At 32.4% G+C, this 115486-nt stretch overlaps 12 protein-coding genes across 25 annotated transcripts; 8 read left to right on the top strand and 4 right to left on the bottom strand.

Moving 5' to 3' along the window:
- The first annotated feature begins 11521 nt into the window (after positions 1 to 11521).
- LOC100792121 (transcription factor PIF1) lies at positions 11522 to 17129 on the top strand. 5 transcript variants are annotated; one of them, XM_041006319.1, is made up of 11 exons: positions 11522 to 11834; positions 11951 to 12043; positions 12137 to 12842; positions 14234 to 14332; positions 14426 to 14491; positions 14613 to 14678; positions 15147 to 15548; positions 16147 to 16219; positions 16461 to 16613; positions 16760 to 16847; positions 16954 to 17129. In XM_041006319.1, the coding sequence occupies exons 2-9, from the start codon at positions 11991 to 11993 to the stop codon at positions 16469 to 16471; spliced, it is 1476 nt and encodes a 491-aa protein (XP_040862253.1). In that variant the 5' UTR covers positions 11522 to 11834; positions 11951 to 11990; the 3' UTR covers positions 16472 to 16613; positions 16760 to 16847; positions 16954 to 17129. The 5 variants fall into 5 exon arrangements, with proteins under 5 accessions (XP_040862253.1, XP_040862251.1, XP_006588716.1 ...); XM_041006317.1 differs by having other exon boundaries at positions 16461 to 16566; XM_006588653.4 differs by having other exon boundaries at positions 16760 to 17129.
- A 3072-nt stretch (positions 17130 to 20201) lies between these two features.
- Positions 20202 to 22683, bottom strand: LOC100527614 (zinc finger HIT domain-containing protein). Its single transcript, NM_001251805.2, has 8 exons — positions 22545 to 22683; positions 22321 to 22413; positions 22157 to 22188; positions 21780 to 21821; positions 21124 to 21210; positions 20922 to 21010; positions 20685 to 20735; positions 20202 to 20542 (listed from the first exon to the last, which is right to left on the bottom strand). The coding sequence occupies exons 2-8, from the start codon at positions 22392 to 22394 to the stop codon at positions 20519 to 20521; spliced, it is 399 nt and encodes a 132-aa protein (NP_001238734.1). The 5' UTR covers positions 22395 to 22413; positions 22545 to 22683; the 3' UTR covers positions 20202 to 20518.
- A 1977-nt stretch (positions 22684 to 24660) lies between these two features.
- On the top strand, positions 24661 to 25470 carry LOC100792656 (uncharacterized). The gene has a single exon (XM_006589757.2). It carries the CDS (start codon positions 24661 to 24663, stop codon positions 25468 to 25470), a length of 810 nt encoding a protein of 269 aa, XP_006589820.2.
- Positions 25471 to 26364: 894 nt separating this feature from the next.
- LOC100783293 (26S proteasome regulatory subunit 4 homolog A) lies at positions 26365 to 30623 on the bottom strand. The gene is made up of 6 exons (XM_003537112.5): positions 30022 to 30623; positions 29060 to 29305; positions 28752 to 28921; positions 28404 to 28620; positions 27711 to 27851; positions 26365 to 26608 (listed from the first exon to the last, which is right to left on the bottom strand). Exons 1-6 carry the CDS (start codon positions 30493 to 30495, stop codon positions 26525 to 26527), a joined length of 1332 nt encoding a protein of 443 aa, XP_003537160.1. The 5' UTR covers positions 30496 to 30623; the 3' UTR covers positions 26365 to 26524.
- A 5568-nt stretch (positions 30624 to 36191) lies between these two features.
- LOC100306696 (uncharacterized) lies at positions 36192 to 36935 on the bottom strand. The gene has a single exon (NM_001248145.2). The coding sequence runs from the start codon at positions 36851 to 36853 to the stop codon at positions 36566 to 36568; it is 288 nt and encodes a 95-aa protein (NP_001235074.1). The 5' UTR covers positions 36854 to 36935; the 3' UTR covers positions 36192 to 36565.
- A 5604-nt stretch (positions 36936 to 42539) lies between these two features.
- LOC102669523 (heat shock 70 kDa protein-like) lies at positions 42540 to 42851 on the top strand. Its single transcript, XM_006589758.1, has one exon. The coding sequence runs from the start codon at positions 42540 to 42542 to the stop codon at positions 42849 to 42851; it is 312 nt and encodes a 103-aa protein (XP_006589821.1).
- Positions 42852 to 57807: 14956 nt separating this feature from the next.
- On the top strand, positions 57808 to 60440 carry LOC100787547 (uncharacterized). Of its 2 annotated transcripts, none has more exons than XM_003537118.4 (2): positions 57808 to 58241; positions 58643 to 60440. In XM_003537118.4, exon 2 carries the CDS (start codon positions 58778 to 58780, stop codon positions 60317 to 60319), a length of 1542 nt encoding a protein of 513 aa, XP_003537166.1. In that variant the 5' UTR covers positions 57808 to 58241; positions 58643 to 58777; the 3' UTR covers positions 60320 to 60440. The 2 variants fall into 2 exon arrangements, with proteins under 2 accessions (XP_003537166.1, XP_003537167.1); XM_003537119.5 differs by having other exon boundaries at positions 57934 to 58241; positions 58748 to 60440.
- A 16409-nt stretch (positions 60441 to 76849) lies between these two features.
- On the top strand, positions 76850 to 79145 carry LOC100790021 (uncharacterized). The gene is made up of 2 exons (XM_003537121.5): positions 76850 to 77097; positions 77450 to 79145. The coding sequence occupies exon 2, from the start codon at positions 77491 to 77493 to the stop codon at positions 79018 to 79020; it is 1530 nt and encodes a 509-aa protein (XP_003537169.1). The 5' UTR covers positions 76850 to 77097; positions 77450 to 77490; the 3' UTR covers positions 79021 to 79145.
- A 2178-nt stretch (positions 79146 to 81323) lies between these two features.
- Positions 81324 to 89411, top strand: LOC100793717 (kinetochore-associated protein KNL-2 homolog). 7 transcript variants are annotated; one of them, XM_041006320.1, is made up of 9 exons: positions 83864 to 84021; positions 84132 to 84217; positions 84464 to 84608; positions 85003 to 85150; positions 85276 to 85854; positions 86050 to 86108; positions 86256 to 86332; positions 88500 to 88559; positions 89051 to 89411. In XM_041006320.1, the coding sequence occupies exons 1-8, from the start codon at positions 83956 to 83958 to the stop codon at positions 88525 to 88527; spliced, it is 1188 nt and encodes a 395-aa protein (XP_040862254.1). In that variant the 5' UTR covers positions 83864 to 83955; the 3' UTR covers positions 88528 to 88559; positions 89051 to 89411. The 7 variants fall into 7 exon arrangements, with proteins under 7 accessions (XP_006588721.1, XP_006588720.1, XP_006588723.1 ...); XM_006588658.4 differs by lacking the exons at positions 83864 to 84021; positions 84132 to 84217 and adding an exon at positions 81324 to 82317; XM_006588662.3 differs by lacking the exons at positions 83864 to 84021; positions 89051 to 89411 and adding an exon at positions 82272 to 82317 and having other exon boundaries at positions 88500 to 88819.
- A 3101-nt stretch (positions 89412 to 92512) lies between these two features.
- LOC112998117 (cation/H(+) antiporter 20-like) lies at positions 92513 to 93475 on the top strand. The gene is made up of 2 exons (XM_041006322.1): positions 92513 to 92981; positions 93091 to 93475. The coding sequence occupies exons 1-2, from the start codon at positions 92544 to 92546 to the stop codon at positions 93427 to 93429; spliced, it is 777 nt and encodes a 258-aa protein (XP_040862256.1). The 5' UTR covers positions 92513 to 92543; the 3' UTR covers positions 93430 to 93475.
- Positions 93476 to 93861: 386 nt separating this feature from the next.
- Positions 93862 to 98677, bottom strand: LOC100792658 (ADP-ribosylation factor GTPase-activating protein AGD7). 2 transcript variants are annotated; one of them, XM_014762958.3, is made up of 4 exons: positions 97743 to 98677; positions 97451 to 97528; positions 95048 to 95645; positions 93862 to 94163 (listed from the first exon to the last, which is right to left on the bottom strand). In XM_014762958.3, the coding sequence occupies exons 1-3, from the start codon at positions 98505 to 98507 to the stop codon at positions 95049 to 95051; spliced, it is 1440 nt and encodes a 479-aa protein (XP_014618444.1). In that variant the 5' UTR covers positions 98508 to 98677; the 3' UTR covers positions 93862 to 94163; position 95048. The 2 variants fall into 2 exon arrangements, with proteins under 2 accessions (XP_014618444.1, XP_003537172.1); XM_003537124.5 differs by lacking the exon at positions 93862 to 94163 and adding an exon at positions 94311 to 94738.
- A 4939-nt stretch (positions 98678 to 103616) lies between these two features.
- Positions 103617 to 109152, top strand: LOC100795299 (retinol dehydrogenase 12-like). Of its 2 annotated transcripts, NM_001414955.1 has the most exons (9): positions 103617 to 104047; positions 104359 to 104531; positions 106504 to 106735; positions 106916 to 106995; positions 107275 to 107428; positions 107777 to 107855; positions 108288 to 108372; positions 108488 to 108534; positions 108671 to 109152. In NM_001414955.1, the coding sequence occupies exons 2-9, from the start codon at positions 104411 to 104413 to the stop codon at positions 108842 to 108844; spliced, it is 972 nt and encodes a 323-aa protein (NP_001401884.1). In that variant the 5' UTR covers positions 103617 to 104047; positions 104359 to 104410; the 3' UTR covers positions 108845 to 109152. The 2 variants fall into 2 exon arrangements, with proteins under 2 accessions (NP_001401884.1, NP_001241121.1); NM_001254192.3 differs by lacking the exon at positions 103617 to 104047 and having other exon boundaries at positions 104054 to 104531.
- The last annotated feature ends 6334 nt before the right edge of the window (positions 109153 to 115486 follow it).

Below are 115486 nucleotides of genomic sequence, written 5' to 3' on the forward strand. Positions count from 1 at the left end.
TAAGTAAAAGCTAATAAAAAAATCGTGAATTTTAAAAATGTCCAAAGGAAAAATTAGTCTTAATTTGAAAAAAGAATACTTCAGACAGTAATCAATTAATAAAATCATGAAGATGCACGTACATGTAACATGAGAGTTCAAATTTTTCTATAAAAAATAAAAAGAAACAAACGGAGAGTTTCAACCTTCTTTTTTTAATCAAGAATTTATCTTCAATAATGAGGGTAACAAGAAGAAGTAGGAATAGCAATAAGCCAAAGGATTGGGTGGCTTAGGTGAGGCACTCACAGTATTAAAGAAAGCATTGCAATTTGCAATAAATTGAAATTGCAAGTGGATAGTGAGAGAGAATGGAACAAGATATATAGAATGGGGTCTTAGCATGGAACTCAAGCCCCAATTGTCGGTGTATTCGCAACATGGCACGCTCTTACGTTTGCCATGCTTGCATGCCTTACGATTAAATACTTTTAATATAGAAATATGTGCATATTTATGTAATATTTTGTAGATTCTCCATTCTGTTTTTAGGTACGTAGAAATTTATATAAAAAAAAGATTGATATCACTCAGCTCATCTTTGCTCAAAGTTAATAAATTATTGGATTAAAGTTGTCAATGTTTCACATCTAAAAGAGCTTAATCCTCTGTAAACTGAAGAAATGGAGATCCATATATTTTCTGACTATTTATCACTTGCAATGGGTTGTGATGAGTGATGACCCACAAGTTAAAAAGCATAATAAAAAACAAGAAAGATAAAAAGGAAATAGAATATTGTTACATTCTCTTAGAATTTCTAGCTCGTAAAATTTGTTTAAGACCATGTTAATCATTATTCATAGGATACTAATTAAAAAACTTAAAATATAAATATTTTTATTAAGAAATGAAAAATTATATTATTAATAATCTTTTTTGTGTTTTTTTATAATTTTCACACTAAATATTTTTTATTTTAATTTCTTAACTAGTTAGCAAAACCCTTTGTTTAATACTTTATAAAGAAAGTATGAAATAAACAAATAAGTACATCTAAAGTTTTTAAAACTAAAAAAAATAGTTTTTTTTTAATTTACCAAGTAGGAAGATTAGTAAAAATATTTTATAAAAAATGTTTACAATTATTCAAACAAATAAAATTAATGTCAGTCACTGAACTATAGCTGAGAGAACTGCGTACTACCTCTGAAATGATTCGAATTATTTGGATTTCACTCTCTGGACGACAATCTCCTCTGATTGATAATTGTGCTTAGCACTAATTAATAGCAAGACACTGTTTAGTAATTGGTTTGGTCTGCATAATAAATAGAGTTTTCATGGACAGAACCAAAAATTGCCCTTGGTTACATGATGCCTCGCGTTGAAAGAGTCAAATGCTTAGATTGTTTGACATGTCCACTTTCAGGTTAAGATGAAAGCTCCTTGTTTGTTGGATTTATCTTCTTTATTGTTACTTCCTATATTATTCCTTTAAAATCATACATTTTGGTAATTTTTAAAATTAAATATCACTATTAAATATTAATACAACTGTTATTATTTTGATGAAACAGTATAAGGACACAATACGGAAAGAAACAATAATATGGAAAAGGTACTCATCATTATATAATTATAATAATTTGCAACATAAATGTCCAATGAGTTGAAAGTGACTACATTCCTTTTCCAATCTTTTTTCAGTAAAAAAAATTATATTTATATATTTTTTTATTGGATGATTAGTATCTATCTCATTTATTTATTTATTTTTCTTCCCAACCTAGTGTTTTGCTTTATCTTGGTTATAGTTTATATTTACTTGTGAGAATCCGGCTTGTAACATGACAATGTAGACATTTTGATTTCTTCGAAAGTGAGAAGAAAATGTTCAATTTGATTAAATGTGCTGGTGAGTTTTGGAAAGTCCCTAATAAATAAAAGTTTCTTTAGAATTTTTTTATAATTTTATTTATTTATTATTGATATTTGAATATCACACTTATCATAAAAAGCTTTCAAATTGAAAAAATAAATTTGAAATTACTAAAAAAATTTAAAAAAAAACTTTCAAATTTAAAAGTTAGACAACATTTGAAAAATAATTGTTTAAGAAAAATGTTAACATGTGCCTGGCTACACATGGCTTAATTATACTTATTTCTCCTAAATTTTATATTCGTGTGATTTTGATTTTTATATTTTAATTGTAAAAAATAGATTCTTTTTAGGTATAGCAATTGTAGAATTTGTTTTTTTATCAATCTTTTGTTAACAAATTTATTAATGTGACACTGACTTGACAATGTGATCTTAATTAATATGTTGTCTAGCATATGTTGATGAATGGTTCCTCACACAAGACTGCAATACCTGCATGATAAAAATGCAATTATATAAGTCACAAAAACTTGTGTAACATAACAAATCAATTTTTGCGTCATTGACATGTTATAATCAAATGTTATGTTAGTAAAGACCGTTACAAATTTAATTAAACACATATGAAGAGATTAAGATCGCACAATTACAATATCCTAAAAGATCTAACTCAATTAAAATTTAAGAGAACACAATTATAAATTGTAATACCTAAAGGATAAAAGTGGAATTAAACATAAGTATTTTCTTACTTCTTTATTTAGTGTTCAAACGTTGGTAAAAAGTAGGTGCTAAAATTACTATATGGAATTTGATAAGAACATAGATGATATTTTTACGTATTAATATTATAAAAATATTTTGACTAGGATAAGGTTTAAATTATATGGTAAATATCCACTTATGCAAAAAAGATAATTGGAGATCGAACACATTCTAACTATCAGTATCGCATTATCAAAAATGTCACACGATTTTTTATTTTTTTTAGATTTATGGCGATTTTACACCACCAATTAATTTCGATTTTATGGCAATGTTAGAGGACATATAGAACTGATGGAGCTACTTGGAAACTATTGACAAATATTAAAACATAAAATGCTTGTTTTGATTGATTATTAATGTACACGTATTTGACCATTGTGTCCCTTGTGAGATACATCAGGGGATATTTGGTTTGATTGTTTTCTGGTTTTATTTTAACTGAAAATAGAAAATGGTACCGAAAATGTGTTCGGTTAGATTTTTGAAAATATTTTCAGTGAAAATAAAAATAAAAAATAATCAGAAAATGAAAATAATAAAATCTCGTTTTCAATTGAAAACAGAAACTTCATTTTGAGTAAAATGAAAATACAATGACAAAAAATATAATTTTAAGTAAATCTAAAAATACAAAAAAGACAAAAAATTAATACATCATAAATTTGCATATTTTTATTTCTCGAAAATAGAAAACAAAAAGTCAAACCAAATATGTTTTCAGAATTTTAATCTTTTGAAAATGAAAACAATTTTCAAAAAATAAAAATAAGAAATGAAAATATAAAATGAAAATGTAAATCAAACACACCCTTTATTATTTCTAGGTGTGTTACAATAATAAATGGTAATTTATTATGCTTGGTCATGCAAGTCTTATTGCTTTGTTAGCAAGGTGGTAGCTGTAATTTATGTTTGGAGAAGCATGTTCGTTGCTCGTACTCAAATCAACATGCCATTGATTCTTACTTAGATGGAGTATGATGATTTTTTGCTTGTTAAGAGTGACAATAATTTCTCATACTCTTATGGAGTGTAATTTGAAGAAACATCATTGGAGGACTAGCTACCACGGGAAATAGCATCATTGGATCACAGGTTTGGTTTTATAAAAAGGGCGTACGTAATTGCCATCATGACTCAACAGTAATATACATTAACTATGGACTTGGTCATGTTTAAGGTGTTATGGATTATCTTTTTTCTCTTTTTTTTAGGGATAATTACACTGATTTTCCCTTAGGTTAACGGTTATTATTCTCCAGATATATAATCATGCTTGAGTCAGAAATTTTACTTCTTATTTTGACACTTTTTATTTTCAAAAAATTACATTGTTACCCTTACTTTTATGTATGAACTATACACATAATTAATATCTTTAAAATAAACAAACAAGACATGGATGTATAAGATAAGTGTATTTTTTTAAAATAAATAGGAATTATGTGTAACTATCATCACCTTAAGATCGAGACATTTGTATAATTATCCCTTTTTGGAACTGTGGCCATGTTTCAAAATAAAATATTTTGATTAAAATTTTCAGTCAGTCTGATGCTCAGATAGAAAAACATAAGAATATTTCTTATCCTAAACTCTTACTAGTTGATATTGTTTAGGCCATTTATACAAAAACTACAAACTAGCTAGTTGGTAGCCTTAGTCAATCTATATGAGTACGTGAATGAATTAAGATGATCCACTTAACTATTTAGGTTCATTGTACCTTATTTCAATATGTCAAGTACTCACTCAAGTGGGCAGTGGCTTTTAGTGTTGACTTATTTCTTAACATCTCTCATTGCTGGGATAAATATGACTATATATAATTACAAGATAGGTCATTTTCCAGACATAACCTCATTAGGTACTTTTCTATCCAAGATCCAACCATGATGCAAATTCATTACTGCTAATCATACGCAGTCTTCAAACTATATCATTGCTCGCTCCATCACCTTTGCTATTCAGCTTTCGTACGTCACAATTCTCCAATGCAGTAGCACATACATAGTTGGACCACTTTCTTTTTTACTTCCTCTTGAGTATTGTCATCTTTCTCTCTTTCCTTTGTTTTTTTTTTTATTTTTAATCACAAGTATTTTCTATTGAAAGCAATGAAATTGAGTAACAATCATCAATTTGAACCAGATTTTCTAAGCAACATTGGAGAAGAATGAAAGAAATATCATGTTGAAACAATCATATCTGGTCTGAAAAGATATGCTCTTCAAACACTTGAACTCCTTGGATAACACATAGACAAATAGATGGGCAATATAGACACACATATTTCCAAAAAAAAATCATCAAATTGAATAGAATTATTATAAATAAAAAAAATTATCTATAAATATTTAATATAATTATATACTCATAACTCAAATTTGAGAAAACTAATTAAGTTAAAATAATCTTGGGTTAGTTAATTTATGCACATGGTGCTAAAAAATGATTTAGAAACAATGCAATTACTAAGACGTTTTGTGTACATCAATACAAATGAAGAGATGATAGGATAATCATATATAAAATATAGGCCGAATAAAATATTTATACCACAGTTACATCGAAAAAGTTGAAATAATACTATAATTTTCTCATAAATTGATGGAATAATCTTTAAAGTCCATGTCATTAACTAATTGTTATTTGAGTTTAATAGATGTACAGATAACTAATTAAAAAAATTATTATGATTTTTAAGATAATTCAACTATCTATTTTGATGTCAAGCATAAATCAAGAGTTTTCATATGTAGAAATTTAAAATTAATATTTGCGTACATATGTAAAAGGATAATTAGGTAGGGAAACTTTGTTTTCATCCCTGAGCAAAAGCTTATTGAATTTTTTGGTACATAACGCCTATATGAATTAAAAAAATTAATGTAAGCACATATAGATTAGGAAAATTAAAAAAAAAAAAGTAGTAATAGATAAATCACAATGGGAAGCAACTGAAAATTTTTGAAGTTTCTAGTGGCAGAGGGGTGCTGCGCTGGTGGAAGTGTGTCGACGGATTGTTTTACATTGGTGGATTAGATGGAGTGAAGGAGAAAGGTGGTTATGGCAAGAATAAGTTTAATACTTGACTGATGTGAAAAGAAAAGAAAAAATGCTTAATATTATATATACTTAGCTAATTAACACGGAGTATACCAATATAATAAATGATCGCTTTGTTGGTTAAGCCAATACTAATTTTAAAAAATAGTGTTGACCTAGTCAACACAAATATATAATTATAATAGATAAAAATTATCATAGTATCAATCACACCAAGTTAATTAACATCGATCAAATTGACGCTGATAGCATTGATCATGCCCAATGCTAACTTGTACGTGGACTGTAATACACCACATTCTTGTAATATGATTTCGTGTGAATCTGTGAAAGTGCTAATATTGGATTCTTCTATTGTTGAAGCTTACTGAAAGTAAGATATTTTTTCATAAAAAAAGTAAGATACTTTGACAGTAAAAAATTATTAGATTAATTTTTTTCCTACAAATATTATTCTATTCACATGTATAGCTAGGAATCAAATCTCTTTTATATGTTATTCTACTGTTGTAGCTTAGGCTATATAAAACATAAAATGGAGGAGGAACTATTTTCACTCCTAATAATTATTAAATTTTTTCAAGTCATTTCAATATTCTGTAAAAAAAAAAGTCATTTCAATATTAATGTGAGTAACTACTTTGGATAATACCGTACGCCATGATTAAGAAGTCCCCAGTCGTTACCTTATTTAAGAGTGCTGCAATAGCTTACTATTGCATCCAACAAGCTTCCATGCATTTAAACGAACGGAGAGATTATTTTTGGTTAATATATATGTTTTCAGATTGATAATGATGTTTTGTTGTGGGTTGCAATCACTTGAATAAACGAAGAGATTATTTCGGTGGATTCTGTGTTTTACATTGATAATGATGATGTACTTGCATTGCTTTTGAAATTAAACGATAAAACAAAAAGGAAATGTAAATATGTGATTATGATAATTTTTTAATAATCAATTCAAGATAATTCATTATGAAAAATTCATATTCAAAGTATTATAAGAGTTTTTTCAAATGAGATGCTTGTATGAGTGGTTTAACTTTAAAGTAACATGACTTAAGTTTTTTTCTTTAACTAGAACATATAAAATGAAATTATTTATACAAACAATTGTTGTTTAACATTATTATACCATAAAATAAATAACATATTTTTTAAGTATGGTAGGATTCATAAAATTAATTTAAGTACACACTTTAACGACCTTAACATTAGACTAAATTTTTATTTAAAATGTTTAAATTTCATATAAAATAAATTACTCATATAAACATCTATACATTGTAGATGCTATAAGTCATAATTCACTCGTTGAAACAAAATTTGACTCCGTTAAAATATTGGATGCACTTTTAATGGTAAAAAGTAGATTAATAGTTAACTTAAAATTAATAATTGATATTATGATAATTAAAAATGAATGTACTTACAATTATAAAAATTAGGGGAAAGAAAGATTGTGCCTCTTTACATGTTTTAAATAAAAATAAAAAAGAAAAAAAAGATTTAGAAGTTAACCAAAAGAAATAATTGTTTTTATTAATAGTTATTATTAATAATATATATGTTACAATTTTATATTAATTTTTTAATTAATTATTATGACTCTATGTTTTATTATTTAAAGTATATACTTCTCATTTTCACAAAGTCAAATCTAACACAAGACACTTTTGTCCATCCACCAAAAAAAGAAAAAAGAAAATCTAACAAGACAATTGTAATCTCAATTTTAATGTGAAAACGAAGCCCTAAATTAATAACTGAAAAATTAAATGAAGTTATTTTGTTTTCCCATTATGATTTTAGGTCTTGGTCCATTTGGTCCATAATGTTTGAAAGTTAATTAAACTTTAACTTTTTTTACAGGATTAATTAAACTTGAATTAATGTAACTATGCAAGTCAAGTTATCCATAAAAAAATGTATGTCAAGTTAAATGAACTTATTTAAAGAATAAAAGTATTCTTAAGTCTATTTCTTCTTTCCTTCATAAGATTTAAAATTGAAATATTATTTAAGAAGAACCAAGTTTCTTATCGCTTAAACCAACATAAAATAAAATAATAAAAGGACGTTATGAACACCTGAAGTAAAAAACTCAAATAATGAAAATGTAATTAAATTTAATTATTTTTTGTATATTTTATGTACATTTTATTTATTCAGTCTTGGGCCTTATGGCCCTGACAAGTATAGCTAAAGAAAATATTTTTTAAGGTATAAATTATTTATCGATACTTTATATGAAAAAAAATTATCGGAGATCCCTGCATAAATTTTTAAATCTGAATTAGGTTAACGCATCATAAGGGGAGTTTCCCATTAATGTTTGCCACTAATCTGAAACAGGTTGAAAATATTCCACTTTGCCCCTTTAATCCTCTGTGTATCTAAATAAAAAAAGTTAAACTAGTCTCTAGGTTCCCATATTATTACAAAATTTTTAATTAAATTCCTTGTGCTTTATTTTTTTAATTAGGTCCTTATATTAATTTTAAATTTATAATAGGGTCTCTATGTTAATTTCTCATGGTTTTAAGTTAACCCAAATAGTGTTGTCATTGCACATATAATTATTTAATTTCTTAATTATTTTATAATTTGTTGTTGCACACTTCTATTTTTCATTCACATCCGGTTAATTATCTTCTAGAGCATCCAAAATGCAGCCCAAAGCCTAAAATGTGGATTCTATATATCCCAGATTGTAACCTCAACCCTAATGCGTGATTAACCTTTACTTTTTTTGCAATGTTGTTTGCACCTCCATAATCTCCTCCGTAGTAGTCGTGGAGCACGAAACCATCAACCACAATGCTTTTTAAAAAAATTAATTTTTTTATAAACAATGAAAATTAAAAAATTCATGTAACCTTGTCACGTAAGTGTTCCAAATAGATCTCAAACAGAGAATGATAGAAGGGACTTAATTACAAATTTAAAATCAATATATGGATCCAATTTAAAAAAATAAAGCATAGGGACCTAATTAAAAAATTTGTAATAGTATGAAGACTTATAGACTAATTTAACCATAAAAAATGTGTATTACTTAAGTCCAAGGTTATCAAACTGAGAGTACACGTAGACCCGTAAGAGTTTTATAGACTTGACTCATGGATTCAACTTGTAGACTCGTAAGAGTCCACTTCATATAAAAATAATAATAAAATATCTATAGATAATGTATTGTCCAGGACCTATAAAATACATGTGACATCCTACACGATACTGAACGGATGCTTAACCCTTAATAGTCAGGCTCCCCAACTAACAGGTTATTTCTAATCTATTAATATTTGAAAATATTTATTTATTGACAGGTAGTTAATTATCTACAAAATCACACATTATCTACAAGGTATAATTATCTTCTAGCTTTTACCTATAAGGTACAATTTATCTTTAACGTTATCTACAAGCTCTCGACTATTATCTACAAGTCGATAATTATTTGTAAAGGTTGTAACAGCCCCTACAAAAAAGGACGCAGATACGCTTCACTCCTATAAATACCAAGTTTCATCGAACCCTCACTCACAACTGCTCACACTCAAGCTTACACGTACTTGCTCTCATATGCATATATTTGCTTATTTCTCCTAATTCATATTCTTATTTGAGCGTTTGAGTCTCTTGTTTTGCAAGTCCCACCTCCTATCCTTTTGACAAAGACACATCTCAAAGTCGGCGTGTGAAATCTAGGAGCCTTCTTCTACCACGACCACTCTGACGTGTGCTAGCTCTGGATTTTGGTAAGAACAGATAACATACCAATTAAAGATTTTAACAACATAATAAAACAAAATAATAAATCATAAATTTCACAATACTTAAATAACCAAATATAATAATATATCATTACTAGATAATAACTTAGGGATGTTATAGTAGTGGTAGAGCATACTTATCGAGAGTTTGATGTTGTTGAAGAACAAGGGTTTGATGTTATCACAAGTGAGGGTTCTTTGATTCAGGAAAAATACATCAAATGAAGGTATGTTGAACACTAAAAAGATATAAAACAATCCAAAAACAACCTGCATTTTGATCTAATTTTTTTAACTTGCTAACTCGATAAACTGAGAGTCTACTCAGAGTTTAATAAAAAGAGAGTTTGCACACGAATTGACTCGCAGAGAGTAAGTAAACTCATAAACTCGTAAGAGTTAGTGAGTTAACTTGAGAGTTTGATAATCATGTTTAAGTCAGTCACTAATCTCGATATTACCTCAATATCTGAAAAGGAAAAGTCAAGACTTAGAGCCTTAGACAACTTTTAAACATATACTCCCTTTGGTCTTGATTATAAGGAAAAAAAGACATTTCACACTTACTAAGAATATTAGTTAACTTCATTAAATTATGTCTTTTTCAATTTAAAAATAAGCATTTTTCTTAAACTATCCTTTATTAGAACTTGATATCAAACATAAAATAGTTCTTAGCCTTATTAAATGAAATGTATTTTGGAGAGAATTTCATTAAATATGATATAGGTAAGTTATATTTGTTTATATTTGACACCAAAACATAAGAGACTTTTATTACTTATAATCAAGACCGAATGAAGTATGTTATTATTTTTCTGACCATGGATTTAAACCTAAACTACTTAATTAAGAGAAATAAATTGTTATCATTTAATCAATGTTGATTATATATTATTTTTTTTCATCTAGATTATGACATTTAATATTTTGATACATGTATTAAAAAATATAATCAATTTGTTAAATTTTAAATAAAATATTAGATAATTTTTTAATATATCATTTATTTTTCTAATTGATGATTCATTTATTCTTTTTAAATACTATTTTCACTACTTGTCAAGAATAATTTTTAAAAAAATAACGCAACATTAATTTTATAAAATAATATTTATTTTAGAATAATTTTATTCTCTAAAAATTCATATAATTTGGAATGCTGAAAGTATGTTAGGAGTATTCAACAACAACAAAATGATTTTATGAGGAAACCAATTGCTGATTAAGAAACTAGTGGGGTGACCAACGAAAAACTAAGAACGTAATGTACGAATAAGTATGGGCCACATATAGCAAGTCGTGTCCCCACTGAACGCACTTCAGAATAAATTCTCATATCCAAGACATTGTATTAAATTAGTAAGTTCATCACAAAAGTATGTTTAAACAATGCTTATGATTATGAATGGTTTATATTTGATTATTAGTTTATTACTATGGATTATTTGTCAGATGTTATGGTTCATTTGTTAATTAGTCGAAGGTTTTAAGGGTCAGTAGGTCCCTTTATCTCAATCAAGAATATAATACATTAAGTAGTAATCTCATATTTAAACCAATCAATAAAAAACACTTTATTGATCTACTCGGATAGGAAAGAACCGTATGTTCGAAGACGATGACAAGATATATTAAAAACTTTATTCTAGATTTGCCTTAAAAAAAAAAACTTTTTCTAGATTTGATTAATTATTTGATTTCTATAACAGTATAGGTTATTTTAGTGTTTCTATTTTAACAATAAACTTATTAACTTTTATCATAATTATATTATAAATCTTGCTAACAAATACTTTAAGAGGTAGAACATTAATTAAGTAATTAAAATAAAAAATATTTATTATAAAAATAATAAAAAAATCATGAACATTATACATTTCAATAATTTTGTTCTCCTTTCACTTTCTTTATTCTACAAGGAATCAAACTCTTAAGAAGGTGAAGATGAATAAGTATGCTAAAACTAAAATGACTAATCATGCACTGTTTATTTATTTATTTCTTTGGAAGGATCTTGACTCTTTTTTAATGGAAAAAAAGGGAAACTAATGCAAACCGTCAAAAATGGCTATCGTCCTTTAGCTTCTTCCCATTATTCGGAGAGATGCGTTATCTTTCTTCATCCTTCAACCATAACACAAACACAAGAACCCCAGCTCCAGCTACCTCCAACCCAACACACCCATTTATTACTCTAAACATTACTAGTAAAATTAATAAAAAGAAGATATTCTTCTTCCTAATAACATACCAATTCATTTCAAAGATTGATTCTCCACACCAGCAACAAAAAAATTAAGTTCCAAAGAAAGACATCTTCACTTACTATGCTCCTCTGCTGCAATAGTAGTAAGTATCCCCTTTTGCTTCTTCTGTTCCTATTAACAAATCCCTCTTCATATTCCTCATGAATTATTGAATTTTCTTATAAATTTAACTACTCTTGTCATTGAAATCATGAACAGAGGCAAAACGAATCACTGTGTTCTAGATTTCGAAATCCAAATGGACGACGACGACGAAGAATACCCAATTCCCGTCTCAAAGAAACCCTCCACGTAACTCTCTTCTCTATTATTTTCAATTTCATTTTATTCCTCTTTTTTTGTGTGTGTGCATTAAGTAGCTGAAAGCGACCACAATTAAAACAGGCAAAACGATGAGATCATGGAACTGTTATGGCAAAACGGCCAGGTCGTGATGCAAAACCAAAACCAACGACCGTTCAGAAAACAACCGCCGACGACGGACGGCGACGGCCCCATTCCGGCGAGGGAGATTCGATCCTCCGAAGCGGAAAACTACAATAGCCAACACTTGTTCATGCAAGAAGACGAAATGGCGTCGTGGCTGCACTATCCAATCCATGAAGATCCTCCTCCCTTCGATCACCACGATTTCTGCGCCGACATCCTCTACCCGCCGCCAAACGCCACCGCGAGCCAGAATCAAAGCAGCGCCTCCGTGCAGTCCTCCGTTCGCACGACGGAGCTCCAGCATCCGGCTCCTCGGCCTCCGATTCCGCCGCCGAGGCGGCAGGAGCATACGCTGAGCAGGATACACAATTTCACGCACTTCGCAAAGCACGGCAATGCGTCGTCGAGTTCGAAGGCGGCCGCGCCGGCGCAGCCGACGGTAGCCACGGCGGAGCACGTGGAAACCGGCCGCGCGAGCGTCAGCGCCGCCGCCGGTAAAACCCCCGCGTCGGATGGCGGGAGGGAGACGGCGACGTGCGACGTGACCGTGACGTCATCGCCTGGCGGTTCGAGCGGGAGCGCTGAACCGGTTCAGAGAGAACCAGTGGTGAACCGGAAGAGGAAGGGAAGGGAACAAGAGGAATCGGAGTATCAGAGCGAGGTAAGTGAGTCCACTCAGTTCTTTTTTATTATTATTTATTTTTGGCATGATTTTAAATAGCATTCCATGATCGCACTTATGATCGTAATATGAAGATATTTTGATTCATTCGCACAATACAATGGCAATCACATTTTCCAGGAATATAAAGTTTTTTGGGTCGCCCAAATTTAAAACCATGATTTTAGGTTTCCCCCTATGTCTCACAGTCACACGTTTCATATGCGTTAGTGTTGGCTATCCTACGCCGGGGGAGTGATGTGTGAGCACACTCCTTCGCATTCAATTCACCATCTATCTAATTCTCAATCATCTAACTTTTTCGGTGTGTGGACATGTCTATGGTGTCGTTTCTCTATCGAAACCCTTAAACGCGACGCGGTTGCATACGGTGATGCCACGTGTATATTGGAAGATTCAAGACCTTCTAACCAAGGAGCATGGTGGATTGGACTTGATGGACTGGAGTGATTCATGTGCACATGTTTGCAATTTTACTGTATAGCCTATATAGGTTTGATATTTTGAGAACTGGCCCAAAAGAAATTACTACTAGTTTTGTTTAACTTAGGAAAGTTAATGTCAAAGTACTAAGGAATTAAGCCGTCATGATGCGGACTGAACGTGAGTTTGGTCAAAATTTCTATATACTATATTACTACTATAAAGATTGATCTAGTGAGGATGTGAGACATTTTCCACACTCTAAAATGAAAACCTATAACTCCCTCCATCAAACTGTTTAATAGGCTCATGCTTTATCTATTATCTATTGTTTGTTCGAGTTTGTGATAGGTTAATATAAATTTATCTCCAAATGTAATATAGACGCTGTTATTAACTATGCTTATGTATGTATCAGGTGATAATTAAACATGAACCTTTTATTGATGGTGGTAAGATGATTACTAGTTCCCCATTCATGACTTACATGTTACAGCCTTTTGGAAAACTACAATTTTTTTTTATTATTTCAATTGATCTTATTAAGCAAGAGTCAGTTCATCTCTCAAGAGGACGCTCATAATTATTATTTTGCTAAAGTAAAATTCCTTGGTAAAGTGCCTATATATAATGACTAAAAGAAAAACTTGGACTTAGTTGTGAAGTTTGATGGGGCAGGGAAATAGGTAGAAATCTTGGGTTTAAGTTGTGATACTTCTAAATTTACCAAAAACAAGGGGGAATGGGACTTTGTACACAAGATCATAAGTTGGTGGCTTCCCATGGAAACAGACTACTTGACCTTGGAACTTGGAACAGATGAGGCGGATCAATAGTTTATAAGATAACGGCATTTTTGTTGTCTCTTTTCTATATTTTGCAGTCTGTATACATTTATGTTTTATGCTACTTCTATATTCTTATTTCCATTGGTCTCACTGCAAAAGGATGTTGATTTTGAATCTCCGGAAGCTAAAAAGCAAGTTCGTGGTTCTACATCTACGAAAAGATCTCATGCTGCAGAAGTCCATAATCTCTCAGAGAGGGTGAGGGTTTGTACTTACATAACTTTGATGAGTCCATCAATTTTATGTTGTTTTTCTCATTTTCAGAAAGTTTCATATTGTATTTCCCTGCAGAGGCGTCGAGATAGAATTAATGAGAAGATGAAAGCTTTGCAAGAACTTATACCTCGGTGCAACAAGGTCAGGACAACAGAATTATTAAATTTTTTAGTACCTTTTTTGTTTTAATTTATTATGCTTGAGATTTTACTTCCTTCCTCATAGCTCTTTCTAATATTGATTCCTTTTCTGAATTTGATAGTCTGACAAAGCTTCAATGCTGGATGAAGCAATTGAGTACTTGAAGTCACTGCAATTACAAGTGCAGGTAAACCTTTTATATAAACAAATTGTTTTGCTAACAAAGCAATTGAGTACATTAATCGAGCAATCTACTTGAATATGGTTTGATTTATCAGCATCCATAATTTATAAAATGTCTTTGAGCCTTAAAAAGGTTTAAGGAGAAAAGCGAGAAAAATAAGGATGACAAAACAAAGCAATAAACTGTTAATTCTTATTGAAAAGTTTTCTTTAGAGGAAACTGCACATCCTTTTAGTGAAAGAAGCAGGGTGGCAGAGCCAAAGAGGTTGTATTTGGCATAATGTTATTTAGATGAAAGCTAATAATATTTATTAAAGAGTTGGCTTGTTCTACACAATTGTGAGTTTGTGACTCAATTTATGACCCATATTATGTCTATTGGTCATATGCTATCATGTTTATTTACTATTTACATTCCATGGTAATATACTATCATTTGTAACAAGAACAAAATACAATTTATGTATGCAGATGATGTCCATGGGATGTGGCATGGTACCTATGATATTTCCTGGAATCCAGCAGTATATGCCACCAATGGGAATGGGGATTGGGATGGGTATGGGTATGGGCATGGAAATGGGAATGGGAATGAACAGATCAGTAATGCCATTTCCCAATATGTTAGCTAGTTCGACTTTGCCAGCAGCAACTGCAACTGCTCATTTGGGACCAAGGTTTCCTATGCCTCCTTTCCATATGCCCCATGTTGCTACACCTGATTCATCCAGAATGCAAGGAGCAAATCACCCAGATAATAATATGCTTAACTCACTTGGTACACTAGATCCAGATCAATCATGTATCCCAAACTTCACTGATCCTTATCAACAGTACCTCAGTCTCCAACAGGCACAGTTACAATTAATGCAGGTAAATTTATTGTATTCCAGTCCACCATTACATATCATCTTCGGTGCATCATCATAATACCCTTCTTTAGATGATATGCACCGGCAAAACTCTGTTGGTTTCCAAGGCACATCACTAACAGGCTAACTCTGTTTTGAATCCCCAATTTTAGACAAAAAAAAAACTCGAGTTTTGGATTGATACCCCAGCCTTGTTTGTTTATTATTTTTAAAAACAGTATTATGTTCTCCAAGATTTGTTTGAGCGCTCATCATATTTGAAAGTGTTTGTCCCTTGAGCATATTTCTTTCTTCAAAAAAATTGTCTTCTGAGCAGTTGAACAAAGGAACTTGAAGAAAGCAAAACCAGAGGATGAGAAAACACCTTCATGCTGTGTCTGTTGTTTGTTTTTAAATACTAGTCTTGGAAACAATTTTCAAAACTTAACAGATTTGAGATAAGAAATTTATTGTTAGAACTGTTTTAGAAAACAGTTTTTTTAAATAAAGAAAGTGAGAAAGGGAATCAAACATACTGTTAGTGTATCTCTTTCTTTTTATTTGTCATTTTTTTTAAAGATGCAAACATTTATGAAGTCCATTTGCATATGTGGTATCAGACAATGAACCAACCAAATGTCAGCAAGCCTAGTACTAGTAGAGGTCAAGAGAATCCAGAAAAGCATCAGTCAGGTAAAGTGTCATTGTAGTCTACTAATTTTTAATTTGTTCTTTTTACTGTATCTATGAAATATACTTGCTATTTACAAATCCAACTGGGCTGCACTTGCCTTTAGATCAATGTGGGCGTGCAATTTGAAGTATATGAGAATTTTTTTCGTACTTAATATGTTTGGCTAATACTATTTAATCTTTGCTTATAAGCCAGTAATGTATGGCTAAGGTATATCCATTTTTTTTTCTTGATATTCAGACAAAACATGATTGGTTGATATTACAATCTAGCCCTGAAAATTCAAATGGTGCGGCTCACTATTGGATAGCTGGTAGACTACCAGTAACTCTCACATCAGGGGATTGTAAGTCTTTTGAGTGCTCAAAGGTTCAAATCCTGATTGATTATTAGGTACAAAATAGATCATGTTAAGAGTGGAATGGTGCAATAAAGATTAATCATCACTTTTGACAAGATAACTTAATAGATAACTTCATATTAGTATCATGGTAATAAAAAAAAATCATTGACAATGGATCACTTGTGCACATTTGCAGGTTAGCTTTTTCCGGCATCTAGACAAAAGCTGTTGTAATATGCGAGAACTAACTTTTTAGCAGTTCTCAGTAACAAACAAACTAACATGTAAATTATTTTCACCCTCGCAGTATTTCTGTCCCCTTTCTTTTGCCCAGCACTTTTTACCCCACTTAAAAGTTCATACTATTTTAGAGATTATTTGTGTTGGCAGGTGCAGTTCTTTATACAGTCTAAACGTAGAAGATCCTTTCTGTTTAGTCTTGGAATGGATTCAGATTCATGTTCTGCCCCCTATTTGCCGTTGTACTATCATTTTTTTACTGCTAGACATTACAGCGGTATATGGGTGGTGATTATTTATAAAGAAAACAAAAGGTGAAAGTGAAACAGTCCTTCATTTACATGACTCTTGGCACTAGCTATTCTTCCCGGCGAAGCACGTATATTAGCCAAACAAGAATACAACACAATAATGAATGCTTAGATAGTGAACACAACAAATTCTAAAATTTATATTATGCGCTGTGACTAATATATAACATAAAATAAAAATAAAAACTGTTATAAATTGAATTTGATTATAAATATAATAAAATAAAGATGTTTAATTGTTGTAATGTTATATTTGAGTGGGTACAAAAATTTTAAAAATAATTAAAATTTAAAAATATCTAAGAGGTATACCAAGCATTAATTATAATGAACGTTAACCTCAATTTGGAGAATATGGAGTAGAAGGAAGAGAAACATTAAAAAAAGAAAGACAAATGTGATAAGTGATATTGTGAGAGAGACAGAAAAGAAAATAAGTTATAGTGAACATTTTTCTTGAGGCATATACAATGGATAACCATTCAACAATCATTTAAAGTACCAGGGTTTTGTGAATATTTTTCTTACATCTTTACTTGAGTCAATTAGGTGTGTTTGTTAAGAAAGATAAATACGTGAGAAATAAGGTGGAAGAAAGAAAGAAATAAAGGGAATGTAAATGAGTATAAAATAAAGTAGATGCAGGAGCGTATAGTTTAAGAAAAATTAGTACCAGACTCATGCAATACACGATAAATTAGTATAAATATATTATTATTCTAATTGATAATATAATATTAATCTTTCATTTAAGGAAATATATTTTCATTAATATGTAAATTTTTAAATTTTTTATTTTAATACTTATTATAATAAAAAGACAATAAATTTTAATAATATATAGAAATTAAGTATAACGTTTGTTTTTTAAAAGAATGGTGATGTTTATTTTCATATTAATATTATATATATATATATATACTTCATATGATAACTTATATATTATATAAAATAAAATATTAATGATTTTTATAAATATGATTTGATATTATGCGAACTAAATTATTATTAAGGATGACAATAAGACAAGATAAGTTTGAGCAGTAATCTATCATCATCACCCTGCTAGATGAAAAAACATTTTGAGGTGTATTTAAAGTTAGTTTATTAATATCTATAGAATATTTTTTATAGTATTCATGCCTGTTTTGTGTTTGTACGAATATTTATTAAGTATCAATGAATATTATAAATTTTTGTAAGTAGATTCACGGGTATATGTGAATATTTGTTAAAAAAAAAACAATATTAATTTAAATTAAAAATAAAGATCAGACTCATACATCATATTTTCTACACACCGAGATCCCGTCAAAGTTCCAAGCCATATCTTATATCCATTAATTCAGCTCTTAAGGAGTCCCCAAATATATACTCGTATAGTCATTCTCTAATTTAAGTTTCACCTAAATCATGAGCAATTATCATATATATATATATATATATATATATATATATATATATATATATATATATATATATCAATTACATTAATTTTGATTGATAATTTTTAGAAATTTGAATTTGGTTCGGTATAGTTAAGAAATACCAAATGACATGTGTCATCCGAAACTTGAGAAGAAAGATTGCTTCACCATGTGGATTATAAACCTGTTTTTTATTCTTAAATTTATTATTATTATTGATAGGGAAGAAATAAGAAAAAAAAAATAGAAGAAGAAAAAATTGCAAGATAATCCATTTTTTTTCAATAATTGATTGTTCAAAATTTAGAATCAATAATTATCATGTTCCACGATTGATTGTTTTACTTTTTTGCCATTTTTGAACAAAGACAATTGATTCTAAACTAAGAATCTTTTGCTGATTCATATTATCTCTTTTAAATTTAAATTACTTCATCTTTTACCTTCTATATATATTCACCCTAAACCCTACGTATAGGCTTTCCCTCGTTTCAAAGGCTTTTGGTTCTGCCGCAGAATACGACATAGCGTGGGATCGTTTAATCCACTCCGATTTGTCCTCTATCGTTTCATCTAACTCTAAGAAGGCTCTCTTTAATTAATCATTAATCATTCGTTCTCACCGAAATTAAATTAAATTAATCAACTCATGCATGCAGATCTTTGAATTAGACAAAAGAAGTGGGAAGAAGTGTTAGATGTTTTTAGCTAGTCTCTGCGTTCAATGGAATTCGCTGTGTTGTTATCCATATGGGCTTTCTTCTTGGAATTTTTCACTGGGCTTTTAAATTAACATGATGATTTTTATAGCGCATTGCCCAAGATTTTTTAAATTAGGGATTCAAAGAGAGCGAGAAGGTGCATTGTTGATCCCAGGAACTTTAGGGCAGTGAAGCTCGCAAAGGACGCAATGTCACTGACCATGCAGAAGGACAACGTGAAGAGGATCATGCAGGGAGTGTTGTACTAACCACTGTAGAAGATGGTGGTGTCATGTGACAACAAGTGTGAGGTGGGTATATTGTGCAGACTTGATCTCAATGGCGATAGGTGAGAGAGGTTAATCTTATCTCTCTAGCTTTCCTTTCTTTTTTCTCTTTTTCTCAATCTTTGACTGTCTCACTTTCCCTTTTTACAATTTCTTCTTGATTCGTTTCGTTCTTGGCAGCATGAAACAAATGCAGGTATGTATGAAAAAGAATGCAGATACGTATGAAAAAATTGCAACCTGATTATTATTGTAAAGAGTGCATTTATGGTTCATTTCCATTTATTTTTGCAAAAAAAAGAAAAAAAAAATATATCCTCACCTTTTTATTTTTTTTCTCTCCTATTTCCACACAATCAAATACAGACCATTTCCCATCTCTCTATTTCCCCATCATTTCTCACTTACCAAATGAACCGTTAAAGTAAAACGAAATTAAGTGTACATTTACTATTTAGAATAGTGTTGCACACCATGTGAAAACTACAATGTGTAGTTTATGATTGAACGCACGATTTTCTTCCAGTAAATGTTTCCGAATTTAAATATATATTACTTCATGCAACAAATGGATTGCATAAATCAAATGTTAAGTTCATTATAATTTCATATACTTAGTCCAATCATTCCACTGTTGATTACCGAAATTAACTAGAGCCTTATAATTTAAAATTACCAAAATTAACTATTGCATTTAGGATAACTTTATCTTTTTCTGTGTCCAATAATTGGAATAATCAAGTTGGTTCACGAAAATGTAACGCGACAATTCAAGAGAGCCATGGCCCAAAGGCAACACTTGACAGATTTGAGTTTTACCAATACAATGCCTCAAGATACAAAATTTATCATACATCAAAAGCTGAATCACAGGGCAAAGCTGTACAAATGTAAAAGAAATATTAACCAAAACCTGCAAATTTTGGAGGCTTATCTGCTGTTCCTTTCATATTCAACAAATTCTTTCTTTCAGTAACCATTGCTTGCAGTCATGGGTTGATGGTTGATAAAATCTGGAAACCAATAGAACAAAGAAAAGGCAAGGAGGCTTAAGGTACTTGACAACAAGTCGAATTTATCCAATGTGATTCAACCCTATAAAGGTTTCACATGCAGTGGGGAAGAATGCACATCAGAAGCAATATATAGCATTACCTTGTCAGTGAGCAAGCGAAATGCCTCCTCTGCCATAGCTTTATCAAGCTCCTAACATTGAAACACAAATTTTTAATGAAATTTCTCTATAACATTTGCTCGGTGAGTATTAAAACTAGTAATAATAAATAAATAACAGTGCACGATTGCTAGGCAAGCAGCTAAAAAACCAACACATACAAGTGAGATGACAAAATTTAGAAAAGATAGTGACTGAGGGAGAAAAAAAAAAGTTACATTCTCTGCATTTGAGGAGCAATCAATACGGCAAATTAGTTCTTGAAGGGCTTTATCATTCAAAGCATCACGAATCTCACTGGAAGAGGCTGCATCAAAAATACAACCATTCTAAAAATTAGCCAATATCATGGTTCCACCACTGGAATTTCTGCACTGTGATCCTGTATGTAGGGCATTCTTATATACATACAAAAAATACCTATGGCCTCCAGTTGGAATTTTTCCAGCACCTCACTTGATTCATCAACAACTAATGGCTTTTCTGCAATTGATTCTGAAACAGCAGCTGATGAACAATAGAAAAACATTAAAATTAGATCCCCAAATTGCTTAAGAGCAATTAATTATTACATGGCCTCTAGTTGCCAAAAACCATAAGTTTATTTCATACTTGCACATTGTTGATTGCTTTAGTATGGCATAAAAGTACAAGATGTGTAAAACTGCATATATGTACATGGTGAGTACATGCCAGTTAAGTTTCAGACTAATTTAAAACTGAAATTTTGGAATAAAACTTCTGCAGATAAAAGGTAAGGTTATCAAGGAATCAGCCTCTTGCTAATACAAGTTAAGGCTGCCTAGCATGGACCCTTATGATGGTTTCAACCTTCCCCTAAACCCCGTGTTTCACATATAAGGATGCCCTTCAGTTCAGCATATACAATCGATGAGGCAGATAAGGAGATAAAGGAAAAGAGAACCCTCATCTTAAATGATGTAATGAAATGGCATGAGCCTATCAATATAAAACAACAAAATCCAATATCTGGCATGGGAAGGGGTGACGAGGAAAATCAAACAATATGTAGACTACCTCATCAAAGTAGTTATGGAGGTGAACAAAACTCTTACTTGTTTTGGCCTCTGAAGGTTGTGGCTTGACGCATGGCAATTCTGCAACATTGAAGTATGTTTGATCAATTCAAGAATCAGGAAGGAAATTCCAATAAAGGCAGATCATCATAGCATCATGGCTCCATGGTGAAAATATCAATTGCCCCATGAACAAGCTAAAATGAAATACCTCCAATTTTTATTGCTAAAAGTCAATAGTAAAGAAAGAACCATGCAAGCAAGCATTTAGTGCTCAAGTAGCACAAGAAGATAAAATAAAAATATTTTCCATTCCTTTCACTTGGAAACCTTTAACCGCATTACTTCGAACACAAGACAAGCAAACGAAAAACATGAGGAGCACATGAATTAAATGGCGCGGACAAGCATCATACCTTTGTGTTTCTTGAAACAGACCAGAGAACAACTGCAAGCAGAAGGAACAACACAACAATTTTCAAAAAATAAAAATAACAACAACAACAACAACAACAACAACAATAACAATAAATATAAAGGAAAAAGAGAGACAGTAAGGTTTGGGATATTTATTGCTTACTAAGGTAAGTAACATGAAGGACACTTGTATTTGGACTGAGCTTCGTTGCAGACTTGGCACTGTCGAGGACCCATCCTGAAGTCAAAAGGGTCTCTGAAACAGAAGCACTTATGCTTTAATCTTTTATATTATAAGACTGAAACGTACAGAACAGAATCGAGTATTTAAATGGAAAAAAGAAAACAAAGAACTTATGTTATCAATCATCAGTAAAAATTAATTACAGGAAATTCAGGGGGCAGCGCCGTCGGCCAAAGTCGTTGGTTTGGGAGGAGCTTCGTTGCTCTGCGCAATTCAAAGACGGAAGCGCTTCCAACTAAAAGAAACTGTAGAACCCACAGCTTGGGTTTAGCAACTCCTTTGTTTTAACCCTATCTCAGCAAAATATATTTCTGAAAATATATGTTTTTAGTCACTAAACTTTGGTATTCTCTTATTTAATCTCTAAATTAATAAAATAAAAACTTATTTTTAGTCTTTATTCAGGTAATCTTTCCTAACAATGTTAACTTGTGTTCAATATGACAAATAGTGTTTTTTTTTCTTTTTTAAAAGTAATTAAAATGATGTGGGAAATTGATTTTTTTAAAAGAAGTTATTAACATGTCTTTTTCAAACACATTAAACTCTATTTTTCAAAAGCTATATATGCACGTAGGAGCTTTAGTTCGAGATTCATAGTTCAATTCTTCACACTCAAGATGAAAGAAATGTGAAAGTGGAAAAAAGTTGTTGTTTACAGTGATAACCACAATTATACATAATGAGAAAATGTCTTGAAGATGCATAAATTGGGGAGATGCATAATTTTTTATAACCATTTAATACAATGGTGCGTCAGGTTGGTAGTATTATGTATTCTTTGTAATGGTGGTATTTATGGTATCACTTTGGTTTATATATAAATCTTATGGTGCCATTTTGATACTTAACCATTTTGCAAAAAAAAAAAACCTATAACCAAAACATTTGCTCCCTAAAACAAATAATGCCCTCACTTATTACAATTTAACATGCAAGTCTAAAAGATACTCCCTTCGAAAGTCCATAAACCAGTGTCACCTATTACAAATTTGTCTCGTTCAACATAAGTTAACACCGTTAAAGCACAAGTTAACACTGTTAGGAATAACAACACTCCATGAAGCATCATTAAATGGCTGTGTGAGTACCTTAAACACCCTGATCCAAAGGAACCCTCTTATTCTGAACATAATTTCACTCTCACCCTTCAGTGAAACCCCATTACACATAGTATCTTTGCTTGGCCATTTGGAATTCTGTGAGGTTCTTCTTAAAAGAAAACCAAGTTTAGAAAGTGAAGTTGACTCTGAAGGACGTTTCCCTCTTCATCTGGCTTGTGCTGAAGGGAACACTGAGGTTGTGAAAGCTCTTTTGCATACAAACTCAGATGTTTGCTTGGCTTTGGACAAAGATGACATGCTTCCTCTCCACTTGGCTGTGATGAGAGGACTCATAGGAGTTATTAAGGAGTTGACCAGAGCCAGACCAGACTCAATACAACAGAAAATTATTGATGATGGTTCTGTTTTGCACTTATGTGTTACGTATGATCATTTGGAACCAACAGCTCCTGCTTGCCATAGACGAAGAGGGTAACACAGTTCTGCATTTAGCAGTGAGGCTCAAACATATTAAGGTACTATTTAGTATTCAAGACGTGTTTAGATAAATAGTTTAATTAAACAACTATTAAATAAATTCTTATCATATGATATATGAGTTTACTCATGAGAGTTTAAACTACTTTCATAACTTCAAATAAAATCTTTTAAGTGTCTCACTAGTGTTTACTAACTTTCGAAGATTGTAGACTTCTGGCTATTAGTACTTCAAGTGAAACATGATTTGAGACTATAAGAGTATCTCTAGTGGAAGTTGCTTATGGGATTCTTAAACTCAAGAGCTAGTTCTTATGCAGTTTTGTGAGACAATTGGTTATTAACCGTTCTTAATTGTGAGACAATTATGGGATTCAGTTTTAGTTCTTAAGGATTGCACCATTTGAGAGAAAATTCGTTAAAATTCTTAAATCCTATGTGGCATTTTTAGGCTTACAAAAAGTGAGTTAAGTCATTCTACATTTCTACCTTGTACCATTGGTGATGCTCTAACTGCAATGTTTCTTTAGTGTGTTTGGAAGAAGCAACTATCTGTTGCTTTATCTTCACTACGAAAAATTAATTGTTTTTTTCTCCACCACGTGAAGTTATTCCAAACACACTAATTGTTTGAATAGTGTTAGGGCTGTGGGAAACAATAGTGATTCCTTTTTCTATACTTTTGCAGACCATAAAATACCTACTCATGCTACCTGAAATGAGAACAGCAGTTAGTGCTTTAAACAAGGCAGGTTTAACAGCTTTGGAGGCGTTGGAGCGCTGTCCAAGAGATTTCATAAGCCTAAAAATTGAACACATGTTAACTGAAGCTGGAATTCAAACTGGCACTTCACAACAAGGGTCATCATCACCACCAAGCATAGCTACTCAACCATCACAATCCAAGAGAAGCAAAATATGGGAAACATTATGGTTAAAGTACTTACAATACCAAAGTAATTGGATAGAAGAGAAAAGAGGAACATTGATGGTGGTAGCCACTGTAATTGCCACCATGACTTTTCTGTCAGCAATAAGTTCACCAGGTGGGGTTTGGCAAGAAGACACAATAACTGGTGGGTTCAACTGCACTACTTATGGCAATATTTGTAAAGCAGGCACTGCAGTTTTAGCATATGATTGGCCACATGGGTTTCTGAAGTTCATGACCTTCAACACCACTTCTTTCTTCTCCTCTCTCAGTGTGGTGCTGCTTCTCATAAGCGGGTTTCGCCTCGAGAACAAGCTCATGATGTGGATCTTGATCATGGCTATGACCTCAGCACTCACATTCATGGGACTCACATACTTTTGGGCACAGAGCTTGGTCACCCCTGATCACATTGTTGATAAAGTTAATAGGATGGGAATTCCTTTGTCTATAGTTTGGGTGATCTTGCTTCTAGTGACTGTTTTGGTTCATGTGGTTAACTTGTTCTTGTGCGTAAAGAAGTTGGTCAAGAAGTGGAAGAAGCAGAAGCTGCTGCTAGCTCAAAGTCATTCCTCCGAGAGTTGGTCCAGTGAATGAGAATTACAATTAGAGAAATAGGATTGTTACAACAACTAATAGATAGAATAATTGTGATTGGATATAATTATAACATTGAAGCTAAAAAACACTAAACTAGCTATGTTGTATATCATGGATTTAAATAAGTCCGTATCTTTTGATCCACTATTTGTGTTAAAATAATTCAACTGTAGTGAGCAGTTTGTATGTAATTAAGCATGTTTATTGTTCAACCACTATGATCGACGGAAAAGTCACGCTTAACTCAACCGAAAAAATGATTTGTCAAAGAACCATGCTTAATTTTTCACGAGGGGTGAACCTTAGTTTAGGTGTCCAAACCAAAAACACCCTATCAAATTTGAAAAAGACGAGTCTAACTCACAAGCACACCATCATCACAGTGAAGCAGGAGCTTATTCAACGAGAAACAACTAGCAATGCCACGTGAATATTGAGTAGACGTTAATGGTGGTAGCTATTATGATGGAGTTTAATTTGCTGCCGTGACTATCATATAATCATCAATAAGCCGCTGGTGGAGTTAGGTAAAAGAATATAGGAATTATCTAAATTGCAATACTATTAACATGCCCTGCAGTTTTTCTTAAGCAGCCCCCAAGGTCGTACCCTATACACTAAAGTCAAGAATAATCCATCTCGACTCTGTTGTATAACTAAAATGCAAATCAAACTGAACTCTCAAAAGCTACAAGTTTCTGAAAATTATGTTCAGATTGTCCCTCCAAGAGTTTAAACACCCTGTTCTCATCATCAATTGTGCTACAAATTCGACTGCAGTAAGTAGTTTCTCTAAAGCAATAAGCATGCATATCTTTTTACACGAATAAAGGCCAAGGGTAATGAGCTGCTTTATAATAGAATATGGAACAATTTCCAAAATCAATGGAATTGAAAGAAAACTATATTGAATTAAAATCGTTGTTGAGATTCAAAGCCTCCAAAATAAAACTGACATTTGTTCGCATAATACAAATGAATTATCATTTGTTCGCATAACTAGAACATTGAAAAAAAGACAGGAGGAGCGAGGATGATAGAGGATAGTATTTCACATATACAGCCCTTCAGGCACCCCTTCTTTCTTCTTAAACATCACTTTATCCTTGGCCTTCTTAAAGTCGGCATGAGTCACCTGAACAAAAAAGTAATAGTAAGAAGATATCATAAATTGGGGAGAAAAAAAACTTCAAATTATATTATATACAATACAAACCAAAGATACACATTAAACAAATGTAGACAAACAATAGATAACTTTGATAGGTAAAGATAGGATTTACTTCAAAGTACAAATTTGACCCCAGTCCAAGTGTATGCTCATGCCCTAACAATAATACTTATGACTTAACAATGAATGACCACCCACTGGAATCAAACCCAGCATCTTTTCGTTGACACTGATTAATCTACCAGTTGGGAAAATCTTCAGTGACAAAGTATGATATTTCATATAGAAAAGCAGGTTCCATGCTTTGAAGAGGCAACAAGGAATACTTCCACAATATAATTCCTTGTTGAAAAGTATGCAAGGAACTCCAATAATTCTTAGCTATTTTTTAGTTCCTTGTTTAATTTATAATAGACCCTTCCATTCACCATTAGCAGGAGTTTAAGAACTAATTGAGGGATGAACTGCAAAAGCTCAAGATGTCTATTTGCGCAGCATAAATTTTAGGGTGAATGTATATTCTTTTCCCTGATAAATAAAACTAAAAAGGTTTAATTTTGTTTATCGTTAGTAACTTAACCCCAAGTTAAAAGAAGGGTCTACTATAACAATAGTAAAAGTTTGAGGACAAATTAGAACAAAAAGAAAGTTCAAGGAGTCTATATTTGCAAAAAATACAAAGTTGGGATGGTTACATGTTCTCTTCTCTCTTTTTTGCTTTCTTACTTCTAGTTTTGCTTTCTTTTCATACCATGGCATCTAGGATGTCATGCACATTTCATACATTTGTTAATATAACAAATTATTGTTTAAAACACTTGCAAACATTTCCTTCAAAAGATTTATAGCATTGCAACCCCCCTCCACTTTTTCTCTGCCACTCATCCTTCAATGGTGTGTGTTTCAAACTTTAGAACGTTTAACCTTTGGAGAAATCCACCTATGCTATAGTTTTACTTGGCTTAATATATTTTGGCTTTATCAATATGAGTTGTAAAAAACTAGCAACTTCCGTACAACAATGGAGTACTATTATTATATCATATAAACAAGAGAGATTTCTTACCTTCATTCGGCGTTCTCGTAGAGCAAGTAAACCGGCTTCAGTACATATTGCCTTTATATCAGCTCCAGAGAATTCATCTTTAGTCATAACAAATTCTTCCAAGTTGACATCATCAGCTAATGTCATCCTCGATGTGTGTATCTTAATTCCAAAGTATGAGAATGTATAAGCATATGATTGAACAAAGTATGCATGTTAAGATATCACATAGAATCAGCAGAAACAACATCTTATGTTGGGTTCGTTTATTTTGGGAAAATAATTGTTTTTTAAGCAGCTTCCCAAGAGCACATCTTAGAAAAAGAGACTATTTCCCATAATTGGCCATTTGTTTAAGCTTAAAAAAAGTAATTCAGCAATATAGCTTTTTTTTCTATCATATTTTCAGAATGTGTTTGGATTAGCTTATTTTGAAGAAATGATAACTTTTTTTGCAACTACTGAGTTTTTTGTTTAAAAAAGAAAAGTGATTGTTTCTCATAATATAATATAAGCTCATGAAGAAAGGAAAAGAACAGCATTTCTTTAAATTCTTTTCCTTTTCAAAAAATTGCACAGTTATTATAAATTTTTAAGCATGTTAAAAAAACTTTAAAAAAACAAAAATAAAGAAAGAACACAAATGGACCAGGCCATCAAGATTTCCCAAACACATGGTAGGTGTATTGCTTTCACAAAATTAGTCATGCCTACCTGAAAGATGCGTCTCCTTGTTTTGATATCAGGAAGAGGAAATTCTATCTTCCTGTCAATTCGACCAGGCCGTAGCAAAGCTGGATCAAGACTTTCAATTCTGTTGGTTGCCAGAATCACTTTTACATCTCCTCTAGAATCAAAACCATCTAACTGGTTCAGCAACTCTAACATGGTCCTTTGAATCTCACGTTCTCCACCTGAGTGAGCATCATACCTGTAAATACATATTTACTGGTAAGCTCATGAATGTAGGAAAAGAATCCCAAGAGCTCATAGAGTGATACAAGGCATCACTCTTCCATCCCCGGTACCTTCATGACAGCTAAAGTTGGGGGTTAAAATTACCTTTTTGTACCAACTGCATCGATTTCATCAATGAATACAATAGAAGGAGAAAGATCATCGGCAACTCTGAAAAGTTCTCTCACAAGTTTTGGGCCATCTCCCAAGTACTTTTGTATCAATTCACTACCAACAACGCGCAAGAATGTTGCTGATGTTGAGTTTGCCACGGCCTGAATACACAAAAGGCATTGTCTTAAGATGCTGGAACACTCCTTAAATCAAAACACTGCCTAAAGATAAAGGTAGTAAAAAGGAGATGCTGAAACTCTATTAAAACAGCTCTAGAAGAAGCAAAGATAAATGCAAACCTTCGCAAGCAAGGTCTTCCCAGTACCAGGTTCTCCATATAAAATGACCCCCTTAGGAGGCTTGATACCAATGTCTTCATATAGTTCAGGATGTGTCAGGGGTAGCTCAACTGCTTCTTTAATTTCCTGTATTTGGGCATCTAAACCACCAATGTCAGCATAAGATTCCAGAGGAGCTTTCTCGACCTTCATAACAGAGACCATTGGATCAACTTCATCTTGAAGAAGCCCAACAACAGAAAGAACCTGATAAAAAAAAACCATACATAAACATTATATGGCCAGCATCTAACCACGTGAACCACACCAATATATGACCAATTCAATTAAGAAAACAACAATTATGTCAACTTCGATGTCACGTTACGGTTCTAAAGAACATTTCAACCACAACTTTTCCCACTCTCTTCTCAGGTTCAGATGGTCCCAAATCACACATTAAGTTCCTTCCTTCTTCAAGAAGGATTATAATGCTTCTTCGCTTATGCATTGTGTAGATTATTAGACAATTTATCATGACTCCATTCCCAAACTACAATAAACAACAAGAACATATAATATCTACTCTAACACGCTGTCAGCAGCCGCAATCACCAACACGCACAAAAACTTCAAACAACCTAAAGATACATATTCTATGACCCCCTTCAATAGGTTTACAATCCATTAATTTTGGCCACAACGTCAAAGTTGCGGGGATCTCCACAACCACAATTGTGACCGCAATTTCCCACAATACCAATAAACGCAACAAAACCTAGCCTACATATAAAACTTCATACTATAAATCATTTTATATCAGAAGATTATGTAAGCTTCACGCACACTGTCGAACTAGTAATTATTATTATCGATCTCTAAGTCAAACCCTAGGCAATGAGGTATTTCCAATAATTTCATAATTTGACGTATTTCATTTCAATAACCACCACCAATAAAAGCGTAAAGCGAGTGAGCAAAACCTTATTATGCATCAAAATAGCACAACCAGGCTCCAACTGATCCTTATCGACGAAAGACAAGATTCCGACGTAATACTCAGGCCCGACGGAGGAGGAAACAATAGCGTGATTTTCGTCGATGAGCTCTTCGAGATTTCCGACGCTCATGGGAGAGCCTCGGAGATCGTCGACCTTGGATCTGTCTTCCTCGGCCTTCTCCTCCTGCGGCTTGAGTCGCTCCTGATTCGCCACGAACTCTTCCTCCATCAGTAGGTAGTCCTTGATCCGCTCCAGCTTCAGCAGCCGCAGCTTGCACTTCGTCACCGGAGTCACCGTCGGCAGCCGCGCCGCCGCCTCCGGGCCCTTCTGCTTCCGCTGTTTCCGCCCCACGCGTGCTGGCGGCGCCGCCGGCTCGAACTTCTTCTCCTTCTTGTCGCCGCCGTCCGGCTTCCGGTCGCCCTGCCGGTTCATGCCGCCCGGAGTTCCCTGACCCATGAATTCCCAAATTCGAAATGTGAAGACCTAACCACAACAAGGGTTCGAAACCAGTGTTCCGTGTTAGGAAGAAAGAGGGATGGTATTTTTATGATGTAACTAAAAGACTTCTACTACTCACTTCCGGTATATAAGAAACAAATTAGAACTTTTTTTTCTCTTAAATATAAAAATTATATGATAATTTTTAAACGTATTAATTGTTAATTTTTTATATTCTTATTTATTGGAAATATTACTAGATAAGTCATATTTATTAGTAAAAAAATATTTTTTAAAAAATAAGTAATGTCATTAAATATAACCACTACTTAAATCATTTGATTCAATGGATATTTTTAGAATAAAATTTAAATGTATGATATTATTAATTAAAATTAATCAAACTAGTTATTTTTATTGGTTTTAACGAGATTGGTATTTATTTCTTATTAATAAGAATGGAGGTAGTAGGGTTTAATAGTCTTCAACAATCAAATTGTTGCTCCTTTGAAATTCTTTTAATTAATTTACATCCTTATAAAAATAGTTAATTTAATTAATCAATATGTCAATTATTTATATAATTTTTAAAAATTTCTTTATTCTTTTCTTTATATATTTAATTATTTTTTATTAATATTTGAAGAGAGAATAATTAAGAGTATATAGAAAAAAAAATAATTAATGTATCTAAAATTAAAAAAATATCTTATAAAAGAAGACAAACAAATTTCTAGAAAAAAATCTTATAATTAAAAACGGAGAAAGTAATTCACACAATTAAGATTATCCTTATTAATATTTAATATTCTGTTTCTTTGTGATTTATAATCATCAATTTCATTTCAGTGGATCTCATATTTAAATTAGGAGATAAACTCATTAAAGCTTAATTATTATTTTAGTCCCTGAATTTAGGAGTTGTTTTTTTTTAGTTCCTGGAATTTAAAAATATTATTTTAATTCCTGAAATTTAAAAATATTTTTTTTAATTCCTAAATTTTGACAAATTGTTTTTTTTAGTCTTTAACATGATAAATTAACACTTTATATTAATTTTTAACACTTTGTGGTAATTTTTAAATACTTTGTGACAGATTTAAAATACAAATTCAAGCAGCTAACAAAAAAATAATTTATATCAGCTAAAAACTAGCACAAAGTATCAATTTTTGAAATCAAGGAAAAAAAACAGTTTTAAATTTTAAGAACTAAAAGAATACACAACAAATTAAAAAAAAAAAACTAAAACGGTAACTAAGTGATTTTTTTAATTCCGAAATTTATATTTTAATTTCTAAAAGATCTCTGTCGTTAAAATTTTTTAACTCAGTTAAAAATCTTTTTGAGAATTAAAATATAAACTTTAGAAACTAAAAAATTCACTTATTAAACTTTAAGACTAAAAAAATTACTTATTAACTATAGAAAGTAAATGGAATAAATTTGAAAACTATATAAGCTGAAGTAATTAAATCTAAATTTAAGTCAATCAAGAATCTGTGTTGAAAAAAGAGCATCACATTCACTTTCGTTAGTATTTCTACCGTAAACATGTGATTTTAATATTTAAAAGTTAAATATAAGTCATTTAATTTTATTATTATTATTAAGTTCATTGCATTTCACACTTTCGTTAGCATCTCACACTCAACAACATCATTGCATTTCATACACTGGTCATCGATAGTTAAGTTCCTCTAATTAGCAACATTTTGTCAGCCATCACAAATGCCTTTCCACAAATTAGAACCATGACGTTGAACTCAATCACCGGAATTAGAACATTACCACATTTGTATTTAGCTCTCGTAACTGAACTCATAAGCATTTCTTATAGAACATAATGACCACTCCTATCTTCATCATGAAGGCAGTATTGAAATGCCTAGAATTTCTCAACCCCAAACCACCACAAGCTTTAGACTGACAGAGATAAGGGACGTCCCAAGTAAGGAGTGAGAGAAGAAAGAAGAAGTGAATAGGAAAAGAAAGGGACGTGACTCGCGAGGGAAAGAAATAAAATAGAAATTCTAATTAAAAATAAAGGAGTGTGGGAACAGAGAAAAATGGAGGTGAGAATAACATGCCCCATGAGCAAGGGTCCTTACGTATTACGGCCTTATGGGCCTGAATGAACTGTCCGTGTCAAGTGACAAGTTCAAAATCTCAACAAATGACAAAAAGACAAAAGTACTGGTCAAGAACAAAAAAAATGGTGCAGGCCAAGAAAATATATTACTATTTTTACCGGAGAAAATCACGTTTGACATGCGTCAATTGATCTATTTCTGGTTGGTATATTTCTTTAAAGAAGCTAGATAATATTATTATAATTTTACCTAATTTAAAATTTGACATATCAAGTTAAATTAGTGGACCTATGACTAATATTTTTATTCAAAAATTTAGTTTTGCAATCTATTTCTTAATTTTGTATCTAATTAAATAAAACATTCATAATTTATAATAAATATTCTCTCATAATAAATTATTATATTTCTTTTAACATATTATGCACAGAAAACTTACTAATTTAGGAAAATGAATTATGTTGATGAGTCATGTTATATATTTCTTTCTTTCTTTTGAAGAAAAATATATATTTCTTTCTTAAGAAAGATGTTATATATTTCTATATTGACAACATGTTGTGGGGATGTACGTACAAAATAAGGCTGTTGAAGGGTGGTTCAAAAACTACTAGTTAAATGATAAATCAAAACGCTTTGGAGAATGATTGCTTTCTATAATGTGCTAAATGCTTGATTTCTTATTCCACGTTGGACCATGATTTGATTTGGCTTGGGCAATATGTCGTGCTCTTGGGAAAGCATCAGGGTTTGCGCCAACGTTGGTGCCCTTTTTTACACTCAATATTATGATCAATGTATCTTTGGATGAGATATTGTCATCTTAAATAACAATTTGACAAAGTTAGGTCGATTCAATGAGCATTGAAGATACAGAGAAGAAGTGTCATGCGTTAGTAGCATTCATGGGGCCACATAAATGATATAATGAAACAGGTGAGTTTGCTTACCAACTTGAAATACAGAAATGGTAATAATGGTTCTATCATTTAAAACAGTGCTTAACTTTTTTTGTATCTGTTACTTACAGTGGGATAGTTATACAGAAAAAGAAAGAGGAAAGAGAAAACAGAAGTTTTTTTTTTATTTAAATTGTTCATATTGTAATAAGATCAGTGCATAGATACATACATATATACCTTAAAAATAGCAGGGTACGTGCTTGCAGGTTTTGTATGAATAATCTTGAAAAGCTTGAAATAAATTTATTTATTTTCTCACACTCTTGGTTAAGCCATTGTACCAGAAGCCATAAAAAGGCCTTCAATTGTAATAAAACAATCATTTTGAAGTGTATATATACGTATCAACGTATGAACTCTACAGTGTGCTCTATATACATTCCCGAACCCACGTCGTTTCTCATCAAAATTAAAGACAATATTTAGTGTCAATATGTATGCGCATGTAGCTTTTTTTTATGTTAATATCTCCTTTCAATCAGGTGTGCACATGTAGCTAGCTGAACGCTTTAAGCTAACATTTCATAACATATGCATATTTTGCTATTCAGTATATGTATGATCTAGTGTCTTTCTGAAGGTCTTGAGATTCCTTGACTAGGTTCAGAGTAGAATTAGCGAGACAAATTTAACAGTGGCTAAATATGGAACAGAGAGTAAGTAATAGTGGTTAATGGGTTATTTACTATTTAGTTGACCGGTCCCTCTGGTTCCTATTCAATTGTTTCATTCAAATGGAATACCACTGGCATCTTTGCCAGTTACAAGTGGTGATATATTTGGCAAGGGTAACATGTAGCCTATTGCCATCCTCGGATAGGTGACATGGGCCACAAATTCTTCACTCAATCCTTTTACCTAACGTATTAACAGTGACCATACTTATATAGCCTCATATTAACTATTGAGCAGCTGCTAGCTAGGAACATGATAGTTGACTGAAGTTTATGAAATTTTAAGGATCATTGCTAAGGAGGTTACAAAAGAATCAACCATTAAGCGCGTGTAGATCAACTGGTGTGGGGTTATTCTAGCATAATCAAATGATTCGAGTTGAAGTCTTATACATGTAACTGCATCAGGATTGCCTTAGTGAGGTTTTTTATTTGGTAACATAATGAAGTTGCATTTAGAAATTAGGGTGGAAGGAGTTAGTTGGTAATACTTTTCTATAAAAAAGAGTCACTCTATGAATCAGTGTTCTAATAACACTTATTAGTACTATAATTCAAATTTTAACTTGAATATCTGTATTTACTATTTTAACAGCAAAAACTTGATCAAAGGCATTAACAACGGTCATAACTCTCCCTCTACCATGGCTAAACTAGAAACTGCATAGAGAAAGGGAACATATGGTGTCCCTCCTTCGATTTGAAATACTACTGATGTTATAAATCCTTTATTGGTGACAACACACACAGTAAAACAAAGTTACTGCAGCAAAACAATTAAAGCATGACAACGGCCTTGGTAGCGCGACTTTTAGTATCTTTCATTGCTTCTTCCTTTATATATGTTCAATTGGTCTAATGGCAATCCGTTGAAGAAATAGTCGGGGCCATAAATTAACTTCTAACCTGTTAAAGTATATACATAGTAAAATGTGTTTTGTATTCCTCTTTAAATTGATGAAGCACTTGTGGTCCTAGTGGATCATATTAAGCATGCATGATCAAATACCACGCAGTAAACAAAGCAGGAACTGTTACTATTTTGTGCCCTCATGCATGAAATATTGGATAGAATATATATATATATAGCATAAGTACGTAATAGTATAATTATACATAAATAATTAAGATTTAAAGCTATACAATCACTTAAAAATTCAAATTGTTTATGCATTTTAACCTTGGACGGCATTCATAATATAAGATCTAATATAGATCATGTAACCTTTAAAAAAACTCACTTGTTTGGTTTAACTTTGATCTCATTCATAATATAATAGTTAATATTTATTTTTTCCATTTTTACATTAAAAAAATTCTCACAACATGAGAATTACATGAAGTCATAGCAACCAAACAATTCATGTATAATTGAACATCGAAGTCTCCTCCTCGTAAGTCATACCCTCATATTAATTTGTTGGAAATAAAGTTTTGGTAATAAAGAGGCTGGTATGATCATTCAGCAAAATAATAAGTTGATGATTAGTTTATTTTCTCCTTCTTTTCCTTAAATTTTATAACTGTTACATGAATTTCATTTTAACTATATGCAAAATGATGTCCTAATTAACGATCGATCTTGTTAATTTGGATGTTTCATATTACAGAAATGACGTGTAAATGGCCCTTAAACACACGCAAACACAAAAATTAAAAAGTCTCTCAAAGCGTTTGATCTTTGAAGTATTTTTTAAATTAAAATGCTAGATTTTACAACTTCAACTTAAACTCTACTTCTCTAACATGCACTCTTTTAGACATATACTGTTTTCTTTTGTACATTGCCCTCACTTGACCAAAATTTCACATAGGAAATCGTCTAAAATTGTTATTAGCTAGTGTTGTCTTAGAGTTAGAGAAAACTTGACGTTCGTTATCCAAGCTGCTATTCTTTCGTTATTTCCTTCCTTTTATTTTTTTCGTTGTTAGAACAATATCCGACAACTAAGTTTATACGTTTGACAGATCTAGATAAGGCCTGAATGAGTTTTAGAGAGAAGCAAGCACGTACATATTAGTGATATTACAAAATGCATATGCTCTAATTTCAAGTGAAAATATGCATCCCATAAAACTAACAGAACCATACATGATAACATGTAGGAAATTAAAACACCCACTCGTTACAAACCATGAAATCACACTATTGCTACTTTTTTTATAAAAACAAAAAAAAAATCACAAACTAGTACTACTACGTACTACTATTTTTTCCAGGCGACAAAGCCTAGATTTCTTAGAACATAACACCTCACGCCACAATTATTTTCTTAACGAAACACTAAAAGAAAGACTATATAGGCTATAATAGCAAAGTAGCGACCGAAAGAAACACGAAGGTGTGTGGTCTCAACTCTCAAGGGAGAGGAAGACTGGGTCCTTCACCGTTACCAGGACCTCCGAGTCCGCCAAGCCCACCAGGCCCACCGAATCCTCCAAGTCCTCCGAGCCCAGAAGGCCCACCCATATTACCATCAAACCCAGAACCCACTCCACCAAAGGGAAGGCCATTGTTGCCAACTCCCGAAAACCCATACCCAAGGAAGTTCTTCTGGTCCTCCAAACCAGCGTCATTGGGCATGTTTCTGGCACTTGCAACCACGGCAAGAGCAAGAACCACCAAGATCATGCACCACCTAGCCATTTTTCTCTCTACACAGCACTTGTTTTTCTCCCTTTCTTACACACTATGCTTAGTTGCTTTTTCACTTGGTAGTAGTGGTGGTAAAACAGTCCTTGGGGTTCTCCTTTTTATAGGTAAAAACTAATAAGAACGATATATGGGGCAGTTGAGCCTGTAGTAAATGAAACTTTAATGCCATTGCAAAGCCTTGCTGTCTGTCACCAAGCACGTTAATTACAACAATTACTATTACGGTATTACCACCAATATTCTTCTTCTTACTATTAGCGGCAAATGTGTGTTTGTATTTCTATTTCATGTTATTATGTATTGATGTGTATATATTAGTTTTAGTTTTTTTTTTCTAAATATATGTATATGTATTTTTTTTTACTTATTTTGTCTCAACTATTTATGCTACTATGTTAATTTAATTTTTGTGCATTATTGAGAGTCTTACTCTAATCATATAAAGATTTTTTTTTAATTCAGCAAATATTTCAAAGATAGTCAGACTTCTCAATTCCCATTACAACAAATGAATAAAGCAGTTTAGGTATGTGTATGTTTATTTGTGTTTAATTTTTTAAATTTTTAATTATGGACTAATTTTGAAACAATAAGAATGAGAAAGAAATGAAATACTTATTTTTTAAAATGATGTTAAAGGAAAGAGGAAAACAAAATAATTTTAAAATATTAATGTAAATAAATTGATATTTTTGTTTTATTCTATGCATTTGCTAAGAAATTAAGGGATCTGAAAATCTATTTTTATTAATATTATTAGTCACAAATATCACCTTAATTTTATTTGGTTTTTAACTTGAAAATGAAAATCATTTTTTATTTTTTATTTCTATTTTTAAGCATTGAAATACAATAAATAAAAATAAAATTAATTAACAGTTTTATAATTAATTTTTTTTGTCCAATAAAATAATTAAACTGAGATAATTTAGTGACACATTCAGTTTATTTTTATATTTTATATTAACGTAACAAATAATTTAATAGATTGGTAATTTGATGTAGACCAATAATTTAACTTTCTAATTTATTTTAAGTACTTATTAAAAAGTTTATTTTTCATATTTTTTTACAAGGAAAATATGCTATGAAGAAAGTGAGGTCAATGTGATAGGTACAACTTTGAATCCTTTTTTCTCTTAAAACAAATCCCTCACTCATTTTTTTAAGTTAAAATCCCTCATTCATTAAGAAATTAGTTATATTATTTAAATCTATCAGAACTTTTAACGTAAACTGAAAATAATAAATTTTAAGTTTTACATGAACTAAAATCAAAAGATCTTACCAAAAACTAGAAGCAAAACATAGTACAAATATATAATTGAAAGTGATAGATAACATAACAATCTAAAGTTAATTAACAAAACATCAGTTGCAATGATCATATTAAACAACTTCACATGTTGTTCGCTCGTTGGCAACTTCTATCCCGATTGGAACCTACGTAGTCATAAGAATTAATCAGCAAATGAACATCATCAAATATTTTAAAATACTCAACCAGAAAAATTCAGAACATAGTCAACTACACATTTTAAAGATGAAAGATAATAAATATGTTTTACAAAAGAAAAATTAGAATATCTTCCTAACAAACACTTGTTGTCTTTTTTAGAAGTCAACATCAGGTTTAACACATTTTTTTTACATGAAGTTTTAACGCTCAATTATATTTAGCACACCTATAAGGCTATAAGCCAAAAATATTTGAAGCTGAATACAACATTAATTCGACCAAACCCAAATAATTGGATGGATAATAAATGGTTATTAATGTGATTTAAAAACTCATTTGTGTAAAGTTGTTAATTTTAAAATTGAAACTGATTTTAAAACTGTTCATTTTAAATATGTCTTCACCAATTATCATGTTCACGTAATTAGTAACCATTCATTTTTAAGAATTTCCTGAAACAAAAAATAATTTTTAAAATAAGAAATAAATATATCCTTCATTTGATTTTTTTTAAAAAGAGATTCACTAGAATATCACAAATAAAAGAATCAGGAGAAAATATAATTTTAAAAAATTGTAAAAATAAAAGAACAAATATAAACAATCAATAGTAGAAAAGTAAAAGCAGAAAAAAAAATACTCTAAATTTTTAAAAATCATTTTATAAAATGTACGTTTTTAAATTTTAACATTAATTTTTTAAAAAATTAAACTCAAAATATTTTTTAAAAATTCTAAAAAAAATAATTTGAAATCCAGTTTTAAAATTTCCTTTTTTTTCTAAATTTTAAAACTTATTTTGGTTTGTTGATTGTTTAATTTTACAACCGGAGGTGATTTTAAAACTAACCATATTATGATGGTCCCATAATTGTGCAAGTGTGTAGCCGAACTCTTTTTTTTAAAAAAAAAAAACTCGTTTTTGTTTTAGATATTAATATGTTAATGTTAAAACTAAAACTGATGAAGAAAAATAATTTTAAAAAGATTGTAAAAGAAAATAAAAAATATAAATAATAGAAAAATAATACAGAAAAATGATTTTTAAAATATTCTGAATTTTTAAAACACTTTTAGAAATCATTTTATAAATTATTAAGTTTTTAATTTTAAAATGAAAATATTTATACAAAAATGAATCCAAAAATATTTTTTAAAAATTTCTAAAAGAAAAATAAATTTTACGTTCACATACTTATTTTAATTTTAAAAGTGTATGTTCACACATCACAATAATCACGTAATTATTGAATTAAATAACCGATTATTTTCAACTCAAATATCATGTTCACACATCATATACTCACCAAAAGAATAAAGAACGAGAAGAAAGAAAAGGAATAAGAAAATAAAATAAAATTTTGTAGACAGAGAAAATAGGAAAAGAAGGAACGTTTGTTTTAAATTTAAAAAAATTTCACTCCATTATACCCAACATAAGAATGAGGAGAAAGAAAAAATTAGAGTTTCACGCATTCATAAAAATAATATTCTTCCACAGTCTCACCCATACTTCAATAGCTATTTTCTTGATCATTGCTTAATCTCCTATGTAAAACCAAGAAAAAAAAAACAAAGTTAAATGTTTCGGGCACATACACAACAAAAAAAATGATAGATGAAATAATTAGAGTTTATAATCTTAGTTCATTTGTCTCACATCATTTGGTTTATAAAAACTTGTGTCTCAGTGTTATATGTAGAGAAAACTTGTAAGCTTTTATGTGTAAATAATAAAAAATTCTTTTAATATAACTGTGGACGTAATCACGTTAAACTTTGTATTTTTTTCTTTCTTTCTTTCCTTTATTTATTTCTCTTTTATTGTTCTATACTAACAGAAATACCTTTACTCCTCAATGTCAGTCTCCGATCTCATCCCATGAAATAATATATGAATGTTTGCATGACATGCCTGCAAAGTAAGCAAAATATATGAATGTCGAGAGAGTGATGTTGATATGAATGGGAGGTGCGATGGTAGACAAAGGTGAGGAAGAAAGTTTGAGAAAGGAAATCAGTTTTAAGAATAATTAATGTTGTGTATGTGATAGGATATGACAATTGTAGAATGTGTGAGACTTGGAATTGGAACAAAAATAAATAAAAATGCCTATTTTTAAATAATAATGAGTTACATGGGCAGTTGTAAGGATAATAGGTGGTAGTTTTTTTTATTAATTTAAGGAGTAAAGATGTCTATATATAAAAGTGGAGATAAAAACAATTTTCAAATGAAATATCCTTTTTATCTACGGTATAGATTACTAGTATTGTATTGCTTAAAAAACAACTATTATTATATTAGATTTTAATTTCCATGCATTACTTATCATTTATACTATTAATTAATAAATAAATCATTCTAATTATAATTTTTAAAAAGAGATATTACAATATATAATTAATAAATTTACAATGCTATATTAACCTAAATTTTGATTGAACGAAAGTATAAAAATGTACTTCAATTAAATTCTTCCTCTCTCTTTTTTTATAAATTAAAATCTTTCTCATATTATGGAGTAATGGAGATAAGTAAGTCCTTATATTCCGAGTCTTATTACACACAAGAAGATAAAAATTTGGGTGATTTCATATTTTATATAATTCGTTGAACTTAGATTCATACAAACCAAATCATGAGTTGAAATATATTTGTTGATTTTTTTATCAGTATTTTTTCTATTTTCTAAATTTAATTTTATGCATATTTTATATTTTCTTTTATTAATTGTAACATATATTAATAGTAATATTTGGATGCATAAATATTAAATAATAACATTAGAATTAATTTACCACTCATTGTCTATAAGTACATGATACTACCACATTTGTCACTAGTATTACTCCTATTATTACTGCCACTTTATTCCCGTCACTACCTCCTTATCAATCCTGGCCATTACCTGAAGGGTTTTCCCCCCTCAAATTTGACGTATTATTTATTATGACCATCTCTAAAAGATATATGTTTTTTTAAAAGTAAACTTAGAATTTATTTTAGATCTATAATTTTATTCTTTATTCTTTTACACAACTTAAATATCAAAAGTATACATTTTAATTTTAACAAGTTAAAAATTCTAAACTATAATTTTAATTTCATACGCAATTGGACCTTTAAATGGGTATCATAGCGTGATAGCACCGAAACAAATGGAAGTATTTATTTTAAGGCTTGGTCCTCATCGATATTTGGGCCCAAACAAAGTAGCTGACTTTTTTTTCATGACAATTGACTCTGGACGCATTAACCTTATATATCAAACATTCAGACATCCATATTTGAGAGGAAAAAAAACAAACAAACATCCCATTTAAGCACATAAATCGGTAGGGCTGAGAATAAAGACACAAATTAGTGTTCTGGAGACTGTTTTAATAAATAAATGCAATTGCCTACTTTTTTTATAATTCAATTGCATACTATGAATGAACTTATGCGGCAACAAAAAGACAGGAGAACTGGAAAATTCCAGTAACTGAAAAGGATACTTTTTAGGCAAATCCTGTTTATCAAGCGCATTTTTAAAAGTAAATTTGTCATTCTAATATTTTGTATTATTGATGTCTTGATGCCTCATATGATATTTTACACATAAAATTTATTTAATGTTTTTGTTAGTCAAGAATATTTTTAGGTAGTTTTAGAATAAACTATTATGTCTTATAAATTAATACAAAATTTTTCAATGTGTTTTATTCTTACTCACACACTTTTTTGAGAGAAACATTTCGGTAGGTCATCTATGACCAATTTCATAACTACTTCAAGATAAATATACTTAATTTTGAAGTTTTTAAGTAATGAGTTATCAAAAATTATATGAATCTTATTGGTATATGTAATATTAAATATTTTCTTTCAATCATCCCCTCAACTATACAGTTTCATACATACACAACCTCTAGATCTCTCTAATTCTAATATGATCCGAGATGTTACACCTATAATTTGTGTCTGTTATTATGTTCACACACTTTTAATTGAAAAAGAAAATGGTCGGAAAAGAAAATGGTCCTGTTATCGTAATCGATTTGCAAATGACGTACTTTTGCGTCGGCATGTGGCAACACAATCGTGTTGAAATCATAGCCAACAATCAGGGTAACAAAACTACCCAATCCTATGTGCCTTTCCCCGACACAGAACGGTTGATCGGCGTTGTGGCGAAGGACTAAGTCGTTATGAACTTAACCATTCTTATGAAGATGAAGGAGACCGCAGAGGTATATCTAGGATCCACCACAAGGAATGCGGTCTCCCCTATGCCTGCTTATTTCAACGACTCACAACGTCAAGCCACCAAGGACACTAGTGTCATTTCTAGGCTCAACGTGATGCGAATTATCAATGAGCCTACCGCGGCTGCCATTGCTTATGGGCTTGACAAAAAGGCCATTAGCTCGGGTGAGAAGAACGTTCTCATTTTTTATCCCGATGGTGGGACTCATGGTTTGAAGTCCCTTACAACCTTGAGAACAAAGTTATTTTTCCAGCGGAGGGTGACGATAACAACATAGTAGCTCATACCAGTAACACAACTACCTCAGCAACACGCACCAGGCCCAATAGGATATGGAAGAGGCCCAATTATCTCAGCAATTACGCATAACCTAGGAGCAAATGATGACAAAAGTAGTTGCAGATTATTCCATTAAGAATTGGCAATCAGTTATAACCAATTTCCATATCAATTTTGTTATTGATTCTCTTATTCCCTGTTGGCCAATGATTGGCCTTATTCATTCTCTGTAAACACTATATACACATTATAAGAAATGAGAAGAAGACACAGAATTATCACTAAGCAGGAACCTAACATAGTTTAGTACCTAACAATTTGCATGCTCGAGAATCTAGGTGTCCTTAAGAGTTCAGTCATTCGGCTATTCCAATGTCCTAGTCTCCAAGACCTCTCCAATACCCCTGTTTACTCAATATTTCGAATACTCTTGGTATATATAGTATCTAAAATTTTCTGTAGTTTTTATTAAATTAAATTGCATTCAAATAAAATGAATAATAATATATTTATTCTTAAATGAATATAAAAGATAGGTTTAAATAATTTTTTTATTAATGGCTTAAATATTTTTTTTCAATAAAGTAAGTGAATTTTGTTTTTAATTCATATAAATATATTTTTTAGTTATCTTCTTTCAAAAAGTTAGAATCATTATTTTTGGTTCTTATTTTTATATAATACGTGTTAATTATTTATTTTTTTTATAAAAGGTTAAGTGATCATTCCAAATGACACTCAATAGTGTATGTGGTACCATATCAATAGGTAATATTTTTAAAAAAATCTAGATCCTTAAAATAAATATTATTTTTTTACTTTAAAATCAACGCTAATGAAAAAATAGTGGTATTCTAGATTTTAGAAATATGAAAACTAAATGAATAATGTTTTATATGGACTAAAAGCAAAGTTCGCTCATTTTAATGGACAAAGAATAGTGATTTCAAATTTTAGAGAGATGAAAAATCATTTTTTTTTACAAGGAACAAAATCAAAACTCACTTATGGGACTAAAGCCATATTATGCCTAAGATATATCACGTTTTAATCTATTAAAAAATAAATAATATATTCTTATATGTTGATTTTGAAGATAAATTCATATATTTAGAAAAATCTTTTAATGAACCATTATATTACTTAATTATCATTTTTAAATGTGATAACAGTCCTCATTTTATTATTTTTTTGGTAATTTGTGACTTTACTAATCTTTAGTAGAGTTTAGTTTTAATATATTATTAATGCAATTTTTTATTAACTAATTAGAAATAATCTAATATATAATTTTTAAAACCATTATTATAACAATTAACAATCTTACAATATGTATGACAAGTCATTATTAGACAACAATATGAAAATCATTATACTGTCAATGTATTTAATTAAATTTTATTTAGCATTTATTTTCTATTTTATTTTTATTCATTAATTATTTTTAAATTTTATTTTCTATTTAAACTTCTTTTCCCTTCAAATTACAACTTTAATTGCTTTTAATTTTATATTAATTTTTTTTCATCTCAAATCTCATTTTACACGTTAAACCAAGGTTTGCAATTTTTAAGTATTATTTTTTCCCAAATTAAATTTATTTATATTATTTATATTTTTGTTAAAGTTGCAAATGTTTTTACTTCTAATTTGATTTTTTATGTATGTAATTAGAAAAACTACATATTATGTGGAATATTTGTTTGCTGGTTTACACTTTTTTATACAGAGAAATTTATCAACAAGTTTTTGGTAAACGACTTAATTTCTTAAATATGTCAAAAATGCTTGATTTTTTTTATCTTGTATATGGAGAGAAAACTTATTTGAATAATTTTTATATTTTGAGGGTTAGTCTAATAACTTTTAGTGATAAAAGTACATGCGATCCTATAATGTAGTGAGGCAGTGTGCACATGTATCTTCTCATTTTTTAAAAAAATAAAATCATAAGTCAATTATTTTGGCTGAAAATTACAAATAAAATTTTATATTTCTGTATTTTATCTTCTCTTTATGTTTTTGCACATGCTGAATTCAGTTTTTATAATTTGTTACCAGTAGTTTGGGGTCCTAGAAGAAAGAAAAAAATAAAGAAAAATTGACTTTCCTTAAATGAAAAGATATGAAATGAAGGATGGTTATCAAAAAAATTGAGTGAAATATAAGGCCACTAAAAATCCAACTAGTTACAACACCAAACAAGCTGGTCCCTTAACAACCAATCATCTATTCGTCTTCAATTACCAGCAAATTAAGTTGGTCCCTAAGCATCAGCTGCCACACAGTTAATGCATCATATTTGTGCTCAAAGCATCTCTGACATAATTATTAAGCAGTTGACAGATTAAATTATCTTTAAGGATATACTCCTCTCACTCCGTTATAATTTTAGTAGGATTAATTTTGTCATTTATTAATTACTCTTTCTTATTCGATATAGAATGACGTAGGAAGATAATTATTTTGAGACAGAACAAATAATATATTTACATGTAAGTGCTTTTTGTGTTTTAACATTATAATAAAAATAATATTTTCTGATAAAAACATTAATTTTCCCCCTCCGCATCCTAGAAATCATTTAGACACTATTTTTAGTGATGAAACCCCTCTTATGATTTAACAACAAATCAAATATATATTATCATATCCAAAATTAAATATAAAATTATATAAAATAAATTTTTATATATTTGTCGTAATTTTGATTGTTCTAATTCAGATTGCTTTAATTCATGTTTTCACTCTCACTAATTCAAACACATAACTTCATATTAATTTAATTTCAGATTGTAACCAAAATTATTAATTTCAGATTTCTACATGGATACTAGTTAATAATAATTAAAATAATACTAAATTTAGTTTCTTTAAATAAGATTTTGATTTCGAGTGTTGTAAATAAAAAAAATATTGTTAAAAAATTCACAAAAAATAATCAATCAAGTTTTCCAACGAAATAATATAATAACAAAAAATAATAATTTTGATATTTTTTAAACCTAAAAACAATTATTAAGAAATTAATAATAATTTTTATATTGAGACTCACAACGAAATATATTTAAAATATTAACTATTGCACTTTTTAATATTTTTTAATTTACTTTTAAAACTATGACACACTAATATGTAAAAATAAAAATAATATGATGCATCATAATCGATATTAGAAATATCAGAAAGAAAAACTCAAACTTAAATAATCTTTTTCAGATAGAAAGACTCCCAAACCAATTGTGGTGAGTGTGTGACGTAGGCTATTTCTTCAACCTGACCACAGTGATTTTGAATACTACTAATTGCTATTAGATGTACCTATGTATGATAACACCTTCCCTAGTTACATCTCATTTGTTCCACTTATTTATCTTCAGAACTCCATCGATACTACTGACTTCTGAGGTGTTGTGCATGTACGCAGGCTAAACACGTGGTGGGAAGTTATTACTTTAAATTGATAGCCTTATTCAATTATCAGATAGGATCCAAATAATTCACCCAAAAAATATATAGGAGCCAAATAAGAGGCAAATAGGAGCCAAAATATAATAGCCATGGAAGTATTAGAGAATGACATTAATTATAAGGTATTATTTTCACTTTTGTTACACGCATTTTGTCAATTTTACAAATTTCATCCTCTAATTTTTCTTTTTATTTTTTTATTTTTTTATAATTCATTTTATAAATATAGGTCGAGTATTAACTTTCTGATAAAGTGATAATAAAAGTAATGAGCTAGTACATTGATTTGACTTTTTTTTTTTAATCTTGGATGCAAATATGATTTAATAGTTATAAAAGTGATATTCACTTTTGGTTGCTACAAGTTTTTTCTTCATTTTACTTCCTGTAATTATAAGTTTTTTTTTTAAAGTAAAATTTTGATTTTTTTTTTTCATTTTTAATATGTCATTGATCCAGTAAAATTGGAGTCAGATGAAACAAAATTTTATATTAGAGCCTTAATTATAGAGAGGGATCTTTACCAATATAAATACCACACTAAACCAACCAAAAACATTATGGTTTGGTTTTTTAAATTTTTTGGATAAAACCCAACCTAATCAAATCTATTATTTTTTGGGTTGTGTATTAAGTTTTGGTGTTGAACCCTAATCAATCCATTAATATAACATTTTTTTTCTTTTAATTTATTATTTGTATATGTTTTTTTAAAAAAGCGAAAATACACATTATACACGACTACACAAGTCTCGAGTGAGTATACTGGCCACAACAATTACATAAGCCTTAATGTCTCGCTTTAGAACAAATCAAAATGTGTAATTTTTCTTTTTGTAACTATTAGACTTTTCACAGAGTTGCATATGAATTTTTTAGTGTATCGCATAACTATTTAAAAAAATAAGTTAAAATGCATACACAATGTATATAACTATTTGAAAGTTACATCAAAATACCATTTGAAAATGTTAAGGAAAAATAATTTTTCAAAAATTATGAAATAATTTTTATTTTTGTGTACTTATTTTTCCAATCCAAAGGTTCAGTTTGAATTTGATAAAAAAATATACATAAGTCTAACTCAATTCAAATTATTTTATTTAGGTCTTTGGTGAAATTCAATACAACTTTACCCATGAACACTCTATTGATGGATGAAAAAAATGTAATTATGAGACAAACACATTAAAAGTAACCCCTTAAATTTCTCAATAAAGGATAATTATTGAAAAAATGATAGATACTTTTTTATTATTTCCACCGTTAGTATATGTAGCAGATTTTGTGGTATTGCTGGTACCACTACTTAGTATATTTTTTCGGAAAAAATTTATACAAATAACATGGTAAGAAAATATTAAATTACTAGTTTATTTAACTATAACTCAAATACATAATTTTTTATTTATTTGCATATGACATATTCGTTTATAGTAAAGCAATTATTTGAGATTTTTCCGGATCCATTATTAACTATTTTTATTATATAAGATTAACTATTTTTTAATTTTTATACAACGAAAGTAACGGGGTTTAAATTTAAGATTCCATATATAATTATTCAATTTTTTTACTATTAAACTAATCCCAGTAAATCTAATTTTTATTTGATTATTAAGTTTTTTCCGGCTTTTGACTCTCTCTTTTTTATGTGTAAGTATTTTTTATTTTTTTTTACAAGGGGAAGTGTAAGTATTGAAGTAAGAGAGGAAATAACTCTTTGGTAGAAAATTAAACATTTCACATGCAAATTTATCAAATTATCTCATAAATAAACGTGACTTTATTTAATTTGTGTTCCCACTTAAGATAAACATTTCATATAAGTATATATACAGATATAACTTATTAAAAAAGTATTTTTTTTTTTTATTTACACAGTGGATACTACTCCTCTGAGCAGAAAAATAAAAGGTGACGAGTGATAAGTTATTGTACGAACTGCACTAGCCACATGCTGAAGAAAAACCATGAAATCGAGAAGGGCAGCATGTGAGATACAATGTATCCCAAAAAATCTTCAACTGGAGTACTTTATAGAATTATAGGTTACCATATATTAATTTAACAAACTAAAGGGGGCGATGGGAAAAAATTAAGCATGTGTGATGAAAAAACAATGAGAAAGGATTGGAGTAGTCTTTAATAACATGATATATATAAATTTTTACTCATGAAGATGTATTCATATCTTATGGGAATAATTTTTTCTACCTCCTTTGTTAGGACTAAATATTACTAAAATGTGAGATTATGTCTTTATGATGAATAAAATATACTCATGATTAATTTTTTTATAACCTACTAACAAATGCGGGATAATTTTCTCTCGTCTTAACTAAATAACCCATAAAATAAACAACCCTAAGAGACATAAATTAGTTAAAATAATTTTATAATTAGAAATGAAAGGTCAATCTTATTTTCTTATACCAATCTCTTTTATGTTTTGTTGACTTGTCTTCCTAATACTCTAGCATACGTCACATGATAAAACCTATAAAAATAACATAATAATATAAAATTTTATAGTATTTAATTATATATGAGAACCGATCTATTTAATATAGGAAAATTTAATTTAATTTTTTAAATGTATACAATTTTTTATTTAACCACAATCACACATCACAAATAAAATTAATCTATAATCCAAAACATCAAAGGATATCTATGAAGAGTCCGGATAAAATTAAATAAAAAAAATACCCCACATTATGGTCTATATCAACTTTGCAAAGTGATTACAATATCTCATTTCATTTTTTTTTTCTTTTTCCTCGTTAAAGAAAGAAAATACAGAAGACACGCGAGCTTAGCTTTAACTAAACTTGTCCTTCTAAAAGCTCAAAGGCCGTATTGGGCAATGCCAATCTGGTTTGGGTAGTACCTCGTACGGATAAACTACAAGACACACCCTCTCCTTTATAATATTATCGAATACATCGAAGCCATAAGCTCCTATACACTCTTATAGGTGATAACTGATACGTTGATATCTGTTCTGATGCACCACGTGTCCACTGCACAACTTTAAAATTGAGTTTTAAAATACAAGCTTTTGTCTAGTAATAATGCGCATTTCCATATTCTACTTAAGTGGGGGAGTAGAATATGTTTTCCAAGATCTAGTTGCATCCCCCTTTTCTCAATAATTACATTAAAGAAATGGCCTTATATAATCATCATGCTTTGTTTCTTCTCTTGTCTTGCCATTTTCATCTCATCAACAAGGCCATATAGTGGAAAGTGTAGCTCCTCATGAGACGCCACTTTTTCTCTCTCCCATCCTTGCTTCATTAATATACAACTATATTAAGTATGTTTTGTAGCAATATTTTTAAATATAAGCAATGTAAGTAAGAAAATAAAAATTTAAAATTCTTGTATAATTAATTTTAAAATTAAAATATAATAAAGACGTGTTAATATATAATAATAGGTGTTATTTTATGAAAATAAACTGAAAAATTAAATTACTTCTATAAAGTAGACTCTCAAGACATAGATGGTTGGTGACTTCTTTTTTTTAATAATAAATAAATGCTTCAATTGGATGATAAGTTATAGCATTTTAAGGAAAGGACATTATTCGAGTAACTTACAATAATATGAAAATACATCACTTATCAATGAATGTCCACTCCACGTGCAAAAATCAAATAAAGACTTTCTGCCGACATCAAATTGAGCCAGTTCCATAAGCAATTAATGACTTCTTTTTCTTTTTAAACTAGAAGAAAGTTTAGACAAGGAAAAGGTTCGGTTCTATGCAACGGAATTTACGACGACGAGATTAAAAAAGTTAATGTTATTTATCCAATAACTCATATAATAATATTTTTTATGTTTATTTTTTATCACAATTTTTATTATATTTTATATTTCTTTTTTCTCCCTTAATTATACAAGTTGTCAATTAGTGACGGATTTTAAAACCTTATAAAAAAGACTATAAATTTATTTTTCTTTCTTTATAATTGTTTAAATATCAAACTTTTAATAAATAATAATTTTAAAAAAATTATTATTTTTACACAAAAAAATAAAATTATTTTTTTTATTAAATGATGATAATCTTAATTGTTATTATAATAACAACAAACACACAATTAATTTTACTTACACTAGTTATCACTTTAATTATTTTAATAAAACAACAAACACAATTAATTTTACATAATTTTACATTAATCTTTATTACATTAACAACATACAAAATTAATTTTTTATAATTTTATACTAATTAACTTAAAATATATGTATATAAATGAAAAAAGTTCTAAGAGAGGATACTCAAGCCTTTGTTCACCTTTATAATGTTTTTAATCATTGATTTTTCAATGACTTACACATACACTTTACATGGTGAAATTTTACTTCACTCCTTGTTGATCAATCTGTTTAGGCTACTTTCAAGATTAATTATTGTTCCCCAAACATGCATGAAACTTTTCATGTGAATTTTATCCTTACTCATGCTTTCTTACAAACTTCCTACAATATCAATCATTTCATAATTACTTTAAATCAAACATATTTAATTGAGAAATTTTTAAGTGATAAATTATCAAAAAATAAATATATCTTATTGGTATAGGTAGTACTAATTAATTTTGTTAAGCTATCATCAACTATATAACCTTGTACCTATAAGACTTCAAAATTCCTCTTATTTTGATATAATTCTCGTAGGGTGTTACAGCTCCCCCAAATCCAACCCTGGTTGTCATATTAGTTAATGCACAAACAATGCTTATCTTTTTTACATCTCTACTAACGACTTGGAAGCTTAACTAATTTGACAACAAAATCAAATTTGGATGGACGTAAAATGATACTTTGAATCTTTGATGTGATAAAATCATATGCTAATTTATTTGAGAGAAAAAATTATGTATTAGTAGTATAAATTTTTTTATATAATTATTTAATTACAACTTATTATGTGTGATAAATTTTATATTGTTTAGTACATAGATATTAAGCTGAATTTACTTTCTCTTTTATAAAAAAGTTAAATTATTATTATTATTTAAAACGGGATAACTTTCGTACATGCTCTTTTTTCATATAATTACACGTCTTTTATGACGCAATTTTTGAGTTTTCATTCTAATATGACAAACCAACATAAATTGTAACAAATTAGTTTAAAAGTGGATTTATTATTCTGTAAAAAAAATCCACTTTTTATATTATACTATATATTATCTGAAATTTGTAACAAATAAAGTTTTAAATTTATTTAAAATTTATTATGCATAATGGTTAAAATAATATCAAATAAAATTTATATTTTACAAAAAAATTATTAAATAATATAAGTATTTAAAGTTTAATCATTACCTAATTTAATCCAAAGGACTGACTTAGTGGTGTAAAATCTGATTGTGTTCACATAAATAAAAATAATTATAATTTATTCAGTAAAAAAATTTATGTTCGATTATCAGCATTTGTAAAAAAATTTTAAGTTAACAATAATGAGAAATTACAAGTGAGATTAGTCTCTAACTCAATAAATTTAAAAGCATACATAATCTCTTACTAGCATTAACACTTTTGTAATATTTTTTTAAAATAAATATTTTTTAAAATAATATATATAACGCTAATTTAATGTACTTGTGTATCCATGTGGGATGTGGCGAAGGGGTGTAAAATGCTTTTGTTGGTGACATGGTAAAGAAGATGAATTAAGGCAGAAAATTTACTACTTTAGAAACAAGAACAACGTAAGCACATGGTTTCTCTTGTCCAGAGGGAAAATGTATTGTTGACACAAATTTAATGGGTCATGGAAGCATTATCAATGATGCAACACAAGGCAAGCTTTGTTGGAGAATAACTTAATCATAGTTATTATATTGTCGCACTCGGCATTATGGCATGACGAATTTGCTATAACTTAGTTTAGTTGGAGGGGAGAAAAAGTGAAAAAAAGTGACAATTATAGACTTTTATAAGATGATAATTGTACCTAAACTTGTGTTGCCCTTTATACAAATTGGGAAATTCAGATCTTATATCTGAAATGAACCCAGAAATATAAAGGAACCAACATTCAACACAGGGCCAACACTAATAAAGTAATTCCACTTTCCATCGTGATGCAACAGATAGCCACATATCCCACCAATAAAAGAAGAATGTCACTAACTGGTGGACAGCGTTTTCTTTTTGAGTTTTTTTTTTCTTTCTTTTTTGTCATGCTGATTAAACTATAATAAATTAATAACTTTGTTTTCCTGGCAATTGCAATAAACGTACGGGGGAAAATATAACGCCGTTTAGGTGAATTAAAGTACCTCGTACCTACATCATATATAGGTGTCGTTGAATTTGTATTTATAAATATGCACTATGTATAAAATTTGCATTTCTAATAATTCTTTTGTAGCGGTTTGATAATGCTTAATCAATTTAAATATTTTTTTTGTCATTTAGCCGGGTCTTGTTTTGATAATTTTTTCAATAAACACTTATAGAAAAAGAAAATAAATAAAAAAAATTAAAGTCAAGTAAACTCCTTTTATAAGTTAAATGAAAGAGTTTTTATAATAAAAAAATTAAAGGTAATAATATGTAAAGCATCAAAGCAGGACTAAGGCATTCTAATAAAGTTGACACTCCAAAGCCTACTAATCACCTGCACACCAATTTTCTTCAAAATGAATGAAAAAGAAATTAGAAAGCATGGGAGACTAGGCCAAAATCATGAAAAAAGATTAACAAAAATAAAACAAACTAAAATAATTGCGAGAAAAGTCTTCCCTGATAAATCTGGGCAAACAGTTTTTATAAATTAACTTATGTGCAAGTTAATTTAAATTTACGAATGTATGTATTTAGTTTCATTTTATCCATTTACTTTTTCTTGGATAAATTGTACCCATTAAAAAATTAAAAAATTATCAGAAAAATATTTTAGCGAAAGACATATTTAAATTATACTCATTCACAATAAGAATAAACCATATGTACTCTATTTATAAGTAAAGACAAATAACTTAAAATTATAAGATCAATTTTATAGTTAACAGGAAAAAAATGAAATAGTTCAAATCCTTTTTACTAACATTTATCAATAAATAATAAATAAAAAAGGAAACAAGTATACCCTACCAAAAATATTTCGAGGCCAGATAGTGGTTAGACTGATAAGGTTTCATTTTCCATTAAACCCAATTAAGAATATCATCATTGGAAATATGCACCACATCCACTATATTGGATTAGGGCTCCTTCGTTCAGCCAAGGTTCATCAAGAAACCAATCAACCCGCTTCCGTTTCTATGTCAAAACCATTTTCATGAATGTTGCAGCATTGGCAATAGCTTTCCAATGGTGAACTTGAATTGGTAGTCGTGCAGCTTTACATATGACTATTCTTTAAATATTTATGAACACAATTTTTAAATCATAATTGTATTAGCTAACTCGGCCAATTAGATCAATAATTGACTAGGTTATTGTTTCTAACAATTCAAGAAACGAGCAAAAGAAAAAATGGTTAAGAATTGGTGCCGATATTTTTGAAACACAATTAATTTTTTCTTTTTATTTTTTTAAATATATTTTGAAACGGTTTTTTTAATGAACAAAGACTTATATATGTAATTTATCTATAAATCCATATTATTTAATTATATATTATAAAAATTTATTTTTTAAAATATATAATATGAATTTTATATTTATTTAAAATTTATAATTTTATTTTATATTATCAATTTAATCACAAGTGAACAAATAAACTATAAATCAATATATTCATCAGTTCATTAATTGATGTAATTTTAAAAACATCATTTATGAGATATGACGAAACATGTCAATGACATGCGTGATATCACAAATTGATTTTGGAATGATAGTAGTTTTTTTGAAGTAATCTTTCACATGAGACCCAATACGATGGCTCAACCATGCAACAACAGTCCAATGTAATTTGCGGAGTGTACGTTGGACGCTTCAAAGTGATGCCATGAGTTAATTAACTGGAACCATGGAGTCTAGCCGGTCTAGGCCTAAATAAATAAAACCTCAACTTTACTTTTGCCATTAGATGGAGTCACTTGTGTAAACTTTGGTGCACAAGTTAGTAAATGCTACTCAGAGTTTTTAGAGTGAGGTGATGAATGTTAAACTGGATTGAGTTTTTTTGTTGGAATATTAGTGTGAAGGTGAAATTTTATATTGAGTATGAATGAAAAATTGAAGCATAAGATAAAGTGTGGAAGACCTACAAATTGAATGTTTTAAGATTTTGAGTTAGAGTGTGGTGTCAAATTTATTTATGTGGTTTGTTCGATGGTTTATTGGTGAAAAAATCTTTCTAATATTTATCTCTTCAAATGCACAAAAAGTCGTATTGGTATCAAAGTCGATACTTTAACAAAGTGACTCACTTGAACAAGTAAGATGGTTTGGCGGTGGATCCAAGCATGAGATCCTTTGTACCAAAAATCTTCTTGATGGTGAGTCCATATATGAATCGAAAGTCTTCCTAGTAACATGTAGGTCATGCGGCGTGTCCCGTGGTCATGAAATGATGAAGAACAACGATGTAATTATCTAGAACATGTTGGCAATAACCATGGCTAAAGCTCTAAGGGCCTAACAGTGTAGAGCATATTGACGAGGCAACCATGAGTTAGTTTTAAGGGTCATCATTGGATAGTCGAAGATCAAAAAAGGCTTCCACTTGAGGGGGAACTAGCATGTAGAAGAAACTTATACTTAGGGGGGGGGGGTGCCCCTAATTGTCGACTTATCATCAGCTCTTACGCTACGACTCTTCATATGGTGACACTTTACTCAATTCCTCGTTGATCAAAACCCTTCACTGATCAGAATCCTTCGTAGGTAACCATTTTCAAGACCTCAACAATTTGCTTTAGTTGCTTTTAAGATCAATCACTATCCTCACAAACCAACACAAGACTTTTCAACATGATTTGTCCTCACTCATGTGCTTTATAAGAAACTTCCCAGAATGTCACTTATCCCATAACTACTCCTAGCTAAGAACACTTAACTATGACGTTCTTAAGTAATAGACTATCAAAAAGTAGATGTATCTTGTTGTATTGGTAGTACCCATTAATTTTTTTAAGTCATTCTCAACTGTATAGTCTTTACATGCACAACCTCTGGATCCCTTTCTTTCCGGTGTAATTCTTCAGGGTGTTACAGGGGAAATTATTGGAATATAAGTGTGAAGATGAAGTCTCACATTAGATAAAAATGAGCAAGTTAAGCACCATATAAGCTAGGAAGACTCATAAGCTTAATGCCTTTAAGGTTTAAGGTTAGAGTGTGATATAAGGTTCACTTATGTGGTTTATTTAATGACCTATTGGTGAAAATCTTTCTAGTGTTCATTGCCTTCAAATGCACAACACCTTGTATTTATAAAGGTTGGAGCAAATGTCTACCAGGTATTGATGGGTTAGAGATCCCTTTATTATACAACCATTAGAAGGATGCGATAAAATAATGACGATCTCTAAAGTTTTGATGAGGATATCCTTTGAGGAATAGGTTGGTAAGAGCTTCTCTTATTAGTGACTAAGATATTCCCTGGCCGAGTTTGAGATAGGTTCCTAGTTACTCTTCTCATTTTCAAGATTAGTCTTACCTTTGGCATATGGTGTTTTATGGATCAATAATTTTCTAGAAGTGAGAATAGATATTTATGCGAGTGAAAATTGATATTGGTCCCCAAAATTGTAAGACATTGTTACTTTAGTCCAGAAAATAATAAAATAAAATAAAAAATAAAAGTGAAATTCACCACTCACTTTAATTCAAAATGCAAAAATTGTTTGATTTAAGTGATATTATTTATACATTTTTAGGAACTAAAGTAATATTTAAGGGTGTTAACGGGTTAGTTTGGACTGGTTTTGGTCAAATTCAATACTCAATCCAATCAAACTTGATCAGTTTGATTCGGTTCGGTTTTTATAATTTATTTTAAACCTAACTCAACCCAATCCATTCATGAACGGTCTGGTTTGGTTCAAGCCAACGGGTTACCCATTAAAATTTGATGCTTTTTTTTCTTAAGACTACTATTTTATATCATGATTAATTCAAATATCCAATACAATTAACACAATATTATAAAATATTTGAAAGTAGTAAAATTGTTTCATTTAATACCATCAACATAATATTCTAAAATAGACTAATACAAATTAAAACAAAATATTTTTCAATGAGATTTACTATAATAGTATGAATCACAACTATTTCCTACAAACTAATTTCTTACTATAATCTTTGCTACAACTAGATTTGCTATATCCAAATTTGTTGCAACCAAATTTGTTAAAACAAAAGAATAAAACATGATTCATTAATATTATAAACATGACAAAAAATAAATACGAATAAAAAGGTGAAACAAATAACAATGTACTTGAAAATAATATCTTAAGAAGTTCAAACATTAGTAGTCCCAACACTTGGAGTTTCAATGTTAATAGGATTCAAAGCCAAACCAAACAAGTCTAAAAATTAAAACACAACTCTATTAGCACAAAAATTAATTAATATTTTATACACATGTAAAAAATAAAATAAGAGATTACAAACATGATTCAATTTTTTCCGCTTCATTTATTTTAACTTGCAAGTCATTAACATCTTGCTTATCAGATCTAAGCTAATTTTGGACACAAATGAAAGCTTAACGAGACTTAAGGAACTACAGAATGAATCTAGAATTCTACCCATTATACCAGTAGGTACAGAAATGACCAATATATCTCTAGCCATACAAGAAAGAATATAATATTTAGATGTTTTTAATTTTCATCCATTCATAATGTCAAACTGAGGGTGATCATTTTCTACATCATCCTCCAAATACTTATCTAACTCATTTTTTTACACCTCACCCTATTTTTTCTTTGTTTTCATTCTAAATTAATTTTTTAGTTATATATATATATATATATATAATAAAATTTATATTTTAATTATAATTTCACGGGTCGGATCAACGGATCTATAAATCTAAATCCGTGACCCAATATGTACATGAACGATTTTGATCATTTTGATTTGATTTTAATCCAAATACATAAATGACTTAATCCAAATTGTTTAGATCAATTTTTGTCAATTTGGGTTCGTGAATAACCCTTACCATGAATACCCTTAGTAATATTACCACTTAATACAACATATGTTCTTATAAATATGACATTTTACACTACAACACATTTCTTATAAATAAAACCAAAAAATAATTAAATTTAAAGACTCAAACGACGATATAAAAATTTATTTTAATAATGTGACAATATTTTATATTTTTGCTTTTTTAGAGACTAATGCTAGTTTACCACGTATATACCTTCAAATTCAGTCAAATGAATTTTGATGGAGAGAATTTTTTTTTCCATGAGTAGAATGGGAAGGTAATACTATATATATTTATGGAATTATGGGGATTAACCAATAGATGGGAATGGATAGGAATATATGACCCAGAAGAGGAGAGAAGACAAGTTAAAATTGGAGTGTAAATATTACGAAAAAGCGAAGGCACACAAAAGCGCACCGTCACCGTAAACAAACGGTGGTCCAGGAGGGTGGTTGTATCCAGTGGAGGCTTCAACCTACGAACTTGTCCTTATAATGACACGCTCACCTACGCTTCTTCTCTCTCTCACACCCCACACCTCCTTATACACTCTTCTCCTCTATCTAACAACACCCAACAAAAATAAAAAATAAAAAAAATTAGGGTTTTCAATTTGGGGAAATAAAAATAGGGGGAAACATTCTAGAGAGAGTGTGTAGAAAATATGGTTGTCGATGATATGACGCTGTGCATCATCGTCGGCTATGGAGGTTCCTCTTCTTCTCGTTTCTCCGATGCTTATCCCAAAAGGTAATAAATAATCCTTGAAGATCTCTCCCTCTCTCTATTTTCAGAAAACTGTTTTTTTCTTCTTTCTTTTCTCTCTTATGGATTTGATGGTTTTGGTTCAGTGCTTTTCCCCTGATTTTGGAGGGTTTTTGGAGTTACCTGGAATAGGGTTAAATATAATTCCCCTCTAGCGTTTTCGAAACCTCTTCCTCTCATACAGAGATTGAAGAGATATATCACTGTGTCACTGTCTCTCTGTTATATAATATAGATAGATAGATAGTTAATTAGTTAGTTCTGTTCTTATTTATTTATTAATTTACAAAGAAAATTAGAAGAACTGTTATTATTATTATTATTTTAAATAGGTTGGATTTGTTGATTTTTTCTCTCCTGTTTTCAACTCAATTTGATAAACCTAGGGGTTTGATGGAGGGGAGATATAGTGGGGATTGATATGATGAAGGTGTTTATAAGGTTGTTTTGTTGAAATTGTGTTTTTGGGATGGCAATATTGTACGAACCAGCAATAAAACTCATCGACCAGATGAGCTAGCATGGGCGATTCTTGTCTTACTTCTTTGTCAATGGAGAATCATCACCCTTCCACGCTCTTGTCAATGGACTCAAGTGCATCTTCTCACGAGGAACTGGATTTGGAGATGAATCGCCAAATCATACTCACCCGTCCGCCGGATATTAATCTTCCCCTCTCCGCCGAGCGCAGCCCACCGCCACAGCCGTGGAATTCTGAGCCCTGTGATATTCTAGATGTTGGTCTTGGTACTCAAGGCTATGAGACTGAGAGTTTTCTCAATCTGCCCAAAGCTGGTAGGAAGTGCGCGAAGCGTGTTGATAGCATATGGGGTGCTTGGTTTTTCTTCAGTTTTTACTTTAAGCCTGCTTTGAATGACAAGTCCAAGGCCAAGATTGTCAGGGACAGCAACGGTGTCTCAGGGTTCGATAAGTCTGATCTGAAGCTGGATGTTTTCATGGTTCAGCACGACATGGAAAACATGTACATGTGGGTTTTCAAGGAGAGGCCGGAGAACGCGCTGGGTAAGATGCAGCTGAGGAGTTACATGAATGGGCATTCTCGCCAAGGGGAGCGCCCGTTTCCGTTTAGTGCTGACAAGGGTTTTGCTCGGTCCCACAGGATGCAACGAAAGCATTATAGAGGACTATCAAACCCTCAATGCGTGCATGGCGTTGAGGTTGTTTCCACACCCAATCTGATGACCCTGGATGAGGATGATCGAAAAAGGTGGATAGAACTCACTGGCCGAGACTTGAATTTTACAATTCCAACTGAAGCAAGTGATTTCAGTTCATGGAGAAATCTTCCCAACACGGACTTTGAGCTTGAGAGGCCACCTCCCCCAATCAAGAATGGTCCTAATGCACACCCGAAGAAGCTGCTTAATGGATCTGGACTTAACGGATCTGGTCTTAACGGATCTGGTCTTAATGGATCTGGACTTCACCTATCTAACCACAGTAATGGTGATGGGTTGGACCTCTCTCCTGTCAGCAGCAAAAAGAGGAAGGACTTTTTCCCTCATGGGAATGAAGAAGAATGTTACTTGGCTGTTAATCCTCCATCCGATCGTATTCCAGATATAGAAATGCACCCAACTGAGCCACACTGGTTGAATGACTTCAGCGGGGTGATAAAAAGTGTTTATGGACCTGTTACAGCTGCAAAAACTATTTATGAGGATGAACAAGGTTACTTGATTATTATCAGTCTGCCCTTTGTAGATCTTCCAAGTGTGAAAGTTTCATGGAGGAACACTCTGACTCACGGTATCATAAAGGTTTCTTGTATGAGCACATCTCGAAAGCCTCTCATCAAGAGACATGATAGGACATTCAAGCTTACAGATCCATCGTCAGAGCACTGCCCTCCTGGAGAGTTCGTCCGAGAAATCCCTCTTTCAACCCGAATTCCTGAAGACGCCAACATAGAAGCATACTACGATGGGCCAGGATCTGTGCTTGAGATCCTGGTGCCAAAACATCGCGTGGGACCTGAAGAGCATGAAGTCCGTGTTTGCCTCCGCCCTCATCTGGGAGGGAATGATCTTAAGTTAACTTGAGATAATAGGCACTTAAAAAAATTGTTAGGCATTCCAGTATGGTTCGTATGTCATTGTTTTTCTAACCTTGTACCATACACTGTTATTTGCAATAGAATTGTGTGTCTTATGTTTGTCTCTAGCAATTTTAGCTCACTGACTGCCCTGGTTCTTTTTGTTCCGGTGCATCTGTATGCTTCTGATTGTAAGCAGTATTGAACAGCTAATTCTCATGATTTATAAGAATTTACCAAATCATACCTTTGAAATAATTTGTTATTCGATTTCGACCTTTACATGGATTCTGATTTATTATTATCCTCTCGTTCTCAGCTATCTTTATTTTGGATACAATGTTATACAAGAGTAGAAGGTAGTTTTACCTCCGAATGAGTATTTGTTACAATATAACGAGACTCGATGATAGAGTCAACTTTCATTAGCAGTAAAACGATGAATGTGAAGAACAAATTAAACTACTCCTATTCAGCTGCATCACTTTATGTGTACCATATTAACGTCTTTGATTATGTTATACAAGATTAATGGGTGGGATTCTTACGGAAAGTCATAAACCATTGTCCGATAATCTCCACTCCTTTTATAACAGAAATTTCAATTCAATGTACCCTACCTTTTAGACTATGTTGGAATATTGGTTAAAAGAACAAAGTCAACACCCACTATCAGATTAATAATCCTGAAGAGCCTGTTACCTGTGGAAAAATAGATTTTTTTTTTCTTCTAAAAATTCCAAAATAATATGTTGACTAAATAACAGAAGATATTTTAGCCAAGCCATTATATGATTCAGGAGTCATTCCTATAAAGATGTAATGGACCAGGCCCATTTCAAGTGAGAGAGACTCAAAAGGGTAAGGAGTTTGGGGGTGATATTTTGAGTAACTGAAGTAGTAGGGGCAAGCAATTGTTGACTAAATAATAGATTGGTCTCTATGTGTGGTGAGTGTTTAGACTGCAAGGATGAGATGAGATAGAGTGGGAGTTGGGAAGTGTTTTGGTTCATGTTTGTTGGCCAAGATGGCATCTAATTGAAATGATGAATTTTCCCCCTCTCCTTTTTGGTCAGTGGATGTCCTTTTCTATGAACTTTTCTTTTATTTATTTTTTCCCTTTATTTTGTCATTGAATACTTTTCGCATTTACGCGTTAGGAAGGGAAGGCTATTATCATCCTCTGATGAACAGATAGATAATCAGTGGTTCAGTTAACCTTTATTTTTTTGGAAAGGGGGTGGCGGTGGTGGTAAATTTCATATTAAATATTCCTTTTACTATTACTTTATATAGTTAACTACTTTGTGACGAATTTATAACTAGTTCTTTTTTCACTATTACTTTATATAGTTAATTAATAAATCTCTATTATACAACTACGTGTACGTAAAGTTTGAGAACAAATATTTTAAGGAAATTAATTTATGTTAATAATTTTATTGGTTCGAAATAACATAACTTTAAGTTAAAATAGACATGTATAAGAACTTAAGTTTGACCCTCGTGGTGGTTACTGTGTACAAAAAAACATAATCATTTTATGAAACTTATATATCTCAATTATTTCAAACTATTATCATTTTATTTTGGTTTAAATAACTTTAGGTCATATACTTAATTTTTATTTTGAGTTTTCGACTTAATATATGAAGAGGTTTATTTTAAATCTCTGTTGCCAGTTAAGTAATGATATAACATCATTTTAATAACTTTTGTTATCACTTAACTAATGATATGAATTCAAAATAAAACTTTTAATATATCATGAATTTAGAAAAATAATTTTTTTATCATGAACTCAAAACAAAAATTAATATATATTAAAAATCTCAAACATATTTAAGTCCTTTTATTTGTATCTAAACATTTGATATTCTTAACCATAATTTTTTTAATATTTATCTTTAAATATAATTTTAATATGTGACAATTTCAAACCACTGTAAACTAATTCTAAGGATTCAATCACGAAAATTTTACAAGATCAAAAACTCAATTATATATATATATATTTAATTTAAGAGATCTAATTAAAAGTTTCTAAAAAGTTCAGGTACTAAACTTTCTTTCTATTTTTTTATAATATTTTCATTTACCTTTCTATTTTTTTTTTAATATTTTCATTTACCTTTCTATTTTTGTTTGTTTCTTGGCGTCCCTTTCCTCTCACTCTCTCTCTCTATCACACACACACGAAGGAACACCAAGGGACCAGCAAACCATTCAGCTACCCACTTACCCCGCTTGGTAGGGCTTTCTGAATGAAGAAGAATTAAGGTCGAAAGAAATAATGCACTAAATGTCAAATCTTATTTAACTATTTATAAATCAAATCTACCAAAGTGGGCGGCCGGAAGCCAAACAAACTACTACAATGTAAAATCTTATCACTATTTTAATTATATTATATAATTTATAGTCAAATATTTGGATTTCATTTCATCTCAGCCACCAAAAAAAAAAAAATACATTTCATGAATGTTTAAGAGAGTTAAGACAACGATCTATTTAATAAGATAACTAGTGTTAAATTTTTATGTGTAAAATTTCTTTGGACTAACAATAATCATTCACCACAAATGAAACATAATTAGTCTTTGATTCAATAAGTTTAATCAAAAAAAGAAAGTTTAAAAGTAAATGAAAAAAAACTATTTCCAAAATATTGGTAATAAACTAATAATACTAAAACTGAAAACAAAATAAATAAATAAATAAATTAAAAGAATTTGCGTCTAAGATTTGACAAATAGAAAAAAGAGAAGTGTAATTAATTTTTGAAAGGACATAAATATCCTTGAACTAAAAAAACTAATATACAATTTTATATTATTTGAATTTAATTTATTAAATTAATTAAGAAACTAAGTTACTTAATTAATTTACTATAAATTATTTAAATCTATTAATTGATTTAATTCAAATACTCCTCGCAATCTAATTTATAAGATTTAATTGCTATTAAGATTAAAAAGAATAGTTAAATTACTCGTTCGGTCTTTAAATATAAGACTCATTTTTTTAATCTTATTTATCTTTTTTATAAGACTATTTTCAAGTTATCTTTTACATTAATAATTTTTTTTATCCAAATATATTTAATTAGTTTAAAATAAATTTTATGTACTAAAAAGATAAATATTTTATCTATCTTATAATGATTTGATAAGAAGACTAACACACATTAATCAATTTATTAAGCAGGAAGGTAATTAACTAGAAAGAGAGAGATTATTCTTAATGCAATTAAAAAAAAAAGATTATGGGTGTCAATAATTTTGAAGATAATTTTGACAAAATACTAACAAATTTAATATTATTAAGTGCATAGACATTAAACTCTTATATTAATTAATTTTGTTAAAGAGTGTAAATTATTTTAAAAATTCTTACATTTAAGGATGAACAAAGAAGTTGATAATAATAAATGTCTTAAATTTATAATTTTTTTCAAAACTACTATTATCATTGATACTTATTTTTCATTATTCTATTTTGTTATTACAACCTTTCTTTTAACAAGAGATATTTTAGTGTAGATTTTGATTTTATTTTTTTTATTACCTAAAATAGTTTTTTGTTTGATTTTAATATATGTGATTCAAGTAGAAATTCGTTAAGTGATGAATGTACAAAAAAAATGATAGAAATATACATAGAGATGGCTTTTAACATACAGAAATCACACGTGGGTTAAAAATGGGTGTGTGGTTGTGCCATGTGCAGCGTCACTGCACCAGCAATACAGCGTGAGCGAGCCACGATTACGAATAATTGGTATGCGATGTGCATAGTCGGTGACCGGTTAATTGCTTTGATATTAAAATATATACATAACTTGGTACATATTATCCAAATTCAAACCGATCCTAATGGATAGACCAGTTAATATAAGAGCGTTAATGATCCACCTTATCCGATTGAATACAAATTATTTTAACTGAACCAAACAAATAGTGCTTATTTGGGTGAACGTTTGCAGAGCATGAACATACATTCAAATAAGACACCTTTTTTGTTACTTTTTGTCTCGAAAGCACGTTTAGATGGCTTGGAGTTGGCATGGTCACTCAAACATGTTACTAGTACTAATCATCGGAAAAAACTGAAAATCATTTTTTTTATCATTAGATTAGATTATGATTTTATTTTGTCTAAAACTAATTCAATCCAAATCAAAACAAACTTTATTATGTATTCAAATTATCTTTTTTTAGATAAATGTGTTCAAATTATCTAATAATTAGTTAAATGATCATGTATTTAAAAACTTGATAAAGTATTGTATATTTATTATGAGGGAGGTTATAATACCATTTTTAACTTACAGTTTAAATGCATATTTTGAATGAAAAAAATTAATGTACTAATAATATAAAAGAATTACAATGTCATCTAATTAATGAATTGTCAAGTAATATAATAAATTTATTGATTTTTATGATAAAAAAATATAATGAGAGTGAAAGATTTTTTTTCACTCATAAACTATATGTATTAAGAGAAAATAAATTATATCTACTATAATTTCAGATTAATTAGTAGTATAAAAAATTTATAGTAACCATACATAAAATTTAAACTCTTTAGTTTTATTATTTAGAAACTCATTTATTTGTCTTAAAAAAAACTCATTTGTTTAAGAATGGGAGCCACTTCAAAACTCTCTCCGCTACTGGCATAAAATTTGTACAAACGGAAAGAGACAATTCAACGGGTCTATTTTACCCTTTTCAATTTGGTTTAGTTTTGTCATTGGATTTCCTTTTTTTTCCTTTCCCTTTTTCCTCTGCTACTTCTAGGGTGTTCGCCTCGTGGATTACATAGATGTACGTTGAGGAAAAAAAATATTATTTAATAATTTTGATTTTATTTTTATTATCTAATTAATTTAATTTATTTTTAAAATTCAATATAATCTGACTTAAACTAATTTAATTTCCTTTATATAAAAATTAGAATAACTATTCTGAACAATAATTTTTTTAGCTATCATTTTTTAATTTTTAGTTGTTTTTCTTCAACGACAATATTTTCTAGAGATTTTTTGTTAACTTCTTTTCTCTTCTAATATTATTTTTAACTCTAGTTTAATATCTTTAGTTTTAACTTAATTTTTTTAATTGAACAGTAATTAAAGATAACGATAGTTAAATGTGAAATAGACATTCTGTCAAAAACAAAGTGTGAAATAAACATCTAAATGAAAATAAAGAGAACAATAACAGGAAAAAGTAAGAAGAGTGAGAGTCTCAACATTAGCATATTATAATTTACAATATAGAAACAAATATAGAAAAAAAAAGCCTCTTAAAGATCATTTTTCTCTTTGTAATTCTCAACATTTTTTATACTAATTTTTAACACATACTATCGATTTTGATATTGCAAAAGATTAAATAAAATTTTGAACCAAGATTAAAAAAAATGTGTATAATTTGTAGTGTAAGTTTTAGTAGAAAATCTTATCGAAATCGAGATATTGTATTGTGCTATGTAATAAAAATCCTACTAGACTAGACGATTTAACCAATTTGACCATAAACTTGAACCATGCTTGATCCTATTACATGCTTTGGATTGTTTACGCAAATGAATTGATAAAAAAAAAAACTTATCGACTTAGCATTCAACTAGTGAAAACAGTCACCAAGCTCGATCAATTTTAGTAAATTATAGTTATACGACTTTTTAAAACGCTTAGCACCTTATGCTTTAAAAGACTTTTCAATAGTCTGCCACGCACTTAACAAAGAAGGGGTATGACATTTGACAATCTTTGGCCTATTGCCATGACTACAAAAAAAAAATGTCATGTTTGCTTCTGAAAGATTGTAAGATGGTGCCACAACTTTGGTCTTAGGTTATTAAACTTGACAAATAAAGTTATTTCTCCAACCTTGGACTTTTTTATTGCCTCTTATGAAACCTTTTCTGAACATATGGCAGCTTATCTCTCCATGACTAATCAACCTTATTTAGAGTTATAGTTTGAGCCTTTTGGTACGACAAAAATTTGCTAGTTATTGACAACAAGACTAATCAAAATCAAGCAATTTGGGGTTTAGTTACTAGTCAATCACAACTTCTTACTGATAATAACGTCTAACTTCTCTTTATCTACATTGAAGCTAGCAAAAGAGAAGTTAACATTTCATGGCAACCCTTTCCCAACTCCCTTAAAATTAACATTTATAGTTATTTTATGAGACAAGGACAAGCTCCTTACAAGGTCAAAATTCAAATGGTTAATTCTTATAAGGTTTTTGTTTCAATGTTTCTTGCAATGTTACCTGGACAAAACTTTGGGCACTTTCTCGGATTATGACAGTAAAAGGGTAGTTATTGACAACCTTATTCTCTTAGAGAAAAGAGATGAAAGCAAGGTACACAACCTTGACTGCAACAACAAAGCTGGGAAACACAACAAGTTTTTATGAAGATGCTATCATTCAATACTAGAGGACTTGGGGGAGGATAAAGGTCAAGACTATTAGAAGATGCATCAGAAAATATGATATCTAATTTATCACTCTACAGGAGACAAAAAAGGACTTCATTGACTTAGAGTTTTGTAAGAGATTATGGGGTGACTATGATGTGTCTTGGGATTTGGGAAGCTATACCTGCAAATAATACAGTTGGAGGTCTCCTTTGTTGTTGGGGCAATGCAATCTTTAGCATGTCAAAAATGTATAAAAGCAATGGATTCCTAGCAATTGAAGGCAATTGGAGAAACAACAATGAGGTGATCACATTGGTAACGTCTACTCACCTTGTGAAGACTTTGGAAGGAACTCCTAGACTACAAAAATTCATCAAACGTATCTAGGTGGTGTATTATGAGAGATTTTAACGGTGTGAGAAAGAGGAATGAAAAAATGGGTTCTTTAAACAATGGTGGTGGAAATAGTGCAAACAAGGAAATAGAGGAATTCAATGCCTTTATTAAAAACTTGGATGCCTTAAATGTGCCTATGATCGGCCGCAAATTCACTTGGTATCATCCAAATGGGGGAGCTATAAGTCGGATTGATAGAGTCATTTGCACGAGGGGGTGGCCAGATGTTCGACAAGGATCAATACAAGAGGTTCTAAATAGAGACGTTTCATATCATTGTCCTATCTTGGTTAAAAATAACAACTACGATTGGGGTCCCAAACTGTTTAGAATGGTCAATTGTTGGTTCCAAGATCCATTTTTTCATGAGGTGGTCAAAGAAACATGGCAAAACTCTCAAGTGGAGGGACAAAGTGCATATGTCTTGAAGGAAAAGCCAAAATCACTAAACAAGCTTCGAAGATGTGGAATTAAGAGGAATTTGGAAATTTAAAGAAAAAACAAGAGGATGATTAATTGGAGATGAATAGTCTTGATTTGTTGGAGGAAGAGAGAAGTTTGAGTGAGGAAGAAAAGACAAGAAAAATACATCTTCAAGGTGAATTTTGAAGATTAGCGAAATTGAGTGAGTCTTTGCTAATTCAAAAATCAAGAATTACATGGGCTAAAGAAGGAGATTGCAACTCAAAACTTTTACACTCCACCATCAATTTGAGAAGGAGAAAGAATGGTCTCAATGATATTAAAATGAATGAGGAGTGGGTTCAAGAACCATGTAGAGTGAAGGCCGAAGTAAAAAAGTATTTTGAGGGGTGCTTTCAAGAACAAATTTATGGAAGACCTAAATTGAATGGAGTGGAATTTCTTTCATTTTCCAATGAGGACAATGCAATGCTCATACAAGACTTTGAGGTGGAAGAAATAAAAAAAGTGATTTAGGATTGTGAAAGTTCTAAATCTCCAGGGCCAGATGGTTATTCACTCCTTCTCATTAAGATTTTTTGGGAGGTGATAAAGGAGGAGGTAATTAATTTTTTCAAAGAGTTTCACAAGTTCGACTTTCTTCCTAGAGGTACAAATAGGTCATTCATTGCTTTGATTGCAAAATGTGATAATCCACTAGATATAGGCCAATATTGTCCTATATCTCTAGTGGGTTGTCTTTATAAAATTGTATAAAAAAATCATAGCAAATAGAATGAGTATTGTCCTAGGGAAGTTGATAGATGGATGCCAAAATGCTTTCATAGGTGATAGGGAACTCTTACAAAGTGTAATGATTGCAAATGAGATTGTAGATGAGGCCAAGAGGAGGAAAAAACAATGCATTTTTTTAAGGTGGATTTTGAAAAGGCCTATGATTTGGTATCATGGAAATGTTTTATTTACATGCAACAAAGGATGAGTTTCCATGAAAAATGGATTGACTGAATAAAGGGTTGCTTGTTTTCACTATGGTCATCAATTTTATTCAATGGAAGCCCAACACAAGAGTTTCAATGCTCTAAAGCCTTAAGCCAAGGTGACCTTCTAGTACCATTTCTCTTCTTGGTGGTTGCCGAGGGCTTGACTGGTCTCATGAGGGAAACATCAGCAAAAAGGGTACTACAAAGGTTACAAGGTAGGAAATGGAAATTGTGTAGTGTCATTGCTTCAATATGCGAATGATACAATATTTTTTGGAGAGGTAGATCAAAGAAATTTCTTCACCATTAAAACAATTTTAAGATTATTTGAACTTGTATCAGGTTTAAAGGTGAACTTCCACAAAAGTAATTTTGGTGATATTAGGGTTGAAGATAGAATTGTTGACCACTTTGCTAACATTCTTAATTGCAAACCCATGTCCTTGCCATTCACCTATCTTAGACTACCGATTAGGGTGAATCATAAGTGCACGTCTACTTAGCAACCTATGGTGGATAAACTCTCAAAGAAGTTATCTTTGCCGAAGCACAAACACATCTCCTTTGGTGGTAGAATTTGCTTGATCAACTCAGTCCTCACATCAATACCATTACTTTTCCTATCATTCTTTAAAATACTGAATAAGGTTTGGAAGACTCTAGTGAGCATTCAATGAAGATTCTTGTGGGGTGGATATGAAGAAAAATAACAAAGTTGCATGGGTAAGTTGGAAAGACATATGCTAAAAAAAGAGGATGGTGGCTTGGGTGTGAAGGACTTGCAAGTTTTTAATAAATCATTACTTGGCAAGTGGCGGTGGAATATTTTTCATCATAAGCATGGTTTGTGGAGTGAACTATTGAAAGCAAAATATAATGATCACTGTGGAATCTTGGACAATAATGAGCATCCATGGGAATCAACATGGTGGAAAAACATAAAGAAAACTTGTAGAGGATTAAGTGATAACAAATGGTTTGATGAAGGTGTGACTTGGAAGGTGGTTAATGGTGAAAAAAGTAGATTTTGGAAAGATCCTTGGTTAGATGGACAAACTCTAGAAAACTATTTCCCTAGGGTATTCTTAGTTTAAAAAAAAAAAGGAAAGTTTTATTAGTGAGATGGACTCATTGAGGGGAAATACTTGAAGTTGGGAACTCACATAGAGGCGAGAACTCTTTGAGTGAAAGAGGGAAAATCAAGCAAACCTTTTTTTTAAGTATTTCTCTTCTATGCAAGGGTCTCAAATCTTGGAGGATTCATGGTGGTGGCAATTGGAACGTTTAGGAATATACACAACAAAATTCACTTATGCGTCCCTGGTAGACTCGGTGGAGGAATAACAAGTTTCACCTTTGTTTAAGGTACTATGAAAGATCAAACTACCCAACTAGGTGAATTTCTTGGTTTAGCATGCTTTTAGGAACCGTCTACCACTTTGAACAATCTTTGCTCAAGGAATATCATAGAGAACACAAATACTCTTTGTTATTTCTTTCACTCATCTATTAAAGGGGTAACACACCTGTCCTTTAATTGTCATTTTGCATAAAAAAAATATGGTCTCATTGTCATGAATGGATAGGTGAAATAATACGTACTACCACACATGGTAGTATCGATGGTCACTTTTGGCAATTCCACGATTTGGCTACATCTCTGGTTGATGACGATATTTTGAGGATCATTTGATGTTCAGTACTTTTTTGTATTTGAAAAGCGAAAAACAAAGTCGTGTTTGAGAATGTTAATCCCGAAGAAAAATCTTTTAGACAATATTAAGTTCACTTCATGGACTTGGTTGAAGTCTAAAGTTCTAGGTTTTTCAACAAGTTTCATCTCATGGCAATCAAACACGAATGCATGCCTTGATCTATCTCATAATTAATTTGACACACTCGTTATGGCTTGAAAGCATTTAATATGGATAGTCTTTTGCTGGTCAAGAGAGGTTTTTTGTTGGTCAAGACATAATGTATTTTATGAGATATAGAGGAAAAACACACTTTGCTCTACACACACACAATATATATATATATATATATATATATATATATATATATATATATATATATATATATATATATATATATATATATATATATATATATATATAAAAGTGTAAAATCTACTCTTATTGTGTGTTGAAAGTGTAGTTATTTGTTATAATCTGGATCATCTACTAAACACTACAAAGCTACTGGTAAATTCTTTCTTGCTGATTTTATTTCCAGTGTGATATTTATAGCAAAGGAAAGAATAACATCAGCTGGAAATCCACTAATTGGCCAGCTGTCCGTAACAAACTCAAAATGGAAATAACATAATTGGTTTCCTGTCCCTAACCAAATCTTACAACAGAATTATAATTTGCATTATCCTATTGTCTAGTCAGTAAGAGTTCATTGTGCCCTTCAGACAAAATCCCGATAGTGGGCTGGTTTCCTGATGACCCTCTTGGGCCTGTTGTTATCCTGTGCTTCGTTGCTATCAACACCTACCCCTGCAAAGTCAACCTTGTCCTCGAGGTTGTATGCAGAACGAAGAGAGTCTCAATCCTCCCATGACGTATTCTCCGGAGCAAGGCCGTGCCACTGTACCAACACCATCCGCGAGGGTGGGTTGGCACTGGAGTTCCATTTCCAGTCGAGGAATGAAAGAGGTTCGACAACGGGATGGTTGTCGACCTGTGCTGGTGGCAGGGGGTCGTCCGTGATCGGAGGGGGTCCGTGGTGGATTTTTAAGAGGTACACATGGAAGATAGGGTGAATCTTAGATTCCTCTGGCAGCTGGAGGTGGTATACCACCAATCCAATTTTCTCTGTGACTCGATAAGGCCTATAGAACCGTTTGGCGAGTTTGGAATAATGCGGGCGAACTGACAGTTGTCGATATGGCATGAGACGCACATAGACCCAATCCCCTACCTGAAACTGCACATCCCGACGGTGGTGGTCGGCGTAAAGCTTCATAGCTGTTTGGGCTTTCAACAAGTGTTGTTGCAGTTTGGAGTGCAAAGCTTGTCTGGTGGCTATTATGGAATCAACAACCTCGATATGGGAAGTTCCGGAGATATATTGTGGCAATGCAGGTGGAGGTTTACCATAAGTAATCTCGTAAGAAGATAAACCCATGCCGGAGTGAATCAAAGTGTTGTAGCTCTATTCGGCCAAAGAAAGGAATAAGAACCATAGAGCAGGGCGATCATGGATAAACGAGCAGAGATATTGCTCGAGAGTCCGGTTAAGGACCTCAATTTGCCCATCAGACTTAGGATGGTACGTAGTGCTATACTGGAGTTTGGTGCCACTGAGGCGAAACAGCTCGCGCCAAAATGAACTGAGAAAAATCGGGTCCTTATCGGAGACTAGATTGTGGGGAAACCTATGCAACTTGCAGATTATGTCGATGAAAAGTCCGGCGACCTTGTGTGCAGAGTATCTGGGTGGTAGAGCTCCAAGGTGGGTGCCCTTAGAGTATTGGTCGATGAATACCAAGATGGTGGTGAACCCATGGGACAACGACAACATGGTAAAATCCAGAGACAAATCCTCCCACAGTCCTGAAGGAATTGGAAGGGGTTGGAGTAGGCCGGCTGGCTTGCGGCATTCATGCTTCATCTGTTGACACACACGGTTCTCAGAGACCAGGCGGTAGACATCACGACGTATATTGTCCCAGAAGAAATTTTCCCAAAGCCAGCGCAGGGTCTTGGCTTTGCCCATGTGACCACCCAGTGGTGTGGAGTGGAATTCCTCCAAGAGCATGGGGATAAAGGGGTTGTCGAACGGAAGCCAAAGCTTGTCGCGATAGCAAATCCAGTATGCAGAGAGGGAATAATTAGGATTAGCCGCGGGATTCTGGTGAATCTTCTTCTGCAATTCGTGATATGTTGATGATTGAGAAACTTAATGTTTGATATCGGACAGGAAATCGATATGGGGAATTGAAAGAATCAAGCATTGGGTTGGGGAAGCAATTCGCGAAAGTGCGTCTATCGCTACATTGCCGGAGCTGGAGCAGTATTGGATAGTATATTTATATCCCAAAAGTTTGGCGAGGTAATGTTGTTGTTCCGGAGTCTGGATCACCTGGTTTATCAACTCCTTCAGACTCTGATGGTTTGTGATGATGGTGAAAGGATGACCGAGAAGATAGTGCCGCCATTGACGGACTACCACAGTGATAGCATGAAGTTCTCGAACATATGTAGAGGAGCGTTGTAGCTTTGGACAATTTTTTTTGCTGAAAAACGCAATTGGGTGAGCTCGCTGGGAAAGGACTGCCCCCATTGCTACTCTGAAAGCATCTATTTCCAAACATAATAGGATAGTGAAATCTAGCGGGGTAAGCACTGGTGCCATCGTCATGACCTGCTTTAGATTATTGAAGGCGCACTGAGCATCATCGTTCCAGGCAAAGTTATCCTTGCGGAGCAGAGCAGTTAACGAAACTGCTAAGAGAGCATAACCGCGTATGAAACGGCGGTAGAATCCTATCAAGCCAAGAAAGCCGCGAAGGTCAATGGTAGTGGCTGGAGTAGGCCAATCCAGCATAGCAGAAATCTTGGAAGGGTCCAGGGCTACGCCATCTGCCGAGACAATGTGGCCTAAGTATTGTAGTTTGGCTTTGTCAAAGACGCATTTGGAAGCATACAAGTAGAACAAATCCTTGGTAAGCACCATAAATACGACTTCCAGATGGTGGAAATGATCAGCCCAGGAAGCGCTATAAACCAATGTGTCATTAAAAAACATTGCAACGAACTTGCGGAGGAAGGGCTTAAACAATTTGTTCATGGTTGCCTGAAACGTCACCGAGGCATTGCAGAGCCCAAAAGGCATGACACAATATTCATAGTGTTCGGTGTGGGTGCAAAAAGCTGTATTGTGAATGTCCTCTTCCGCCATACGAATTTGATGAAACCCCTGACACAAATCCAGTTTCAAAAAACATGAAGCTGCGCCCAGCTCATCGAGGAACTCATCAATGGTGGGCATAGAAAATTTGTGTTTAATGGTAATAGCATTGAGGGCGTGATAATCGATGCAACAACTCTAGTTACCATCATTTTTCTTGACGAGGAGCATCGGGGAAGAGAATGGACTATGGCTTAGCCTGATGAGACTCAAATCAAGCATGGATTGGACCTGTTTTTCGAGTTCGGTCTTCTGGCTATGGGGTATCGGTAAGGTTTAACAATGATTGGTTTAGAGGCTGGTGAAAGGTGTATATAGTGAGAGATGGGTCGGGCAGGAAGGAGTTGTGATGGGTCGCAAAAAAGGTGATGGAATTTGTTAAGAAGGGTGGAAAGGTCTGGGGGAAGGGGTGGTTATCGGAAAGGAGGGTGGGGGAAGTAAGGAGTGTTGAGGGTGATGAGGATGGTGCAGGGCCTAAGTGGAATAAGGCCGAAACGGCCTGAGTGCGTATCATGAGTTTGAGCTGGTGGGCTGAGGCTGATGGTGGGGTGACGGGAATATCTGCTACCAAATGAATTAGAAGGCCCAGGTGGGTGAAAGACATGCAAAAGGGAGGTGTAGTCAATAGTGTCTGGGCCCAAATCCCTCAGTCATTGGACCCCAAGGACAATATCAGCGCCACTTAAGTCTAACCCGAAAAGGTTTGTAGTGAACCTGTGGCCTTGAATGTGAATGGAGACCTGAGGATAGCGAAGGGTACACTAGATGACACCACCATTGCCAACCATTACCGGAAGAAGGGTAATTGGAGTGGATGGAAGGCCGAGAAATTTGGCTACCCTCAGTTGCATGAAATTGTGCGTACTACCACCATCGACAAGGATGGTGAGGCGGTGATGGTGAACAGTGCCGTAGACATGGAAAGTTTCAGGGGCGGGCATCCCAGACATCACATTCAGGCTCAAGTGAGGGGGGTTATCCACCGCAAGTAAAGGGGGAGAAGAATCCCTCGAAAGCCGTGGGGATTCAGGTGGGCCTGGTGACGTAGGCAACTCGACTTCCTCCTTTGTGATGAGAAGGTGGATACGGGGATGGCAACGATGTCCCAATGACCACTTCTCATCACAATAATAGCAGAGGCCTTTGTTGTGTTTGAGAGCAATCTCCTCTGGGGATAGGCGGCGTACTAGGAGTTTGGGTGGGTGGTTTATGAAGGATGTTTGCGGAGGGTGAGTTTGGGTGGTGGTGTGGTGAGAGTGGTTCTGAACTGGGCTGTGGTGGGTGGTACGATAGCTGCGGCGGCGATCGCAGAGTTTGTCTTCTTGGAGCTTAGCCAGGGCCATGGCTTGCGATAAACACATTAACTGCAATGCTTGCACCTCGCGTTGGAGGTCAGGTGACAAACTTGAGATGAAACAGCTCAACAAGAGTGGAGGAGCAAGGCTGACGACACAATTTGTGAGGCGCTCAAACTCCGACAAGTATTCATTGACGATGTTGCGTTGTTGGAGTTTAAAGAGTGCGCCATAAGGATCTTCGTAGTACGACAAAGCAAAGCGAGATTCCAAAGCCAGAAGCATGGCGTGCCACGATGTCAGGAAATCGTTCCTTGACATCCATTGATACCAATAAAGAGCGGGGCCTTCCATGTAGAAAGATGCTACGATGAGGCGTTCAACATCAAAGACACCCTGGTAATCGAAGAACTGCTGAATTTTGAAGATCCACCTGAGGGGATCTTGGCCATTGAAGTGCGGCAAATCGAGCTTCATGTGTGGTCGAGGGTTGGTTATGGGTGGCAGGGATGGGGGTGGTTTGGGTGAGGGTGGTGTGGCTGTGAGGGCGGTGAGGTGGTCAAGAATTGAATCTAGTTTGAAGTTGAGGTCGGCATTGGTTTGGGTAAGTGTCTGATGGTTTTGAGCTAATGTGGCTTGGTGTTGGGTGAGCTTGTTCACGACATCTTCCAAACGTTCAAGGGAAGTTTGGCGCGTTGTGTGCTTGGGCATGGTAGCAGTATGACAGGTCGGACCAAATTTGTTATAATCTAGATTATCTACTAAATACTACAAAGCTACTGGTAAATTCTTTCTTGTTGATTTTATTTCCAGTATGACATTTATAACAAAGGAAAGGATAACATCAGTTGAAAATTCACTAATTGGCCAGCTATCCGTAACAAACTCAAAATGGAAATAACATAATTGGTTTCGTGTCCCTAACCAATTCTTACAACAGAATTATAATATGCATTATCCTATTGTCTAGTCAGCAAGAGTTTATTGTGCCCTTCAGACAAAATTTTGATAATGGACTAGTTTCCTGATAACCCTCTTATGTTGTTATCCTGTGCTTCGTTGCTATCATTATTGCTAGTTTTAGTTTATAGATTTAATGGCTAATGCTATGATGTAATGAATAGAAATAGATCACTTATCTTTTGTTGGCAGCCATACATTGATTATGAGATATTTATGGACATTCTATTAAATATTGAGTTACCGCTGACTTTGGTGTAATAGATTTTCAATGCGTTTGAACTTTGTTCCGGTACTTCTGGTACCTTTTTTCGTCTATTAATATATGAGCTGATTTAAAAAAATCTTGGGATTATAATGACTAGAGGTTTATCCTTATATCGTGATCTTCAAACTAGACTCATTACTTGTGGTTAATGTTAGAAAGAGTTTTGCCTTCTTTGTGCACCTTCAATTACTCCTCACCAAAGTCCGTAGTCCATCTTTTAGATTTGTGAGCGTCCATTCTCCACACCTATAAGGAGGCCAATCATCATGAAGACTTTTTCAGATAATATGGGTCATAATATTCCTTTGAATGTATAATAGTGGAAAGGGATCCCCCCTTACTCGGCCTTTGTATTCATTATTATGCTTTAGGACATTTTTTCCCTATTTTTGTTCTATTTTTCCAATATATAATTGACTAAAAGACATAAGTATTTTTTTGTCCCAGTAATAATTTTTTATTTATTTTTGGTCCTTATAAAATATTGTTTTAAAATAGTCCTTATAAAATTCCTTTTTAGTTTTGGTTTTTTTTATATTACCTGTAAGATATACATTCTTTTTTTTTTCTTGTAATATATATATCATTTGTTTTTTTATCTAATATTTTTTAAAATAGAGTAATTCAAAATGAAAATATATATACATAATAAAACATATATTATAGGAATAAAATGAAAGAAGAAACATATTACAAAGACTAAAAAAAATTACAAAGGTCGTTCTAAAAAGTAATTTTATAAGAATGAAAATAAAAAAAAATGTATATTACATGAACAAAAACTATTTAAGCCTTTTTTCTTATAAAAAAATAGTCTTTTTCTAGTACTAGTGATGGACAAAGGAAGGCAGGTTCGGTTCACTATCAATGCAGGCTTTAGTTTTAACCTACGGACCGCTGTAGTGAGACGCTTCATCACGCTTCTGCTTCTTTCATTTCTCTCTTAGTTTCCTTTTCATACTCACCGCCTCACCAATACATAGTTTTTTTTTTCTTTTATTGAGAAAAAGAAAAGTCTAGAGTACAATTCAATGGTATGGATGACACCATGGAGAAGAGCACCACCATCTTAGCCATTGCTGCTTCCCAGAGGTACTCCTTGAAGATCTCCTTCAATTTTCTTTTCGGGTTTATTTCAATAAATTAAAGATTAATATTTGTGTAAAAGATGTGTGATTTCAATTTCGAAATTGAAAGCCATAGTATAGGATAGGATTTTCATTATTACTGGTGTGTTATTAGAGTATGGTTTATTTTTTTTTTTTTTGGTGGGTGTGTGAGGATTCTGTTATCTTATTCATAAATTAGGATTTTTTATTTTTTAAGTATGGAGGGTTTGATATTGTTGTGGGGATTGATATGATAAGAATGATGAGGGTGTTTATAAGGTTGTTGTTTTGTTCAATTGTTTTTGGGATGGCAACATTTGAATTGAACCGACCAGAAGCAAAACTCATCATCAAGCTGATGAGGTAGTTCAATCCAATGGGTGGTTCACTTCTCACGTGTTGTTTGCCGATGGAGAATCATCATCATCATCACCCATCAACACTCTTGTCCATGGATTCAAGTGCTCCTCCTTCTTCTCATCAGGATCTGGATCTGCATATGAATGGCAAAGTCACACTCTCATGTCCACCTGATATCAATTTGCCCCTCTCCGCGGAGCGCAGTCCGCCTCCACAGCCATGGAATCAAGACCCTTCTGATACCGTGTTGGATGTTGGTCTTGGTGGTACTCAAGGACTTGACACCCAGAGTTTCGTCCAACTCCCAAAAGTTGGAAGGAAATGCGCCAAGCGTCTTGATAGCATTTGGGGTGCTTGGTTTTTCTTCAGATTCTACTTTAAGCCAGCGTTGGTTGAGAAGTCTAAGGCCAAGGTTGTTAGGGACAGCAATGGTGTTTTGGGGTTTGATAAATCCGATATCAAGCTTGATGTTTTCTTGGTTCAACATGACATGGAAAACATGTACATGTGGGTTTTCAAGGAGAAGCCGGACAATGCTTTGGGTAAGATGCAACTGAGGAGTTACATGAATGGGCATTCCCGCCAAGGGGAGCGCCCATTTCCGTTTAGTGCCCTCCGGGGTTTTGTTCGATCCCACCGGATGCAACGGAAGCATTACAGGGGACTTTCAAATCCTCAATGTGTGCATGGCATCGAGGTTGTTCCATCGCCCAATCTTATGAGTCTTGATAAGGATGAGCGGAGAAAGTGGATTGAACTCACTGGACGAGATTTGAACTTCACAATCCCACCTGAAGCAAGTGACTTCAGTTCATGGAGGAATCTTCCCAACAGAGAATTTGAGCTCGAGAGACCACTTCCCCTGATCAAGAGCACTCTGAATCCACACCCAAAGAAGCTGCTTAATGGATCTGTGTTGAATTTATCAACTCATCTGCCTAGCCTCAGTAATGGTAATGGGACTGTCCTGTCTTCTATTAGCAGCAAGAAAAGGAAGGACTTTTTTCTTTATGGGAAAGATGAAGAATGTTGTTTGGCTATTAATCCTCCATCTGATCGGAGTCCAGATTTGGTAATGCACCCAAGTGAATCACACTGGTTGAATGACTTCAGAGGGGTGATGAAGAATGTTTGTGGACCATTTACAGCTGCAAAAACTGTTTATGAGGACGAACAAGGTTTCTTGATCATTATCAGTCTGCCATTCGTGGATCTTCCTAGTGTGAAAGTTTCATGGAGGAACACTGTTACTCATGGTATCATAAAGGTTTCTTGTGTGAGCATATCTTGCAAGCCATTTATTAAAAGAAACGATAGGACATTCAAGCTTTCAGAGCCATCGTCAGAGCACTGCCCTCCTGGTGAGTTTGTTCGTGAAATCCCACTTTCAACTCGAATTCCTGAAGATGCCAATATAGAAGCGTACTACGATGGGCCAGGATCTGTGCTTGAGATAATGGTGCCAAAACTTCTTCCAGGAGCAGAAGAGCATGAAGTTTGTGTTTGCCTTCGGCCTAATGTGGGGAATGAACTCATGTTGAATTGAGATAGACATTAGTTAGGCACTTTTGAAAAATATATGGGTATGATTGCCAGCATGGTCGGTTAATCATTTGTTTTAGTGACTTTGTACCATACTGTGTTTTCTATAATACAAATGCATTGTGTTAACAATTTTTTGCACTAATTTGCTCTGGTTTTTTGGGTCCTTAATCTTTCTTCTATCTTCTAGCATCCATTCTTCAATCTTAAGCTCTAAACCATTTATATGAAATTATTATTTATTAAAATCCGACATTGCCTGTACTAGTATGTTTTAGATTTTTTGCCTGAGGTTGTTCCTTTTAAATATTCTGCTCCTTTGTTATCTTGTCCTCTGATATCAGATACATTTTGTCACACAAAACTAGCTGCCACCAATATTCGATTGATCCTCTTCTTCTTTAGGACTTGGTAGGGTTCATCCAATACTATTAATTGAAATGTTTTCTCCCCCAGGATTCAGTTTCTTTTTCCCTTTTTGACATGAATAGTCTGATAGGGTGTCTTTAGTTTCTAGTTTCTACCACTCTGAATTTGAGACAGACTGTCATGGTCACACAGTAGAGGATAGATATAGTTTCATGTCTTAGTTGAAAATTCCTTTCTAAAGATTGCGAGATACCTTTGAACCTTTTTCAGTGAGGGGATTAAATTCCAGCTGGGGTGAAAATTTGGTTTTACTGGCCACAAGGCTTACACTGCAACTACCCACCCACAATTCAATTTGTCAATTAGAGAACTCAATTCCCGAGTAACAGCTTGTTCTTCAACTTTATTATGGCTCTAATTGGATAAATTTTTCCATACTGATGCTATGGAAATAGTCAGGATTAGAGTTAAGTTCTTTTGCTTTTCTGACTGGTCAAAAAAGTAGAAAAAGAAAAATGAACTGAGTTTCTTTGATGAACTAAAATTAATTTTTGCATCTCAATTTTTAGAGAAGTTAAGACTTTCTAAAAAAAATTGATACATCAGTAGATTTTAGCTTATAAGAAAAGTTCAATTTATCTTTTCATTTTTTCCCACTTGTAAGTGTTTGTGAAAATTTACCCAAATGTCCATGTCTAATACTACAGGTCTACAAGCTAATTATAATATCTATAAATTCCTCCAGTTAGAACATACAACAACAGTAGTTTTTGCTTTTCTCGAATTTTTTTTAGGATTGAATATCTTTATAATTTCATATTTTTTTGTTTTTAGGCATTTTAAATTATGCTTATTTTATTTTTAGTCCTTACCATTTTAGATAATGCTTTGAACAATAAAAAAGTGTTATCTAAAATATTATAAGAAAAAAAATAAAACAAATATAATTTATAAAAATTAATTTTTTTAAATATTTAAGCATTTTTTTAAAACACTTCTTCCAAATCGAACCTAAATTCCCTACTAAAAAGTCTGAGGCCATTGATATCTTTAATTTCTTGCGGAATGCGGAAGACAAAAACACCGATGAAGAAGTTATAAAAAAAAACATAGTGGTTATAATCTATTATCTTCTAAATAACAAAACAGTGTACTATGAAAATTACATTTAAACCCCTCAATCAATGATTGACACCTGTCCAAATTAGTTGATTTATAATAAACATTAATTTAAATCTAATTAGTTAATATATTTATCATAAAATATAATTTTGATTCTATGTTCAATAATTTTATATACTAAAATTTTGTTGATTAATAATTTTAAAATGTTAATTTTTTTACATGAATATACAATAAAATATATTAAAATTAATTTATTAAAAATGTTTTCATTACAAGATAATTTTAAATTATTTCATTAATGATATCATAAAGTAAATTATTTTTTTAATGATAAAGATTATGTAAGTATCATTCACAGAAAAATAATCATATTCAAGTTATGTAGACAATTATGAGCGAAAATCTTTTTGTCTGAGTATGTAATGCAATTTCATCCCTTAGACTCGAGACTTTTTTTCTTTTACTTTAAAATCCTATAAAATAATTTTTACCTATAAATCATATAATTTTTTTTTAAATTATTTCATAAATAAATATTTTATTGAATAATATTGATATTGTGACGTTAAAATTTTTATACTAAACATTAATTTTTGACTATATGTTTAAAACTTCATATTTAAAATATTTGTTGATTAATAATTATATAAAAATATAATTTTTTTTTCATAAATATATCAAAAAATATATTAAAACTAATTTCTGAAAAATATTTATATTACAGAATAGTTTAATTTTTTTTAATAATATCAATAAATTAAATTAGTTTTTGTTTTTAATTGTAAACATTGCTAGTACCATTTACGGATAAATAAATATGTTTGAGATTATTATGAGTGAGAAGTTTCTTTCTCTTTCTGAGTATTAAACCCAGTATCATTCCTAAGACTTAACATAAAGCTTAAAGCCTATATGTGTGTCCACTAAAACACAGTAAAAAGTAACATGATACTGAAAACATTCAACGACGTACTACCAAATATTGTCTTAAACAAACTAAATCCAACCAAAAGCGAATGAAATCAGACTTTTAAAAATTAGTCTACTTCCTCTATCTTTGGCCCGGCACCGCTTCCACCAGCAGGAACATCATCGTCCATTTCTCATCTTGTACCTTCTTCTTGTGCTCTTCATCTTCAGATTTTTACTTCTCGGCCTCTTGAACCATCTTCTCAATCTCGTCCTTTGACAACCTACCCTTGTCGTTGGTAATGGTGATCTTGTTCGGTAGTTTTATCATCAGCAGAGACATTCAAGATATCATTGCCATCAATGTCGGAGCACACTGTGATTTGAGGAACACCCCTGGGAGCAGGAGGAATGCCTGAGAGTTCATATTTGGCCAGCAAGTTGTTATCTCCAGTCCTTGTTCTCTCACCTTTGTAAACCCTGCTCTTTCTTTGTTGGGATTGTATAGTGTTCCTGGGGATCAAGACTGTCATCACCCCACCGGCAGTTTCCAACCCAAGAGAGAGTGGGGTGACATCAAGAAGGACAAGATCCTGAACCTACTCGTTACCCTCATCACTCGGTGTCGGTGAATCCGACATAAGACGGCATCGTTCTGTTACCTAGTCGTTGGTGATGATCACGACGCGATCATGTTGCCAGACACCGACGCACGAGTACGTTGTTCCGAGATCGATTCCGATGGCTGGACCCTCTCCTTTGCCGGCCATGATGCTGCGTTTCTTTTCGTTTGTGGTGTCGGCGAGTCAACAACGAAGAGAGATCTGAGAGAGACAAGTTGGCAATGGCGGCTGGGTTTCGAGATTGAGTGCAGAGAGAGAGTACGGGAAAGGAAAAGGTAAAATTGCACTTTTGGTCCCCCCACTTTAACTCCAATTTTACATTTAATTCCTTGGTAATTTAGTTTACAAATTTGATCCCTTATTTTATAAAATCCTGCAATGTTTGTTTCGGACGTCTCAATTGGACGTTGATCGTTAAGCTTAGACATTGACGACGGTCATGTGTAAACGTCTGATAGGCATCTTAAATTTTTTATTGTGGTAAAAAAATTTAAGCTGACAAAAATTATAAAACTAATTTTTTAAAAATTCCTAACCCAATCCCTAACCTAATCCCTAACTCGATCCCTGACCAGTCATTGCCTCATTGTACTTTTTCCTTTTTTTTGTTTATTTTTGAGTTCCACGATGGTGTGGATCACATTATTCATCATCAACAACAGAAGAAGAAACAACTCAGAGGGTTTCATTGCCCAAAGTAATCACAGCACAAAACTTCGTGATCTGAGACATTGCACCTTTTGTAACATTTCATTTGCATTTTTTACCACTTCCCGCCCTTCAAGATTCAATTTCTCACCAACACATGCTGCAAAATCGTAAATTTCCTTCGACCCATTTAAATTCTTGGTCTCAATTTCATGCATCCTATAAAGTTTTGAAATTTACCGTTTCAACCTTCTGGGTCGCCATGCTCAAGCAATTCCTCAGCAAACTCCCTCGCAAGGCACCTAAACTCGACTCGGACAAGTCATGTCGAGCCGACTCGTCGCTCTCGGACGATTCCCCATGCGCCGTCGACAGAAACAACCACCTTCCCGGTGGCGGAGGCCCCTCCTCCGTGAAGAAAACATCCTCATCGACGGTTTTTCCAACAAAATGTAATGGTAGTGAAACTATGCGTATGACTCGATCACTCATTGTTGCTCGTCATGCTGGTGAGAGGCTATTGAGATGCTAGGGTGGAGGCACTGGTTGGGCTGTGGAGGATGCCGAGGACAAGATCATGAAACGAGGGCAGGAGGCGGAGAGAAGGGAGGAGAGAGAAAGGGGTGTGGGGATGAGAGAGAGTGAGAGGAGGCTATGAGGTGGAGAGAGAAGGTTAGGGATTTGCTTTTAGGGTTTCTTTGAGAGTAAAAAAAAATTATCACTAAGGGTTAACGATTTCACGTGCCTATCAGACGTTGACATGTGAATTAAATTATCGGGAGATCAAATGCGAAATTGAAGATAAAGTGAGAAACCAAAAGTGTAATTTTGCCAAAGGAAAAAGATTGGACCTTATAGTTCTAATGCCTACTTGACAAATTTTATCCAACAAATTAATTTAATATATTTTTAAAAACATGTGGATTTATCCTATGTTGTTTTATGTTTAGTATAATTATATTTTTAATCCTTATTTTCTTGTTTTTTTTTTGACAAATTTTATATTAAACTTTTTTTTTACAAATTTTATCTCAATTTTTATACTTGTTAATGGTTAAGTAACATTTTCAAATTTGTTAGAAGGAATAAAATATGTCAAAATAAAATATTGAGATTAATTTTTTTTTTTTATAAAAAACTAGAGATAAAAAATTGAATTAAACCTAGAAGCTAGAACCACTCGAGTTTTGCGCGGGAAAAAAACAGGAACAGAGTTAACATAGCTACAGTGGGTGAGCATCGAACGCAGTATCCACTCACCGTTAATGGCTGATTCCACTCCGACTGCAACTCCTTCAAACGACACCGTATCATCCTATTTCCAACGAACGGTTACTCACAACGCTTCCTTCATTCTCAGTCTCACCTCTTCCTTCCTTTTTTTTTTTTTTTTTTCCTTTCTCTGATTTTTATTTCTGACGCTGTTCTTTCGTTTCCGAAGGTCACTTTGTACGATTGGTGGTTGATTAAAGCCAAAAACGACTTCCAAGGAAAGCGTTTAGCCGTCGCTGGTGTCTCGTCGAGAAAGTAAGCCTAAGACTCCTCGCTTCCCTTCCTTCGCGTTAGGGTTTTCACACCTCTGTTGTTTCTCCTTAAAACGCGTGTGTTTAGTGTATTGTCTGTGTCGTATTTGAATTGCTTCCAGCAGGGTCGTATTGAATGCAATTATGGTTAGTTGATTATGAAGCTGTGTGATTAGTCTAAGGATCTATATTTTTTTCTGGGCAACTATCAAAAACCCTAAACCCTAAACGATCTAATTTTGTGATTCAGGGATGAGGCAATGCGCGTGTTTGTTTCTGCTGCTGTTATCAAAAGATATGACGTGTTTTCTCTCGAGACTGCAGACGGGATATGCGTCATGATCAGTGGATTCATCAATGAGCAGCGCACTCTCGAAAATGGTTTTGCCGCTGAGGTTTGTAGGATTCCCTGTTTAGATTAATTTCTCTGCGAATACTAAGAGAATAAGAAGGTAGAATGAATTAAGTTTCTCTTATAAGCTAAAATCAAGTTATTAAGTTAATTTTAGCTTGTTGGAGAATAGTCGGAATACCTTCTTATATATTTTTTAACTCTTATAAGTGTTCATGGAAAACTTTATCCAAACAGGATGATCTTGGTGTTTTTCACTTTTCCCTTTCTATTTGATAAGCCTTATTTTAAAATGTTGGTGTATCATATGATGTCTATTGTGATCTTGTAAGAGTCAATGTTCATGGTGGTTATTGTTCCTCGTTTTATGAAGTAGAGTTTGTATTCTGTTCCAATCTGATTTATTTTACTTGCTCCTCTTTTTTCTTGATTGCTAGGTTTTCAACCGTTTTTTATTTGGCTTTCCTCCAGACTGGGAAAGCTATGCTCTAGATTGCTTCAGAGAAGAATCTACCACTGGCACTGATTTAGGTAGTGCTGTTCCTGATAATGTACCAGCTAGTTCTCTAGAAATTTTATCTGATGGTAAATATTCAAACAATGTTTGTAAATGATTTGCATTTATGTTTAGTCATTTCTTATACTTGGTTGGTGTTTTATCATTTCCTATCTATCCAATCTCTATATAGATATTTTAATTACTATTCCAGGCGTGGAAAATTCCATTCCTACTTCTTTGGCATCACCAAAGGAGGCCCCGGGAGATCACGAGAAGTCATTCCCTGGAAATGAATGCAATGTGTCAAAGGAGATGGGTGGGGTTAATGTTGCTTGTAGTAGTGGTGGGAAAAGACGTAGTGCCAGGTTGCATGATATTAAAGTACACCAGCAGAAGAAGAAGCCTGCTTCTGGAGGGTCTCTGAAGAATCCAAATAATGAGAACTCTACGTTAGTGGCCTTAGAGAATTGTGATGTAGAGGGACTGAAAAGTCCGGTGACACCCATTCAGTCACAATCATCAAGACAACTAAGCACATCATCTGGGCAGCTAGTTAAAAAATCTGCATCCAGAATTTCTAGAACATTGTCACCAAAGACTGAAGGCTGTTATAAGAAAAAGAGAGTGACAGTTGAAAGAAAAGTGGGCAGGCCTAAGGGAAAACTAAATAAATCTGCATCTGCTGTGAAAAATCCGCAAGAAAAGGATCTAAGCCACTTGACCAAGGGAAGCCAACAGAAAATATCCACAGTTACTCCAGAGTCGCCGAGTTTCAGAAAATCCAGATCCGGTAATTTTTTCATTATTGTCTGTATATACTATTCCATCTTATTATGCTTACAAGTCGTAAATGTGCTTTGTGTGATTTTTGTGCACTCTACTGTTATCCAATGCTCTCTCCCTATGCTATTGTTAGCCTCTTTTGATGTAATTTGAAACATCATTTACTTCAGACTATAATCTTTGTGCTTGGGTTATGTTGCAGGTAGGTTGCTTCTACCTCCCTTAGAGTTTTGGCGCAATCAAATACCAATTTATAATGCGGTATGTGATATCCTTGTGCGATGTGGACCTTTTTTCTTGTCTGCCATTGGTAGACATCCTGCACACCTAATCATATCTCATGTACACATTAATCATGTCTCCAAATGCATATATTTTAACTGTTTCTTTTTTAATGTTATCATCCAGGACCACGAGATTACAGAAATTCAGGATGGTGCATCTCTGATATCACCTTGTAAAGGTTTTTCACCATCATTGAGTAGGTACGTCTTTTGTTGTTAAGAAAGTTTCCAATTAAAATAAATTATAACTTTCTGTGTGTGGACAACATTTCCTTACATTAAAATATCTATGCACACTTGATGGGTTTTCTGGAAAATTTAGGAGCAAACTTGATGATTTCATTGATCAATTAGGTAGAATATCCACAGAAGTTCTAGCACTATTTATGAAACAACATATCACCTTGTTCTAAACTACAATCCCGGGTTAATATAATGTCATCCATCCATGTACAATTACAGCACTGTTACTCTGCCTGCCTCAGAAGTCAGAATGTTTGAATAGGGTATGGATCCCCTTGGCTTTGCTTATATCTGAAGGTTGTCATGACTCTAGTAACCCTACCAAACAAGGCCCTAAGTGATCATATAGTGCTTTTTTAGCTTACTATATTGGCAGCAACATTTTTACCATATTCTGGAGGTGGTTCCATTTAAATCTCCTCCTTAAGAACTCCGTGTAAGGAATTTTTCACTTCAAATTTCTGCAACTTCCAACCATAATTGGCAGCAAGAAAAATATTACCTTGATTTTATTCATCTTAGCAACTGGAGCAAAGGTCTCTAGATAATCAATTCCATTGGTGTGAGTGAATCCTCTTGTAACTAACATTGCTTTATACCTTTCAATCGACCCATCTGCTCTATATTCCACACAGTATATATCCACTTGCATCCAACTGGTTTTTTTCCTGCTTGTAGCATCACTAACTCCAAATTTTATTCTTCTCTAATCCCTCCATCTCTACATCCATGGCTTGCTTCAATTTTTATTAAACAATGCCTTAGGTAAGGTAGTAGGTGTGGTGGTAGATTCAGGTTTACAAGGAAAGTTTTGTGGGTTGATGAGAAGCTTTTTAAAGAGGTAATTTGATAGAGAGTATAGTGGCTTATTGTTGCATTTTCTGGTTCTTTTTCTCATGGCAATTGGGGGGTCTTGGTCATTTTCAACAGTTTAGGTTTTAGTTTCAACTTGTTAAGTTTGAAAATCAGATATAACTACCTCATTTGAAGGGTCATAGAACCCCTAATAAAAGATAACTATGATGCATGTGAGAGACTACCTAGTTGGCAGTAGGGGGAAAGATAGGGTATTAGGGGGGGGGGGGGGGGGGTTGAGAGGTGAGGTAGGCGGGAAATAGTTAAGGCTTGGGAGAGAAATGGTAATTCTAGAATTTTCCCTGATTATCATTTCTTTTCCATTTTTCTGCATCGCTCTGGTTTTCTCATACCCTGATACAGACTAGAATTTCCACTATTAGTACAACAATCAGTCTCTGATTTTACTTCATTGTTTCTGGTAACTATCAATGGCTGCAATGAGGTTGCAAGAGTATGTAGTCGGAGCTTCCCAAGCTTGAGAGCTGTGATACCATCTGGAATTAGGATTCAACTTGATGATTTCATTGATCAATTAGATAGAATATATACAGAAGTTCCAGCACTAGTTTAGGAAACAAAATATCTCCTTATTCTATAAGCTAAAATCCCTTGATTTGCTGGGATTTTCTAAATTCTTGACAATTTAGAGATTACAAAAATATTACAGATGTTAAGAGATGAATTCCTAAAATAAATACGTTGGTGACTAGTATATCAAGGAGGGAGGTTTCTTCCTCATTCCTCGTTCTCCTTTTTATTTAGGTAATGACAAAACAAACTTATTTCTTGGTCTTCTTGTTTCTGACCATAAAAGTCAATTTGATATCTGTCATGTGGATGAGTATCATTACATGACTCAGATTTTTCAGGCTTCTGATCCTATGTAAGCCAACAGGTCTGGACACGTAGTATAAAAGGACCTTAACAATGCCAGATTAGGAACCATCAACAACAATTCATATTTTTATCAGTGTGGCACCAGTCACCAATAAAACCCATCTGCTGATCTTTGAACGGCAGATAAACCTTTGATAATGTCTTTGGTTTGGGTATTCATGTGTCCCCGAGTAAATTAATTGTAACTTGTAATTGAACTGACTTATCTTCCTTCATAATATAGGTAGGTTAACATGGTTATGCTTTACCTCAATAAATATTAAAAATGATTTATCTTGTCTCATGGTATTAGGGTGAGTTCTGGACTAGAGCTTTGAGAATAACAATTTATTTGGCATATTTGATTTGAAATAGTTATCTTGTTAAACAGGTTTAGCAATCAGAAACGTGGAGCGTGATGCAGGAAAGGGAGTTAAATGTCTGATTCATGGTATGGATCTTTTCTGTGAATAGTCTCTCTTCTTTGGTTGTGGTTCTTAGAATATTTTGTGTGATAGTGTTTACTAATTAGATCAGATGTACAATGGTGTATTATACCATGGTTCGGTTGAATACCTTGTATATATTTCTTAACATGCAAATTAAGTTTGCCCCTCTCAACATTGATTTTGATGACCCAAGTCCGGGTGTTATCCGGTGTAGACAGTACATTTAACCCAGAAAACATGGAAATGTCTTGACGTTGAAAAATGATGCTCCTTGTACACAATTCGTCCGCTCAAACTGCTCCTGAACTCAAATGCTTGCGGTTGAATAAAACCTTGGTTTTTGTTATTTTTTCACCCCGGGAATGGTTAAGATGAGCCTGCATTACGATTTACTAATTTTGACATAAATGGACTAAGGTTTTTATATTTGATACCATTGACTTAATATATTTTAATATGCATATCCCACTAAATGATTTTTCAATCATTCTAGTCTCTTTTTGTGGTGAGCGTTTGGACAACAAGGGATCAGGTCAGACAGAAACAGTGGAGTTGGGAAATGGAGTGTTGATTCGCACATGTGTTGGTCACAAAACCGCGCTACTTGACAATTGACATGATAATTTTCTCCAACCTTCTTTGACTGTTTGGTTCAACGTAACTGTCGTTCTTTCCGAAGTAACTAAGGAATTACTTCTGTTTTTGGTGTCTCAGAATGCACAAATGGCCGTTTAGATGCATTGGAATTTGTAGCCAAGGTTTTAATGGGGAAACAAACATGCACTTTGTGTTGGACGTCATTTTCTATGAACCACCTTTGGTTATTCTTTGATTTGGTCATTGAATAACTTATATACCCGTGACGAAATTTATCTTGCTCTCTGATTGTTGATGAACAGCCCTATCCAGGGTACTTTATATTTTTGGTATTTTTTAAAATCACTTTTGAACTTAATAATTTTGGACCTCAAACTGATGTTAAAACTTTTTTTGAATGGTTTGGATATAAAAATCAAACTAATGAAATGAATTAAAAAAGACTGGATCAATAGGTGCGATATTAGACCAGTTTGTGGTTAATGGATAATTTGCACAAACTGTCCTCCACTAGGCAAAAACAATAGTCAAATCGCTTGTCACACTTTGAGAAAACACCACTAGCATCTTGTATATAACACCAGTCACTGTGAAGTCAAAATTCAAACTGCAATCATAACTTAGAATCGTAGGTGCATGATTGCATGCTCTAACAAGTTCTGTTAATGAAAATATCTATTTGTCGGAAAGCTGTTGCAACATTGGCAAGAGTTTGAAAAATAACCAAGAGCAATATGCACAAGGTGCTGTACGATAACATCCACAGTCCACGACATGGCCGTATTCGACCTAAAAGGTAAGCATGATTAGAGGTTTCAACTACATGGACATTCTTGGTGGTATGTCCAAAATTATCCTCGAGTGTGATTCACGATGACTTCACCCAACACATGCCTAAGGAAGACGGTGATCGCCCTACAAAAGATGCTAGCAAAGATCCTATATCGTTTTGCTGGTAAACATATATTGCCTCCTTCCTCGGTTTGTGGTGGTAAATCAATTATCAAATACATGTTCTTTTCCATAATTACCCAATTATATTAGGTTTATTGATTTTTCTTTTTACTGAGTTTACTGATTTTTATAATAATTATATTAAAATTACTAATTATTATATTATCAATAATTATATAAAATATGATTTTTTTAATATAATCGTTGAATAATGATTATATGTTATCTTAACTTTTATCTAAAAATGAACAATAAGAGGATGATCGAATTATTTATATTTGTATATATTTTAAAAACTGTATATATTAAATTATATAAGAATGTGGTATTAAATAATTTTATATTTATATAAAATTTTGTAAATATGATTTATGTAAAAGAAATTTTTAATCTAACAATATGTTGAGATAAATTTATCCAATTACAAGGAAAATCTTGAGACAAAACTATCTAATTTTAAATTTGAGTCCTAAATGATAGATACACAATTATGTTAAATACTTCTATGAGAATTTTGATATCTACAACAATTTTGTTTGGCTCAAGCAGTCATGGTGGGAGTTAAGGGGTGATAGGGAGTTGCCATGGTCACTTCCAAAGTTTTTAACTTCCTCTAAAAATTTCATGGAAAAACATTTTATGGCACCTCAGAAAAAAAATGAAGGATTTAATCTTGGTTTTTCTTTAACGAAATTTTGCCTTTGCCATTTTGAACAGTATTGTCTTTTGTAAAGAATAATTGTAATATGTAAAAGAAAAAAAAAAAACCTGAGCCCACATAAAAAGAGGGAGAAAGAATAAAAAGAAAGAAAATAGAAAAGTGAATATAATTATGAAAAAAACTTGCCAAACAAAACTTGCCATAGCAATGAGTCACATATGGTAACTGGTTGGTAAGTGCTTACCAGTTAATTATCACTGGAGCGCTTGTTAAACGTTGCTACTTAAAAGCTACCCCACAAGATATTTTTTCTCACTTTTCATTCAGTATTTAAACCAAAGTCACTCTTTTACGTCTTGGCATCTGCTTTGAAAAACGCTCTCCTTTTCCAGTTTGCACAATTAAACGGCAACGATGCCATTGAATATAACCACCATCAAAACATCCTCCAACGAAGACTTCACTAATAGTCCAAATTAATCCAAATCACCTTTATCATTGTCGTGAGCCGTTTCCTCTCTTTCCTCCTCAAACCTTTGTGACAACCTCAAAGAAATTTAGTTCTGTTAGTCGAACATAGTATATAAATATTATAAATTTTTTGACACGGATAAAAAAAATACTCTCTCCTGCAGCTACAATATTCATTCATTATCAACATAAATGAATATTAATTTTCTTAAAATTAAATATATCCATAATATGATATATATAAAAAATCACTATTTTCTTATGATTGAATAAACATCTCTGATCGAATCGTCTAGCAACCTCGAGGTACACCAGGGTCCTCGACCATTTTTGGATCATCTGTCTCGCATAGTGCATGAGTATGGATGCTATATATGCACATGCAGCCAGAATTAGTTGTCGGGAAGAGTTTCATTGGAACGCCAACTTCAAAGAGTGCATTTGTTTAACCGTTTCAGCACCTACAAATCAAGAAACTAAACATGACTACTGAAGAAAACTGAAAGATCAACGTTCAACAGACAGATCAAACCGTTTTACAAACACAACCTATTTCACTACACCACTGTCTGATTTATATTTATATTTTGTTTTTTTTTCTCATTTAGAATAAGTAAATTTGCTGGACTACACTGGAGGATGTCTTTAGTTCATTGAGATGAAGAATGTCATTAGAGGTAAATTGACAAGAATTTATGGTATTGATGTAGTAATTTGCGTTCATGTAAACTTTATCCCCGATCAAATTAATAATGAAGCCAATATAGATCAAGTAGTGGTATTGATGTTGAAATTTTTTTACCAAATGATTTCTAATTTTAATTAACAAGAGAATTTCTTTTTGTTTCACTTACAAATTTATGAGGTTCTTAATATCTATTACAGGTGTTAAACGATGAAATGTTTGCAATTTTGGTTCTTATGGCTCTATTCACCACCTTCATTACAACCCCAATAGTGTTGTCCATCTATTAAAACACTAACGACAAATCCTTTGAAACCCTAAGAAAATTAGGTCTCCTTCTATCATTAATTTCATTGAGGCAATTCAGAGCATCCAAAACTCCTCCCTCAAACTCTTCATCATGCACCTTGTTGAGCTCACAGAACACTCTTCCTCCATCATCTTGGCTCAGAACACTAATAATAAGAGTGGCTCTAACCATGTTGAGTGGCTAGAGCAACTTTATAGGGCCTTCCAAGCCCATGCTCAATTGGGTCAAGTTTCAGTTCAGTCCAAGACCACTATCTCTTCGTTGTCCACTATGCATGATGATATATTTACCACGTGGCAGATAAGAAAATGGTGACCATGATCATCTTGCCTTTCCACAAGCGATGGAGGAAGGTGGAAATGGAAAATGAGGAGGATAATAATAATGAGGTTTCCCAACACCAAACGGAGGAAAATATTGGCCATGGGTGGAGAGGTGTGAACCAAAGGGTACTTAAGAATGCACCTTGCACTGTGGCTATGCTTGTTGATAGAGGATATTTGGTCCTATCTACGACCGTGACCCAACATTTTTGTGTTTTGTTCTTTGGTGGGCCCGATGATGATCGTGAGGCCTTGGAGTTGGGGGATAGAATATCTAACCATCCAGCGGTTAAAGTGACTGTTGTGAGGTTCATTCACAAAGATGTGTTGGAAGGTAATGACATGTCACACTCTTCACCAAGCAAAACTAATGGGAAAAATTACAACTTAGCCATATCTAAAGTGTACCCTCCAAATGAAAAGGTATATACATTTGCTTATACTTTAACCTATATTAGTTCCTTGAAAATTTATACATGCTTTTAATTTGTGGAAATCTTCGTATTGATTTGTCTTAATTAATTGCTTGTAGGAGCTAGATGATGCAACAATGGCAAGGTTCCAAAGCAAGTGGAATGGAATGGTAGAGTGTGATGAGAAGGTAGCTAGTAATATTATGGAAGAGGTGTTAGCATTAGGGCGAAGTAAGGAGTATGAACTCATAATTATTGAGAAAGGTCGATTTCCGTTGAGTTTGGTGGCAGATTTGGTAGACAGGCAGGTAGAGCCCGATGAATTAGGTCCTATTGGAGACATTTTAGCATCATCAACACATGATGTGGTTTCTTCAGTATTAGTAATTCAACAACTTAAATGGCATTTAATTGTATTTTTGTTTTCTATTGGAATATTTTTATTTTATCAGATTTGAAATATTTTTTATTAATAATCCTAAAATTATATCTTTATTTTCATTTCTCCCCTTATTTTTAACATTCCGTGAAGGAAATGATGAAAGTAATAAAACTCAGCAAAAAGAAAGTAATAAGTTGTTTTTGTTTTCCATTTCCATTTTTAATTGATATATTTTCACTACCAAATACAAAACATTATTTTTATTTTCTTTTCAAAATTTTCTAAAGAAAATGATAAAAATGAGATCCAAGCATGTGATAAACCTGTCTTAAAATTTTAATACATCACTGTTGAGCGAGCAGAACAGCTGGGAGGAGATTGTTCTAACTTAATGATATCAAGTTGAAGTCTTAAACAGTTGCATTTAAATACTCGTGTGCATGAAAATTTTGAGGCTAGAGCCATCATTATTGCTTTGTTTGGTACACAGAAAGGAGAGTCAAAGACCGAGGAAATGTTGGAAGTTCATTACTAGTTTGGTAAGTTGAACATGGCGTGAAAATATTTGGAAGAAAATGGTGGGCTCAAGCGAAACATCTTGCTTCTGCACTTTCCATTGGATTCCACTTTCCGAAATCCAATAAAAAATGTCTAAAGCAATAGTGAAAGTGCAGAAAGTTTTACCCCTCCTCGTGCCAACGTTCTTCTCTTGCGCCACTGCTGCTCATCTTCTTATTGGAGCTGCTGTCTGTTCGTGTTTCTTCGTCCTATATTAGCATCGTGCTGGAGCCGCTACTTGTGTTCCTGGTACTGAACAAACAGATTGGAGCGTAATAACCAAAAACAGAAGAGTGTAACGTTAAGTTAGTCATGGAAATTGACGCCATTCATTAAAATTCTCTGACAAATAACAACGTTAAATTATGAGAAACAGGCGAGGGAAGGGCACTCATAAAATTATAAGCAGTCAAATTAAGAGGCTACATTTCTGAAATTTCCCTGCCATTAATGTTTCATCGCACTACGCAGGCAATAATGCTCTTAAGAATTGATATTTGGGAGATTAGCCCATTTTTGGATACTATCTCTCCAACGAACATTCCCAAAAATTACAAAAGAGAAGGGAATATTGAAGAAACGATGGAAAGGAGAAGAATGGGTCTGGGTTTAAAAAGGAACAATGGGATTAAAAGTTATAGCTGAAAATCGAGTATCATGTTTGGTTGGTGGCGCCCCTGCTTGGCCTGCATGCCATCAGTGCGTAAACTACAGTATTTTTTTGTCACTTGAGGAACAAATCACGAAACTGGTAATGAAGTCCAATCACCCCTGGGGTCCAAGAAGTATAACAAGTAATAATTTGTTTCAAATTATGACCTTGAAATCTGCGGTAGAACAAAACATACATTAATAACAATACTAACAACAACAAAATAAAACTGCTAATTATAATTTCAATATCAACATGTTGAACCTGTCCCCTCTCCCCCCTTCTTTTTCCACAATACACAAACAAGTAGTATGCATTAGAAGTTTATGAATTTCCGTAGGCATACGGGTTAAAATGAGGAACTATTGTTGCATAACCAAGTGGGCAGTAGGGCCCAACTGTTATTTCATGGTTCACATAGACAATTGTGAGGGGTATTAAGAAATCAGTTTGAGCAAATGACAGTAATGCATAATGTACAAACCTTAGAGAAAGCCTTCCTCTGTCCAAGTGCCATCAGATTTCCCCTTATGACCAACACCTTTCTTATTAGCACCTTCATAAATATTATCGAATCCATCATCTTTGGCATTATCCCAGCCAGCCCAATCATCATTATTATGGGGAGCTGATCCTTTAGCAGGTTCTTCCTTCCTAGAATCTTTGTGTTCCCAATCATCCCAAGAGCTTGAGTTGTAGGTACTAAACTGCCCACCTGATGAATGAGTTGATCCTTTAGCTGGTTCTTCCTTCCTGCTATCTTTGTGGTCCCAATCATCCCAAGAGCTAGAGCTTTCAGTTTTATATTCCCCTGATGAAGATTGTTCTCTTCCAGTAGAAGAATTCCATCCTTTTTTCTCTCGATTAAAATCCTGATAATAACCATTTGTATCATTCTCATTTCGTTGCCAGTTATCATTCTTCCAGTTTGGATCATCCTTAGTGTACTCCTCAATCTTCTGGGAAGCCATAGCCATGACTCCTTTCATTATGCCCCAAGTCCTCTGTCCAATCTCTGATGTCTTCTGAGTGACAACATTGACAGTTTCATTCACCTTATGATCGTAACCACCTTCCTTGACCTGAAACAAATAGTAGTGTCAGTCAGCCAAACAAAAAACTGAAACAACAAAATTGCCATTGCCATGTAAGTATAAAAAGCAAGAAACATTTCTTTTAGTCAATCCCAGATAGCAGCACAGAGTCACCAACCCCAAAAATGTGAATATGTGATAGCAGATAGTGAGATTAACACTATGCTAATTATTTTTTTCTATATATACTTAATAATGAATACTCCTATACATGGGTGCATTCTAAAAAATAGATAAAATATTCAAAACCCATGAACTATTCATAATTAATAATAACAAATTATAGTACTCATACAAAACATACAAGTTCAAAGAAACAAAGACATTTAAGCCTCTATAGAAAAAAAGACAAATGAAGGTACATGAGCCCTAAAGTGAGTTCAAGTTCCAAGAACCAGCAATGACATTAATCTCTGTCAGTCTACAATTTCCAACAACTTGCACATCTATTAGCATATAACAAATCTGATAAGACTGATACCCAATAAAAAATAACCATACACTTCTTCAAACAGTAAATGTTTGACTACTAGACCTAACCAAGGTTACTACGTGCCAGTATGGTTTAAAGTTGAGTAGAGTTGGTATTGAATTTAAACAGAATATGAGATGCATGCATAAATTAACCTAAACTACATATTTTCATGGGAACCTGTTTTTCTATTAGAAAGTGCGAGAATTGATTTTCCAACTATAAAACAAACTCAGCCTACATCCTCAAAACCACGGTCATTAATAACACACTGACATGTATGCAACAACAATTAACCAATGCCCCATGGTTGCCATGTGAAATTAAAGATAAGCTCCTACTTATAGTATGTAATGCTATATGTAGCATATCACCAATGATTTCCTTAGGTAGTAAAATGATGTCTTGAGCAGTTATATCCCAATAGCTATTACAAAAAAAGGCATGCTACATTTTAAAGAGTATTTCTAGAAGCACGTTGGGGGGTCCTATAGACATTTACACTACTGGAGAACACAATTTACTTTCAATACTTGAATCACATTTATGACTCAAGAACGTAGGTCACGTAATACACTTTTTGGGGTGTAGAACAACAAAATATCTTCTTAGTTCTAACAGACTAGATATGTATTCATGAATAAGAGAACATGAAGGCAAAATTCATTCGTTTGCCACAGACGTGCATAAATATCTATTTGAAAATAATTTTGGAAATTGTTTTAAGCTTTCATCTGAATATAATCTCACACTTTGTTCCCTATTGACCTCATTTAACAGTTTTCTTCCATATCATATTATGCTCTCAATTGCATTTGGCAATCCCCAAAAACAAGGCAAAACTCAGTGAAAGCACCAAAGTTACAGAAAAATAATTGATTTTTATTCATGCTACTCAGACACAAAGATGACCTCTTCAATTCCCAGGGACAATACCAACTAAACTATATATGAGAAGAAAAACATTCATTTCTTCCTTTATTTGTATTGATCAAAGAAATAAAGGAGTGTTTTTTGTTTAAAATACACTAAATTAAACTCAGGAAGAAGCAACACATTGAAACAATGCAAGGCAGGAACCTCTCAAATGTGTATTCCAGAAAAAAAAAAGCATACATTTTTGCAAGTTATTAAAAGATGGTCCGCAACCACGATTTTAGCCCCAATTTCAAGGGTTTTGAAGTCTCAACAGTAACAACAATGCAACTACAATTATGGATGCATCAGCTGGCAATTGTCCACAATTTCAATCATACAGTGCAATAATAAGGATTGCAAAAAAAAATGGTACAGTACAATGCACAAAGCCAATGCAGAATACCTTGGAAGTGAACTCCTTCGTGCCAACCTGAACAACATTAGCCGCAGAGGCAGCAACAAAAGACAACTTCCCAATCCCCTGCAATCAAACGCCACATCATAAAAAAAATATTAAAAAAAACACAAACCAACTCATCAAAACAAACAAACAAACCCGAGTGCAATGCACGAACAGGAAGATATAAGGTTGGATGAAGGAAAGGAGGAAAGATCGTGGGTTCCATTGCTAACAAAAACTAAGAAACTAACGATTAACATTTGCCCGATAAAAAAAATCAATCGACTCAATTCACCTGCGAAACGACAGAGAAGTAATCGTTTTGGGCATCATTCCGCCGCTGTGGCGGCGGCGTCGGGCTGGATCCAAACCCTACATACTTCCCTCCCTGCGAGGGCGGCAGCCCCTCCGGCCGCGACTCGTTCTCCGCCATTTTCCGCGCGAAGAATCCCTCCTTGTTCGCGGCTGACGCCTCCAGCTGCGACCGCGTGTAGATATCCTCCGTGGACCTGGACCTCGCCGGCGCTCCGCCGGCTCCATTCAGAGTCCTAAAATCCCCGGTCGACATGCTCTTGCTCCGAGGACTCCCCTCGTTACCCCAATCATCCCATCCAGAATCGTTGTTCCTCCGCGTTTGTGTCAGCGGCGGTTTCCCCTTTCCGGCGGAGAGGTTTTCCTTCACCACCGGCGGATCGCGCCAGGGACGTCCCTCAGCGATGGCCTGGATCCGGTTGCGGTACACAGAAGCGGCGTTGGTGTTATATTTCGTGACGATGTCAGTTTCTTTGGGGATGGAGTACTGGGCGAGGAAGGCGTTGAGTTTGTCGTTGCCGCCGGCTTCCATTTTCTTGATCTGGATGTCTGACCAGGAGTCCATGGTGACGGATCGGACGAAGGAGATGTGGACGCCGAGGCCGCGGTGCTTGCCGGAGCACTCAAGGCACATGAAGACGCCGTAGGAGACGGAGGCCCACTGAGGGTTCTTCTGGGAGCAGTCCACGCAGATCTTGTTCCCCGCCGAGGACTGCAGGTCCCGGAGCCGCCGCGACGCCGCCGCCATCGGGGATCGGATCTGTTAGGAAGGAAGGATGAATAAAAATAAAGTGAGTCGCGCACCGGGAGAAATGGGTGGTGGTGGTGGTGACTGTGTGGCCTTCTTGTGGGTGCCACGCAAAGTCTTTATTTTGAAAACTAATGGGGATTTGGGAATCAACACTGTGTTTGGTCGGAGGGACAGGGAGAAATATTGTTTATTTTATTTAAGGTTAAATTGTTTTTTTTTTAATTTTAAGGTTATTTAAGATTTAGGTTTTTAGATTATTTGTATTTCACACATATTGCAAAGAATTTCAACTATAAAAATAAAATTTAAATCTTTTGACTTCTAAACCGTACTAACAGGGAAAATTTAGAAATTATAAATTATAAGCAAAAATTATTTTATAATAAATGAGAAACAATTTATTTTATAATTCCTTCAAATTTTTGATAATATTAAAAATATGTTTAATAAAGTATATTAAAAGATTTATTGTTTGTATTTCTCTCACTATTTGACTATTTGTAGTGGGCTGGCCAAATTTGTCACGTCAGGGGTTAATTATTTACCACTCATTATGGAGCATGGATCCAGTTATGATTGGGCTAAGACGCTGGGCTAATTGTAAGCAAGTGTAAATAGTAGAAAAACAAAGGACACTTACTATTTACAGCCTCATTTTCTAAGTACATCTCCATTCTCCCTTTATAATATTTTCTATCAGATTTAGCCTTTTAAACCCTTATTTGACACCTTCATGTCTGTTAATCTTATTATCATCCTATCTTTATTATTTTTTAAATCTTAATCTATACAAAATCTTATTTTCATCATATCTTTATTGTTCTTTAAACGATAACTTTGAACATCATGTTCATCCATATTCATGATATAATGTTGTGCATTTTTTTCATGTGATACTATATTTCAAGATACATTCATTATTAACTTCATCTATTGTAAAACAAAGCTTTTGACAATGACTTCTATTCTTTAAGTGCGTTTAAATAAGTGCTCATTTTCTAATTTAGGTCTTCAACGTCAACCATTGCAGGCTGAAGAAACTCATAGGTGTGTTGGTTAAGGTATGTTTTATTTCTAATAAGTAATTAATTATATTCATTAGAACTAAAAAAATGAATGGTAAGAATGAGAAGTTACTCTTGAAGTAAGTGGATCCTTCCTCTTCCAAAATAATGTATACCAATTCTGAAAATACACTTTTGAAATAGAAAAAAGGGTGTACTGGTTTAAGGAAAAAGGATATAATGGGTCATCAAAAAATAAATAAAATTAATGGAGTGTACATACAAAATTAAGGAGTAAATAGTAAGTGCCAAAGAAAAGTTAAAATAACGACAAGACCCTTACCACAAAAAAATAAAATGGAAATGGAGTATGGCCCAAGTAGGTTCATGATTTGTTAGGAGAAAAAGTGAACAAAAAAATTGTTTTTTCTTTTCCTTATTTACCTTCCTTTATTGAAATAAGCATTTTAAGTTTTTATTTTCCTTATATTTTCCTCTCTGAAACGTACTGTACCCGAGGTCAATGATGTCATGATTCCTAAGTTAGGTTATTGTAATTTTTTTAAAATATTAATTTGTTAGTTTTGTTAAAAATATCAATTGAGATATTTAAACCCAACTTATCCCTCCTCCCTCCTTCCTTCACCATTTTCTAATAATCTTATATTTTTTAAGTTATTGCATATGCTCATTCTTATTTATTTTTATATAAATATATGCCCATTCACAATGAAAAGGCAGGCTATAAAATCCTACCAATCTGTTCAACATCTAAAATACTATCAACTTACTATCCATTCAAACGTACCAAGACGTAGAATACCTATTGAGAGGTCAAATCCCAAAATGGTATGGCGAGTAATGTGCTTGAGCTTGACGGCATTGGAAATCAAGCAGCAGAGTTTGAAAAAAAATATAATTCTGTTTCCTCTTAATTAGGCTGGCTGAAATGTTTACTTAAGTTTTAGCAATTCTTTTTCATTTGACCTTAACCGTTATAACTGGTTGGCATTTGTAATGCGATGGTTGATAGATGTTAGATAACACCTTAATCAGCGGATCAAGCAACTGTGTTGTGCAAGAGCCATTGGGCCATGCACTATACGTTATGTCTGTCTCCAAATCAATTCAGACCCAAAATATCTGTCTATTGACAAATAGAAAAACAAAATCACTTCTCCGATCAAGTTTTTGGTTAGTGCACGTTTGCTTTATATTTTAGTCCAAAATATTTTAACTATTGAATTTAATCGAAACATATATTAAAACAATTTTTAATTATAAATTTTATATTATAATGTGTGTTCAGGAGTGTGAGATTAATTTTTTTGGTTTAGACCACAATAATGTGTTTATTCTCCAATCTCTAATGAAAACACTCATATTAAAATCAAGTAGAACGATTATGGATATTAAATTTTTTTTTTCCAAAGTATTTAAGGAGAGTGCAAGATTCATTTGGTAGTAGACTTAGTGGATTCTTAATATCTATTTCATAAAATGAATTTATGGTAAGATTTATGTCGTAAAAAATATTAATGAGTTTTGATTTTTTTTAGAGTATTTTTTTAACATCACAATATCCCATTTGATTTTTCTCTCTCTTTTATTTAATTATGTCACATTTATTCACAATAAAATAATATGCACTTTCTATATATTTATGACAATCAATCTACTTGATGTCTCTCACTGTTTGATTTAATCTATTATTCTATTATTTTGGTTACTTTAGATAGCATTGACATGAAAAATATCTAAGTGTGTGACAATTATTAGACACTACTTTAATAAAGTTCGACGTTGAAACAATATGATAAAGACAAAAGAAATGACATGCATAAAAAAGTAGTTATTATTCTAGCAATTAAAAAACATTATTATACAATGATAATATGTAATTATATAGATAATTCTAGTAATATAACATTATTTGCAAAAACCTAAAATTATTCATACATACAAATTATACTTTATTTTTGAAAGGCCCTTCTTTACTAGTATATATACATCTTAATTGTGAAATGATTGCTTTTTGGGATTTATATGGTGCATTTTGAACTGTGTAATAATCATATTTCAATCCGCGGCTGGCATTTGAACAAGCTTAGTCCAACATACTCCACTTGGGGTACCCTAATAATAGAGACTTGACATCTCAACCAGGTCCCTTTGGCTACTAAGGACAATAAGAGTCAATCTCTTAAGTCAAGGCCAGTACCCTAGACTACAAAATCTTAAATGGCTTGTTAAACCTACAACAGTGTAGATTATAAGGACAATCTAATTACGTTTAAGACATAACGCTCTCTTAAAAAAGTCTCATATATATACATGTTCTTCCATGATGTTAGTTGTATTTTGTTACTTCAAATACTTGTTGATAGGATTGCAAACTAAACTCTAATTGTTGATTGGAACAGAACTGAAGACATTTAATAACTTCCCATATTTCACCAAAGATAATATTTGCCACACATTTCAAGAAACTAAATTCACCAAAGATAATATTTGCCACACATTTCAAGGTCAACTAAATTCACTAATAAATACTACGACTCATCTTCTAGTATAGGTATGAGGTATCACTTTGAGACTTCATAGTTCATATTATTACTATGCTAAAATAATTTCAAGTTAACTCCTTACAAATCACTCTACCTCCTCAATTGTGTTCCGCCGCTCTTTGCTAACGTACAAGTAACCTCCTTGAAATAATGTGTCTTTAATGAAAAGAGGGCATAATTGTTTTGTAATTGGCATCCAAATACAAATAGTAGTACTGCTTAAAGCATTATCAATTTACTAACCTGTTTTTTCTTTTGCGAGTTGGTGGGCGTATGTTTAATTACTCTCTTTAAACATTAATTCGGTCTTTATCATATCTTTAGCTGTTTTATCTGTTAATTAAATGTGTTTGGACCACGAAATCGTGGATGAGACTAACTAATATTCAACTCCAGCTAGCAAAAGCAATGACAAAACAAAACGATTCAATTATGAAAACGGGACATCAAAATCTTTCAACTTGATAAATAGAGAGTGCAATTGCCTCCCCCAGCGGTGCATTGACATGATGGCGCATCGTCCAGATGCATTGCAGCCGTTTGCCACAAATCCAGCCATCCACATCCCAAATATAAGTCTATATTCTAAATTTAAACATTTCCACATTAAATTTTAATTTTATTTTTATTAGAATTCAAGTGTGAGGTGAAATTTCACCTCAGATAAAAGGAAAAAGTTGAAGCCCATATAAATGAGAATAAGACCAATAAATCTCAATCTTAAAGTTTTGAGTTAAAGTGTTGTATCAAATTCATTAAGTGATTGTTCATAATCTATTGGTGTAAATTTTTTTATTTATCTCCCTCAATTGCATAACAATTGGTATTATATGAATGAGACTTACACCTGAAGAAAAAATTGTTGAAGTACAACTTAAAGTCAAATCTCACATCATATAAGAATCAGAAGGTTGAATATTATATAAATGAAAAAAATACCATAAATGAATCTTACAAAAAATTTATTTTAAAATTAATTTAGGTTCATTTGAGATATTCTCTTGTTTGGGTAGGTAGAAAACCAAGCCAAAACAGTGTCAACCAAATTTAGTTTGTGTTGTAATCAAATTTTATGACCATACAAGAGAGGATTTCGATGGATATGTGGTGGTCCATTTACACACTAACCAGAAAAGGTTGAGAAAGAAAAACAGAGAGAGACGCAACCATCTTCCTTGTCCCTTCAGTTGGGGATCTGGTACGTTTTGTGGTGCCAAAAAACAAAAGTCTTGCATGTCCAATATTTTTTTTTTATTTGTAGGGTACTGATCATATATATATATATATATATATATATATATCATATTTTCTTAATTTTTTTAAAATATTATATTGATTACATATTTTTTTTCTTGGTCGGAGATCAAATTTTTTAACCCACTAAATCAGATCAGATATTAATCTCACGTGATTGTTACTTATTTAATACATATTTTACATAAATTAAAAAATCAAATACAAATTCTGTTGTTATAACGAATATTAATAAATTACACCAACTCTATCTTGATTATTTGAAAAATATTAGTCGATCACTTAAGTCTAAAAAAACATATGGTGCAAAATTAGAAAGTTGTATGCAATTCCGGAAGACTTGGTAAATTTTGCCCTAAATAAATTGCAGAAGGGTTTTGTTTTGTATATCTGATTCAGTTAGAAATAGATCGGGCACCAACGGAGGAAACAACTTCTGAGTTTCTGTTACCAAGGATTATTAAAAGAACAGAGGTACACTGAAACATAAGAACAAACAAACAGATTCATCATGTGTCGCTGACGTTGTGGCCGAACAAAATTTTGTAGTGCTTTGAGAATCGTAAATATGTTGAGGCGCTTCACATGGGTTCCATTCCAATATTATTCACACAGCGGCATGGGCCCCATAACTTTCTTTGGTGTGTAAGATCAAAAAATACTAGTAGTTTGGTCGTTGGAAGGAATTTAATTATCAACCAGATCTTCACCGGTAAGAATTTAATACACCCAAACTTTGGTCCAAATCAAGGGAATTTGCAACCTGCTACCTCCCAAACCTCATTTTTATAATTACACTGCTCAGTGCTCATGCTTTTCTTCCCTCTTCTCATTGCTAACACCGTAGGCCCCACGCTACACCTTCTAGTTCCATTTCCTATCTCATCCCCACATTCACATTCACCTTATTAACCGATATAGTAGTAGCAGTATTCTTTGCTTCCCCAACATGCACATATATATATATATAGTGATATATGATTAAGCCTAAAAAGGAAACTGAGCTTTGTGCTTTGAACACAGATTTGGTTTTTCTCTATTTGCGTGCGTGCTAGTATAGTCGTTGCTGCTCAGTATGGCGGGAATCTTTTCGTTGGTTACTGGGAGGCCGGGACTAAGTGGATTCGGATCTTCCTCAACTGCTGAACAAGTTACTGAAGGAATTGATGCCAGCAATCTCACTGCAATCATCACAGGTCTGTGTTTGCTTTTTTGACCCAGTTTCATAGGACACACAAGTGTTCAGTGAATACATTTTATATGTTCCTGTTATTCATGTTATTTTAATTAAGTTAAACCTTAATGTAACTTATAATCAAGATTTTTGAAAAAAGATCATAATTTTGGTCGCGACTTCGAGATTTTTTTGTGTTACAGGATCAATATAGTTGTATCAGCCGCATTTGTTTGTGATTTTTCACAATATTAAGATTGTGACAAAACTGCAATCACCACTGTAGTTTAAAATCTTAGTTATAATTCTGACTCTAATTATAACTGTATTAATGGCTGCGTTTGTTTGTAACTTTTTCACAATATTTAAAACCTTGGTTATAATTCTGACTCTTGAGTGGTATTAATAATTTGCATGATTTAACTGCCTTCATGTCTGTCCGGCCTGCCTCTTTTAGCTATTTGTTTGAGTAAAGATATATGTAACCGCTGGATACACCCGTGTCTTCAGTTCACTTCTCCTGGTTTTGTTTTTGTGTTTTTTTGGTCCATCCTGTGAATAAAAATTTGAAATCGTTGAGGAGGGCATCAACATGTGAGTTATAATGGCAGTCACTGTTTGAGGCTGTGATTAATTGTGGACCCTATTGCTCTGCATGATCCAGCAAAAAAAAAATATTTTTTTTTGTGGCACTGAATGTTTGATGGGGGTTTTCTTTATATGAAATTCCCAGTTCTGCCTCTTGCTTTTCCATTTGTAGCAATGTTTTTAAGTTTGCAGATGTTTCTGATTTGATTAATTTTTTTATGATGTCTTGTTGAATCTTGCTACTCATGCTTGCTTGGCCTCATTATCACCCCTATTTCATTTATTTTTGTTGTTTTCATTGTTTTTTTTATTACACTTTTTTTAAACTAAACAAGTAATTGTTTTTTTGTTACACTAAACAAGTTATTGCTATATCTTCTATTCAATTTTAAAATAAGTTTGATTCATTTTTTCACACCTCTAAGTTTTGCACTCTACATTTTTTTATGTTTCTATTCCTATCTATCAAATTACTAATTGCATCTATTATTTTATCTCTCAACACTTTTTATCTCTTCCTCTAACAGGGAGTAGGCACTCAATATATAGAGATGTCAAAAGGATCATTATCGGTTTTGAAAATATATTATTGTTTTTGATGGATTTAAAACCTGGTTAATTAAGATCTATCAGTCTCCAATTCGAATATTCTTTCCAAAATTATTATCGATCATTTTTAATCTGTTTATCCTTGATTATTTTATCATTTTTCCTTTGTATTGTTGTAGTATTATTTTTCATTTAATGCCTTTGCTATAAAAGATGTCTCAAGTAGTTGTTATACATCCAGTGGGAGTAAAGAGAAGGAAAGCAAATACTCTCCTATCAGAAAAGCTGTCGTTAGGCGAATTTTCTCTTGGATCTATTTCTTTCATACAAAATTCAATAGTCTTCTTCGGAATAAAAATTAATTAAATACTTTGGCATTATCTCAGGTCGGGGGCAGGTGGTGTTAAAGGAGAATGGTAAAGAAGAAATTAAGTAAGAAACAATGTAGAGACTATATAGTACAATCGAATTCAATTAAGGTTATGAAGTAGAAAACACTTTTAGAAGAGAATCAGTACAAAACATAAATGAAGATGGATAGTTGGACTGAAGATTCAGAATGATGTATATCCTCCAATTGTGCGTGATCAAGTAGTTCCTTATATATTTGTTGTGTTATATTTTTCAACTAGAATTGTTAACTCACTTCACTAATTAGTGTAATAATTAGTGTAATCGTGCCCTCTAACTAAGAGATATATATAAGGTTGATTGAGATATATATAAGATTGATTTAATGATGAAAAGAGAAGAAAAAAAGAGAAAAAGTCGTGTGATTGAATTTCTCCCTAACAAAAACTAACCGATTAACATTTGTTATAAAAAAAGAATTACACCTGAGTTTTGTCAAAATGCAGGAGGAGCGAGTGGCATAGGGTTGGAGACAGCACGTGTTCTGGCAATTCGAAAGGTCCATGTAATAATTGCTGCCAGGAACATGGAGTCTGCAAAGGAAGCTAAACAACTCATACTTCAGGAAGACGAGTCAGCATGTGTGGACATAATGAAGCTCGACCTATGCTCATTGAAGTCTGTCAGAACCTTTGTGGACAACTTCATTGCTCTTGGTCTTCCTCTCAACATCTTAATGTGCTTTCCTCAACCCTCTCTCTCTTTCTGAATGTTGGGCTCATTTCATTTAAAGAACCAATTGAATTTCTTTGTCCCCATTTCCCATATCCCCTGACATGTGATAGAGAAAAAACTAACATGAAATAAAGAACGTGTTCAGAAGTTGTTACTAATGACAATGTTGATCTTTGGTTTCAGAAACAATGCTGGAGTCATGTTCTGCCCTTATCAGCAAACAGAAGATGGGATTGAGATGCAGTTTGCAACAAATTATCTTGGTAGTGTGAAGGGCATTTCATTTTTTATAGTTTTAGGAGAAATACTAATAACATACTTCTAAACACACTTACTATTAGTTAAAATTTATTAAAAATAACAAACTTTTACAAGTTTCACTCCATATTTAATTAGTTTCTCTTATAATTTTATAGATTTCAATAAATTTTAACTAATAATATATGTATTAAATAAAAATACATTAACAAAAAGGTCTTAGCACTCCTCATTCATAGTTTTAATATTTGTTGTATTCTTATCTCTCTTTTTTCACTTCTCAGGTCATTTCCTCTTGACGAACCTTCTTCTTGACAAGATGAAACAAACCGCAAAAGACACTGGAATTGAGGGCAGGATCGTAAATCTGTCATCAATTGCTCATCTCTACACTTACGAAGAAGGAATTCGATTTGATACCATCAATGATGAAGATGGGTACGTATGTTACACTTTGAATCCTCTCCCTCCCTCTTTTGGTGAAGAAACTACTACATGGTCTAAAAGCAAGTATTCTTGACAATTTCTAAGTGACAGTAAAAAAGAGTTAATATTTTGCGAGTTGTTCAATTTACCTTAATTAAAAATAAGATTAAGTACCCCATTTTTACTTACAAAATAAGTTAGATAACTCCATTAATTTTATATTATAATAACTTAGATAAGTCGGGTCCCCATCATGTAGTAAGTTCCGGTCCTTCAGCTTTGGAAACGTGTAATGTGATTGATGCATAGATAGCTATAGCTTTACAATTTATTTGTTCCAATATTAATATAACTTTTCAGATACCATGAGAAGAAGGCCTATGGACAGTCCAAGTTAGCCAACATATTACACACAAACGAGCTTTCTCGTCGCTTACAGGTGAAACTACTAATGCTTCAACAACCTTTTTTTATTTACACACCAAAACATTGAGTAAACTATAACAAATGAATGTGTGAGAGATAATGACAATTTTTTGTAATGTCTATTCTTTTAGCAGTTAGGTATTTTATGGCTGTCTATCTAAATGGAATTCTAGTTCTGAATTTATATTTTTTTTATTTTACACTCGGTTTTGACTGTTGACTTTGACCATATAATTCATTGAGTCACTACCAATAACTTCTTTCACCGTGTTAACAAACAAGAAAATCTTTTCTGAAGATGATTTCCTTCCTATTTAGGGTCTTGAAATTAGCATCTTAAGGTTAGTAGTGGAAAGAATTAATAAATAGAAAGTTTTTTTAATAAAAACTATTCATTTTTTTTAATCAGTATCCTTATCGTTTATACATTTATTAATTTATACAGGCAGAAGGTGTTAACATCACGGCCAACTCAGTCCACCCAGGGGTGATAATGACTCCTCTCATGAGACACTCTTCTTTACTAATGAGTACGTGATTTGTCCAAAAATACGGACAAATAATAATCATAATAAAACAAAAAGCATTTAATGTTCTTTTCATTACTTATATACTTGTCTAAGCCAATAATATAATTTGAAGCAGATTTTCTGAAGATGTTCTCCTTCATGATATGGAAGAACGTCCCTCAGGTATATATTCAATTAATTTGTCTTCCTCATTGTGGCTAAGATTCCAATATATATGTGTGCAAAATGTTGCAATTTAAGAGTGCTCAAAAATAGAGTCATCCATAATAATTGTTATTTTCTAATTTTGACCGAGCAGGGAGCAGCCACAACGTGCTATGTCGCTCTACACCCAAGCTTGAAAGGGGTAACGGGGAAGTACCTTCAGGATTGTAATGAGTCCCCACCAAGTGCACATGCGTCAAACGAACTCTTAGGAAGGAAACTGTGGGATTTTAGCAACAAGATGATTAATTCACTTTCAAAAGCTTGATTGATTGCACTATAGTATTTGTGCCAAACCCTCGTCTTCCTCATATCAGTGTATCAAAACTCGTTAATTATGCTTAATATACCCATCCACCCTACAGTTATAATCATAAGTTCTAAACATATGATTCGTGGTCATTGGTCCTTGACTCCATTTGTATTTTGTACGCGTAATATAGAGGTCTTATATACTCTTATTTATGTATCAAACGTATCCTTTAAATTAAAATTAAGGTAAAAGAAGTATGTTAATGATGATTTAGGCGAATATGCTGACTAGTTTAATCAGATTTTGACAAATCATCATCATCATCAAATATATATATATATATATATATATATATATATATATATATATATATATATATATATATATCCACGTGTGTGTATTGCACAGGTTCCAATGTTAGTTCAAGTTATAACTCGTACTTGCGTTAACTTCTGAAATCATAATGGATATATATTAGAGAATTTAATTCTTCGCTGATTGGATTTACAAACTCGAAAGTGAGGAAACAATGGGTATATTTAGGATTTGCAGTAAACTAATAGCGTGTTTGAAAACTTATTGAGATAGAAAATTCATGTTTCAGATGTGTGAAAGTTATAATTATTAATTTCAGAAAATTATATTCTAAAGGTAAAACAAAACATGCAATTAACCAATTTAATAGCATGTTTTGTTAAACTCACTAATTTATTGAATTTGATTTATGAACTAAATTAAACTCACTAATTTATTGAATTTGATTTATGAACTAAATTAATGAGTTTAATTGAGCTTAAGCTATAGAAAAAATGTTCATATCAAACTTAAGTTTCAAGCAAAATCAATTCTTATTAGGTTAGGTTGAGTTCGGTTCAACTTACTTATTTTGAGCGCTAAACAATTAATGTTCATAAACCCTGTACTTTAAACTTAAAAAAACTCGTTATATCATATTATTCTATTAGACTTTTTATTTTACTTTAAGAAATGTATTTTAAAAATGTAATTATAAAGATAATTAATTATCTCTTAACTAGCTTTCATTTGAAAACTTGCTTATGTTGCGTCCTTCTGCGTCCGACTCCGAAGCTACAGAGTCCAGAGTAGATTAGAAATTTACGCGCATTTAAATTTAAAGAGAGAAATGCAGAACCAAACACGCAGTAAATCCTAAATAACTTCAAATAGAACTTTTAAAATGAATTTTTTTTTCAACAGAGAATAAAATTCACATGAATAAATTTGATTCCACAAAGAATAGAAAGTTTTAGTTGCATGAGTAGGTTTAATCATGCTCCCATAGGCCCACAACTTTTACTACGCAAGCAGAAGCAGCTACAACGAGCGCTGCAAAGATCGGTGGAACGATGACATCGATGTGGGACTTGGTGAAAAGATGAGCTGGGAAACACGGTGTCTCCTCCACCGGAACCCTAACTCTAACAAGGGACCCATCACTCTTGCACTTCTCAGAGGAAGATATGGCGGAGACAAATGCCACCTCTGTGGAGAGTGAAGCCACTGCCACCGTAAACGTCATTACAGTAACCCAAGTGGCAGCATAGATTAGTAGAGGCCAAGAACGGATGAAATTAGAGAGCCACAAAAACATGTTGAGGAAGCTAGCTAGCTCTGCTCTGGGTCCTAAGATGAAAAAGAAATCATGCATTGATGTTTTGGGTTGCACACAGCACAAACTTAATTATAGACCCAATTGTAAGTGTAATAAAATAAATAAATGAATGATGACATATGTGGGGAGAGTTTTCTTTTATCTATAAATGTTAATTTATTAACTTTGTTAGAAATATTAATTGGAAGATTCCAATTGGTAATCTTTTTTTTTTCCTTTTTTCTTCCTTCTTTTTTTTTTTTCTCACTGGACCAACCATAATCTCAATGTTGGAAGAGTGATGCCATTTCTTTTTAATGAAATGATTGACTATATCTTTTGGCATGTTAATTAAGCAAAAGAAATGGTAGAGTATGTGGAGGTAGAACAAAACAACCTAATAAAAGCTACTTTTTGAGGTCTGGGGTTGTTGGAGATTTGGGTGGGGGTTGATGGGCTAATGAGGTAGGTTGAACACTCCAGTCTCCACGGAATGGATTGTGTTCTGGGTTGTTGTGAGGCCTAGAATTATTGACATGCTTTGTGGGTTCGGTTTAGCATGTTAGGTTGGAAACTGGAGAGCCACTCCAATGCTCCATGACATCAAATCTTACACGCCTTTAAGGAAGGGTGGTTGGGGGAAATAGTAGCTGCCAAAGATGCAGTTAGTATTTGTTTTCTAAACAACAGGAAATGTTAACGACGTACAATAATCATGATAATGCCATTTGACCAATATGAAACTCCCTAAACAACAAGAAATGTCAGCAAGCTACAGTAATTTACGAGAATTATATTTATTCCCAGAATCTATCATGCACGATCTTGCAGAGAAACATCAAATTCACTCGCACAAAATAAAACTGCCTAATGAAATTCAGTATGCGTTTGGTTTCATCATGTATTCTTTGTTGAAATACTACTATTTAATCTAATTTTAGGTAAGTTTTCATATGTTGATTTTTTATTGAAATATTAATTTTGAGTGCAAAGCTGAATTAGAGTTTAAACAACTTTAGTTAATTTATGAATTAGAGTTCATTATTTTTTTTATAAGTATATCATATTATGTAACATTTATATTTTACTTTTTGTTTATCCCTTTCTTAATACCAAATAAGTTTTAGGTGTCGAAAAAACATTTTACATAAGTAATTTGGAAGGAAGAATATCCAATCCAACAGAATAAATGATCCTCTTCATGAAAAAAAAAATGTTTTCAACGCGTAGAGACATATAGTCTGTAGCATTATTCTTATTCTTATAGTACCAAAAATCAATTCTCTATTGAAACGCCATATCCAATCAACCTGGTCATACAATAGAAAAATTAGTTGACATGTTTCTAAACGATGGTTAATTATATAAATTAAAGAACTAGTGATTCTAGTGAGTATGCACCCTCAGCTATCTCATGCCGAAACTTTAGAACATACTTCGAAATTGGTGATTATGCATCTTCAACACTCCCACGCCGAAACTTAGGAACATATTTTCTTGGAATTTGTGATTCTGCACCTTCAGCTCTCTCACACTGAAACTTTGGAACATATTTTCTTGGAACATCGGTGATTCTTCACCTTCAATTCTCTCACGCCAAAAATTATGAACATATTTCCTTGGCATTTATGATTCTTTACTTTTAACTATCTCACGCCGAAACTTTGGAACATATTTCCTTGGCATTGATGATTCTTCAGCTATCTCACGCCGAAACTTTGTAATATACTTCTTATATTCCTAATTACAATACTCTTTCAATTAACTCATATTTCTTAACATAAGTAATTATTAAAATAAATTTTTCAATTACTCGTATTATAAATTCAAAATTATTTATTTTCTCTCTATTTACCTGTTTCTCTAATTAATATTTAAAAAGAAAATAATTAAGTAAAAATATTTAAAAAATGATAATTAATAAAACTATTAAAGCATCTAGAAATTAAAAAAATTAAAAAAAGAGACGGACAAAATTTAAAAAAAAATCTCATAATTAATAAAAACGGAGAAAGCATTGGTGATTCACTTTCACTTCTCTCACGTCAAAACTTTGGAACATATTTCCTTGGCATTGGTGGGTCGGCACCTTCAACTCTCTCACATTGTTTATATGTGGAAATTAGAATGTCAGCTATTTGATATAGATGCAATAAATATTTCGAAGAACGAACTAACTTACAAAAATAGTGGCATAATCGATTTAAGGAACAACTTGTTTACCAGTATCCTCTAGTGGTTACAGGATATGCAAAATTTAATGGTCGAAAATTTCCCAAGTAGAAGAAAAATATTACCTTCAAGGCTTCAACTTTCGAGCGTCGTCCTCCTCACATAAATTTTGTCGTCTCTCTGCTACTAGCTTCATAGAAAACCCTCCTGCATAATGAATCATATCATTAAAACCATAGTCAAAAGTGCATAATGATCAGAAAACTAAAACGTGGGTCAGAAGCTGGGAAGAGAACAGAAAAGACACTTTGCCTACAATTATATTATTGCAGGAAAATAAAAAATTAAAGAGAGAAAAAAAACCAAAAAATGGAATTAATGTTAGCTTTGCTGACCGGCCACCATTCGAGCCAGCCTCTCCTTCTTCTTTAGATCCTCATCATGGTACTGCTTGATAATTAAGCTCAATCTCTTGCTACATCAAACCATTAGTGGTGAAAGTTTGGGTGCAACGTGTGAAGCGAGAGATGTGTAGCAATCTGAATTTTTTGCATGAGAACAAATATAAACTATAAAAACACGCATGCTACTCTACCAAAACGAGAAACCAACGCACCTGATGATTATGTTACTTGAGATTATGGAGTTTGCGGAAAGAAATTTGCGAAATGCTTTGAGTTAGTAGTATTAGCATTCGGCATACTTGATATTTATACACACTTATCAATTAATTAATATTTACATGTTATGTTTATGAGGAAAATAAGGTGAACTTCCTAATTAATTACATGAATGAATGATGAATCTATGCGACTATACATGAATCGAAGAATACATGAACATACATGACTTTAAATACTGCTGTTCCCAATAGTCACCTTATTGTTTTCAACACAATACATACTAATCAAGACTTAAGAGAGAGTACAAAAGAAATGTGAAACAAAAATGATTCAGATTACGCGTTTCACTTGCCAGAGCACTGAGTAGAATGCCATATAGCGGGAATAGGACTATAGGAGTAGTGCATCAAGATTACTAGGCTAATAAATTTTAAATGCAAGTTACTAGTTGAATAAATAAGGCTATCTCGATCTATTTCCTATGATAAAGATCCTAAACAAAAAAATCTCAACTAGGTAACACAATTGTCTTTAAAATAACAATTTTCATATAAGAGTCTATTGTGTTATGTAATTATCTCAATTTTCATGATAAGAATTTACATAAATTTAAGGGTGTTAAGTGTGTGAGTGCATTAAATGTATTGAAAATAAATGCTTACTAGAGATAAATATTATTTAATGGATCTTCCTAATTTGTGCTCTTAAGACACACAAAAATAGAGAATAAAATTTTGTATATTTTATAAACAAAATAATTCTTTAACCAATATTTGTATTAAGATATTGGTTAACATTTATCGAATTTAATTTAATCTTTAATGATATGACATATGATGATATGATAGTTGATGAGACCATCGTTCATTCACATTATCAAAATGAAATATTTAAACTTTTTATTTTACTAAGAATTCTTAGTGAGGTAAAATGATGGTTAAATCCAATGTTTTAAAAATTGATCAACCGATAATCGGTTGAACTGAGAATCAATTGGGAATCGATCTAGATTTTTCACAAAATTGGTGGAAATTAATATTGAATGAGTATAGATAATAAGTGTTGAAGTAGTTTTTTTCATTTTTTTATTCAATTTAAAATATTTAACAAGACATATTTTTTTACATAAGTATTAATTATTTTGTCAAAGTATTATTAATTATTATCTTATGAAATATATAATTTAGTCATCTATATTGATCTATAATTTTTTATAATTCTATATTAGTTTATTACCTAAAATATTAAAAAATATAAAATTGATTTAATCACAATTCAAATTCAACTATGATTGAACCATTGATTCTTACACCAGTGTTTTTATTGATCCAATTTTAAAAACATGATTAAATCATACTTGACATTTGCATACACTCAATTAGGCTTTTTTTTATATATACCAAAAATGGTCTATTTTTTCATTTAATTACCAAAATGGGTAGATTTTTAAAAAAAATTATGAAAATGGGTAAGTTGTTTTTTTAAAAAACTGTTTTCAGGTATAAAGTAAAAGATAATTTTGTGTCATCTATTTTTTAATGGGGGTTGAAAAAACTATCGGAAGTGTTAAAACTAAAACCCTTACAAACAAAAAATAAACAAAAATTATAAAAAAAAAAACATATTTACAATGACTACAAATATAATTTTTTTGTGAATAGATGGGGCAACATGTCCCATCAGCGATCAATTAAACCCACGAGAAAAAACAGTGACATATATAGGCAAATTTACTAAAGAGGGTTACTTTTAAAAACTATTTACCGATCAGAGTCTGTTTTCAAACTTTTTACAAGGAGAGTCTGTTCCTCCATGGATGTCGTAAGCTGGGTTAGCGAGATAGCTGTGCCGCCATCTGCAATAGCGAGAAGGCTGCTGAGCTGAAAGGGTGCCGCCATTGTTACGGGCGAGAACGTTGCTGAGCTGGAGGGTACCGCCATTGTTACGGGTGAGACACAGTCCATGTAGGAACCGCCAACAGCAATGGCGAGAACCATGCTGACTTGGCACACCCCGTGAGCAGGTCTCGCCTATCCCATTGGCGAGACAGCTTGTGCCCAATTGCAGAGGTGCAGGAGTGCAGGGGTGCAGGGGGTAGGCTTGTAGTGTTCCAGGAGCTAGGGCTTGCATGCAGTGTTTTTAAACGTTGCTTTTTTGAACGTTAGCTGTTGAACGTTAAGCATTTTTTCCTATAAAAAAAATCTTCATCATCAACTTGAACTTACATTTCAAACTTACAAAGCTTCTCCT

The sequence above is a fragment of the Glycine max genome, chromosome 10 (genome assembly GCF_000004515.6).
Source record: "Glycine max cultivar Williams 82 chromosome 10, Glycine_max_v4.0, whole genome shotgun sequence".
Taxonomy (NCBI): domain Eukaryota; kingdom Viridiplantae; phylum Streptophyta; class Magnoliopsida; order Fabales; family Fabaceae; genus Glycine; species Glycine max.

Bases quoted from the DNA above. Each gene is read 5' to 3' on its own strand.
- LOC100792121 (XM_006588653.4), top strand. From the start codon at position 11,991: ATGGACGACGACGACGAAGAATACCCAATTCCCGTCTCAAAGAAACCC. The intron at 12,044-12,136 runs GTAACTCTCTTC...CAATTAAAACAG, and splicing joins GTCTCAAAGAAACCCTCCAC to GCAAAACGATGAGATCATGG. The intron at 12,843-14,233 runs GTAAGTGAGTCC...TCACTGCAAAAG, and splicing joins AATCGGAGTATCAGAGCGAG to GATGTTGATTTTGAATCTCC.
- LOC100527614 (NM_001251805.2), bottom strand. From the start codon at position 22,394: ATGGGTCCTCGACAGTGCCAAGTCTGCAACGAAGCTCAGTCCAAATAC. The intron at 21,211-21,779 runs GTAAGAGTTTTG...ATTGTTCATCAG, and splicing joins ACCTTCAGAGGCCAAAACAA to CTGCTGTTTCAGAATCAATT. The intron at 21,011-21,123 runs GTATTTTTTGTA...TTTTTGATGCAG, and splicing joins ATTCCAACTGGAGGCCATAG to CCTCTTCCAGTGAGATTCGT.
- LOC100792656 (XM_006589757.2), top strand. From the start codon at position 24,661: ATGAGAACAGCAGTTAGTGCTTTAAACAAGGCAGGTTTAACAGCTTTG.
- LOC100783293 (XM_003537112.5), bottom strand. From the start codon at position 30,495: ATGGGTCAGGGAACTCCGGGCGGCATGAACCGGCAGGGCGACCGGAAG. The intron at 28,922-29,059 runs GTTTGCATTTAT...TTGTGTATTCAG, and splicing joins GGAAGACCTTGCTTGCGAAG to GCCGTGGCAAACTCAACATC. The intron at 27,852-28,403 runs GTAGGCATGACT...TTTGGAATTAAG, and splicing joins CAAGGAGACGCATCTTTCAG to ATACACACATCGAGGATGAC.
- LOC100306696 (NM_001248145.2), bottom strand. From the start codon at position 36,853: ATGGCTAGGTGGTGCATGATCTTGGTGGTTCTTGCTCTTGCCGTGGTT.
- LOC102669523 (XM_006589758.1), top strand. From the start codon at position 42,540: ATGAAGGAGACCGCAGAGGTATATCTAGGATCCACCACAAGGAATGCG.
- LOC100787547 (XM_003537118.4), top strand. From the start codon at position 58,778: ATGGGCGATTCTTGTCTTACTTCTTTGTCAATGGAGAATCATCACCCT.
- LOC100790021 (XM_003537121.5), top strand. From the start codon at position 77,491: ATGGGTGGTTCACTTCTCACGTGTTGTTTGCCGATGGAGAATCATCAT.
- LOC100793717 (XM_006588658.4), top strand. From the start codon at position 82,112: ATGTTGCCAGACACCGACGCACGAGTACGTTGTTCCGAGATCGATTCC. The intron at 82,318-84,463 runs GTAAAATTGCAC...TTTGTGATTCAG, and splicing joins AGAGTACGGGAAAGGAAAAG to GGATGAGGCAATGCGCGTGT. The intron at 85,855-86,049 runs GTAATTTTTTCA...GTTATGTTGCAG, and splicing joins TTTCAGAAAATCCAGATCCG to GTAGGTTGCTTCTACCTCCC.
- LOC112998117 (XM_041006322.1), top strand. From the start codon at position 92,544: ATGGTGACCATGATCATCTTGCCTTTCCACAAGCGATGGAGGAAGGTG. The intron at 92,982-93,090 runs GTATATACATTT...AATTGCTTGTAG, and splicing joins TGTACCCTCCAAATGAAAAG to GAGCTAGATGATGCAACAAT.
- LOC100792658 (XM_014762958.3), bottom strand. From the start codon at position 98,507: ATGGCGGCGGCGTCGCGGCGGCTCCGGGACCTGCAGTCCTCGGCGGGG. The intron at 97,529-97,742 runs GTGAATTGAGTC...GTTTGATTGCAG, and splicing joins ACTTCTCTGTCGTTTCGCAG to GGGATTGGGAAGTTGTCTTT. The intron at 95,646-97,450 runs GTATTCTGCATT...TATTTGTTTCAG, and splicing joins CGAAGGAGTTCACTTCCAAG to GTCAAGGAAGGTGGTTACGA.
- LOC100795299 (NM_001414955.1), top strand. From the start codon at position 104,411: ATGGCGGGAATCTTTTCGTTGGTTACTGGGAGGCCGGGACTAAGTGGA. The intron at 104,532-106,503 runs GTCTGTGTTTGC...GTCAAAATGCAG, and splicing joins TCTCACTGCAATCATCACAG to GAGGAGCGAGTGGCATAGGG. The intron at 107,856-108,287 runs GTGAAACTACTA...TAATTTATACAG, and splicing joins AGCTTTCTCGTCGCTTACAG to GCAGAAGGTGTTAACATCAC.